Source organism: Rhinatrema bivittatum, chromosome 3 (genome assembly GCF_901001135.1).
Source record: "Rhinatrema bivittatum chromosome 3, aRhiBiv1.1, whole genome shotgun sequence".
In the NCBI taxonomy this organism is placed as follows: domain Eukaryota; kingdom Metazoa; phylum Chordata; class Amphibia; order Gymnophiona; family Rhinatrematidae; genus Rhinatrema; species Rhinatrema bivittatum.
Genome location: NC_042617.1, coordinates 111,240,771 through 111,384,949, shown reverse-complemented (window position 1 = coordinate 111,384,949; position 144,179 = coordinate 111,240,771). Strand labels below are relative to the sequence as shown.

General features: G+C 42.8%; 2 protein-coding genes across 4 annotated transcripts in view; one reads left to right on the top strand and one right to left on the bottom strand.

Moving 5' to 3' along the window:
• The first annotated feature begins 24,278 nt into the window (after positions 1-24,278).
• Positions 24,279-102,631, top strand: PLEK (pleckstrin). The gene is made up of 9 exons (XM_029593587.1): positions 24,279-24,478; positions 67,065-67,220; positions 70,173-70,354; positions 80,858-80,949; positions 84,926-85,110; positions 87,198-87,302; positions 93,468-93,551; positions 95,130-95,199; positions 100,865-102,631. The coding sequence occupies exons 1-9, from the start codon at positions 24,431-24,433 to the stop codon at positions 101,002-101,004; spliced, it is 1,062 nt and encodes a 353-aa protein (XP_029449447.1). The 5' UTR covers positions 24,279-24,430; the 3' UTR covers positions 101,005-102,631.
• A 25,366-nt stretch (positions 102,632-127,997) lies between these two features.
• The window catches only part of FBXO48 (F-box protein 48), a 19,917-nt gene continuing 3,735 nt past the window's right edge, over positions 127,998-144,179 (bottom strand). For all 3 annotated transcript variants that reach the window (XM_029593582.1, XM_029593584.1, XM_029593583.1), the window contains exons 2-3: positions 135,644-135,985; positions 127,998-129,393 (exon numbers count right to left, since the gene is read on the bottom strand). In XM_029593582.1, coding sequence (XP_029449442.1) covers positions 129,232-129,393; positions 135,644-135,946 — 465 coding nt within the window. In that variant the 5' untranslated portion in view covers positions 135,947-135,985 and the 3' untranslated portion in view covers positions 127,998-129,231. The remainder of the gene's footprint in view (positions 129,394-135,643; positions 135,986-144,179) is intronic.

Genomic DNA, 144,179 nt, shown 5'->3' with positions numbered 1-144,179 from the left:
ATAAACTATTATTAACCGGATAGATATAGGGAAAACCATTGCTTGTCCTTAGATTTCATGCTGTTTACATCCATCTACTATTCGGGATCCTGCCAGGAACTTGTGACCTGGATTGGTCACTTTTGGAAACAGGATACTGAACTTGATGAACACTTGGTCTGCCCCAGTATGGGAATTCATATGTATGGCTGATATGAGGATGAGCTCTTCCTTTAAGGAGAATACAAGGGAATGCAAATGCCGGTGGGGCGAGATGGCAGGTGAGGTGCCATTGATGAAAGTGTTTGGTTTTGGGAAAAGGGAAGGGGGTGAAGGGGGAAGAGGATATCTGAGACTGGTGGAGAGTGATAAGCAAAGAACAAAAAGAGGATAACTAAAGACAAGGTAATGAAGTCATATTAATCTGTTTAAAAATACTGGCAGCAAGTTTGCTATTAAGCTTGTAAATCTGGTGTGTATATGAACTCAGAGTGAGGTTTGAGGGGGTGGGGTAGGTTTTAAGGGGCAGTTTTACATGCACAGTCATAGATACGAACAGCACAGTTACCATCAGTGAAGATTTACTGTCATTTGGAGTGATGACAGGTAAAAGAAGAGTAGATTTGTACACTGTTCTCTCTACCTAGCTTGATGCACTCTACCTAGCTGCAATCAAGCTAGGTAGAGAGCACATTGTACAAAATTATTCTTCTTTTACCTTTCATCACTCCAAATCACATAAAATCTTCACTGATGGCAACTGTGCTGTTCGTACCTATGACTGTGCATGTAAAACTGCACCCCAAAACCTAGCACACCATCCAAACCTCACTCCAAGTTACTCCCTCTTACAGTGATATAAAAATTTAACTTATATGTGAGCCTCTGCAGTGCAAAGGTGTTTTTTTCTCTCTCCTTCTCTCTCTCTCCCTCTACCTCCGGCAGCTGGTTTTTATCAGCCCTTCCAGTCATTTTAAAATCCTTTTCATTCTGTAACGTGCCTGTGGTGGATTACTCAACCTGTGATGTGAAAATAACATGGGAGCGATAAATGTATCCCGTGTTGCGGAAAATACCTTTTGCGGTAGCAGGAAAATTATCCTAACCATGCCCCCCCCCTTTTTTTTTATCATGGGCGCTATTTCCATGATATTTACAACAATTGATAAATCTAGTTCTTAGACTGTGAGCCCTCTGAGGACAGGGTAATACCTGCAGTACCTAAATGTAATCTGTATTGATGTATCTCTCTGCTGATTGGTCCCTCTGCTATCACATGTCAGTGAAAAGACCATTCTCCTTTCAGAGGCTGTCCTTTGAGAATTCTTGAAAGGGAATTGGTCCTTTCACTATCAGGCCTATCCTGTAAAGTGCGGCTGCGTTTACCCTGCTCCTAAGCCGCTTTTAACTCACGTTCCGGCCGCGTTAGCCCTTCCTGCGATCCCGAATCCCCTTTAACCTACTCCTACCGCGTCCTAAATTCCCCGGGCAACCCCTTCCGCCCGTGGCATGTATATTACATGCAAACGAGCGAATTAGCTATTCCCTAGCATCCCGTAACCCCGTGCCCCGACTATCGCTATCTTTCCCTGCCGTTTTGTTGCGCGTTTAACCTGCAAACTTACCGCCTACCCTGACCCAGGCGGTAGAGGCATGGGTAAGGGTAGGTGGAAAGCTTTCCCCCAGCCCCCGCTCACCTGCCCCGGCCGCGATCATGGGTGCCGGTCTCCGTGGCAGCCCCAGTCCTCTCCCCTGCTCCCGAAGCCAAAAAAAAAAAAAAAAAAGCGAAAAAAACGTTGCAGCCCCCCTCCGTTGTCCGGACTGGGGCTGCCATGGAGACTGCAACGGCAAAGCGACTTTTCGTTTTTTTTTTGCTTCGCCGCTGTCAGTGTCCCCCCTCCTCTCGGAGCAGGGCGCGAAAAGCAGCCTTGCTCCAGGAGGAGGGGGAGACACTGACAGCGGCGAAGCAACGGCGAAGACAGCGGCGAAGCAAAAAAAAAAACCAAAAGCAATTTTGGGTTTTTTTTTTTCAAAATCGACAATTTTGTTTTTTTTCCAAAAGCGACTTACTTTTGGGATCTGTCAAGATCCCAAAAGTAAGTCGCTTTTGGACGCCTGCCAACTTACTTTTCTGAAGCCATCATCAGGAACACATTGCGATCGTAGCTCCTCCCGACGAAGATGGCCGCCTGCACGGGGAAAGCGTGCAATTGGCCGCTGAAGACGTGATGTCACGACGTCACGTCTTGAGCGGCCAATTGTACGCTTCCCCCGTGCAGGCGGCCATCTTTGTCTTCGTCGGGAGGAGCTACGATAGCATGTGTTCCTGATGATGGCTTCAGAAAAGTAAGTTGCTTCGCCGTTGTCAGTGTCCCCCCTCCTCTCGGAGCAGGGCGCGAAAAGCAGCCTTGCTCCGAGAGGAGGGGGGACACTGACAGCGGCGAAGCAAAAAAAAAAAAACGAAAAGTCGCTTCGCCGTTGCTTCGCCGCTGTCAGTGTCTCCCCCTCCTCCCGGAGCAAGGCTGCCTTTCGCGCCCTGCTCCGAGAGGAGGGGGGACACTGACAGCGGCGAAGCAAAAAAAAAAAAAACGAAAAAGTCGCTTCGCCGTTGCTTCGCCGCTGTCAGTGTCTCCCCCTCCTCCCGGAGCAAGGCTGCTTTTTGCGCCCTGCTCCGAGAGGAGGGGGGACACTGACAGCGGGGAAGCAAAAAAACCAAAAGCAAGAAGTAAGTCGCTTCGCCGCTTCCCTCCTCCCGGAGCAAGGCTGCTTTTCGCGCCCTGCTCTGGGAGGAGGGCAGAGTGAAGCGGTGAAGCGACTTACTTTTTGCTTTTGGTTTTTTCACTTCCTGGTATCTGTCATTTCAAATGACATTTGAAATGACAGATGCCAGCGTGGCGTGAAGCCTTAGGCCCGCGCACCCAGGATACTGTATAGGCGCTCTATCCAGTAAAATGGGTTGCGCGGGCCTAACGCTTCACGGGCACTTATTAGCCGCGGCATGCATTTGCATGCAATTAGAGTTCAGGATCGAGCGGTAGGTGAGCTGCACTGTGCGGGCGGTAACCGCGGATGCCGCAGGCACTAACGCAGCTCTTCCTACCGCTCGGTACTGGATAGGCCTGTATGTCAGTAAAAGGACCAGTCGGAGATAAGTGAGGGAGCAGCCCTCCTAGGAAGGGTCTTTTCTGTCGGGAGCTGCCAGGAGAGGAAAGGAGATGTGACTGACTTGGCATTTTTTTTTTTTTTATTTCTGGAGGAGCATAATGGTGTTGGAGAACAACTGGACCAGACTGCTGAACTAAGGTGAGAGGGACAGTCGGGACCGGGACTGGAGTACCGGGCCACAGCTGAATGCAGTTTTATGTGTTGGGGAGGGAAGAAGGACTTGCTGGGCCAGACCACATCAGGAAACTTTGGGATTTTGTTTATTAGCATGAGTTGGCTGGCAAATAGACCAAGGGTAAAAAAAAAAAAAAAAAAGCACTTTTTTCAGTTTAGCATGCTTTTTTTATACACAGTCTATTTGCATATCATTACCTTGCTGCATCCTATGGTGACCACCAATTTTAGCACACACGTAAAATAAAACTCACGCTAAAATCTAACTCCAATTTTTGCATGGGTTTTATTGCATCTGCCCCATTATGAAGGGTAATTTAATAGCTTTAGCTTCTAGGAGGACAAAAATGGTACACGAAGCTAATAGCTTAGCTCAGCAACTGAAATGTCTAGAATCTGAACATAAAGAATTGTAACAAACACATTTCTAAAGAAGTAGCAGCTATTTGAGGAAAATTTAATAATATAAAAATGGAATGAATACACTATGACTTGCTGACAATTAAACAGCTTTATTACAAAAAGGGATAAGACAGACAGATTATTAGCTAATAAATTGAAAAGAACATTAGAATGCGTAAATGATGAAACGGGCATGCCCCATCCTCTTGGTGATGTCATTCACATCAGCTGCCTAAACCCTGCTGCAACACTGGAGGCATGTGATGTTACTGCTGCTGTACCTGCTCTGACTGCATCATTTGCTTCTTCAAGTCGCTGGATTGCTCTGTTGTCTTTTCTCCAGGTTAGTATTGGATCCCTGAACTGCTCATTTTCCCCTTCCAATGCTAGCCCCACCCACTTGGTGATGTCACTCATATCAGCTGACTAAAACCCTGTGGCAATGCTGGAGGCACCTTTCCAGTCCAGGTATTCCAGTATCCATTGCCTATACTTTTCCCCATTCCTTCCAGGGTATCACAGCTATGGGTTCAAATACTCTCATCCCAGTTGTTGAGCTTGGTTTAAACACACATAGTCCCAGGTTATCCCAGTAGTTTAAAGTCTCTATGGGGGTCATTCTCTAACACTATCGCATGCAAAAAGGGATAGCTGGCTCGGGGCGGAGTCAGGGTGGAGATGGGGCGGAGTTTGGCCCAGGAAGAGGAGGAGTCGGGGCGGCACCGGGGCCAACGCTGTGGACACATCGCTGGAGGCGAAAGGTAAGATTCCTTATCACCACCAGTTTCACGCCGAATAACTACACCTTTTATGGAGTAGTTATTTGACGCGAAAGCCAGCAGCGATCGCACCGCAGAGGTGCGATCCCTGCCGGCTATCGCAGGACCACCCCCCGCTTCGCCCCCTGCCCCCCCTTTACCGCCGGATTCTCTAAGGTCTGCAACCTTAGAGAATCCAGGTCTATATCTTTAGTTTATCAAATCATATCAGTCTCAAACTCATATGTGTTATGGTTTGTAGGTATGGGCCACGGTGAGCGATGGAACCACCCACAGGGAGGAGCCCTGCGAGTCTCACCGTTGGGAGGCGAGGTCTCGGCAGATGTCGGACACAGCTGTGGAATAGAGTCTTTTTTTTTTTTAATTCTTTATTTATAACATTTTAACTATTATTTATTTAACAGTTTTATATACCGAAGTTCTGGTAACAAAGTTACTAATCACTTCGGTTTACATTACAATTAAATTGACAGTATATAGAATAATGTCTTACAATGAACAAGGAAAATTGAACTTGGAAAATAAATAATAATAATAACTTACAAAGAGCAAGGAGAGTATAATAAATACAAAATATTTTGAGGAAAAGTGAATATAATTGCTGGATATACATTTTGCTTACAGAGAGAAAAAAAATACGTGGGTTTTCACAATCTTTAGTTTCCGAAAGGAAAATATGATTTATATAAACTTTATATATATAAATTTTACTTCAAAAATTCATTTCTCTAGCTTTATTTACCCCCATTACCAAGCAGAAAAAAAAAATAGGGAAGGTGTATGAAATTATAGAGAGTATCCACTATAGAATTAAATAAACCAGGAAAAAAAAAAAAAGCAATACACAGTATCCCGTACATTTATATCTCTTTCTATGGGACCAAGCTTATAGGCTTTCTGGCATCAACAAATTCTTTTAATTGTTCAGGGGTAAAAAAGATGAAGCACTCTACACCTTTCTTAATTAAACATTCACAAGGAAAATGTAATTTAAAGGAAAAACCCAACCGCACTACATCTTGTCGGTACATTAAAACCCCCCGACGTCGAATCTGTGTGGTTGAGGCCAAATCTGGAAGAATTTTTATAATACCACCAAAGAAGTTTACAGGATAATTTCGAAAATGCTTTTTCATTACCAAGTTCAGGTCATTTACTGAAATGAAGGATACTAATAATGTACCCCTATCTATCACCTCCATAGTTGAATCTTCTAGGAATTCTGATAAATTACCCTGAAAGGAGACATTTGTAGGATTTCTCGATGTTCTGGGTTTTGGCAGGAAAAAGCAAGTGTTTATTGAGGGAACATTTTCATCACTAAAACCCAGTTTTTCAAGCATAAACTTTTTTTAAGGATTGGTAAGGGATTTCTCCTACAACCCTTAGGAAGTTGAGCAGACGAAGATTTAAATGTCTTAACTTATTCTCCAGATGTTCCATTCTCCTAGTGAGTATATCCCGATCCTTAATAGTTGCTGCTTTAAAATCCTGAGTAATCTTTTCTTTCTCCTCCAGCCCAGATATTTTAAGCTCTAAAGAGTTAACCTGAGCTTGAATTTCTTGAGACTTCTGTAAACATTCAAGATTTGAGTGGTCCATCTTTATATTCAAAGAATTTAAAGTTGTACCCAGACCTAACACCAAATCCCATATGGCATCTAACATTACCACTTCTGGGCGTGCTGGAATTTTGAAAAGAGCACTGCAAGGAACGGTCTCTACGTTGGAGACTGTTGTCTCTCTGTCGCTGTTTTTAGGTAACCTCTCCCCTCCCTCAGCGGTATCTGTTATTCCTGTAGGCGTCTGTCTGTCCACCAGACACAACTTTGTTGGTCTCTGTTCCAAAACTGCAGTGCTCGATAGCGTTCCGTCTGCTCCAATCCCGGCTACAAAATCCGCTGAGACTGTGCCTGGATTCGCCGAATCAGCCCTTTGTGATGGTGGATGCCTGAGTTCTGGGCTCAGGGACGCCTCCTCTGCAGGCGGAGTTGACTCTCCCACGCCGACCCACACACCAGGCTCATCAGCTCCCTGGTGGAATAGAGTCTTTATTAGAGAGAGAGAGGCACTACCCGAGGAGAAGGTAGTGCAGGAGAAAACACAGAGTCTGTACAATGGGTTATACCTAGTGGGAATAACTCAGTAATAGCAATCCAGTAATGATCCGCAGAGTGGGGTACACTGATGAGGTCTCCTTGTACAGATGGCTTGGGGGTGACCTGCAACGCAGGGTACACCGACAGAGTTCCTCACTTAGAGAAGGTCTGGTAGTGGCCCACAGAGCAGGGTACGCCGATGAGGATTCCCACTGATGATGGTATGGTAGAAATCCATAGAATAAGGTGCACATAGGAGGACTCCTATGGAGCATAACACGGTAGTGGCCCGCAGCACGGGGTACGCTGGAGAGTAGCAGTAGTCTGAAGAGTCAAGGTACTCACAGCAAGGTGTGTTCCAGAAGTAGCCCCAGGATACAAGGGTAGAATGTAGTCCAAGGCAGTAGGCCCTTTGAGGAGCAGATAGCCAGAGACAAGGAAGGGCCCCCGAGGAGCGGGTACCCAGAGAGTCTCACGCCTAGGTAGGAGATGGAGCGGAAGTCCGTGAAGAGCAATGCAGAATCAGCAATGAAGGAACTCGTTGCCAAGTCGTCAGTGGTCAGGATCAGTTGGCTTAAGTACCCAGGAGTGGAGACATCATCAGGAAGGGACACCCCCGAGGTTCTTACCAAGATGTGCTTAAGACTGACCTGTGCTTGTGCGCCTATGTGATCCTGAAGCAAGATGGTGGTCGGCAGCGTCCACGCCGTCCCGGGAACACCAGGCAAGGAGGCTGCCACATTCCCCAATGGAGTCAACGTAGCAAAGAAAGAGGTATTAGTGGTCACAGGGGTCTTAGGGACCCTCTGTTATGGTTAAGTGTGTTTTGGTGGATCCTTGGGTGCTGTGGGAGATAACCAAGCCCACAGGGAGGAGTCCCATGAGGAGCCACAGCACTGGGCTAGACCCGTAATGCACAAAACACAGTTAGTTTTTTTATTAAACAGCTTGAAGAAAGCCACCAGAGGTGGTAGTAGTGAGGCAGTCTGGTCGTTCAGTCTTAGGGACCTCGGCAGAGGGAGCCCTTCTCTCCTTGATGACAATAGGAGGTTCCGCAGAAGGTTTCCCAGTAAGGAGATACTGTGGATGAGATAGACTGAGAGTTAGAGTACTCACTAGGTGTCTGCTGTTGGTATGCGATTCCACCAGGTATGTTGAATAAGGTACAGGCACCGAGGCAGGGAGGGCAGGCCCTCGAGGAGTGAGTACCTGTTTCCTGTAAGGCACCTGAAATAAAGCAGAGGGCCCCCGAGGAGTGGGTACCCAGGTTAGCAGTTACCCCAAAGGGCAGAGAGAGAGCTTCCAGCGGCAGCACGGAAGCGGCAGAGTAGCGTAGACAAGAACGAATTTGAGTCCTTGCTAACTCAATGAACTAGTAAACTAGTGAAGGTAATATACCCAGATGGCGCATCAGCATGAGGAACGCCCTCGATGTTCGCGCCAAGGGTGGTATAAAGACGTGGGTTGCGCGTGCGTGTGCACCCTAGTAGGTACCTGGGAGGAGCAATGGCGGGAAGCTGCACCATAGCTGTTCTGTGGACGCCGGAGAGGTCGGCTTGTAGACGCTGAGGTAGCCATCTTTCCTAGATAAGTGGGAGGAGTTGTGAATAAGGTGAGGCAAATGGGGTGAAGCCATCTAGCACCGACGGACGCAACACCCTCCAGGGGGTTTTGGTTTCCTAGGGTGAGAGATATGGAACTGTTTGATCAATTCCTTGTCGAGAATGTTGGTTGCAGGTTCCCAACTATTTTCTTCGGGACCGAAACCTTCCCATGAAATGAGATATTCCCAACGTCTTCCACGCTTTCTGACGTCTAAGATGTCCTCAACCTGATATATGGCATCCTCTTCGGCAGTTAGAGGTTGGGGTTCAGGTGTTTTCTTAGAAAATTCAGATAGAATGAGTGGCTTTAAAAGCGAAATGTGGAAGGCATTGTGGATCTTCAAAGAAGTGGGTAATCGCAGACTGTAGGTAACTGGACTTAGGTGATGAAGTATTGAAAAAGGCCGATGTATCTGGGAGCGAAGCGAGCTGAGGGCAATTTCAAGCGGATGAATCAGGTGCTGAGCCATATCTTGTCCCCAGGGTTCAACTGAGGAGCCACATGACCATCGTAGAATTTCTTTGCCTTTTGACTAGCTTGCTGCAGCAGTTGCTTTGTGTGTTCCCGGAGTTGGTGCAACTCTTGTGCACAGGGCTGTGCTGCTGGAGACGACATGGACAGCGGTATTGGTAGAGGAGGCAGAGGTTGGCATCCGTAGACAATTTGAAAGGGCGATGATCCAGTAGAGGCGGACTGGTGGGAGTTTAAGGCAAACTCGGCCCATGGAAGTAGATCAGACCAGTCATTCTGTCTAGTGTTCACATATTCCTGAAGAAACTGTTTTAAGGTACGATTCGACCTCTCTGTCTGACCATTAGCCTGTGGATGGTAGGCAGATGTGAGGTCCAGGGCTATGTCAAATTTCTTGCATAAAGACCTCCATAATTTCGCAGTAAATTGTACCCCTCGATCCAAGAGTATGTGTCTTGGGAGTCCGTGAAGGCGAAAAACATGCCGGATGAATAACTTTCCTAATTCAGGAGCAGAGGTTAGACCAGGTAGTGCCACGAAGTGAGCCATCTTCAAAAAGTGGTCCACGGTAACCCAGATATAGTGTTGTTGCCACTGGATAGGAGTAAATCCACTATGAAATCTGTGGCTATATGTGTCCATGGTTCACTAGGAGCAGGAAGCAATTGGTTCAGGAACCGAGAGAGGGAGCAATTTTAGATCTAATTCTCAGTGGAGCACAGGACTTGGTGAGAGCGGTTGTTAAGGTCCGGAAGTGGATCCTTAGGCCGACCGGCGAAGAGAGACGGTCAGGAGGCAGACACGCACAGCCGAAGATGAATCTTCACCTGGAAACCCGTGACCCCTCCAGAGGAGCTGTTGAGGCCCGGGTCGCTAGGGCTTAGGTGGCTTCGCCCTGGAAGTCCGAGGTCCCCCCAGGAGGAGCCCGTAGGGACCCGGACCGCTGGGACTTAGGAGAGACGCTGGCGTGGAAAGAAGACCTGAAGCGGACCTGGAACTGGACTGGCCAGAAGACGGACCGAGGTCAAGGCAGGCAGCAGAAGTCAGAAGCGTGGAGACGAACCGAGGTCAAGGCAGGCAGCAGAAGTCAGAAGCGTGGAGACAAACCGAGGTCAAGGCAGGCAATCAAGCAAGGAAGACGGGAACAGGAACGCTGGAATTGGCAGGCAGGATCAGGAACACAGGAACAGCAACTAACACTCCAGGAGCGACCGCGTTGCAAGGCAAAGCAGGAGGGAGTGCTGCAGGTTTAAATCCCCCGCCGGCGCTGACGTCAGGGAGAGGGCGGTTCAGCACTTCCGGGTGCTGGACCTCTAAAAAGCCGGCCCTTGCGCACGCGCGTTCCCCTGCAGGGGGAGGAGTCATCGTCGGGCCTTGGCGGCGTCTCCCTCGTGGAGACGCCGCTGCCATGCGGCCAGGCCGGCCCCGGATCCTGCGGCTCGCGGCACGGCAATGGGAACTGCGGAGGAGGTAAGGACCCGGTCGCTACGCTAGCAACCAGGGCTGCAACAGCGGTAACGGTGGTGGGGCCGCTTGGCAATAGTGATCATAATATGATCAAATTTGATTTAATGACTGGAAGAGGAACAGTGTGCAAATCCAAGGCTCTAGTGCTAAACTTTCAAAAGGGAAACTTTGATAAAATGAGAAAAATTGTTAGAAAAATACTGCAAGGAGCAGCTACAAACGTAAAAAATGTCCAAGAGGCGTGGTCATTGTTAAAAAATACCATTCTAGAAGCACAGTCCAGATGTATTCCACACATTAAGAAAGGTGGAAAGAAGGCAAAACGATTACTGGCATGGTTAAAAGGGGAGGTGAAAGAAGCTATTTTAGCCAAAAGATCTTCATTCAAAAATTGGATGAAGGATCCAACAGAAGAAAATAGGATAAAGCATAAATGTTGGCAAGTTATATGTAAGACATTGATAAGACAGGCTAAGAGAGAATTTGATTGAAGTTGGCTGTAGAGGCAAAAACTCACAGTAAAAACTTTTTAAAATATATCCGAAGCAGAAAGCCTGTGAGGGAGTCAGTTGGACCGTTAGATGATCGAGGGGTTAAAGGGGCACTTAGAGAAGATAAGGCCATCGCAGAAAGATTAAAATATTTCTTTGCTTCGGTGTTTACTGAAGAGGATGTTGGGGAGGTACCCGTACAGGAGGTTTTCATGGGTAATGATTCAGATGGACTGAATCAAATCACGGTGAACCTAGAAGATGTGGTAGGCCTGATTGAGAAACTGAAGAGTAGTAAATCACCTGGACCGGATGGTATACACCCCAGAGTTCTGAAGGAACTAAAAAATGAAATTTCAGACCTATTAGTAAAAATGTGTAACCTATCATTAAATACATCCATTGTACCTGAAGACTGGATAGCAAATGTAACCCCAATATTTAAAAAGGGCTCCAGGGGCGATCCGGGAAACTACAGACCGGTTAGCCTGACTTCAGTGCCAGGAAAAATAGTGGAAAGTGTTCTAAACATCAAAATCACAGAACATATAGAAAGACATGGTTTAATGGAACAAAGTCAGCATGGCTTTACCCAGGGCAAGTCTTGCCTCACAAATCTGCTTCACTTTTTTGAAGGAGTTAATAAACATGTGGATAAAGGTGAACCAGTAGATGTAGTATACTTGGATTTTCAGAAGGCGTTTGACAAAGTTCCTCATGAGAGGCTTCTAGGAAAAGTAAAAAGTCATGGGATAGGTGGTGATGTCCTTTTGTGGATTGCAGACTGGCTAGAAGACAGGAAACAGAGAGTAGGATTAAATGGACAATTTTCTCAGTGGAAGGGAGTGGACAGCGGAGTGCCTCAGGGATCTGTATTGGGACCCTTACTTTTCAATATATTTATAAATGATCTGGAAAGAAATACGATGCGTGAGATAATCAAATTTGCAGATGACACAAGGTTGTTCAGAGTAGTTGAATCACAGGCGGATTGTGATGAATTGCAGGGGGACCTTATGAGACTGGAGGATTGGGCATCCAAATGGCAGATGAAATTTGATGTGGATAAGTGCAGGGTGATGCATATAGGGAAAAATAACCCATGCTGTAGTTGCACAATGTTGGGTTCCATATTAGGTGCTACAACCCAAGAAAGAGATCTAGGCGTCATAGTGGATAACACATTGAAATCGTCGGTTCAGTGTGCTGCGGCAATCAAAAAAGCAGACGGAATGTTGGGAATTATTAGAAAGGGAATGGTGAATAAAACGGAAAATGTCATAATGCCTCTGTATCGCTCCAGGGTAGGTGAGACCGCACCTTGAATACTGTGTACAATTCTGGTCGCCACATCTCAAAAAAGATATAATTGCGATGGAGAAGGTACAGAGAAGGGCTACCAAAATGATAATGGGAATGGAACAGCTCCCCTATAAGGAAAGACTAAAAAGGTTAGGACTTTTCAGCTTAGAGAAGAGACGGCTGAGGGGAGATATAATAGAGATGATTAAAATCATGAGAGGTCTAGAATGGGTAGATGTGAATCGGTTATTTACTCTTTTGGATAATAGAAAGACTAGGGGGCACTCCATGAAGTTAGCATGTGGCACATTTAAAACTAATCGGAGAAAGTTATTTTTTACTCAACGCACAATTAAACTCTGGAATTTGTTGCCAGAGGATGTGGTTAGTGCAGTTAGTATAACTGTGTTTAAAAAAGGATTGGATAACTTCTTGGAGGAGAAGTCCATTACCTGCTATTAATTAAGTTGACTTAGAAAATAGCCACTGCTATTACTAGTAACAGTAACATGGAATAGACTTAGTTTTTGGGTACTTGCCAGGTTCTTATGGCCTGGATTGGCCACTGTTGGAAACAGGATGCTGGGCTTGATGGACCCTTGATCTGACCCAGTATGGCATTTTCTTATGTTCTTATGAAGGAGCCCCCAGGGGCGGCCTGTCGGGGGCTTTTGACGGGCACAAGTAGGACATGACTCTACATAGGCTTGAGCGTTTTTTATCATAGTTGGCCACCAGTAAAATCTTTGTAGAGTGGAGAGCGTCCTAGCCTGTCCAGGGTGGCCTGCGAGTAGAAAGTCATGTGCCCATCTATGGATCTTCCTTCTGAGTGGTTGGGGGACCACCGTCTTCCCGGCTGGCACTGTGTGTGTGGCAGAGAGGAGCACCCTCGTTGGGTCGATGATGTGACGTGGCGAATCTGGAACATCTTCCATGGTGAATGAATGGGAGAGTGTATCAGCTCTGATGTTTTTATCCGCTGGCCGGTACCGCAAGAGGAAGTTGAATCGGGTAAAAAAATAAGGACCAGCGGGCTTGTCTGTGATTAAGGCATTGAGCATGGTGTAGGTACTCGAGGTTCTTGTTTTCGGTATAAACCGTGATTTGGTGTTGTGCTCCCTCAAGCCAGGGGCACCACTCCTCGAAAGTCAAGTTAATCGCCAGTAGTTCCTTGTCCCTGATCCTGTAATTGTGCTCCACTGGAGAGAACCGACGGGAAAAGGAGCATGGGTGCAAAGTGTGATTGGCGGAGTGTTGGCTGAGGACTGCGCCAACCCCAACGTCTGATGCGTCTACTTAGATAATGAAAGGTCATAGGGGGTCTGGGTGGTGTAGGCACAGTTCTTGCAAAAACACCTCCTTGAGTTCTTGGAAGGCGGTCATGGCTTCAGATGACCACTGAGAAGGGTTGGTTCCCTTTCAGGTCATAGCTGTGAGTGGGGCAGTCAGAGTAGAGTAGTGCTTAATGAACGACTTGAAGTAATTGGTGAAACCCAGGAATCTTTGGAGTGCCTTGAAGCCTGTGGGTTGGGGCCAATCTCAGATGCTGCTAGTCTTTTTGGATCCATCTGGAACCCTTGGCTTGAGACCACGTAGCCCAAGGGAACTGACTCCTGGTGAAAGGAGCACTTCTCCAGTTTAGCATATAACTGGGCTGCCATGGGAGTTCATCCCCATGGTGGCAAAAAAGCCTGATCCCGATGAAGCAAGGCCACCACGGGAACTCATCCCCATGGCGGCAAAAACGAAACCCAACCCCACCAAGTAACGCCACCACGGGAGCCCATCCTCATGGTGGTGAAAAAGAAGGCCCACCAGAGTAAAGCCATGGCGGAACTGGAGCCCATCCCTGCAGCGAAGGAAGAAGAGGTTTGGCGGTGAGACCTGGTGCATGCATGTGAAAATGGGAGCCTGGGTGTGAGTGTTTGCGTGTGGGTGTGAATGGGAACCTGGGTGTGGGTGTGAATGGGTGCTTGGGTGTGGATGTTTGTGTGTTTGGGTGTGGGTGTGGGTGTGAATGGATGCCTGGGTGAGAGCTTGTGTGTGTGTGTGTGTGTGTGTGTGTGTGTGAATGGGTACGAGAGCATTTGTGTGTGATTGAGAGAGAGACTGGTCAGGAAGGTGATGTGTTTCTGTGCGAGACTGATCAGGGAAGTGACTGGTGTGTGTGAGAGACTGGTCAGGAAGATGACTAGTGTGTGAGAGAGACAGACACTGCAGACAAAAAGGAAATTTGTTTTAATTTCTGTGACTTGATTAGCAAGTGTAAAAGCATGCACAAATACCTGATGACATATAAGCGTACTCCACTTATAAAAAATGTGAGTTGACTGTACGTGCACTTTCTGATTCTGCCCCAGAATATCCTCACAGCACACTTGAAATATCCTCTTTTTCCACGCATACTTTTTTGTGCAGCAGCGGAAGTATGCACATACTTGCGGCCTTCTGAAAATTCACTTGGCCTGCACACAGGCTACACATATTTGCCAATTTTACATGCATAAATCCCACATAGGTCTTTGAAAATTCAACCAAGCATTTCAGACATCTGCCATCTGAATCTGGACAATCAGACATCCCACATTCCTTCCAAACTATAATTATTTTTTTAAAAGCTGTTTTCAGCTATTCTCCATCTTTTTTAAAAAAATAGGTTTTCAGAAACTGCCTAAAAATCATAGCATATGGCCTGGGTTAGTTTGTTCCACACAGCGGCCACTGAACATGAAAAGGATTTGTATTGAATATTTGACAAATTTACAGATGGCACAGCTAACACTCTCTCTCCTTGTGACCGGAGTGACAAGCCTGGTATATATAATGCTGGGGTATTTCTCAGCTATTCTGGACTAATCAGGGAGGAGGAATAGCCTGGTGATTAGAGCAGTGGACTATGAACCAGGAGACCAAGGTTTGAGTCCTGCTGTTGCTCCTTGTAACCTTGGGTAAGTCACTTTACCCTCCATTGCCTCAGGTACAAAAACTTAGATTGTAAGCCCTCTGGGGATAGTACCTGAATGTAAACTGGTGTGATATCTCAATTGAGGTCAAATGTTGGTATATAAATAAATAATCCCTTTCAGCAATTCAAAGGCCAAGATCAAGGTTTTAAACCTAATAAAAGATTCCACAGGCAATCAATATAAGCTTTTAATATGAACAAAATGTGCTTCCTAGATTTAAAGCACATAAAAGCTGGACTGCAATATTTTAAGCCAGTTTTAGCCTTTGTATACTTTTTAGAGGTAGAAAAAGATACAATTTGGTACAATAACCTAACTTCAATATTATAGTCACAGGGATTAACTTAGCAAAATCTGCTTGATCAAATACTGGGTGGATTGCTCATAGCTGATGAAAGTGGAAAAAGCAGTTTCTAAGCCCAGCAGGAATTTGGGGTTCTAATGAGGATTCAAAATCTATTTCGGTCTTGATCGGTGGCCACGATACTCTTTCCACCCATCAACACAGAAGGATGCGAATAGGAACTGTTTGCTTTTCAAACTTGTAGCATCTCTGTTTATGGAGAATTTAATTTCAACCTCTTGGCTTGCAGTCATTCTGTAATTTCTGCTAAACATGGGTTTCATTACTCTAGCATAACATCATGATCTGTACCAAGAGAGGTATACAACAGTAAAAATACAGAAAGAGATTCCAAATTTAGCAATGACTTTTGTTGGGGGTTCCAATCATATGCTGAATAAAGTAGGAGACAACAATGACCCCTGTGGGACAGCAGACGCCAGTGAATAAAGGTAGGAAGATTGGTTTCCCATCTCAACATTTTGACTGCTCCCTGATGGAAAGGGGCTGTGCCAATTTAAAGCCAGACCAGAGAACCCTCTTGCCAGTAGCTGAGCTAACAAAAGCTCAGAATCTATGGTGCTGAAATCTAAAAGAATTAGGACTGAGTCTAAACCCCAACATAAGGAGAAACATAGGGGTCATTCACTAAAGCTTTATTGCGTGCGTTAGGAGTGGGGGGAGGGAGGAGTTGAGGCGGGGGGAGGGAGGAGTCGGCAGTAGCGTGCCAAATAGCGCCACCTTTCATGGTGGCGCTATTCGGTGCAAAAGCCGTCAGCGAAGACATCGTGATGGTGCGAAGGCTGCGAGCTTTTGCAGGCCCCCCCCCCCCCCCCCCCGTTTTCACTGGATTTATCATTCTGTGATGAATGATGAATCCAGACCATCGATAGTCCAGAATAACTGTTTTTTTTTTTACATCCCTAGTCATGAAGTCGTTAGACTTTTCAAAATGCGTGAGAGGATTTTTTCACTCGCAGGTCCACTTTTATAGAATCAGTTACCAATTGCATTAAGAAGGTAACCTTGCAACTCTAAGGCTCATTTATTTAGGAAAGCTTTTTACCGTGTATTAGAGCAGTGAATATTTTGGATAAGCAGATGAACTAATTATAAAGGCTTGAATGGTGAAATGTAATCACAGGTTGGTGTTAAGTGAATAATTTCATTGACATCCGTTATGTGAATTATTTTTGTCTTGCTTTGTTAGTTAATTTTTATTGCCTTGCTTTTATAATTGTTTATTTTTTGTGAGCTGCTTAGTTGGAACTAGGGATACAGCGGCCCTATACATTTTTAAAAATAAAAATAAAATAGCTGCCAAAACTGATTCTGTGTTGTGGTGGCATCTAAAACCTGACTGATGTAAATCTGTATGATTGTCCAGAAATTCTGATATTTGGATTAAAACTGGGTTTTTTTGGCTAGTTTGGATGGAAATGTAATGTTTGAAGCAGAATGGTAATTCTCCAGTTTACTAGAATCTAGTTTGATTTCTTTGAAAAGTGGCACAATAACTGCTACTTCTATTGCTAAAGGAACCACTTTGTTTCTTAATGAAGTATTAACAATTTCACAAATAGCCCCCCCCCCCCCACCCCACCCCATAGCCTCTCTACTAACTTTATACAAACAGGATGGATAAGGGTCCTCCAAGCTGGCGGTTGGATAAGCCATTTATAGAATTTTTCTCGCCTCTTCTAAGCTAATTTCTCTAAAGAGGTAAATTTTGAATTCCCTGAGAAGACAGGTTTTGAATTTAGCAAAATCCAACTCCTGAGGTGGTTTAAATCCCCTCCTTATTAAATTTTTTGCTAATAGCCAGGATTTTCTGCAAGAAATAAGCTGCCTCGACATCACAATCAATGTCTAGGCTATCAGGCTTTGCAATATCTGTAAAAGGGTGAAGCAAACCCCTCACAACCCTAAACCTTTCTTTAGAATGGTTTATTGAGATGAATAATAACATTTTTTTAACAGCCAGAATAGCTGATTTATACAATCTGGCTTGGATCCTACATTTTTGTTTATCTTGGTCGCTCCTGGATTTATGTCAGATATGATCTAAACATGTGACTCCTGTATGAGGAAACTGCCAGAAGAATTCAAGGTCTTAAGTATAGTTTGCCAAATAAACAGCTTTTTTAGTATATTGCAGACATCAATATCCCTGTGTACTGTAAGCCATATGTGTGCAGCACATCTTAACAGAAAGTTCAAATCAACTACAGCATATCATACAACAGTTAGCGATAAGTGTATTATTCTTTAAGTAGAGGTCAAATATACAATAATATTTGGCTATGAAACAATATAAGGTAAGATAATAGGAGCACACCATTGCAAACCTGTCAACATTCATTTACAAAAACAGAGCATACTAGCTGACAGATTCATCCCACAATTCTTTTTTTTTTTTTTTGAACTGGCAGTTTCCTCCTGCTCCTTTTAGCTCAATTAGAAACAGGGCTGGGATCTGGTAACAGAAGCCTTTGATCTCAACTACCTCTCAACTTGCTTTTAGTTCAGTCACTGCAGTAACAGTCCTCAGCTGAGGGTCATGCACCAGGGCTCCTGCAAACATGAGGCTTAAATCTGGCCACTAGGTGTTGCCATTGCCCAATGACTGTGACTCTTCCCCCTGTAGCATCTCCAGCCCTAGCTGACCCAAAGAGATTCCCTTCACTTGGTAGTGTATATCACTGACCTTAATCTATTGGGCTAGCCCTTCATCCAGCCATTTAGGTCGTATTCAGATCTATGACTTGGAACACTGACTTTTCTATCCTCTTTGGGTATACTTTTCTGATAGTCATTACAGTTGTAGAGCATTATTGGGTCTCTACTGAAAGGAAATACACCTTTTGATTTACAGCTCCCCCATATGGGCTGTTGTATTTGGTAGCTTCCTGCAGCTATAAAAAGCAGAACTCTCCTATTAGGGTAGATTTTTAGTTAAGCTTTTGAGAAGGCTGGAGTATTTGCTTCAGTTCTTATTTTCTTTTTCCTCCTTTTAATTTGGGAAAGAGGAACCCTAAGACCTTTGTTCTCAGAGTCTGGGTTTAGAAGAGAGTGGAGAAGATGTTCCTCTTTTCTTTTGGTGAAGGAAATTAGTTCCTATTTTTGAAGTTTCTATGAAGGAAGTTTTCTTCTCACTTCCTTCTACTGTTGGATTTCTTGAGACCTGGTCCTATTTGGTTGCAATGTATTTATTTACAACATTTATATGCCACACCATCCCATGTTCTGGGAGGCTATAACATTCCTCATGCCAGAGAAATTCATCTCTCACTATTTGCAGAAGTTTTAAGGAGACTGGGATATCCAACAACATCCCTGAAGAGGAAAGGAGAAGTAAAGGAGAACAATGCCACACATTTGGTGTACATCCACATGAAATATCACAGATATTCTAGAGAGGAGGTGGGGGATTCCATGCAGGTACCAAGAGGAAATGAAAGAAGTTGAAGAAGATGTAATAAGTCTATCCAAAGCATCTTGACTAAGGTATGACAAATTGGGAATTGAAGTATATCATCTAGCCCACCCCAGTATCACATCCCAGTTTTGGGAAGAAGCTTCAAAACTGCCCTTAAATTTGAAAGCGATCTGGATTGGATATTCAAATATTTGAAATACTAACAGAGCCACAGATTTACGAAGATAAAGTAATTTTGTGTAATAAACGTGTGAAGATTCAACTTTTACAGTAGCATCAATTTATAAGTGATTTTTATGGAACTGTAGTTGCGAGCATGGGCCTTTGGATCCTGTTGCAAGTCGTGGAGGCGCAGTTGCTTCTCAAGCAGGATTGTGAGCCCTTGGACCATGGGACGGCTCAGGGAGGAGCCCCAAGACGCAAACCGTGGGAGGTGAGAGTACCAGCACAGACAGAACAGGAACAAGGCTGGACTGAAGACAAGGCAAGAAATAACTGTAACAGGAATAAGGCAGGCTCAGTCCTCCACTGGACCTACACGCACCAATGAGACCCAGTAACGCAATGCTGGTCTCGAGAGTAGCCCTCTGGCCACTCGATAGCCCTTCCTGACCTGCTGCTTGGGAACGATGAGTGAATGAGGCCAGATGGAGGCTGAGGGTAGGAACAAGAAGACTCAGATGAAGACTCAGGATACTCGGAAGACTCAGACGTAGACTTGGATACTCAGAGGACTCAGACAATGGTTCAGGTTATTCAGAAGACTCAGACTAGGATTCAGGTTGCTCAGAAGACTCAGACAAGGATTCAGGTCACTAGGAGGTCTCAGGCGAGGATTCAAGAGAAAGTACTCGTTGAGTGCTGCATCGCAGCACACCCTATACAACTATCCATGGCTGGTCGCGGACCACGCTGAAGGCGAAGCAGACTCCGGATGAGGAAGTGGAAGTTGAAGCCAGGACATGACGAAGATTCAGGAAAGGCCTGCACTGGGGGGCACCCTACACAGCCGCCTGTGGCTGGTCACGGACTACGCTGAAGCAGAGCAGGTTCTGGCAAAGTCTTAGGCATGGACGGAAGCAGGCACAAGGAACTCCGAATACCGGGACGGGAACATCTGGACATCAGGAGAACTGGACATCTGGAGCATAAGGACCACAAAACAAGTGATGAGGGATCTCCAACGAGGGATGAGACCAGGAACATCAAGGTGAAGAAGATCAGGAACACTAAGAACATGGAACGAAGATCCATCAAGGCACAGGAAGACCACGGAGGACCTGGATCAGGAAGAAGACCACAGACGCTGTGAAGACCAGATCCGAAGGCCCTGAGAGACTGAGCAGGGCCCTTTTATAGGGCTGGTCCAGGCGAAGGCTGATGACATCACTGGAGAGAACCATGGGGCTTTTCCCGCCGCTGGCCCTTTAAGAGGAGTGAAGAGGCACACGCTGTGCCTAAGAGGAAGCTGGAAGGCAGGAGCCTGCGGTGGCGTCCTGCTGCGTGGGAGGCCAGGTGAACAGCAGCTTCCTGCCGCTCAGGAGAAGAAGTCAGCGCAGGCAGTGGCAGCAGCAACTTCCTGCCGCTCACACAGAGGACCCCGGCAGGAGCGGCAGCAGTCCGAGCAGCAGCGCTAGGCCGCAGAAGACGGAGGGATGCGTTGGCGGCGGCAGCCTGCTGCGAAAGGTAGGGGACTGCCTGTGGCTCCAGCCGCGGGCAGGATTCCAACAACTATCAGTAAAGTTGTGTTGGAACCTTAGTATGGCCTCCAGCATGATATTTACTAAAGAGTGTTAATGAACATAACAACACTCAGGGCCTTGGAGAGAAATCTCCACTCACCTATAGGGAATTCTGGAAGGAGTTGTAAGAATATAAGACTTGCCATACTGGGTCAGACCATCAAGCCCAGTATCCTATTTCCAACAGTGGACAATCCAGTTTACAAGTACCTGGCAGGATCCCAAGGTGTAGACAGATTCCAAGCTGCTTATCCCAGGGACATTCACCTAAGTCCTGCTGGCCCCTGGAACCCAAGAGCTCAACCTGCAGGGAAGGGGGCTGGTATAGGTCAAATTACAGCTGCAGTCCCAGTAAGGGCGTGTCCACTAAGCTGTCGGTTTGGGGTTAGTAGGTTCGCTTACTAAGCAGCATCAACTATGCTACATTCCAAAGGCTCACATTTATGACATATAGGGTCAATGCAGTAAAACTTGCAGTAAAAAGGTTTAAATGTGTGACTCAGTAAAATTTTAATGTGTACATTAAAATGGGACTTCACATGCTATGCTATTAATTTTACTGAGGGCATGCTACAAGTTTCCCTTAATAGTATGGCCTTGGTACTAATGTGGACGTTAACACAAAACAAGTGTAGCAATCAGGTTAGCTGCTGTGAAATTCCCCTTCTAATAGCACAAGGTGAAAGGGTTGGTTAGCAGAGGGGAATTTCCTCCCTCACAATCCCTGTCCCGAAACAGCAATCACTCAACCCCTGCGCCCCCGGCCACATCAGTCATTTTCTCTCCCCCCACCCACCATGACATTCTCAATGACTTCCTTACAGGATCAGTAATTGTTCCTCTTCCCCATGATATCACCAAGCAACTGGACCCCCACCCAAATCAGAGCACATTTTCCCAGGGGCCAAAGCTCTGACACCCTCCCACTCCTCTAGAATAAAGATAAAAAGTGCACATGTTAGAAATACATGCACATTTCTTAAACTTTATTTACATGCATAGTTTTCAACAATGTCCCCAAACCCTTGACCACAGAATGTCTATTTTTAATGTGGTGAAAAGTATATTAATTGTGAAATTATGTGCTCACATTTAGGCAGCTGAAAATTTACTTATGCAGGTTCAGTTAATCTATCTGCTCTTCGCTTGCCTCCTATTTTTAGCCGCATAGATCCAGACCAAGGCTTTGAAAATTTCCCTGCACACGTGCAACTAAAATTGTGAGACCCACAGCTTCAGCAGGGCTTCAAGGGACCCTTTTGTTGAAAAGGGTAAATAACTTCTCTCAAGTAAAACAAAGTAGATATTTCAAAATAGTTGTATGATGTTCGAATCCAGAAGAGGGCACTACTTCAGTAACCTGCTGGGATATTTACTGTCCTCAAGTCAGCACAAAACCTGAGCAAGTCACAGCAGAAAACTAAATCCAATAGATGAAAGGTCAGGAAAAGGTGAGCAAAGTTTTAATTGTGTAGAGACCCTCCAGGTCTCTGCTAGATGGCCCTAGCCCAAGCCCTGGGGTTAGAGATTCAGGAGAAGGGGTGTGCCATTCATAACAGCACCTCCTCTGAGTCCTGCTGGAATGGTGAGCTCCTGTTTGGATAAGGCTGGGAGAGAAGGGTGAACCGTGTGGCATTTTGGTTAGCGTTTGAGGAGTAAGGCGCTGATTTGTTGCAGTCTTTTGTTTTGTTTTGGGCCTTATAGCCTAAGACCCATAAAAGGAGTGAGGTTCTCCCTGCCCAGGGCACTCTCTGCCTCAGTGAACAGTTTTGGAAGTCAATTTTGGGAAGTTTTATTTTTATCCCTTATTTGTGAATCCCTTGGTCCTGATGGGAGGTAGAAAAGGGCCATGTATCAGAAGGGTAGGGTAAAACTGAGCTCCTTGAGGAGTGGGGGGGGGGGGGGGGGGGGGGGGGAGGGGGTAGTAGTAGTGACTCACCACAAGAAAAACTGAGAAAGTGTTTGTCCCTGGAGTTGGAAATTTGGGGTTTTGCATTTTTCCTGAGTTGAGAAAGGAAATTAGAAGATCCCCTTCCTTGTCCAAAAGTTGGGGGAAGTTGTTTTTTCTTCCATAAGAACATAAGAAATTGCCATGCTGGGTCAGACCAAGGGTCCATCAAGCCCAGCCTCCTGTTTCCAACAGAGGCCAAACCAGGCCACAAGAACCTGGCAATTACCCAAACACTAAGATGATCCCATGCTACTGATGCAATTAATAGCAGTGGCCATTCCCTAAGTAAACCTGATTACTAGCAGTTAATGGACTTCTCCTCCAAGAACCTATCCAAACCTTTTTTGAACCCAGCTACACTAACTGTACTAACCACATCCTCTGGCAACAAATTCCAGAGCTTTATTGTGCGTTGAGTGAAAAAGAATGTTCTCCGATAAGTCTTAAATGTACTACTTGCTAACTTCATGGAATGCCCCCTAGTCCTTCTATTATTCGAAAGTGTAAATAACCGAGTCACATCTACTCATTCAAGACCTCTCAGGATCTTAAAGACCTCTATCATATCCCCCCTCAGCCGTCTCTTCTCCAAGCTGAACAGCCCTAACCTCTTCAGCCTTTCCTCATAGGGGAGCCATTCCATCCCCTTTATCATTTTGGTTGCCCTTCTCTGTACCTTCTCCATCGCAACTATATCTTTTTTGAGATGTGGCGACTAGAATTGTACACAGTATTCAAGGTGTGGTCTCACCATGGAGCGATATAGAGGCATTATGACATTTTCCGTTTTATTAGCCATTCCCTTCCTAATAATTCCTAACATTTTGTTTGCTTTTTTGACTGCTGCAGCACACTGAGCCAACGATTTTAAAGTATTATCCACTATAATGCCTAGATCTTTTTCCTGGGTGGTGGCTCCTAATATGGAACCTATCATCGTGCAACTACACAAGGGTTATTTTTCCCTATATGCAAAACCTTGCACTTGTCCACATTAAATTTCATCTGCCATTTGGATCACCAATCTTCTAGCCAAGGATCTTTCACCCCAAGAGCTCTAGATAAGAGTTGGAGAGGAGAACAGGAGTAGGAAGAAACGTGACATCTGGAGACCATGATTGGAGTCTTCAACCCGGGACACAGGGAATGGAATGGTTGTTGAAGATTGGGAGTTCATAGTGGACCTCAGCTACTGTTGGGGAAGGGATCCCTCCACACATAGGATACCCCACCCCTCTGGGATGGTTATCTTTCCAGTCCCTGAAGGGTAGCCAAATCTTGGGACCCAGTGCAGAGGGACACTTACATAGAGAAAAGGGAAGTTCTAGAAGCAGATCAGTCGGGACACAGATGTACCTGGGAACAGCTTTGTAAATGCCACTTGATCTTTTTGAGCAAATCATGGTAAACTATTATTTTGGAACACCCAGCCAGAGAGTCCTGCCTGTTCTATTCAGGGTACCTACCTCCAAGAATCATCAGTAACACACAGGGAAGGGATTCCACATAAACGCCTTGGACATTGAAGGATAGGCTTCCTCCCATTAGAAAAGAATGCACACCCAGGGGCAAAAGAACTGGTGACTGTACAACTGGGGCTTAGCTCTGGGACTGAGTGTGGCCCCTGCAAAGTTCAGACAACACTTTGGAATGGGGCTGCAATTGTAAACACTGTTAAACTCTGAAGAGAGAAAGCTGCACATTTATTTGCAAATCTTTTCAGGATTAATGCTTTCCCCAATTGAAAAAAAAAAAAAAGAATGAGCATTTTGGGTACAGCTGATTCCACCAGGGTGCACCTGGCAGGCATGTCGTCAGAATGTACTTTTTGATCTCTTTGTTGCACAAACTGCCAGGAAGACAACGTTTAACTCTGGGTTTCCCTATTTTCGTCTTCCGCCCCAAATAGAGGAAATGGGTTTTGGCTGCACCACGTGATTGACAGATCAGAGGAGCTCATGAAGTAAAAAAAAAAAAAGCTGCAGAAAAATAACCCCATTTGCTGATGCTCTGGTTGTCAGGTCATTGAGAGCTGCCTAACAGAAAAGGATCAGCATGGAACGAGAGCCAAAGAAAATAAGAGAGGGTTATCTGGTTAAAAAGGTGAGTGAGTCAATGTCAGCACTGCAGGTCTCAGAGTTTACAATTAATGCGCTGTACTACAATGCTAAAACTTTTATTTAACTTAAATTAAGTTCTTTATGTACTTCAGAGAGAAGTTTGATGCCACATTACACTAGAGGAGCGCTTGAAGGGCATATATCACATAAATAGATAAAAGTCCATTTCTAGTTTAAAGCAGTTAATATTGTGCGTGCTAAGCTTAGAGATATGATTCATTTCTGTGGTTTGTAGCGAGCAAAATATATATTGAACTATATTTGACAGGTGTTGATAGAGCACAGGGACTTAACGATGTCCACAGGCTTACCAAGCAGATAGATTACCTAATCAGTAACATTCCTGCTCATTACAAAGTGGGTAATTTTCAAAAGGATTTCTGCATATAAACCATGCATGCAAATCGACTTCTGAAACCTTTCCTGGGGACTAGTGCGGAGACAAATACCCATGTGTTGGATTACATGCACGCATTTCCTTACACTCATGAAAGGTGTTCTGGGGGCAGAGTTGAGCTGGGGAAAGCATTTCCAAGTATGCTTTTGATTTTCGAAAGCATGCATGTAAATATGCATACAGAAAAGTACACCTCCGCCCTAGCAAGTTTAATTTTCAGCTGGGGGCACCCATGAATTTTCAAAGTGGACTTATGCACATAAGTTTGGTAAATTCAGGCTAAAGTCTGAGAGTACTGCGCAGCTGCAGACTTTAGCTGTATTTGGGTCACTAAAAATGATTCTCCCCCAAGTCTTACTTGTGTTGTTTCTTTTCATGAAATGTATTAAACTGGTAAAAATGGAAGTTAAAATGCTCTTAAAAACTTAGATTCAAAAGATGAAGCCTGTAGCAAACAGCATGATAAAATAGCAAAAGTGAAGGAGGCAAAATCCTTTGCAAACAAATGTAAAGGATTAACTTTATTTCCATACATTTTTTCTTGCCACAGAATTTAATGGAAATGTGAAAAATGGTGAAAATCTACAGATTTTAGAATCCTTTGTAGATTTTGCTGGTTTTTTCACCTTCCATTTTGAATAGCTGCCAAATGTGTTGCAAAATGGAAAAATGTAATTTTCACACACCTTCATTTGTCACACCTCTTTGGTTGTGAACTCACAGGTTGGAAACTGCTTCACACACTGAATGCTCATGTAAACCAGAATTCTGCTCAAATAAGCACATTAAGTAGGCTCTGTTCTTATCAACAAAACTGAAAGGTCACTCATGGGTGTGGGATCAGATTTCATAAAAAAACAAAATGATCACTACAAGCAACTTTAGAGCATTAGTAATAATCTTTAAATAAAACTTTAGTGTGCAATTTGCTTTTCACTTTGGGGGGATCCTCCTCCTGAGTAGACTGGGGATGCCTTCACGGTACATTTGCTGAGATAACAATAGGAATATTCATTCAACTACTGTTCCCTGATCTGGGGTGAATGCATCAAACCAAAAAATTGAGACCAGAGCTAATTTGAAGAGTCTGGTCTGTCTTTACAAACCAGGAACATGCGTTAAGTCCCTGAGACCCTGGGGTGAAAGTCCAGACTTCCCTCTTAGGGGTACTCGGAATTTGCCAGCTGTTTGTTGGGAGCTGAGAAGTGCAGAAGGGGAGGTGTTGGCGTCAAAAACAAACTCTGGTGAACAGTGATAGAGGTTTATTTTAGAATCCTGGTGACTGATGGGCTATGGGCTGAGCTGTGCATAAGTGTGTGGCTTTATCTTGGACCAGATGTTGCTGTGGCTTTTTTAAAAAAAATTTCTTCTTGGATATTATTCAAGCCAGATGCAAGCATTTTGCTTTAACTTCCAGTTACTTCTCTCTCACTTAAAGCCTGCCCGAGATTCAAAAGTTAATAAGAGCTATTATAATGTGCCAAACATATTTCTAATATTAGGCAAGACAGACATGCTAAGTTTTTCTCATCTAACTAATTCAGATCATGCTCCCAATAATTTGGGAATCCTCCTCTGTGCACAACTCAGGTGTCTGAAGTCTGTAACCATGCCTCGCCTTCTGCCTCACAGATTATGAGATCATCTGGGATAAAAATCAAGAATGAAAAGAGGTTTACAGATAACTGCCAATGGAGAAAGAAACAAGGCAGCTTTAGATTGGTCAGGAAAAGGAAAAATCCTTTTATGATAGCATAAAATAACCTCTGACCTCTCTTCTCTGCTCATTCACACCGACTGCTCAGCTCTACAGGCTCTATCATGCCCTCAGAGATCCCTGTGTTTATCCCATGCTTTCTTGAATTCAGATATTGTCCTTGTCTCTACCACCTCCACTGAAGGCTGTTCCATGCATCCAGCACCCTTTTTATAAGAAATATTTCTTTAGATTACTCCTGAATCTACCCACTTTCACCTTCATCACAAGATCTCTTATTCTAGAATCTCCTTTCAATTGAAAGAGGCCTGCCTCCATGCATTGATCCGTGGAGGTATATAATAAATGTCTCTCTCTATCATATTTCACCTGTCCCATTAAATCTTCCCCATATGCTTTATAATGAAAACCACTGACTGTTTTAGTAGCCACCTTCTGGACCAACTCCATCTGATTCATATCCTTTTGAAGGTTCGGTCTCTAGAATTGTATATACTTTCAAACTGAGGTCTCACCAGGGACTTAAAGAGACAGGGCCAATGGAAGCACTGGGTATACGAGGTGGCTCCTTAGAGCACCAAAGTTCTAGGGATGATTCTGTAGTGGCATCTCCTTCTTTCCCCCAGCACAGGCCTGGAACAGAAGTGGTGTTGTGTGGGCCTATGCAGGCAAGAAGAAGAAGATGCCGAAAGGAGCAGGCTGCAGTATTGGCCTGCATGACGAGAAGGAGGAGGGGGGGTGGCCAGGAGGCAGAGTAACGTTGTCAGGAGAAGGAGCAGTATTGGCTAGGGATGTGAATCGTTTTTCTGACGGATGAAAATATCATACGATATTTTCTCATCTGTCAGGTATCGGGGGTGGGGGGATAGGGTGTCCCCGAAAGCAATAGAAAACCCCATGAAATTTTCGTGTGGTTTTCTTATCATTTGGGGGGGCGGGAAGAAAGGGCACACAGAAAAACAACCCCCAAGCCCACTCTGACCCTTTAAATCGAATTATTTAGAATCCTCCACCCTCCCGACCCCCCCCTGCAAAACTTTTCTAAAGTACCTGGTGGTCCAGTGGAGGGTCCTGGGAGCGATCTCCCATTCTTGGGCCATCGGCTGCCACTAATCAAAATAGTGCCGATGGCTCTTTCCCCTTACCATGTGACAGGAGCTGGCCAATGGCACCGATAGCCCCTATCACATGGTAACAGCAAAGGGCCATCAGCGCCATTTTGTTTACTGGCAGCCGACGGCCCGAGAGCGGGAGATCGCTCCCGGGACCCGCACTGGACCATCAGGTACTTTAGAAAAGTTGGGAGGAGGGTGGGGATTCTAAATAATTTGATTTAAAGGGTCAGGGTGGGTTGTTTGTTTTTTTTCCGGCTCGGGACAGCCGAAAAAAAAGCGTTCCGAACCGCGGGAAATGAAGATTTCCTGCAGTTCTACAAACCCAATACCAGAAACGAGCTCGGTACTGATTCACATCTCTAGTATCGGCCCCCATGGTCCAAAGAACTTAAGAAATGCCATACTGGGTCAGACCAAAAGTCAATGAAACCCAGAATTCTGTCTCTGACAGTGGCCAATCCAGGTTACAAGTATCCAGTAGGATGCCAAAGAATAGGTCTAATTCGTCTTGCTCATAACCAGGATGAACAGTAATTTTCCCAAGTCTTCATGGCTAATAGTGGTTTATAGACTTTTCTTCCAGGAACTTGTCCAAACCGTTTTTAAACCCAGCCACACTAACTATTTTCATCACATCCTCTCGTAAAAAATTCCACAGTTTAATTGCATGCTGATTGAAAAAATACTTTTTCCGATTTATTTTAAAAGTGATACTCATTAGCTTCATGGAATGTCCTCTAATCCTAGTACTATTGAAAAGGGTAAATACCATTCCTATTTACCCATTCCACACTGCTCATGATTTTATAGTCCTTTATCATATCTCTTCTCAGCTACCTCTTCTCCAAGCTAAACAGCCCTAACTTGTTTAGTTTGTAAATCAAAGGATGTGCTGCGGGGTGGGCAGGAGGAAAAAAAGGACACTAAAATTAACCTAGCTTTCTTTTAAATCAGGCACACATGCTAAAAATGAATTAACCCCACAATCTCTTTTCTTCTCTAAGCTTTAAGTGACAACATTTTCAAGCAAAGCAATACTTATTGATCCTCTTCAATTACCAGCAAAATCACCTTCGGCTCTCAGTATTCCCCCAGGATTCAAAGAAGGAGATATCAGCCGCAGGGGCTAAGGAAAGTGGCTTCTGCGACTTGTGCTTCTAGAGGGGCTGGAGAGAAAAGTGAGTGAGAGAAGGAGTGTGGGAGAGGGAGTGTGTGAGTGAGCATGTGAGGGAATATGAGAGTGAGCGAGTGTGTATGTGTGTATATGAGAGAGAATGGAGAAATCTTTGTGCACCCCCTCTCCTTCTCCTGTAAATATACAACAATTTCAGGGCATCTGGAAATAAAATGTTCCTAGGTATGGAAAGCAGAGGATTTTTTAAAATCCATTTTGGATTTAATTATTGGACATTATTTGATATCTGCTGTTTTGAAAAGTGTTTGGGAAAAAATTAAAAAGTGTGTATTAAAAAATTAAAAAGTGTGTATGAGTTTTTAATTATTGGATGTTATTCTGTTCATCAGCTGTTCTGAAATATTTATTTTTTTATTAGTATTGTTTTACCATTATTGATTTATATTTCTTGATTTTACTACTTGATATTTTATGAGGAATGGTAATGTTTCGGTTGCTTTTTGTTGAATTGCATACAGAGTTTGGCTTGCTGCAGTTTCCAGTTCCATGTTTATCCTCATTTTTCTTTTATACATTATGGCCTCTTTCTTCTGTATTTGGTGAGGGTCTGTCGGTGCTCTGCAGGTGTGACAGATGAGGTATTTTGCTAACATGTGTAAGGATCTATAGAGCCTGGCCTGTTCTGTTTTGCTAATAGGAACTATATTGGTGTTTTTGGACCTGGTGTAATAGCTACAGTGTTTTCTTTTCTTGGATAGGATTCCTGTAGCTTGAGAGCTGGCAGTTAGTGATGTTTTAGTATGGAAGATTTATTATATTGTAATTGTAATACAGTTTAATAATGGTTTTCTGAGGGTCAAACCCATAACCATCATGTGTTACAATAGGCCTAATGCCATATGGGTTCCAAGTGTCATTTACTTGTTTGCAGCGTTTTCTGGTAGGCACCACAGGAGCGCATTTAATTATAATATACAATGATATTTTATCACAGAAGGCTGCACTCTGAATATCCTTTTTCATGTAAAATCTGTTGTTATACATGCAGAATTTTTAATTGTGTGTGGGGAGGGAAGGGCCAGGGAGGAGGGGAGGGAGCAAAGGCTATAAGGTTTGCCTAGGTTGCTTAATAACGCACTGGCCCTGCGGATACAGGGGCAATGTCATCTCTTTTTTTTCTGCTGACCATGCCTCTCCCTATGTTCCAAGCACCTTTCTGGCTTTAGCCACTGCCTTATTCACCTCTTTGATCACTTTAGGATCATCATCAGCTAGGACCATTCCCAGATCCCATCTTGTTTCGTATACAGAAGAATTTCACCCACTCTCCTTGGAGTTTTGTATCCCGAATGCATGATTCTGCATATTTAGCATTAAATCTCAGCTGCCAGGCTCAGTCTAGGCCATTCCTCCAGCTTCGCTGGATCCCTTCTCATACTTACCACACCTTTCTGGGTGTCCACCCTGTTGCAGATTTTGGTATCATCGGCAAAGAGACAATCCTTGTACAATGTGTCTCACAAAATTGTTAAAAAGAACCAGTCCAAGGACTGATCCCTGCAGCACAGCACTGGTAATGTCTCTCTCATTGGCGTGAGCTCCATTTATCATTACCTTACCTTTCCTCACCTCCCACTCAGGCAGTTTCTAAACCAGTCAGTCGCTTATTTATAAATCAGCGATGCGGAACTGTGTCATAAGCCTTACTGAAACCCAAGTACACCACATCTAACACTCTCAAGTTGAAGCATGGGAAAAAAAATATTCAGATGAAAGAAAAAGAAATACAGAAACTTCTTCTGGGGCTTCAGGAAATTACTTGGAAATTAGATTAGTGAGTTATTGTAGATTATTATTATTATTATTATTATTTTTTGTGAACAAAGAACAAAAGTTATAAATTGTATCGTTTTATACCCCCTGTTTTAGAAAGACATGAAAACTAGAACAAAATCCGCTATGATGTTTGTGGTGTTCGCATCCGAAACTACAGAAAGCCCCCAATGAGATTTTTTTTTAATGTTTATGCCATTTTGTTTCAGAGCTGCCATTTAGCAGGCAGGATTCCTTCCCTTCCTCCCGCAGCCCAGATGAGTCCCATGTGGGGGTAATCCCGCTTCCTTTTACAGTTCTAATTTAATTTTTATTTCCTCAATTTAAGGTTTTGTGCCAGGCTGAAAAGACTAGAGCTATTGGTGCCAAAACCAGTCCTGGACCCCCATCATTAGATTGCAGTCTTTTCATCAACTCATTTCTCTTATATCCTAAAGATTTTCTGGACAGGACCTGAAAATACTCATGTGGTTCAAAGTATTTAAATGAGGTACACATTCTGCTTCTGGGAGCAAATTTACATAAAACCTTTTTAACCCTAAAATGGCCTCAATTCACCACTCCCCCCCCCCCCCCCTATTGGATTTGTCCTCCACTAGATAAATAGCAGCCAAATATCTATTGTTACAAAGGGGATGTGTGGCTGATGTTCATTGTGTTTCAGAAGAGGCAAAAAAGTTATTTGGGTGGACCGGAGAGAAGATATTTGAAGTGCGCAGGAGACAGATCCAGTGTATACCGCTGTTATTGGGCTGAGGTCTGTCTCTGGCCATGCCTCGGCACAGTTACTCATCCGTGTTTTCACACAGGCTTTATTTGCTTCCCCAAACCCTCTACTTCAGAGCAGGAGTAAGCCAGGATGGCCTCCAGGAGGGGGGGCCACATAGCTCCCATTCCTTCCTATCGGGACGATACAGTAAAAAATGCGGGAGAGCGGGCGAGTGCCCGCTCTCCCGGGGCGCGCAGTTTTTACTGCTTTTCTGTGCACTTTCCCGGTGCCCGGAGAAATTAGCGCCTACCTTTGGGTAGGCGCTAATTTCTGAAAGTAAAATTTATTTATTTATTTATTTATTTTTGGTTTTTTTTATATACCGATCTTCTTACATTGTATGCAAATCAAATCGGTTTACAGAAAACAAATTAAACTTGCAAGGTAGCATTACATATAACAAGAAACTTTTAAATAACAGGTTAAACTTACATGGTGGCATTACATAAAGCGAAGAAACTTTTAAATAACAAATAAATATAAGAAAACATGTAAGAACTATGAATTACATGATATTAGAAGATATTCCTAATTATACAGAAGCCTTGCGAGAGGCTGAAGAAGAGACTTTAAATAATAACCTTACATGTGGATGAGTCGAACCATAATTAACTTACACGTGGATGAATCGAACGCATTTGAGCTTGGGAGCAAGGAAGATAAGCAAAGGGCGGACATGAGGAGGAGAGGGATAGACAGGGGGTCTTATATTATAATGTGCCAAACAGCTGAGATTTAATGCTAAATATGCAGAATCATGCATTCGGGATACAAAACTCCAAGGAGAGTGGGTGAAATTCTTCTGTATACGAAACAAGATGGGATCTGGGAATGGTCCTAGCTGATGATGATCCTAAAGTGATCAAAGAGGTGAATAAGGCAGTGGCTAAAGCCAGAAAGGTGCTTGGAACATAGGGAGAGGCATGGTCAGCAGAAAAAAAAGAGATGACATTGCCCCTGTATCCGCAGGGCCAGTGCAAGTTATTAAGCAACCTAGGCAAACCTTACAGCCTTTGCTCCCTCCCCTCCTCCCTGGCCCTTCCCTCCCCACACACAATGGAAAAAAGGTGGGTTGAAAAAGTGTAAAATGTGCGGCTTGGCTGCACATTTTACTTACTGAATCGCGCGGGAATACCTAATAGGGCCATCAATATGCATTTGCATGTTGCGGGCGCTATTAGGTTCGGGGGGGTTAGACGCGTGTTTTGGACGCGCTATTACCCCTTACTAAATAAGGGGTAAAGCTAGCGCGTTGAAAACGTGCGTCCAAATGCAGGTTAACAGTGCGCTCTGTTGGAGCGCACTGTACTGTATCGGCCTGTATGGAAGGAAAAATATCATGCAAGTGATTTTCCCTCCAAGGGAAATCACCAGATTCACTCTGTAACACACTGTATGTCAGATCCTGTTGGAATGGAACAGGAAAAAATATCAGCAAAGAGGTTTGTTGTTTTTATTTTTTTAAATAGGTTTTGTTTCACAGCTGTTTTTCTCCCACTTTTAGAGAGGCAGCACTGCAGTTGCTGCAGCACTTGACTTTTGAAAAGCAACTTTGCCAAACCCTCTGTATTGCACAAATATTTCATCACACTGCCCACACATCTTCCCTTCCTCTCACCCTCCTCATTCATACTTCCTCCTCACAATCACTCTCTCCAGGATGCACTCTCTGAACTTACCCAGCACTCGCACAGCATTCACACCCACACACCAGTAAGTTTAGGAAAAGTCACAAAGGACACCAAGGGCGAGATTTACTAAAGCCCCCCCCCCACCATGCTATGTTTATGGGGAAAAAGCTTAGTGAATCAAATCCTAAATGTAACCAAAAATAAAGAATATTTATTGCTTTAAACCAAAATAAAATGCATTTTTAAACCTTTTCCTCTTTCCTGGAGGATAGGAGTTGGGACGGATTGTGTCAAATTTGACCTTGTGGGGGGAGGAAAGAGGACAAGCGAGAGGTTGCTCCTTCTCTCTTCCCCGTCACCTTCATCTCCACCTCCACTAATGCTAATCTCTCTTCCTCCCTCCCTACCTTTCTGCCGGGCCTGCCATTCCTGGCCTGTAGCTCTTCAGCCACTGGTACTCCCAGCACCACTGTGCAGTGGTGTGCCCTGTCCACCCTCTTAAAGGTGCAGGGTTAATTCCATGGCTGCCGGCCCATGAACCCCCATGTTTTTAAGGGGATGGATTCAGACAGGATACAACACTATCTACGTTACCTTGCCTCGCACAATGGGCATCCCCCAGTGGGCCAGTTGGCAGCAATCTCTTGATTGATCAATCCATCCCTGGATACGAGGGAGGGTGGCAGAGTTCTAATGCTTTTTTTTTTGGGGGGGGGGAGGGGCAGGAGAGGGACTGACGGTTCTGCATTTGCCTCTAAGGGGGCCTCTGCTTGCTGCTTCCAGAAGCAGAGCAGCAGCATGTCGGTGTGAGTCTGAAAGAGAGAACAAGAGACTCACGATGCTTCACAACCAATGCAGGAAAAAAAAGGCAAAGCACACAACTACAGATTCAATAAGCAGGCATCTCTTTCCCTCCAGGCCAAATCTATGTATCCATCCACTAGTGACATGCCTGGTCTGAAGGATAGCAGTTTTTTTGGAGAGGCTTCTGCATTCTCTGCATAGTCAGAAGAAAAGAGAAGATGTGTGAAGAAAATTGGATACAAAGGTATAACAGTTACATTTTTGAGCATGTGCAAAAATGGAAATGAATACATAGAAGAAAGAGAAAATATATAATGTAACTAAAAAAAGACAAAGGCAAACAGCATAGCAAGTACCACTCGGAGAACAGAAAAATGCATGCCTTTCCCATGCACAGCAAGGATGCTAATCTGATGGGCATTAATACAACACACATACCCACCCACACACTCAGGCACTACAGAGAGGGACAGAAGGAAAAAGCATGCACTGTGGAAATGTTGGACCAAATGACACAAAGAAACAAGAAAGAAGAGCACATCAGGTGCCATACCAGCGAGAGACAGACACCATTGGAAAGGATACACACAAGCACACAGGCAGGGACATACAGGATGGGTCTCTTCAACCAGCCAAAGCTGGTCCTCTGGGCTCTTATACCATTGAGGGTCCTCCATTAATCTACTGACACATCCTTGGCTATTCACTCTTGTCTCCTAGAACCAAGGAGACAGGGTGCTCTGCTCTGACCCCTGGACCAGGAGCAGAAATCTGATGATGTCTAGGTAGGTCTGAAAATAATTTTCTTAAAAACATTTATTAATTGTATTTCCTTTAGCAATTTGTTTCCTTTTTGATTCAATTTGTTGCATATTTCTATCCTCTTCCCTTTTCTTAATCAAGTTTATTCTTGTAATATAACTTTAAATCCTACAAATAAAATAAAAAAAACCATTTCATTTTGTTTAATGTACTGTATCTCTTAGACCACTTTTCAGCAATCAATCAAATCAGTTTCCCATAAAAACGCATACAAAATTAATTAATCTTGTCATACACTTACTAACATACAATACTTAAACACAGCTCAGCCAAAGCAAAAATAAATACAAGTAAAAAATGAACAATATTAATGTGTGACAGAAGTCATAGTCTTAGGGATTTAGCAAGTGTATAGGAAAGTATTCATTGAGTGATAAATTCCCTCTTAGTTCAGCGGCACACTTTGGACACATCGACAATGTGTGCAGACCCAGACTTATCCAGAGTTGGCAAGATGATCCACTAGGATAAGTCCTCCTCCTCTTCCCAGCTTGTGGAGGATCAGCTGGAGGAAGGATTGCAGATGGCCTCTGGGGGTAATGGCAGTGCTGGTTGCCATTCTGTCTCCATCTGGTGAAGATGAAGGTAAACATAACACAGAAGTTAAAAATTCATTCTCTCAAACACTTAAGTTACTATGGCTAAGTTACTCCAAACAGAAACCTCAGATCAGCAAATAAAGGACTTCTAAAGACACCTCCCACTCGCTCCAAACAACTCACCTCAACCCAAAAGAGAGCAATCTCTCTAGGAAGCCCAAATCTCTGGAACTCCCTCCCAACCGAACTCAGAACTCAAGAAAACCAAAACATTTTCAAAAAAGATCTAAAAACCTGGATGTTCACCAAAGCATACCAACTCACCCAATGAACATAACGCCAACCCCCTCCGGCCTAACCTGAAGAAAAATGAAACTCAACACAAGTATATTTTACAACAAAGAATTGAAACGTAAAAAACTGAACAGCAACTAACTTGTATATGCTGTCCCTATGTTAACAACCTTTTGAACATTTTGAAAACCTTGTTATCCTCCTTAACCTTGTAAACCTTCATATTTTTTGTAAACCATTATGATGGCGAAACCAAAGGATGGTATATAAAAAACTCGATAAATAAATAAATAAAAATAAACATATACAACACCAATATCTAATGAGAGAAAGTGCAATCAAGTAATGTTGCTATTTTAAATATATTTTATGCAGTAATTACGCAATCCAAATATACCACGTACTGTACTCATAATTACAATAATCAATGAACATCGATTTATTCACTCAAATTACCCTCAAAAACATCTTGGAAAATGCAAACATAGAATTTCATGTATTAAGAACATCCTACACACAGAAACACATAATATGTGATGAACATGGTCACATCTATAGAATCCCGTACCACTGCTGGGACAGTGTCTTGGAGCCTTTTAATGGAAATGTGTCTGTGCTGCTGTGGAACAGCTGACACACTTCTTCAGTGTTTTTTGTAACAAGGAACTGCAGCCGTTCATGAAGGGGCAGAAGGAGTGAGTCACAATACTCCATGTGTCCACAGATGTGTCCATTCGTTTGGTATACGGCACGGTGATTGACACGACTGACCTGTATACAGTACAGGGAAAGCCATGGATGAGCAGCATTTCCTCTCATATAGATCACTTTCTTATTGGGAATGATGGATATGGTGCCCCCCACATCCTGGGGTCCTGTCAGGGGTGATACCTGTGAGAGCAGTGCCTTATGTATTATTTCATCTCTGCTAGTGATACTGTGTGTGTGGTGTTCAGAGGGGTAGGAGATGCAGTGATGAAGTCCTTGGTGTGTGACAGATGAGGCTCTAGTGTTCAGTTCCTCTAGCCTTGCTTCCTTGTGTTGTTGCATGGAAGGTGTGGCTGTGAGCTGCAGATTGAATGTTGTGTGTGGTGAAAAGGTTAAGGTCCTTTTGAATACTGTCCCCTCATGGTCAGAACAACTTCCAGTCCAGTTTAGAGACTGAAGAATGGCCTAGATAGCAAAAGATGCTTTGTAACCTTTTGGTGCATGCTAGCCTCACATGCTAGCACTTCCTTCTATGCTGCAGCTTGCTAAGCCATGTTGCTTTATTTTTTTTCCCTCACTGAAAAAAGTGGCTTGCTCTGTGGCTGTGCATGAGATTGCTGAAGTTGGGTGGGGCTAAAGTGTTGGCAAAAATATGATGTTAAGACACTACAAGAAAAAACTCTAAATGCTGTTTTGTGCAATAAAGAGAACCCCGACTAATTTCAACTCCCAGGAAAACTAGTATTACAATTATTCGCTAGCATCATTCAACCACTTCTCCTATATGGGAGTGGTTTGGTGTGGGGGGGGGGGGGGAGTCCGTTAAAAGTTTCTGAACTATAGAGAATGAGACAGTTTCCCAATAGAAACTCGGCACTTCCAGTTCTGTAATGAAACACTTCACATCCATAGAATGGGAATGTGCAGAGCAGAACTAAAGCAACCAAATGTCCGATCTTCTGAAAATTGTTTATTAAGTGGAATCAAATATATGCAAATAAGCCCGACTCCAGCCGAGTTTCGCCCTCTTTCAATAGGGCTGCATCAGGGGTCCTTGCATGTATGATTGCTATATCTTCGTCACAAAGTTGTATCTATGGGCTATGAGCGATGCGAAGTTTCGCCAGTCTGTGCAATACAAGCCACAAGAGATAAATTATATCAAAAGTGAGCCTCCCAAACTTAGCAAATCGAAAATGTTTTCGATTTGCTAAGAAAGTGATCGCAGTGAATATGCACTCCTGAGTTTGGGAGGCTCACTTTTGATATAATTTATCTCTTGTGGCTTGTATTGCACAGACTGGCGAAACTTCGCATCGCTCATAGCCCATAGATACAACTTTGTGACGAAGATATAGCAATCATACATGCAAGGACCCCTGATGCAGCCCTATTGAAAGAGGGCGAAACTTGGCTGGAGTCGGGCTTATTTGCATATATTTGATTCCACTTAATAAACAATTTTCAGAAGATCGGACATTTGGTTGCTTATTTCGTACTGTTGCTCTCACGGCTTTATTAAGCAACCTTCCTTGCTGCGTTTTTAGTCCTCCAGAGCAGAACTAAGACTGTCCCCTTTCTATTCACCAATCAAAAAACAATATTTAAATTCTGGTGGGTCCTCTCAGTTAATAGTGACACAAGCTCCCCTAGGGCTGCCATGCGCATGTTATAAAATCCAGGGTCGGCGCGTGCAAGGGGGTGCACACTTGTGCACCTTGCGCGCGCCGAGCCCTAGGGGAGCCTGGATGGCTTTCCCCGTTCCCTCCAAGGCCGCTCCGAAATTGGAGCAGCCTCGGAGGGAACTTTTCTTCTGCTCCCTCGCACCTTCCCCCCCCCCCACCTTGTGGCAGGCGTATCTTGTGCTCGCCGGCCGGCTGCCGGCGCACCATCCCCCAGCACAGCCGCTGTGCCAGAGGCCTCGGTACCGCCCCCTTCCCGCCCATGGACCGGGACCATGCCCACGCTCCCGCCGACTTCCCATCCCTTTTTCAAACCCTGGGGATATGTGCGTCCTAGGGCTTGCGCGCGCCGCCGAGCCTATGCAAAATAGGCTTGGTGCACGCAGGAGCAGGTTTTCGGGGTTACGCGCGTAACCCTTTGAAATCTACCCCTAAGTAAACTTGATTAATAGCAGTTAATGGACTTCTCCTCCAAGAACTTATCCAAACCTTTTTTGAACCCAGCTACACTAACTGTACTAACCATATCCTAAGAACATAAGAAAATGCCATACTGGGTCAGACCAAGGGTCCATCAAGCCCAGCATCCTGTTTCCAACAGTGGCCAATCCAGGCCATAAGAACCTGGCAAGTACCCAAAAACTAAGTCTAGTCCATGTTACCATTGCTAATGGCAGTGGCTATTCTCTAAGTGAACTTAATAGCAGGTAATGGATTTCTCCTCCAAGAACTTATCCAATCCTTTTTTAAACACAGCTATACTAACTTCACTAACCACATCCACTGGCAACAAATTCCAGAGTTTAATTGTGCATTGAGTAAAAAAGAACTTTCTCCGATTAGTTTTAAATGTGCCCCATGCTAACTTCATGGAGTGCCCCCTAGTCTTTCTACTATCCGAAAGAGTAAATAACCGATTCACATCTACCCATTCTAGACCTCTCATGATTTTAAACACCTCTATCATATCCCCCCTCAGTCGTCTCTTCTCCAAGCTGAACAGCCCTAACCTCTTTAGTCTTTCCTCATAGGGGAGCTGTTCCATTCCCTTTATCATTTTGGTAGCCCTTCTCTGTACCTTCTCCATTGCAATTATATCTTTTTTGAGATGCAGCGACCAGAATTGTACACGGTATTCAAGGTGCGGTCTCAACATGGAGCGATACAGAGGCATTATGACATTTTCCGTTTTATTCACCATTCCCTTTCTAATAATTCCCAACTTTCTGTTTGCTTTTTTGACTGCCGCAGCACACTGAACCGACGATTTCAATGTGTTATCCACTATGATGCCTAGATCTCTTTCTTGGGTTGTAGCACCTAATATGGAACCCAACATTGTGTAATTATAGCATGGGTTATTTTTCCCTATATGCATCACCTTGCACTTATCCACATTAAATTTCATCTGCCATTTGGATGCCCAATTTTCCAGTCTCACAAGGTCTTCCTGCAATTTATCACAATCTACTTGTGATTTAACTACTCTGAACAATTTTGTGTCATCTGCAAATTTGATTATCTCACTCGTTGTATTTCTTTCCAGATCATTTATAAATATATTGAAAAGTAAGGGTCCCAATACAGATCCCTGAGGCACTCCACTGTCCACTCCCTTCCACTGAGAAAATTGTCCATTTAATCCTACTCTGTTTCCTGTCTTTTAGCCAGTTTGCAATCCATGAATCCTACAACCTTTCAAACGAAGAACTCTGGCACTCACCGATTAAAGCATCTTTTTGCTCTATTCCAAATTCCTTTGGATAATGCTTCTTCAATTATTTTTGACCTTTAACTTCCTTCCAGCTCTTAAGCTTCCCAAGTTTTTACTCCTTGTTAAATGTAACTTTTATCTTATTCTCTTCTCTTGTTAATTACTTTTATTTATTGCTTCTGTTATACCCTTGTTTTATGTAAACCGATCCGATATGGTTTAATTTACTATGAAGGTCGGTATAAAAAACTGTTAAATAAAATTAAATAAATAAATGAAAGGATTCGCCACCTATCCCATGACTTTTTACTTTTCCTAGAAGCCTCTCATGAGGAACTTTGTCAAACGCCTTCTGAAAATCCAAGTATACTGCATCTACCGGTTCACCTTTATCCACATGTTTATTAACTCTTTCAAAAAAGTGAAGCAGATTTGTGAGGCAAGACTTGCCCTGGGTAAAGCCATGCTGACAACAAATTCCAGAGCTTTATTGTGCATTGAGTGAAAAAGAATTTTCTCCGATTAGTCTTAAATGTGCTACTTGCTAACTTCAAGGAATGCCCCCTAGTCCTTCTATTATCCGAAAGTGTAAATAACTGATTCACATCTACTCATTCAAGACCTCTCATGATCTTAAAGTCCTCTATCATATCCCCCCTCAGTCCTCTCTTCTCCAAGCTGAACAGCCCTAACCTCTGCCCTTGCTGCTGGGATGGTACAGCTCCCCTATGAGGAAAGGCTTTTCCTCATAGGGGAGCTGTACCATCCCAGCAGCAACCCTATTTATGATAAGGCAATACTGAAAATATTACAAGAAATGCTAGAATACAAATATACTTCCTGTTAGGAGGTGGAAAACACCACAAGCTCGACTTTTATAGCATTTCTTACTTTAGACAAAACAGACTCTCATCAATTAGAGAGAGTGACCATGCATTAGAAATAGAAACATACAGAAAAAACTGAAATAGAAACCCTGAGAAGCTTGATTCTACATGCAGTGTAACACAGGAGGAGGAGAATCAGAAATACTGTACTGTGCAAAATATAAAAATATATGAGATACATGTTCCCCAAACCTGACAGAGAAAACAGAGGACTTTCTATGGAAGAATGAACAGGAAATCCCGGTACAGTTCTCAAGGAAACTGGTGAATTTACAGCTATAGAAGCAAAATATATTGTATCCTGCCACCAGGACAGAAATATAACATGACCAGAGACAATACTGAACTTAACCAGCACCCAAAATTTGTCTCTATTATTTCTTTTCTGTACTTTGTAACTCTTTCCTTTTATTGCATTCCATATTACTTTGACAATGTGTACAATTTTGTCAGGCTAATAAAGTTTCTTGAATCTTGCATGCATATGAGGATGGTTTGTGATAAAAATATGGGTAGTTTATTTATTTATTTATACATTTTTTATATCGTCGTTCCATGTAAAGATCACAACGGTTTACAAAAGTAACATTCATAGCTATAAATCAATGAATAATGATGGGTTTACATAGGTAGTATTCATAAACAGGCATTAACCTCTATCTAATGACATGTTCCAGTACATTTTAGCTAATTAGCTCACATTTAAATCTTTCTATCTGGTATCAAACGTAGCATCTCAGGAAGAGAATTCCAAAGCTTTGGACCCACTATGGAAAATACACAATCTCTTACTTGTGTCAGATTTGTGCTCCGTAATGTCGGAACAGCCAGTAGTCCTTTATTTTGAGATCTTAGTGTTCACTGAGGTGCATATGATTGTAATGTTATGCCTATCATACCTGTGTTACTAGAATGAATGATTTTGAATATTAATCTTAATACTTTATAGTAGATTCAGGATTGTACTGGCAGCCAGTACAGTGAAATCAGCAAGGGTATAATGTTATAAAATGTCCTTGCTCCTAACAAAAGTATTGCTGAGGTTTTGTAATACTTGTAATGGTTTTAAGATACATGCTGGAAGACGAAGTAATAAGGAGTTACAATAGTCTAGGTTTGAGAAAATTAAAGTTTGCAATACACTTCGGAAGTCCTCAAAGGTTAATAAAGGTTTCAACCTTTGAACCTAGAAGATGTGGTAGGCCTGATTGACAAACTGAAAAGTAGTAAATCACCCGGACCGGATGGTATACACCCCAGGGTTCTGAAGGAACTAAAAAATGAAATTTCAGACCTATTAGTAAAAATTTGTAACTTATCATTAAAATCATCCATTGTACCTGAAGACTGGAGGATAGCAAATGTAACCCCAATATTTAAAAAGGGCTCCAGGGGTGATCCTGGAAACTACAGACCGGTTAGCCTGACTTCAGTGTCAGGACAAATAGTGGAAAGTGTTCTGAATATCAAAATCACAGAACATATAGAAAGACATGGTTTAATGGAACAAAGTCAGCATGGCTTTACCCAGGGCAAGTCTTGCCTCACAAATCTGCTTCACTTTTTTGAAGGAGTTAATAAACATGTGGATAAAGGTGAACCGGTAGATATAGTATACTTGGATTTTCAGAAGGCGTTTGACAAAGTTCCTCATGAGAGGCTTCTAGGAAAAGTAAAAAGTCATGGGATAGGTGGCGATGTCCTTTCATGGATTGCAAACTGGGTAAAAGACAGGAAACAGAGAGTAGGATTAAATGGACAATTTCCTCAGTGGAAGGGAGTGGACAGTGGAGTGCCTCAGGGATCTGTATTGGGACCCTTACTTTTCAATATATTTATAAATGATCTGGAAAGAAATACGACGAGTGAGATAATCAAATTTGCAGATGACACAAAATTGTTCAGAGTAGTTAAATCACAGGCAGATTGTGATAAATTGCAGGAAGACCTTGTGAGACTGGAAAATTGGGCATCCAAATGGCAGATGAAATTTAATGTGGATAAGTGCAAGGTGATGCATATAGGGAAAAATAACCCATGCTATAATTACACAATGTTGGGTTCCATATTAGGTGCTACAGCCCAAGAAAGAGATCTAGGTGTCATAGTGGATAACACATTGAAATCTTTGATTCAGTGTGCTGAAGCAGTCAAAAAAGCAAACAGAATGTTGGGAATTATTAGAAAGGGAATGGTGAATAAAACGGAAAATGTCATAATGCCTCTGTATCGCTCCATGGTGAGACCGCACCTTGAATACTGTGTACAATTTTGGTCGCCGCATCTCAAAAAAGATATAATTGCAATGGAGAAGGTACAAAGAAGGGCTACCAAAATGATAAAGGGAATGGAACAGCTCCCCTATGAGGAAAGACTAAAGAGGTTAGGACTTTTCAGCTTGGAGAAGAGACGACTGAGGGGGGATATGATAGAGGTGTTTAAAATCATGAGAGGTCTAGAACGGGTAGATGTGAATCGGTTATTTACTCTTTCGGATAGTAGAAAGACTAGGGGGCACTCCATGAAGTTAGCATGGGGCACATTTAAAACTAATCGGAGAAAGTTCTTTTTTAGTCAACGCACAATTAAACTCTGGAATTTGTTACCAGAGGATGTGGTCAGTGCAGTTAGTATAGCTGTGTTTAAAAAAGGATTGGATAAGTTCTTGGAGGAGAAGTCCATTACCTGCTATTAAGTTCACTTAGAGAATAGCCACTGACATTAGCAATGGTAACATGGAATAGACTTAGTTTTTGGATACTTGCCAGGTTCTTATGGCCTGGATTGGCCACTGTTGGAAACAGGATGCTGGGCTTGATGGACCCTTGGTCTAACCCAGTATGGCATTTTCTTATGTTCTTATGTTCTTAACTGATGTTGTATAATCAACTTGGAGTAACCTGTGTTAATTAATATATTGATGTGCTTTTTCATAGCAAGGTTCTCATCCAGCTGGATTCCTAATTCTCGTACTTGACTTGAAGGAGTAATTTGAAAGTTACCCAGGTGTAATACCGGTGTTTTAACTATTGAAGAGTTTCTACTTAACCAGATGATTTCAGTCTTTAGAGGGTTTAATGGTATTCTAAGTTGCGATAGAACTGTATTGCTTTCATATAGGTTGACAGTATCAATACTGTATTTTCAAATGATTTGGAGAATGGAATGTAAAACTGTATGTCATCAGCATACAAGAAGAAAGTGATTCTTAGATCTGCCAGTAATTTACACAGTGGGAGCATATAAATATTGAATAGTGTTGCTGAGAGGCTGAGCCTTGAGGTACCCCTGTATCAATATGGAAAGTATCTGATCTGTGATTGCCCAGTTTGACTTGGAATGTTCTATTACATAGATAGGAAGAGAACCTTCTGAGAACACTACCATCAATCCCAATGTTTCTCAACTGATGGCACAACAGGGTACGGTCCACAGTGTCAAAGGCAGCTGTTAAGTTGATTAGCACAAGAAAATATGTTTCATCAGCCTCAATCCCTCGTAGAATAGAGTCCATTAAAGAAAGGAGTAATGTCTCAGTTGAGCGATGTATCCTAAATCCAAATTGATTTGGGAAGAGAATGTCTTGTTCTTCCACCTGATTTACAAGTTGGGCTAACACTGCTTTTTCCAAGTACTTTTGAGAGAAAAGAAGATTGGATATTGGATGATAGTTATCCCATTTCATCTATTCTTCCATTTGTTTTGGCTTCTTCACCATAATTTAAACTAAGGTCCAGGGCTTAATTTGTGGGTAATGGCCAGGAATGCAGTTCCACCACTTCTTTTCATACTTACGGTAAGAGGAAAAGCAGCAGGAGCGTTTGGCTCCAGCCCCTCCCTTGTAGGTGGCATGCAGGGAAGAAGGGAATAACCCTGAAGCAGACAGAGCAGAGAGTTGCCCCCTCCCCTCCTGTTCTTCAGAAACAGGAGGAAAGAGTTTGATCCTGAAGCAGGTCACTGCAGTCCATAAAACAGACACTGAAAGAGCTGAAATTAACACAAGTTTGAAAGTTGAGAGCAGTAATGCCAATCATCCGTGCTTCAAACCTGGCTATTATGCTACTGCTCACAAGTTTCAAACTTGGGCTAATTCAGCTCCATTTTGTGACGGTTATCTGGGGCTTCATTTATGGTGGAACAACCTAGAACAATGTTCTGTCTCACTTTTTTTTCTGGAATCTGAGGAAATGGAGCAGAGCCAGTGTAAATCAGTTCTGGTGGGCGAAGATGAACAATATTGGGGGCTGAGGATAGAGAATGACGGGTTTACGCGGGTAGGCTTTTAAAATGTGCCCCTTGATGTCTTCTAATTCCTCAATATGCATATGCTAAATCTCCCTCCTGATATCCTGCTTGGAGCAGTGACTGCTTGCCTACTCTAATGTGCCTTTTAAGCTTTTCTGGAAGCTAGAAGTTCAAAGAAAAGCTGCAACAATATTGGACACTATCAAAATTTTATCCAAAAAGCAGGCTTTATTTAATGTGTGCATTTTCCTCAGTGTCAAGTGATTCACAGCGCATTTGATATTGGGCACTGTGCAGTTCCCATCTTCCAGAATCTTTTCTAACAAGGCCATTCTTTAGTTGTTTGTACAGTAGTTATACTTCAGCTACAGGCAGCATGGAAAAGAAGTGTTCCAACACCGCATGACTCCTTCAAAAGGGAACAATGAACAATGTCTCACTACATATCAGGAGGGCTGTGAATGAACTTTTTGTACTTCTCCATTTTCATAACAAGAAATAAAAAGGCACATCAGAGGTGAGGCAGCAGTGCGGGGGGAACAGGTGTTGACCTAGAGTGAAGGGGACACAGAAGCATGGAAGAGTGAAGGCTTGCGAGCATCCCTGTGTCTGGTCAGGATGTGCTATCATTTGAAAGAACATAGGAAATGTCAATGACATTTCGTATTTTACTTCATTTTGTTTTCAAACTAAAATAAACTAAAACAAACAATTTCATTCATTTTTCTTTTGCTTCGATCTGAGGAAGCAGCTGCTGCCATTATTAAAAAACAAACAAAACAAACAAACCCCCCCCCCCCCCAAAAGCCTCCAGGAACCTCCTCCTGCCCACCAAACTTAGCATTTATTAATATTTATTATCCAATTCATCACTTCTAGAAAAGTTTGAAACGAATTACAAGATAAAAGCATACATAATCTAAAAATATGACAGTGACGATAATGAAATAAAATCAAACAGCAGGGAAAAATAGTGTCAACAAAAATTATGCTCTTAGACATACTGTCAGACCATGAAATGAGGTAACATAGGCAATAATAAATCAATTTTGTCAAGATGTGAACAGGCTGTTGAGCTAGATAACAAAAAACCTAACAGATCGGAGGAATCTAGGTTGTTATGGCCTTTAATTCCCTGTTGTAGGCAAGTTTAAACAGAAATGTTTTCAGAGCTTGCTTAAAAGTGTTGTGATTCTCAGCCTTCTGGATCTGAACAGGTAATGAGCTCCACAGTGTTGGGCCAACATCCGAAAAGCAAACTTGCTCCTTCTGGCCCCCAGAGCCCCACTGGCCTCCCCTCAGCCTTCTAACCCAGTTCTTACTCCATCGGCAGCTCTGCAGATTTTCTATGGACAGCAGCGATCCCCAGTCTCTCCTGCCCAGCACTCTGGATTTTCAAAATGGCTACCAGTCAACTTGAGGCCATCAGATTCAAAATGGCTACCAGTCAACTTGTACATCAGATTCTGCTATACAACAGAATGGTGCTGGTCTCGAGTTGACTGGTGGCCATTTTGAAAATCCAGAGCCATAGAGCAGGAGCAACTGAGGATCATGCCTTCCCTGGAAGACCCATTGATTTGGATAAGTGGTCCTGGGAGCCAGAGTGAGCCTTTCATTTAAGCACAAAGAGGGTACAGTTCACTTTCATTTTGTTTTTCTGGTTTTTGTTTTGTATTGTTTTTTCATTTCATGTTGGATAAACAAATCAAAATTAAATAATCACACACACACACAAAAATAAAAATCAAATTAAATTAAAATTTCCCAAATGCACATATCTGATGTCTGAGTTGTCTGACAGGCTGCAATGGTAGAATCAACTAGCATCCTGATCTGTCTGGCAGTTTGCAAGTTCTGTAATAATTATATCTGGGTCCAGACTGGGACAGATAGCAGGCAGGCAGACATGTCGAGGTACAAGCTGGGGTCAGGGCAGGTGGCAAACAACCAGTAAGCGAGTCTAGGCCAAGGTCAGTGTAGGCAGCAGGCAAGCAGGTTGAGGACCAAGCTGGGATCAGGGCAGATGGCAGTCCAGAAGATTAGTCAATGTCCGTAGCAAGGGTCAGAATTAGGAGTCAGGCAGAGATGGGCAGAGGAACAAGACACAAGCAGAGCAAGGCAAGGTAATAACAAGGCAAGACAATGTAAGGTAAAACACAGAGATGGGCAGGAGGACCTGTTGCTGAGAACATCATCAGTGAGCGCCAGTTGATGGGTTTCCCACTACTGGGCCTTTATGAGGTGCTATGCTATGCGAGCACCTAAGGAGGCCCCAGGGACATGGCAGGATGGCATTTCGGCCATGTCAGCAGCATGAGGAGCTGGGAATGAATGCAGTTGGTTGTGGGCTGTTCTGCGGTTGGTCAAAACGTTACACCCAAGATGGTGGAGTACAAAGGATAAAGAAAATGATGCTACTGGATAAGAAGAAATCTTGCAGGTGATTACACTCTGTGGCTGTCAGATGGGATATATCCTTAGTAGTATGGACAGAATAACTGAGTAGATTGGATAGACCTGATGGTCTTTTCCTGACATTATTTATTATGATATTAGGTGGCTGATACTGAAAAAACGATGAGCCCCTATGTTAGGCACCTATTTTCAGCAAACTTAGTGTTGTGTCTTTGGACTCTTGGACCATGGCGGGATTGACTCTATTTGCAGGTAGAAGCCCTGCAGGATCCGGCCATCAGCAGGTAGACCTGGGCGAGGCAGAGACAGGTCAGGACCTTCACTTAAACCAGCCCTCGTTCCCCTCGCATTGAGTCTTTGGGTTCTGGGGCCGGCAGGACTTAGGTGGGGTTTCTGCTGGTGACAGAAGAGAAGGTGAATGGTTAGCTAGGGTAGCAGACAGCAGTCAGGCATGTCCAAGGTCCAGGTGATGGTCAGAGGCAGGCAGCGGCTAAGCGATTCCATGGTCCAAGCTGAGGGCAAATCAGGTTTCCATCCGAGGGAAGAGAAGGGGGACAGAAAGGCAGGGTAAGCAGGCAAGGACAGGAGCAAGTGGACAACAAAGGTGACGACAAGCTGGACAAGAACTGAAGACAAGCTGAACAAGAATGTACCAAAGGCAAGACGCTGGGAAGCAGCAGGCACTACGATGCATTGCTGGACCTGTTACTGAGGCAAGTTCTGTTTAGAGTGCTGCCCTTTTATAGGGCCTGGGTGCTGATGTCATCAACAGGGGCCGTGGGGGATTTTCTGCCGCTGTCCCTTTAAGTACTGGCAAGAGGCGCAGTGCTCAGAGGCTGGTGATATCAGGCTGAGTGTTGGTGGCGTCTAAGGGGAGGCACGGCTGGTCAGGCTGGCGGTGTCCCACTGCATAGTGTGCCGACAGCATCTTGCCGAGTTGGAGAATGGTGTCTTGCCACATGGAGGGCTGCCAGTGTCAGGCCATGTCTGAGGCCGGCAGGAACCTGGCTGGGAAGGTAAATGTGGCAGTTCATGGGGGGCAGCCCACGGACCGCCAAACACAACAGTTAGGTGCCTCATTTCACTGAAAATAGGCACGTAACTTTAGAAACCTAAATGTAGGACGGCTATTCATAATAGAAGCCTAGAGGCACCAGGCACTTAAAATCAGTCTGAGTGCCTGACTTTATTCTCCCTGCCCACTTTTTAGATCCCTAAATTTAGGTGCTCAAAAAAACTTTTCAATTTATCGGATATAATATCCTACAGGTCAATTTTCAAAAGGTTTAGGAGCGTAACTTTGGGAGTTAAGCTCCTAAATTGGCCCTTTTGAAAATTTGCTATGGCTGAGTGTCTAGATTTAGGTCCTAAAACGTGGGTGGCTATAGGGATACAGTTAGAGTGAGATATAAATGTAAGTTGCTTAGCACTAGTTTTCTGCACTAGGTACCTAAGGAGCCTAAATCTATATAATGAATAGCAGTCCTAAATATAGGAGGCCAATATTAAAAAATAGCTGAGCTTCTAAATTTAAGAACCTAAGTTAGGTACCTATTTTCAGGAAAACTTAGAATCCTAAGTTTTTAGCTGAAAATTCACCTAAATTTAGAAGCCTTTTTTAAAACTATCCCATCTCTAGCCTTATAGCCACCCTCTTTTTAGTTAAATGTCAAAAGGACCAATTTGGGAACCTAACTCCCAAAATTAGGCATCAAAATAACTAGCTTCCTAGGTTTTAGAATACTAAATTTAGGTGAACTTTCCCCGTCCAACATGCAGGACCCCAGAGGCAGGCAGAGCTCCAGAATCTCAATGCATGGATGAGCAATGGTGCAAGGAAAAAGGTTTGTTAGGAACTGAGCTTTGATTTGGGAAGGGGGGGGGGGTTCTGAAAGGATGAACTCCACCTTAACCAGAGTGGAACCAGGCTGCTGGCACTAACCTTTAAAAAGGTGATTGCACAGCTTGTAAACTAGATGATGGGGGAAAGCCAATAGGCGCTCAGAAGCGTATGGTTTGAAATGATGTATCTTTGAAGGATACTAAGAGAACAGGGAAAATATGGCATCCTAGTAGAGAGGTTGCAATAAATGTCAAAGTAGACCAGGTGTCTTTAAGTAAAGTTCAGAAAGATTCCAAATTATACTGTCAACTGATGAGCAGGTTGTTAATACAAACAAAAAACATACTTAAAAATGTCTGTATGCAAATGCTATAAGTCTAAATAGCTAAGATGAAAAAGCTAGAGTGTATAGCATTGGATGACAAGGTAGATATAATTGGCATCTCAGAGACCTGGTGGAAGGAAGATAACCAATGGGGCACCGTGATACTAGGGAAGAAATTTATATTGAAATGATAGGATGGATCAAATTGATGGAGGGGTGGCAATATATGTTAAAGTGAGCATTGAGTCAACCAGGATAAAAGTTCTGCAGAAACAAAATGCAATGTTGAATCTTTATGGATAGAAATTTTAGGTGAAAAGGGGAATCAAATAATAGTGGGGGTGTATTACCATCCACCTGGCCAGAATGAACTAGCAGACATTGAAATGCTAAAAGAAATTAGGGAAGTTAACAAAAACAGCAGCACAGTAATAATGGGTGATTTCAATTACCCCAGTAATGACTGGGTGAATGTTACATCAGGACATTCTAGAGAGGTAAAATTCCTAGCTTCATGTAGCAGCTAGTACAAGAACCAACAAGAGAGGAAATTATTTTAGACCTAGTGATAAAGGGAATGGAACAGCTCCCCTATGAGGAAAGGCTGAAGAGGTTAGGGCTGTTCAGCTTGGAGAAGATACGGCTGAAGGGGGATATGATAGAGGTCTTTAAGATCATGAGAGGTCTTGAGCGAGTAGATGTGAATCCGTTATTTATACTTTCGAATAATAGAAGGACTAGGGGGTATTCTATGAAGTTAGCAAGTAGCACATTTAATACTAATCGTAGAAAATTCTTTTTCACTCAACGCACAATAAAGCCTGGAATTTGTTGCCAGAGGATGTGGTTAGTGCAGTTAGTATAGCTGGGTTCAAAAAAGGTTTGGATAAGTTCTTGGAGGAGACGTCCATTAATGGCTATTAATCAAATTTACTTAGGGAATAGCCACTGCTATTAATTGCATCAGTAGCATGGGATCTTCTTAGTGTTTGGGTAATTGCCAGGTTCTTGTGGCCTGGTTTGGCCTCTGTTGGAAACAGGATGCTGGACTTGATGGACCCTTGGTCTGACCCAGCATGGCAATTTCTTATGTTCTTAGTCCTTAGTGGAACACAGGATTTGGTGAGAGAGATAACAGTGTTGGAGCCACTTGGCAATAGTGATTACAACATTATCAAGTTTGACTTAATTACTGGAGGGAGTACACTAAAGAAATCTACTACTACAGCATTTAACCTTCAAAAAGGTGATTATGATAAAATGAGTAAATTGGTTAGGAAAAAACATCTTTGAAGCCCAGACTAGATGTATTCCATTCATTAGAAAAGGTGGAAGGAAGGCAAAACAACTACCAGCATAGCTAAAAGGTGAGGTGAAAAATGCTATAATACCTAAAGATTCATCTTTCAACAAACAGAAAAGGGATCTGAATGAGGAAAACAGGAAATAGCATAACCACTAGCAAGTTAGATGCAAAGCATTGATAAGGAAGGCAAAGAGAGAATTTGAAAAGAAGCTTGCAATGGAAACAAAGACTCATAATAAAAACTTTTTCAGGTACATTCGAGGTAAAAAGCCTGCAAGGGAGTCATTTGGACCATTAGATGATCAAATTGTAAATGGGCACTTAAGGATGACAAAGCCACAACATACAGTCTAAGGGGTCGATTTTAAAAGGAGTGCATGCACACGTCCATGTGCGCGTGGTTCCCTGTGTGCGCACATGGATGTGCTGATTTTATAACATGCATGCACCGGTGCACAATTGTATAAAATCTGATGGCCACGCACACATGCATGCCAAATTTTAAAATCTGCATGCGCATGTGAGGGCAGCACGTGCAGGGAGGACAAATATTTGCTAAATACGCACAGCGGCACAATCGGGCTTCCCTGAGTTTCCTCCCGGTCCACTCCAATTAAGGAGTGGACAGGAGGGAACTTCCCTACTCTCCCACCTAACCTTCCTTCCCTTTCTCCTCTCCTCCCACCCCCTAAACCTAACGTAACTTTCTCCAAGTGCCAGCGCATGCTTCCCTGGAACAACGACCAATTGCCTCTGTCCTGGCCTACCTTCATCCTGCCCCAGCCAGCCCCTTTGGAGAGGCCCAGCACTTATGCACATACTGGGGTTTACACATTTGGCCGGGCCTGTTATAAAATGCGTGCTGTGCACACAAGGCCCGGCCACGTGCGTAAACCCCAGTTTTTATGTGCGTAGGCCTTTGAAAATTTAGCTATAAATGAATTCTTTGCTTCAGTATTTACTGAGGTAGATGTAAGAGATATACCTATGCTAGAAATGATATTTCAAAGGTGTTGATTCAGAAGAACTGAATCAATTCTCAGTCAACCTGGAAGATGTACTAGGGCAAATTGACAAACTAAAGAGTAGCAAATCACCTGGACTAGATGGTATACATCCCAGAGTGCTGAAAGAACTGAGAAATAAAACTGTGGACCTGCTATTGGAAATTTGTAAACTATCAGGAACATCGTCTATGGTACCTGAAGACTTGGAGGGTTGCCAATGTAATGCCAATTTTCAGAAAGGGATCAAGGGGTGATCCAGGAAAGTACAGACCAGAGAGTCTAATGTCTGTGCCAGGCAGAATGGTAGAAACTATCATAAATAAAAAAAAATTGGTGAACATATAGATAGGAATAGTTTAATGGGACAAAGCCAACATGGATTTTGCCAAGGGAAGTCTTGCCTCACAAATTTGCCACATTTTTTGGAGGACGTAAATAAACATGTGAATAAAGGTGAGCCAGTTGATATAGTATATCTGGATTTCCAAAACGCATTTGACAAAGTCCCTCATGAGAGACTCCTTAAGAAACAAAAAAGTCATGGGATAGGGGGCAGTATCCTATCGGGGATTGCCAACTGGTTAAAAGATAGAAAACAGAGAATAGGGCTAAATGGTAAATTTTCCCATTGGAGGAAGGTAAATAGTGGAGTGCCCCAGGGATCTGTTCTGGGACCACTGCCTTTTAATATATTTATAAATGACTTGGAAATAGGAACAACAAGTGAGGTGATGAAATTTGGTGATGACACAAAATTATTCAAAGTTGTTAAATCGCAAGAGGATTGTGAGAAATTGCAAGAGGAGACTGGACATGTAAATGACAAATGAAATTTAATGCGGACAAGTGCAAAATGATGCCGTTAGGGAAGAATAACCCAAATTATAGCTAGATAAAGCAAGGTGACACATTAGGAGTCACCAGTCAGAAACAGGATCTAGGTGTCATCGTTGAAAAGACACTGAAATCTCCTGCTCGGTATGCTGCAGCAGCCAAGAAAGCAAATGGAATGCTAGGAATCATTAGGAAAGGAAGGGAGAACGAAACACAGCATATCATAACGCATTTATATCGCTCCATGGTGCAACCTCATTTTGAGTATTGTGTACAATTCTGTTCACCACATTTCAAAAAAGATATAGCGGAATTAGTAAAGGTACAGAGAAGGGAGACTAAAATGGTAAAGCGAATGGAACAATTCACCTATGAAGAAAGGCTAAAGAGGTTGGGACTCTTCAGCTTGAAGAAACATTAATCAGGGTTTACTCTTTTGAAAAGTACAAAGACCAGGGGACACACAATGAAGTTACTAGATAATACTTTTAAAACTAATAAGAGAAAACACTTTTTTTTTACTCCACACATAATTAAGCTCTGGAATTCGTTACCAGAGGATGTGGTGAAAGCTATTAGTGTAGCTGCATTTAAAGAAGGTTTGGACAAGTTTCTGAGGAAAAGTCCATAAATGATAATTAAGGTGACATTGCAGAAATCTACTGCTTATTCCTGGAATAAGCAGCATGGACTCTATCTACCTTTTGGGATCCTGCCAGGTACTTGTGAGCTGGATTGGCCACTGTTAAAAAACAGGATACTGGGCTTGATGGACTTTGGTCTGACCCAGTATGGCAAGTCTTATGTTCTCATTCAAAGAAAGCTGAGCTCCTAAATTTGGGTATCAATCAAATTTAGAAGCCTATATTTTTGCATGAAAATTCACCTAAATTTATGTTCCAAAAATGTAGGTCCCTAAATTTAGGACTGTATTTCATTTTCCTAGATTTAGGTTCTTATTTCAGGTGTTTAGTCTTGAAAATTAGTACCATGTACCTAACTTTTTTTCCTTTTTGTAACTCCACCCTTTAGTCATCCATTTTTGAGAGGTGATTAAAGGAGAAACCTCTCAATTATACAAAAGAATCAGGCAAGTTCGCAAAAGAAAACCCGAATATATATAAACTATTAATCCTTATAACAAAAAAAGGAAAACCAGGTTTACAAAGAGGGAGAAAGAATACGAGATGGAGTTCTGACTAACGGAGCAGAAGAAGTACTAAATCAAAATAACAAAAGGAGTACTGGATTGAAAAACAACAAAACTATTCTCTATGAATTCAGCCATGGAATTCAGAGTTTATTTGTATTGTTTCCTACTGAAGTCTTAAAAACCTTTTGCACTTAGCTGGAGATGGAACAAGAAGTATTAGGGGAAACATGATTTATTTGACCCATAAATGAGTCCCTTTTACAAATAAATAATCTTAAAACCCAATTTCTGTCTGGTTCAAAAGGGAAAGAAACCTGTAAGATGGATCTTTCAGGAATAGATTCTTCTTACTTCAGTTCTTCAAATCCATAATCTCCAATAGTGTGGCATTCAGTGCTATGAGATTGTTTGGAGGTCGTAAATAATGCGTTTTAGATGTATGGAGCATTGTTTCTTGGGAATATGGAAAATCTTCAATAGACAATGCTTGAAAAGATCTACAGCTGAGATATTAGGTACTTTAGGAAAATTAATAAACTGCAAAGTCTTCACTTTAATGGAGGCCTCCATGTTCAGTTTTCTACTGGCAAATAAGATCAACCTCAATGATTACAGCTTTCACCTTATGTAGGGCCAAGATCTCTGTCTCAGAAATAATAATTCTCTTAGCATAGTCCCCCCCAGAGTTAAAGCCTGCACAGACAATTTGGTTTTAATGCTTTTAGCAGACATCCTGGACTCAATTAAAAACAGCCAGTTCCAAATTACCCTTAGCCTTTCATATGTCTTCCAAAGTAATGGCTGACTGGGTCTCCAAAACTCATTCCCCTTATTCTGCAAGATTCCTTCTCTTGCAGTCTCACAGCTGCTGCATTGGCTTTGGTCTGAGGGAATCCCAGGGCCAGTCACAAGCTCAATCAAAATGCCCCTGTGATCAAAGAAGCTTCAGAAATACTGGAGATCGGCACCAGGCCTGGCCTCTGACTGCCTCCTCACTCTCTGGGAGTTGCGTTGGGGTTAGGGAGTGGGGTGCGCAAAACCAACGGCGCTCATGTAGTGGTTAAATCCCTGCCACTAATCAGGTGGATTGCCTTGTGGGGGGAAAGCTAATTTGCTGGAAGAATAAAAGGAAGGGAAGCACATTTTCCCCCTCTCTTTGCTGCCCCCTCGAGCACCCCACCCCTTATTATTATTATGTTATATAGTTAAAATTTATGCATGGTTTTGTATTGCGGCTTGGAAAGGGGCCAGGCTGGATACCCAAGTCAGTGCAATGTGGATCCAGCTTGCCCATCTGGCAACAGTGGGAGACCCCGGTGAGCTGTAGGTATGACTGTGGGCAGGTGGTTTGTCGCATCCTATGATGGTGGACTGGGTGTGAATGGGTTAATAGCATCTGATGGGGCTCCAACTGGGACATGGCTTGGAATATGGCAACACCATGCCTGATAATACTTGAAGGCCTGGCTGGGCTGAAGGTGGCCCGCCTTTGCTGAGACATGGCAGATGGATTGCCCTGGTGTCAGAAGGAGGATTGTCTTTCACACAGTTTTACTGGCTCAGGTATTGTCTCATGTTTGCACATGCTAATAAAGCTGTGGCACTTCATATCTAAGTACATGCCAAGGGCCAGATATTTGTACCTACGCACGGGCGTAGATTTGTGTGCGCAACCCGGCGCGCACAAATCTATGCCTGATTTTATAACATCTGTGCACAACCGCACGCATGTTATAAAATCCGAGGTCGGCGTGCGCAAGGGGGTGCACAGTTGTGCACCTTGCGCGCACCGAGCCCTAGGGGAGCCCCAATGGCTTTCCCCATTCCCTCTGCCCCCCCCCCCCACCTTCCCCTCCCTTCCCCTATCTAACCCGCCCCCCAGCCCTATCTAAATCCCCCACCTTTATTTTTTTATTTACGTGTGCCTGATCCCTGGGCCCAGCGGCAGTGGAGAGGCCCCTGGCCACGCCCCGGGACTTACACGCATCCTGGGGGCTTGCGCGCGTCGCCGGGCCTATGCACGCAGAAGCGTGTTTTCGGGGTTACGCGCGTAATATACGAGCGTAACCTTTTTAAAATCCGCCCCCAAATGATTATTTTAGTGTATGCTGTTGTGCAGGAGAATGAGTGTGAGAGAAGGATGAACAGCCCCGGCTGCCCATATTATCACGGAGCCTCTTCACTCTGCTGCATTCGTCGATTCTGCTGCCTCCTCTGTCTCAGTGGCTGCCTTCACCCTCACTGCCACCGCTCCTACCATACACTCAGGAACGGGCTGAGGCCCATATAAACATACTGTTATTGGAGGAAACGTATCCAGATCTAAAAAAAAAAAAGTGCGCACTGGTACACAGGCAAATGCAAACCCCTTTGGCTGACTGAGATATCACCTGCCACCGGAAAAATTCTGCAGCTCTCAATGCCAGGCCCACTTCTGCAGTGTGACTTGGTAGCATGCTGAGACAAGAAATCATAAGCTGAAGCCCAGACAAAGATTTGGATTTCTACAACATAATTCCGTTTATCTTTTACAAACAGTGCACATTATAATGTCATCTGGGATTTTATTGAAGCTATTAGACTATCGCTGTGTCCTTTTTCCTACCATAATTACCTCGCCTGCTATTGTGCTAAAAACAAATTACTGCCAATTCAACATTTAAATCCTGAATGAGTCTTCGAGTATTTTAGTGTCTTTTGGTAACATCATAGTATTTTCAATAGACTCTGATATAAAAACAGGATTGTGCCATTTTGTATCACTTCCCTGTTCTCAACATTCAGCTGCATTCTGCTGAAACTCCCTTCCCTTCAGCCACCTTAAAGCAACATCAGCACAGCTTTTCATAAAATGAATTCTAGTTTTGGTTTCTGTTGGAAAATTGATTTGGTGGTTTAATATTTTTGACATTCATAATTCTGTTCACTATTAACAGAAAACAAATGCAAGGCCTCCAAAATTTCCTGAACATTTTTGTCCTGCAAAGTAGTGTGGCTGCCTTGTTAGTTCACTTGCATGTGTATATTTTTCTTATTAGACTAATGCATTTCTTCAGTAGCTTTCAGGAGTTAACACCCTTCTTTCTCACTTCAGAGTAAAAGATGAGTTGGTGTGAATATATTAATGAGTCACAGATTACATGACAAGGATGGTGTGAGTGGAAAGGGCTGATGAGTTAGAGTTATAGGAAAATGACAGAGACAAAATTATGCCTGATACTAAATTAAAATCCCGAAGTTTGTTAAATTCTTTTATGCTAGTATTGATCATTTTACTTCAACTGTCTTACGTTCCTGAATAGTTTTGAATTGCCTTTTTAGCATCTTGATCATAAGGTTATATTGATACAGTGATCTAGCACAGAAAAATGTTCCTCCATGGAGATGTTGCCTTGCTCTTCTTTGTGATGTTTAATTTGTGTCTGAGAAAGTTTATTTTTTTCTTTAACTTCTGGCCTCTTTCACCAATGCAGTATCCCTCTTCACATTTCCTGTATCAAATAATCTATGCTACTTTAGAGGAGAAACTCCTTATTTGGAATGTTCTTCCATGTGAATAACTACTTGCTTCAAATTTCTAAAAACTTCTAATCCGGACCACCAATGCATACTGGAAATTAATACAAAAGCAATTAAATCTCCCCTGTCCTCCAATGACTTTGAGCTTCAGTAATAATATCATCCAACCATGGGCACGTTCATGAGCACCAGGATGGCACAACAGAGTATGCCAACCTTTCATTTGGGTCAATATGGAAACTAGAGTCAAGCCCAGTTTGGCTCAGAAATGTAGAAGTAGCATCAGAAGAGCTCATATTTAAACCAGAATACAATACACCAGGGTTTGATGAGAGGTTTTATTTTTTCAAGGTAATATGGTACTATATGGCCTTGTAAGAATTCCATATGCCATCTTATAATTTAGTGCTGTGTCTCCTACTGAGTAAGCATTGCTCAAGAAACAGATTCCTCGCTGTCATAATGAATAATAGATATCAGCAAGAAAGTTTTATGTCATTTTGAGTATTCTGACAAAAATGTAATGTAATGGCACAGGAAACCAAGAGAACGTGGTTCGGGGGAGATATGCAGAATACCAAGAATAGAACCGACAGAACTGGGGAGGGCAAAACTGCTGTCTCCACTGTAAAACACAACCTGTGCAAAAATATCCCCACAATGTCAATCATTTTTATAAAGGTAGAGGAAAAGTAGAACACTGTAGTACAATGTTTAGCATCTATTTTTTTTTTAATAATATTCTTTTAATAATTATTTGGTGCATATTATAACAACACCCGTGTTAAACAGAAACCATGCAGTATATTTTCGTATCTTTTGTCATACAGGGACAGTAGCCCAGTCAAAAGCCTTGAGCAAGTCACTTTACCCTCCCTTGTCTCAGGTACAAAATTAGATTGTAGGCCCTGTGGGGAGAGAGAAATTCCTATTGTACCTGAATGTTAACCATTTTGAAGTGCCAAAAAGTGGAATATAAAAATCCTAATAAATAAATCTAAATTGTATTCCACAGAATATAAGCAATCTAAATAAATAAATCCTGAGTGGGGAGGAATGGGTAATACTAAGCTCCATGTTTCTAACTAGCAGATTTAAAACATCATAGAAAGTACTTTTTCACTCAGCACACTATTAAGTTGTAGAATCTGTTGCCACAGGACTTGGTCAAGGCAACTAGCATAGCAATGTTTAAAAAAGGTTTGGACAAGTTCCTGGTGGAAAAGTCCATAACACATTAGCTATTGCTATCCCTGGAAGTGAGTAACAGGAATTAGATCTACTTTATGGGATCTGTCAGGTACTTTGAACCTGGAATAGCCACTGTCAGAGACAAGATGCTAGGCTCCATGGACCTAGTCTGACCTAGCATGGCAAGTCTTATGTTCTTAAGATGAAGCTGAGATCCTTCAATGACTCCAGCAAGTACTAGTTAACCTGGCCTTCCATTTAGTAGATCAGGTACGTCTATGCAGATATTCGTAGCAATAGAGTATCACTAGGAAGATCTAGCATGCAGTTGTTCTTACTCATATATTATTGCCATGGAGGCTGATATGAATCCTAAATAAAACTAAATAAATATTATTGCTATGCATATTAATATCTAGGAAAACATATCACCATAAATAGTCATACAGTAGGTGTCAGATCTGTGAGGGTATTCACAGTCAATGAGGAGAGACCTCAGTGCACATATTTATATAGGGTTGGTGTGAAAACACATAGTAACATAGAAATGATGGCAGAAAAAGACCAAATGGTCCATCCAGTTTGCCCAGCAAGTTTCTTATGGTACTAACTGCTGCTCCTTGCAGATTACCTCCATGCCTTATGCTAAGGATAGTAAAAGCCACTCCATGCAGGTTATCCCCAAGCCTTATGTTAAGGGTAGTAATATTTGCAATCAAAACCAAACAACTATCAAACCCATGACAAGGTGAGCAGTCTTCTTGATAATTCAGACAATGCTGCTTGAACATGCTTTGCTTTTGGACTTGGGCATAGAATCAGTCCTGCACTTTTTTTAAATGTCTGTCTATTAATATCCTGAACTGTAAAAGTCGGGGTCCAGCATTAAAATCATCTGAATTCAATTCCCACTTTTCCCTCCCTCCCTGCTGTCAAAGCAGAGAGCCATGTTATAGTTGCATCAAAAGAATCAAGGCAAATTGGTTAAGGATGGTAATCCGCATTAGAGATGTGAATCGGAACCGGAATCGGTTCCGATTCTGGGTTTGGGAACTATAGTGAAATCTTTTTCGTGCAGTCTGATCGGGGTTTTTTTTATCGGCTGCGCCTGAGCTGATAAACAAAAAACCCACCCCGGCCCTTTAAAACACATCCTTTAGCTTCTCCCACCCTCCTGCCCCCCCCCCCAAACTTTTAAAAGTACCTGGTGGTCCATTGGGGGTCCCAGGAGTGATCTCCCGCTCTCGGGCCGTCGGCTGCCACTAATCAAAATGGCGCCGATGGCCCTTTGCCCTTACCATGTGACAGGGTATCCGTGCCATTGGCCAGCCCCTGTCACATGGTAGGAGCACTGGATGGCCCGCACCATTTTTAAAGATGGCACCGGCCGTCCATTACTCCTACCATGTGACAGGGGCCAGCCAATGGCACGGATACCCTGTCACATGGTAAGGGCAAAGAGGAGGGGGGTCGGGAGGGTGGGGGAAGCTAAAGGATGTGTTTTAATGGGTCGGGGTGGGTTTAGGGATTGTTTTTGTGTGCCACTTTTCCCACCCTCCCCCAAAATGATAAGAGAACCCCACGAACAATTTTGTGGGGTTTTCCTATCGGTTTCGGGGAGCCCCCGATTTCTGACGAGTTTGAAAATATCGGGCAGGCATAACTTTTGGATTAAAGGTGGGGGGGGGGGGTTTAGATAGGGCCGGGGGGGAGGGTTAGGTAGGGGAAGGGAGGGGAAGATGCGGAGGGTGGAAGGAAAGTTCCCTCTGAGGCCGCTCCGATTTCAGAGCGGCCTCGGAGGGAATGGAGGCAGGCTGCGCGGCTCGGCGCACGCAGGCTGCCAATTTTGGGCAGCCTTGCATGCGTCGACCCCGGATTTTAACAGATACATGCGGCTACGCGCATATCTATTGAAATCCAGTGTACCTTTGTTTGCGCCTGGTGCGTGAACAAAAGTACACGCGCGTGTAGTTTTATAAAATCTGCCCCTAAGTTTGTACCATTTATACATATAAAACTGAACTGCAGGATCCAAAGCGTGCTCTTTCTGTATTTTTACCAAGATATTCAGTGCTTTACATTTTCCTGAAAAGAAACCATTTATCCTAAAAAAGAAAAAGGCCAAAAAATGAAAGCAATTTAAAAAAAGGAAGTTCCATTTTCAGGAAATAGCTTTCTTTAGTGTATCATTTTCATTATCTTTTAAGTTACATTATATTGTAGAGTTTAATAAGAGTATTTGTTTTTTTATCTCCTCAACCCAATCTTTTCTGCAGTATGTTAACCCTGGGTACCCACAGAACAAACAAGACAAAATGTTGCTATCCCAAATTAAATCTATTTTTAGAATTTGTTTCCCACAATACAAAGTATTTGGGCAAATCAAAGAAAAAAGACTGGATTATTACAGTATGTGGTAGATTTTAAAACATGTACGCGCATCTCTATATGCGCGTGCTGATTTTATAACATGCGTGTGCCGGTGCACACATGTTATAAAATCCTTGGGTCGCGCGCATGCATGCCAGATTTTATAATCCGCACGCAAGGGGGGAGAATTTTTATGCAAATTCCACGTGGCAATGCATTCGGACCTTCCTTCGTCCCCTCCCAGTCTGCTCCAATTAAGGAGCGGATTGGGAGGGAACTTCCCTACCCCCCTACCTACACTTCTTCCCTCTTCCCCTCTCCTCCCCACCCATTAAGCCCTTCCTTTTTTTTTGTTTGTTTGCTTTAGGACTTACTTCAGCCTGGGGACCTGAAGTAAGTTGCACATGCCAGCCAGCTGCCGGTATATGAGTCTTTGGGACAGTGATCAATGGCGCTGTCCTGGCCTGACACCGCCCCACCCCGCCCTGCCCAGACACCGCCCCAGCCCACCCCTTTGAAGAGGCCTGGTAGTTATGCACGTATTGGGGTTTATGCGTGTGGCCGAGCCTCTTTAAAAATTCTCCTGGCTCGTGCAAGGCCCGGCCACGCGTATAAACCCCGGCATTTACATGCATAGGCCTTTGAAAATCTACCCATATGGTTTTTAAAGACATTTTATTTCAGTAAGATGATGGAACTCCCTAGCTAAGGGGTTATCTTCAGACATAAAAGGGAACTAGAAAAGAACTTTGCCAAGAATTGGAAACCCAACATGTCTGTGCTAAGAGAACGTCATGAAAATCATAGTCTCCTGATCTCTTCTGAGTTTTACTAAAGATTTTTCCACCATTGGTACTGGAAGACATATATAGAGAAATCTGGCTCTCCAGTGAAAGGAGAAGGCATCCAGTGTCACTCTGCTTTCTGATCTATTTCTGGGGCAAATGCTGGCACCTTCTTGTTCTGAGATGTTGTAACCGGAGTGTTATGCATTTCAACCAAGGTGCAATATGGTTTGTGATTTATATTAGTTTAGAAATATACATGCAGCCATTTCTGAACTAAATGATCTGGCAGTGCTTTTCTGATGCCTGGATTACATATTAGCTGTCAAATGGGAGAGAGAAGAAGGAACACTTATTATTACTATGATCCAACTACATTTTGATAAACTGAGTTGCAAAGAGATGGACCTCGGTCTGACCCAGCTTTACATTTCTTATGTTCTTATGTTATGTTACATAAGAACATAAGATATGCCATACTGGGTTAGACCAAGAGTCCATCAAGCCCAGTATCTTGTGGCCAACAGTAACCAAGCAAGTCACAAGTACCTGGGAAGTACCCAAACATTAAGGGCCAGATTTTAAAAACTACGCCCGATTTTATAATATGTGTGTGCAGCTACGCGCATGTTATAAAATTCAGGGTCGGCGTGCGCAAGGGGGGTGCACAATTGTGCAACTTGTGTGCACCAAGCCGCGCAGCCTTCCTCTGTTCCCTCTGCCCCCCACCTTCCCCTCTCTTCCCCCACCTAACCCACCCCCCAGCCCTACCTAAAACCCACCCCTTACCTTTGTCCTATAAGTTGCGCCTGCCTCCTGGCAGACGTAGATTGTGCATGCCGGCCGACGGCCAGCCCACGATCCCGGGCACAGCGGCAAATGGCTGCTGTGCCTGGAGGCTCCGGCCCCGCCCCTTTTTCAAAGCCCCAGGACATACGCACGTCCTGGGGCTTGCGCATGTCGCCGAGCCTATGCAAAATAGGCTTGGCACACGCAGGAGCGGGTTTTCGGGGTTACATGCATAATATATGTGCGTAACCCTTTGAAAATCCGCCCCTAAGTGAATAGATCCCAAGCTACTAATCCTTATTAATTAATAGCAGTTTATGGACTTATGCTCTAGGAAATTATCCAAACCTTTTTTAAACCCAGTTATACTAATTGCTATAAACACATCCTCTGGCAATGAATTCCAGAGTTTAATTATACTTTGAGTGAAAAAGGATTTTCTCCGATTTGTTTTAAATGAGCTACTTGCTAACTTCATGGAGTGCCCCCTAGTCCTTGTATTATTTGAAAGAGTAAATAACTGATTCACATTTACCCATTCAAGCCCTTTCATGATTTTGTAGACCTCTGTCATATCCCCCCTCACCTGTCTCGTCTCCGAGCTGAACGACCCTAACTTCTTTAGTCTTTCCTCATTGGGAAGCTGTTCCATCCCGTTTATCATTTTGGTTGCCCTTCTCTGTATTTTCTCCAGTGCAACTATATCTTTTTTGAGATGCGGTGACCAGAACTGCACACAGTATTCACAGAATGGTCTCACCATAGAGCGATACAGAGGCATTATGACATCAACCATTTTATTCGCTATTCCCTTCCTAATAATTCCTATCATTCTGTTTGCTTTTTTGACCACCTCAGCACACTGAGTTGACAATGTCAATGTATTATCCATTATGATGCCTAGATGACTTTCCTGGGTAGTAACTCCTAATGTGGAACCAAACATCATGTAACTCAGCAAGGGTTATTGTTCCTTATATGCATCACCTTGCACTTGTCCACATTAAATTTCATTTGCCATTTGGACGCCCAATCTTCCAGTCTCACAAGATCCTCCTGCAATTTATCACAATCTGCTTGAGATTTAATTACTCTGCATAATTTTGTGTCATCCGCAAATTTAAGCACCTCGCTCATCGTACCTCTTTCCAGATCATTTATAAATATTTTAAAAAGCACCAGTCTTATCACAAATTCCTGAGGCACTCAACTGTTTACCTTTTTCCGCTGTGAAAACAGACCATTTCATCCAGCTCTCTGTTTCCTGTCTTTTAACCAATTTGCAATTCAAAAGGATATTGCCTCCTATCCCTTGACTTTTAGTTTTCTTAGAAGTCTCTCATGAGTACTTGGTTGAACACCTTCTGAAAATCCAAACACACCACATCTACAGGTTCACTTTTGTCCACATGTTTTTTCACCCCTTCATAAAAATGTAGGAGATTTGTGAGGCAAGGCTTCCCTTGGGTAAATCCATGCTGGCTGTGTCGCATTAAATCATGTCTTACTAAATGTTCTGTGATTTTATTTTTTATAACAGTTTCCACGATTTTTCCTGGCACTGAAGTCAGGCTCACTGTCTATAGATTCCAGGATCTCCTGTGGAGCCCCTTTTAAATATCTGGGTTACATTGGCCATCCTCCAGTCTTCAGGCACAATGAATGATTTTAATGATAGGTAACACATTTTTACAAATAAGTCTGAAATTTAATTTTTGAGTTCTTTCAGAACCTTGGGGTGTATACCATCTGATCCAGGTGATTTATTGCTCTTCAGTTTGTCAATCTGGCCTACTGCAGCTCCCAAGTTCACCATAATTTGGTTCATTTCATCTGATTCATCACTCTTGAAAACCATCTCTGGAACAGGTATTTCCCCAACATCCTCTTCAGTAAACATTGAAGCAAGGAATTTATTTAGTCTTTCTGCAATGGCCTTATCTTCTCTAAGTGCCCCTTTAACCTCTCAGTCATCTAACGGTCCAACGACTTCTTCGCAGGCTTTCTGCTTTGGATATATTTTAAAACGTTTTTATTATGAGTTTTTGCCTCTATGGCCAACTTCTTTTCAAATTCTGTCTTAGCCTGTCTTATCAATATCTTACATTTAATTTGCCAATGCTTATGCTCTATCCTATTTTCCTCTGATGTATCCTTCTTCCAATTTTTGAAGATCTTTTGGCTAAAATAACCTCTTTCTCTTAATTTTTTAAGCCAGCAGTCATTTGGCCTTCCTTCCACCTTTCTTAATGCCTGGAATATATCTAGACTGCGCTTCTAAGATGCTGTTTTTAAACACTGTCCATGCCTGTTGTACACTCTTTACTTTTGTAGCTGCACCTTTCAGGTTTTTTTTTTTAACTATTTTCCTCATTTTGTCAAAGTTTCCCTTTTGAACGTTTAGTGCTAGAGCCATGGATTTACTTACTGACCCCCATCTAAGTAATTTTCAAAACTAAATTAGCATTTTACTTGTGGAAATGGAGGCTTTGAAAACTGCCGATCCTTTACGTGGACAAAATCACCCACAACATTCCATAATGTGGGAAACTTTGCCTGCATTGTTGAGAAGCTATCCTGGGGGTGAACAGAGAGCGAGCTATAAAACATCATGCATTGTTTTTTTGTAATCAAAACTACGAGCATGCAGCCATTTGCTTGTATTATATGGGTGCATACAAAGTTGTTACTGTATTTTATAACCTGTGCAGTCAGGATATGCACAAATTATAAAATATGAGTACATATGTGTACACATGCTTGCATATGTAAAACCACGAGCCATGCAAGTATGGACTTATCCAGATAAATGCCGATTTATATGGCTAAGTAGCAGCATGGAGCCGGATAAGTTCGAAAAGCGCTATTTAGATGGACAAGTAGCGCATTTCAGACTAATCCGGCTATGTAGACCTGCTGCTTTTTTGCCAGATAAATCAAAATATAGCAGATAAGTGCTGCTACTTACCCCAATAAGTTCAAATTTGTCCATCTAAGTAGTGGGATAGGCGCAACTTCGTCAAATAAGTTGTAAAATAGCCAGATAAGTGTGCGCAAATCATATACCTGTGTATTTGTACTTCCAATTTTAAAAGGATATGCATGCAGATTTTAATTGTATTAATTTGATTCTTAAGTCCCATTAAGTTGGCTTTTACATGCATAAGTCAGGTATCTTATAGCAATCGTGCAGCTTTACCAGTTAGTCTACCATTTTGCCCAGTCCATCTGAGCTCATGAAGACCCTCCTGGCTCTTCAGCCTAAGTCCCCCCATTGTACCCAGACCCTCGACCCAGTCATTTTTTCACTTTAACGATGTTTATGATCATTTACACCAGATATTGAGCTGAAGTAAATATACACAAGTAAAAAAAAGTACATGTGTCACTTTAACAAGTTTTTAAAATAACAACTTATTTACATAACTGTTGGCCCTGCCCCAGAAAGCTCCTTTCTTACATGTGCAAAGTTACTTGCGGACCCCAATTTATGGGTGTATATCCACATATGTGCTATTTTATGCGCCCAAGTGCTAATTTTTATGTGCTCATTGTTTGAAAATTCACCTGATAGGATGTAATTTTCAAAAGGATTTATATTTAAAACTGGGTTTTCATGCGTAAATGCACTATAAGAGCATAAGTGAGATTTAAAAAATTGTTACGATATATGCTATTGAATTGTCAATAAGTTTTATGTGCGTAAGTGAACTTTAAGAGCGTAAATGAGCTTTTGGAAATTACTTCAATAGTATGTTATATCTATGCACGTTACTCCTTTGAAAATTACTTCCACTATAACCAATGGAAAAATTAACCAGAAGGAAAACAGATGCAAATTTTCCAGAGCAGTAATCAAAGCAAAACTACCTGTGCAGTTTTGTTTTGATTGTTGGTGCAAAGCCCACAGGCAAAAAGTATCCACAGGGTTTGTATCAATGCAGGAAGTTGAATTATTGCTCCCGAAATGCCTTGCATGAACTTACACATTCAGAGGGCAAGTTTCAGTTTCCCCACACAGCTTGCTGGCCTGATATGCTAGCTCATATTCAGTGGGATATTCTCCACTGAGTTTACCTTTGAAAATCCAACCTGCAAAGTCCACGGATATAAAAGTACCCATGGACCGCATCTACTATTCATGTGTACTGGGTCCATGAGAATAAGTATGAGTGGAGATTTTAAAATCAAATCTCCCTGTGTACATTCACTCTCCTGATCTCCTCCATACCTGGAAATACAATAAAAGACAATAAGGTCAATAGAGCTTACAATCTAATCAAGACAAACATAGACGGCAAAAGAGACTTTGAGAAGTTCATGTATTAAAATTAAATGTATTTATTTAAAAATAAAATTTGCCTGGCTAGTGAAAACATCATGGGTTTGATTCATTTGTTCTAGCAATAGAGCATTCCTTATATGTTTGAAAAAGTAAAGATTGCAATTCTCTCCCAGGTCACTAATATGTTGATGGTGAAAAATAAATAGTGTTATCCAACCTCCTACAATTCTCCTGGATATTGTGCTGCAGTAATACTAATGCTAAATTTCTAGAAGCATCAAGTTGAGGAAAGTTCAAAGGTGAATTAAAGTATATATTTTGAATACAACCATTTGTATTGAATTAAATAATTTTTTGTTCTGACTGGATTCTCTGTCTTGACTGCTACTTATTGGGAAAAATAGAATCAGCAAATCCCCCGATTAAAAACTTCTACAATTGTTTTGTTGCAGGGTAGCATGTTCAATACATGGAAGCCAATGTGGGTAGTCCTACTGGAAGATGGGATTGAGTTCTACAAGAAGAAAAGTGACAACAGTCCAAAAGGAATGATCCCGTTGAAAGGAAGCACTCTTAGTAGTCCCTGTCAAGATTTTGCTAAAAGAATGGTAAATACTTTCTATTTTGTACTGTCATTAAAAACTTGCAAGCAGTAAGTTAAAAATGAAGATTCAAGTAATATCACATATTGATAATTTGAATTTATAGTAAAGGAACTCTCCACTTTTCTATTAAGTTACTTTTCTACCAAGGCAGATTTTGTATCAAAGCATTCCTTTAAAATACAATTGGAAAAAACTGCTTTATATTCTAAACTGTTTGGTATATTAATTATAAGTTTCATAAAGCACTATGCTGCTGGCTGTAAGTTAGATGAGACAGATTTGCTTGGCACTTCATCTCAGTATTAAATTAACTGGCCTGGCCTGATGGCACACTGATGTTACTAGAGAAAGCTTTGGTTCAATACCCAAGTCAGGTCTTCTGCTCCCTAGTTTAATTTCAGTAGCATACTATTATAGCTGCTTTGAGCTGACATGGAAAAGCTGACTATAAATAAAGTTGGATTGAATTGAATTCTTAGTATGGCGCAAGCTGAGATCTGCTAACTCTGAATTATCTTCCTTGTGGAGTTCATGATGTCCTGGATTCCATCTTCAGAGAGAGAGACCTGGTCTAAGTTATGTCTAGCAGAGCCCTTATAAACTCCAATTTAGATGATAAGCTTAGATGGATTTGGGAGATGCTGATGATAAACCTTAATGACTGTAGAACCTGAATGGTGATCTGCACTAGACTTTCTGTCCATGCTTGAGATGTGCCCTTGATCAAGCAGTCATCCATGCAGGGATAATAGATGTGCAAATATAGGGGTAGATTTACACATGTACGCGCAGGCATGCATATGCACGTGCTACCCGCCGTGCACACATGTATGCATGATTTTATAACATGGGCACACATGTTATAAAATCAGGAGTCGGCGCACGCAAGGGAGTGCACAATTGTGCACCTTGCGCGTGCTGAGTCCGTACCGAGGCACGCTGCCTTCCCCGGTTCCCTCCCAGGCTGCTCCAAAAATCGGAGCGGCCTCGAAGGGAACTTCCCTACCCCCACCCCACCTGCCCTTTTCCCCTACCTTTTTCTTTTTTCTTTTATTGTAAAACTTACTTCAGCCCTGGGGCACGATCCTTGGCACAGCGGCAAATGGTCGCTGTGCCGGGAGCCTCTGACCCTGCCCACGCCATGCCCCACGGACCGCCCCTTTAGTAAAGCCCCGGGACTTAGACATGTCCCGGGGTTTTACACGCGTTGCCGGGCCTTTTGAAAATAGGCCCGGCACACGTAGAGCTTTGAAAATCCAGCCCATTCGTTGATAGCAGCAAGACCATTGGTGAATATCTGTGGAACTCATGGCAGACCAAATGGCAGAACATAATACTGGCAGAGCTTTGTTCCTACCACAAATCTAAGAAACCCTCAGACAGAAATATGTATCATCATGAGTCCAAAGAAGATAACCAATCTGCCTTATTTGGAAGAGTCAGCATAGTGTAAGTCACCTTCTTCAAATCCCTAAGGTCAAAGAAAGATTTGATTCCCTGGTTTTCTCAGGAGCCAGGAAGTACCTGGAACAAAATAATCTGCCCTCTCTTCTGTGCTGTGAAATATAATTGATGCAAAATCAAAAGATGAAGACAATTTCTAAGTTAAAGATGTGCCAATAGAAAAAAAATGGAGTGAGCTGCCAAAACCAAACACAAGTCAGTGGAGTTGAAGCTATGACTCACATCTCAAGCTGCACGCAGTGCTAATAAAGCAAAAACAACTTGAAAAAATGTTATAAAGGCCTACCTATGGAGACATATTTTTTAAAACAATTCTGAGAAATCTGGAAATGAAAAAAAGGACTAGCTTACTTAGCTAAAGGGGTAATTATGTCTTATTTAAAAGTGTCTGTACAGAAAAATTGCCATGAACTCCGACTTATAATCATCAGTGTTGTAAAGGACAATAGCAGTATCACTATACAAAAAGAGAGACCTGCTTGGTAAGACAGAGACTAAAGGCTTTTCTTTTAGTTGAATTCAGAGAATTTGAATTGCATTCTGAGTATGGAAGAGAAGCTGAAAGGAGAAAGTGTTGTTACATTTTGTGTGTCTAAGAAAGGTTGGGATGACTCACAAAAGGTGAAAAAGCTGTAGAAAAGGGTTAAAACAAAGCGTAAAGGTAGAATCACTAATTGCCATGGATTCTGTCACAATCTCTTTATATAAAGTGATACAATTTGGCTAACTCTGTTTACACTGTTTGGTAATTAAAAAATACATTTAAATAGACTCACTCAGTAATGCAGTGGCAGATTAAGAAGACATTGCACTTACTCCGCCACCACCATTCTTTGAAAAGAAAGGGTTTTTTTTGTTTTTTTTAATATAATTTAATTTGGAAAGTATTTTTCTTATCCTTGTCAGTCTTGGTAGGGTCGAAGGCTACCATATTTTATTTTTTGTGTCCATTCAGTATATCTTTATCCTTCTTAGAACATTTTCTACCATAAGGATAGGCAAGCTGATTAGATTTTCGGGATCTCTGCACTGAATATTCATGAGCTATATTTGCATGCAGCACCTCCATACATCTCATGCATGTTCACTGTGGATAGCCTGAAGACCCAGTCAGCTTACTATATTTAAGGACTGGAGTTGCCACAACTCCAGCCACAACTAAACACCCAGTCCATGATCCAAAAGGAGAGTGACAATTGCTGACTACAAACTTCAGAAAAATGCCGAACTCAAAATGGAAAATCTGAAAAGAATTTTTGAAAATATTTGGGAATGAATGTTAAAAAGCCATACAAGTGGAAGAATGAGTGAGATATCTTGACCACAAGGGTAATGGATTACAGCTAGAGTCTTTCAGTTTTAGCTAGATTCAAGCAGTTAAGTGGCCTTCACACTATGAACTAAAGGTTATACGGAAATACCATTCCTTCGGGTAAGTACTATGTGGCTTGTGGTTGTCTATGGTGTCACGGTGTCTCCGCTCTGTTTTAGTTTGTCTTCAAACTCAGCACATCAAAACAGCAGGATCATTATTTCCAAGCTTCCTACCTGGAGGAGAGGGATACCTGGGTGCGAGATGTCAAAAGGGCAATTAAGTGCATCGAAGGAGGTCAAAGATTTGCTCGGAAATCTACGAGGAGATCCATTAGGCTACCTGAAACAATCAACTTGGGGTCTGTATGTTTGTCTTCCTTTCATATTTTTGGTAGAAAAAACAAAATGTAGTTTGGCAGCCATTTGGAAAGTTCAGCCTTTGGGACTTATGCAAATTGCTTCACAAATGGCTTCGCAAATGGTGATAAAACAGCAAAAAGCATAATTGTGTTTGTGAATTTTAACACCTGCTAGATGCTGTATTTGCATGCATAATTTTGTGTTTATGAAGGTATTTGCAACAATCATGCAAATGCTGAAAAATCATGCAAATCGGCACATTAGCAATTTGTGCATAGGACATTTATATATGGAACGTTGCACGGCCATTTTCTGCTAACCTTAACTACTTCATAGAGGTGTACTTATGATTTTTTTGTGATAACAACTGTTCTTTACCAGAACAAAATCATCACAAAACTAGTTTATATATTATATAAGTGGCTCGGTATTGCTAGAAAAACGTCTCACTGTACTAGGCCATTGCAGTGGACTTTGCCACAGCTTAGAACATAGGCCCCTTTATTTTGACCTTTGAAAATAAGCTCTCATTATAACAAACTCAATTATAGTAATCCTATGGTGAGGACAAACTTAAATTTATCTTTCAAAGTCCTTATTGCATAGTACTTGTTTCTGCTATGACAAATCTTTATAATATGATTCATAGGGGTAGGTTTACTAAGCTGTGGTATTTTCCCTGGCTGGGCAATACCATGGAATTTATTAACTTGCAGTACTGAGTATTACAAGTGTGTGAGACCCATTGGTACACCATCTTTTAAAGAGCCTGAGTGGCCTTACAGGCCCATCTATTGAGACCCCCAATCAGCCGCTCATCCCAAAGCACCTTGAAGTGGCTGGCCCCAACATTTGCCCCATCACGTGCTAGGGCCAAATGTCTGTCTAAGGCCAACCAGTGACATTTTGAAAATAGCATGACCAGACCTACAATCCTAGTGGACTCCAGGACTTGCTGGACAGCCAGGAACTTCATATAAGTGCTGGGGGGGGAGGGGATTGGGGGGAAAGGGGAAGGGAAGGAAGTACTAAGGGTGGGGAAGTGACCTTTTGCATACAAAGGGGAGAGGTTTGTCACTGGAGGTGGGGCCAGGAACAACATGTCTATATTTTTTATTTCTTTTCTAACGTTTCAGCCACTTCAGGGTGCAGTGGAGGGAGGTGGCACGGGGTACTCAACAACAGGGTGAGAGTCTGTTGGCCACTTGGGCTCTTTAAGAAAATATTTCAAGCGCATTGAGGAAAGTTTTCTGTTTATAAACCACTTCTATTATTGTTACTAGTAAGCAGCATATAACGAGGTTAATATTCAAACCTAAATTCTATGTAAGTTAGCTGGATAAGTTATATCCAGCTAAGTTAGAGCTGATGTATGGCAGGCCTATCTTATTTAGTTAACGTAATCAAATAAGTATGAATATTGCTACTTATCTGGTTAAGTTCACCTGGCAAGCAGCGCCGCCCTGATCTGCCTACTGAGCAGCCACTTATCCGGCTATCTACTTACCTGGATAAGTGACTTATCTGGTTAAGTGGTGGCTGCTGAATGTAGCCAGATATTCAGCAGCTGCCATTTAGTCAGATAGGTTCTACTTATCCAACTAAGGACTGTTTGAATATTGGCCTTAAATTTGTTAAATAAATAAATACCTCTTGAGGTGTAGCTAACTTTCCATTAAATAATGCAGCTTGTGGGCTTCATTGTGCCTGTTTTTTCAGGGGGGGGGGGGATAACATGTAGAATTTCAAATTCTGTATGTTATCACTGCTGTAAGTCATTTTTCACAGTTTAATAAATCACCTCCAGTTTGGCTTCCCAGTCTATTTGTTAGATAGAGCTTCTATTGCATATCATTTTTCATTTTTACGGAGGCTGAGGAGGTCAAAAGAAAATAGGAGAAATGTTACATGTAGGCAACAGGTTCTCACCATAAGACATGCCATTTTAATTTAGTGGTAATACTCAGAAAAGAAGAGACGTTCAATATTATCACTTCATGATGTTTTTATTTAAATGTGTAAAATTCATCTTAGTTTATTGTATTCAATTAACTGAACTTGAGCTGCTATTTTCAATAAGGATCAGTTCATAGGGTAAGTCTTTAAATACCCAAATTAAATGTCCAGGATCTTAGTTTATAGACTGGAAAAGCTATCAAAATTTAAGAGCTTTCTTGTAGGCATTTTCTTTCAGCTTCTCTCTCAATCGTTCTCTCTGTCTCTCTCTGATAGTTCTCAAAAGTCCATGTAGATAAAACATAGTCCCTTGATTAGCCTAAATATTAAAATCACAGAGAGCCCTAAAAGCCTACCATAATGCTGTATGATTTGCAATAAACAATTGTGCTCATTCCATACTGTCAGTTAAGTTAAGCAAAGTATCCCATCTGTTTGGCAAGAAAACATTTCAAGAGTTATCATGAACCTCAGCTTTGAAATACATCAAAGTCAATCGATTTTTGCACTTGCTAAGGAAAATGTTTATATACATATCACAATGTTATACTCCTGTACAACTTGCATGAAAATTATACTGCTGAATTAAATGTGCTTGTTTGCTAGGGAATATAGGGTTGGTCCAGTAAAATTTGAGGAGAGGGGCATGAACAATGGAAAGGAAATGTGACGGAAGAAAAGGGGATGGAGAGTTATGGATAAAACAATTACAATTCATCAATATTAAAATATCAATAAGTGTTTATGTTTGTAGCCCATAGCAAATTGTAACTGCTTTGTACCATATTGTGATGTTCCATTGAAGTTAATGAGCCCTTGCAAAAGGATATTCTTAGGGAGCCCAGCTTGCAAACCATGCTGTAGTACAGCATTTGCGCACATAATTGGATACATGGAGAGTGATGCTAGTATTTTATAAACTGTGCGGTAAGAGCTGCACAGTTGCTAAAATACCGTGCATTTATGTGTTTCAGTATAAGTGAATATTTCCAAGGCAAGAAAGCACATACTTTCTCTACCCATTTTAAAAACATTTGTATGCATATTTTAGGCATGTAAAAAAAAAATAAAAAAATAACATGTACATGTAAACGTGATTTACACATGGAGGCAGGTATTTTATAAAGTTTGTGTATACTATTTTGAAAATACTTACTTGTGCACGTAGTTGGAATTACCAATCCACTGATTCCTCCATCAGTTCACCAAGCCCTTCTCCTGTACAACTAAACTCTCTAGCGCTTCACTCTGAGCCCCCACTTGTTCATCCAGGCAACCTACCCAAATACTGCACACAATAGAGAAGTTCAATTTCACTTGTGCAAATTAATTAGGAGGTGTAAAAGTGCATGAATATGTTTGGTAATATATACACGTATATCTCTTACAACTACAGTCAGGACAATATTCAGATATAACCGGCTAAGTAAATTAACCAGATAAGACTTATATGGCTAACTTACATGGGATATTCAGCAGTATGGCTATGCTGCTGAATATCCCTGTATTCGGCATTGCTTAACAGGTCTATGGAGAAGGTTTAATTTTTTCAATTAGCTTAATCAGATAAGTCTGAATATTGTTACTTATCCAGCTAAGAGGGTTATTCATCAAATTGCATCAGGGCATTATCGTGCGGGTTAGGGCCCTAACCCACGCAATAAATACCGCATCGTGAAATGCATATGCAAATTTAAAATTAATATTCAAGAGGGAGGAGTTTATGGAAATGAGGACCAGTTAATGTTGCGTGCGATAAAGTAATGCTCAGTAACACAGGTTTTAACGCCATACATAACTACACCATTTTTCTGTGCATTAGGGCCAAAACATTATTTATCGCCAATTCCTGTATGGGGGGGGGGGGGGGGGGAGGGAGAGAGAGAAGGAAGGAGAGAAAGTGAGAGCCTCTTTGGAGGGTCACTTATAATTGAACTGTTTGTACCACTGTAAGAAAGGGCATTATGAATTCGGGGTGGGTTTGGGGGTAGTTTTTTATGCAGTCATACGTACAAACAGCATAAATACCATAAGTGAAGATTTAATATAATTTGGAGGGGTGAAAGGTAAAAGAAAAGTAGATTTGTACCATGTTCTCTCTACCTAGCTTGATGCTCACTGCAATCAAGGTAGGTAGAGAGTAAAGTGTAAAACTCTGCTCTTCTTTTACCTTTCATCCCTCCAAATGACATTAAATCTTCACTTATCGTAACTGTGCTTTTTGTACGTATGACTGTGCATGTAAAACTGCCCCCCAAAACCCACCTTACCCCACAAACCTCACCCTGAGTTACTAGTGCCCCCCTCTTACAGTGGCATAAATAGTTAACTATTTTGTGAGCCTCTACAGATTCTGACTCTCTCTCTCTCTCTCTCTCCAGAAGCCCAGACCACCATTTGTGATAAATCCTTTGCTACTGTGATAAAAGTTGCAGTAAATAGCTATAAATGCAGTATCAAGAAAATTACCTTATCTATGTCTCCTTTTTTTTTATTGTGGGTGCTATTTTTGCTATATTTATAGCTAAGTTGTGAATTTAGGTCTAAGTTAGCCGTATAAGTAACACCACCCAGTTATGCCCACTGCCTGCCCACTGACTATTTGGTTAATTACTTACCTGGATAAGTGACTTATCCGGCTAAATAGTGGCTGCTAAATGTAGCCAGATATTCAGCGGCTGCCACTTAGCTGAATATATCCTACTTATCTGGCTAAATAGTATTAAGCATGTTTTGAATATTGGGGGCCTGTGTGTATTTCTGAATCCCAACTCTGGTTGTATATAAAATAGCATGTACATGCTACTTATGTACATATGTTATTTTTATGTGTGGAACTCTTTGAAAATTCACCTTATAATGTTCATGTTATTGGCAAAAGTCTTAATTCACAGTACATAAGTTGAAATTATTGATTTGAGTATCCAAGCTTCAGAAGTTATATGGAGTCTTCATAACATGAAGATACTGCTTTAGACTCCTCCTCCTTTAATTATTTTTTATCAGTTTTATGTTTACCTGATCTGAGAAAGAGTAGAGTTCAAAATCAAAATAATGATAAAATTAAAACAAGAATATTTGAAAACTGAGAAGACTTTCATATTAAGATAACGAATGGAGTTTCCAGAAGCAGTGTTGTGAGATGTAGTATAAAATAATTGGGCTAACTGAAATATGAATATAATCAGTTTCTCAGAATTATTAATCCTGCATGGGGAGGATGGTCAGGTTTTTCTAAAAATATGAATTGGAGCCTTTTGTGTAAACTGTGAAAATCCCTGTGATTATACAAATTTATAAGGTAATTTCCAAAGGAAAATTTAAATGTAAATCTAACATATAATTGTAGCAATTTTCAGAAGCCCATTTACCCGCATTTAGGGCCTGATTTTAAAAAGCATTTATATGCATAAAACTGGGTTTTACTTGAGTAAATGCACTTTAGTTGTGTAAGTGGTCTTTTGAAAATTGCTACAGTAGTATGTTATATTTATGCACCTAACTCCTTTGAGAATTACCTCCTAAATGCACTGCAATATCATATATTCTAGCTACTTTTAAAAGGCTTTAAAAATTAAGTGCACTTAGGCCTAGATTTTCTAAGCTACCGCAGCTTCCTGAATCACGTAGTACAGGGAGACGGGCCTGCGAAAGCCGGCAGCGATCGCACCTCTGCGGTGCGATTGCTGCCAGCTTTCGCACCTAATAGCACCATCATAAAAGGTGGTGCTATTGGGCGCGAAATTGGCAGCGAAAAGGGTTCTTACCTCTTTGCTGTCCGCGATGTCTTTGCTGTCCGCGATGTCTTCGCGGTGTCCGCCCTGGTGCCACCCCGACTCCTCCTGTTCCGGTCTTGACACCGCCCCCATTTAGTGATCGCATGCGAAAAGTCCCTTTGTGCTAGGGCCTGGCTCTCTCTTCTGTTGCTGGAGAGGCCTGTTAATATTGTGCAGCCAAACAATGCACTTGCCATAAAATTTTGTGTTTAACCAGCCACAACACACTTTCAACGGGTTCACTTTAAACATTTGCTTTTTCCAGTCCTCTACCTAGGTGCTATTAAGCTAGGGCGAGATTACATTATAGGAATCTCATCTTTGTGTACCTTTCCTCATTCCAAATCACATCAAATGTTCACTGATGTGTACTGTGCTGTTTGTAACTCTGACTGTGCATGTAAAACTGGCCCCCAAACCCTAGACCACCATCAAAACCTCACCTTGATTTACTAGTTGACCCTCCTACAGTGGTATAAATAGATGGACTAATATGGGTGCCACTCTAGAGGCTCTCTCTCTCTCTTTACCTCTACCTCTCTACTGACCTCTGCTCCACTCTACTCTCCCCTTTCCTGCCCGAAACGGGATTTGCGATAAATATTGCAAATCCCATGTCAGGCATATTGCACCACTTAACACCAGAAAAAAAGGTGAAAAAGGTGTAGTTAGTTCCGGCATGATAACGTGCATTACGCTATCGCATGCAATGTTGAACACCCCTCATTTTCATAAACCCCACCCAAACTCCTCACCTTTGACTAAACTTTCAAAATTTGCATACCCACTCACGATGCAAAAAATAATGCGTACGTTATGGCATTATCGCAGGCATTAGGGCCCTAACACCCATGATAACGCCCTAATGAGATTTGAAAAATGACCCTGTTAGAGACCTAAATTTAGGAGCTCAACTTTTTTTAAATATCTGCCCCTAGATGTCCAAGAAATTGTTATCTACATAGAAGCATACCTTTGCTTTCTTTCTTTCCTCTAACCTCCTTAGTGGTAGAAAGAGGGCAGGCCCCCTACCTTCGCGGCCAGTCGGGCCCCTGACTCCGTTCCCCTCAGCTGCTCTCTGCATGGCGGTCCACCGCCGTCCTTCGCGGCACGGAAGCCGCATTCTTCTCCTGCCCTGCACGGCAGGGCTGTGCCCCGCCGGGAGCCTTCCCTCGTGGCTGGGTTCACCGCTCCTGCTCTGCCCGGCTGATCTTCGCGGCAGGAGCCGCTGCTGCTGCCGCTGCCGGGGTCCTCGAGCGGCAGAGATGCCGTCTCTGCCGCTGCCTGCGCTCCTTCTTCTTTCTTCACGGCTGTAGCCGCTTCTGCAGCCTGCCCTGCTCCTCTTCGGGCCTTCCACATGGCAGGGACGCCACCAACAACCCTGCTCTCTCCTGGATTCCCCTAGGCGCGGGCATGCGCCTCTCCTCGAGGTCCAGTGGCGGGAAAAGTCCCATGGCCCCGAAGTTGATGTCATCAACTAATCCAGCTTCAGCCCTATATAAGGGGCCCTGTGTCAGTCCAGCTTTGCCTTTGCAAGGAGTTAGTTGCTCCTGGGTGTTCCTGTCCTTCGCTCCAGGAGTTTTCGCTGATCCATTGCTTCTTTAAGGTCCTGTGTTCTTCTTTGGAGCTCCATGTCTTGTCCTGATGTCCATGATCCAGTCCAGATGTCCGTCTTCCGTTCCTGATGTCCATGGTCAGTCTTGATGTCTGTCTTCCAGTTCCTGTTGTTCTCTGATCCAGTCCTGATGTCCGTAATCCAGTCCTGTTATTCCGTGATCCAGTCCTGATGTTCCATGATCCAGTCCTGATGTTCCGTAATCCAGTCCTGATGTTCTGTGATCCAGTCTTGATGTTCCTGATGTCCGAGATCCAGTCTTGATGTTCCTGATGTCCGTAATCCAGTCCTGATGTCCCATGATCCAGCCTTGATGTTTTGAACCCTTGGTTCCTCGTATCCACCCTTCCTGGCGTGCCATGTCGTGGTCCGTGACCAGCCCCACGGGCGGGCTGAGTAGGGCGCCTCGTGGCACAAGGCCTTCCTCACAGCTGCAACACAAGCCTCTGGAGGGTCATCATTGCTTGAAGGCTAGTCTCATCTAGGTCCAGTCTCCTGAATCTTGTCCCGATCCTCGGACCTCCATGTGCCTGCTCCGTCCATGTTTTAGACCCTGCATGAACCTGTGCCGCTCCAGCATGGTCCGCGACCAGCCACAGGTCTCTACAGTTCCTGGGACATGTTCCTCTCATTCACTCCACTATCTCGTCTGGAGTCTGCCCCGCATCCAGCGTAGTCCGCGACTAGTCCCGCGGGTGGGCTGTGTAGGATGCGCTGCTTCGCAGCCTCAACCTAGTACTTGACTTTGATCTTGAACCTTGTTCCTGAATCCTTCGTTTTCAGTACCTTGTTCCTGAGTCTTCGTCCAAGTGTCTTCGCCTGAGTCTTCATCTTAGCCTTCCATGTTCTAAGTCCTTTGATTGCACCTGGCCTCTGTCCGGCCTGTTGCTTCTTGCCGTTACCCAGCGGCAGGTCCGAAAGGGCTTGGAATGGTCAGAGGACCGTTCAAAGACCACCATTGCGTTGTTAGTCTTCCCAAAATGTGCAGGTCCGGTGGAGGGTCAGTGCCTTCAGTCCAGCCTTGCTCCTGCTCTAGATTCCGTCGCCTGTCTTCAGTCCAGCCTTGCTCCTGTCCAGCCCATGCTCGGACATGCCTCGCCTGCATCGGCACCTCTTCTGAGTCCCTCTGGGGTTGAGCCATGGTCCAAGAACACACTATCCCCTGGAAAGTGGAACCGCTCTCCTAGCACTTCCTAACAGAAAGGAGCTACTTTCTATGATTTCTTTCTTACTTCTTAAATTTACATTCTATTTTGCCTGACATCCCCTTTACTTCTGTAGACAAGTTTTCCAATGGCTAACTGCCAATGCTTAATTAGAATTCAGTGAGGAGTGATCTATAAATAGGAAGTTAATCAAATGTGGTTATCTTCTTGAAAACTAAAACATCCCAAATTTAAGGCTGTGCACTGTTGATTGAGAGTCTGAGATTTTTAAGAGATCTTTAACTAACAGACTGGTGAGAGGGAAAGTTACCCAGGTAATCTTACCTGGCTATTCAGCAGCACTCAGCTGTATAAGGCTGGCACTGAATGTGTCCAGGTAAAGTTATCCGAAGAGCTTTAAGATAGCGTTTTCCCCAATCAGATTTACCAGGCAATGAGGTAGATTTTAAAAACATACGTGTGCGCGTACTTTTGTTCGCGCACCAGGCGCGAACAAAAGTACGCTGGATTTTATAAGATACGCGCGTATCTTATAAAATCTGGGTTTGGCACGCGCAAAGGGGTGCACATTTGTGCAACTTGCGTGCGCCGAGCCCTGCGCGTGCTGCCCGTTCCCACCGAAGCTGCTCCGAAATCGGAGCGGCCTCGGAGGGAACTTTTTTTCTACCTCCCCCCCCCCCCCGCACCTTCCCTTCCCTTCCCCTACCTAACCCACCCCCCGGCCCTATCTAGACCCTCCCCCTACCTTTATCGGAGAAGTTACTACTGCCTCCGGGCAGTAGTAACTTACGCACGCCGATGCGGCAGGCCCCGACACAGGCCGCTGTGTCAGAGCACTCAGCCACGCCCCCGGACCGCCCACACGCCCCGGGACTTACGCGCATCCTGGGGCTTGCTCGCGCCGCCGAGCCTATGCAAAATAGGCTCGGTGTGCGCAGGGGGGGTTTGGGGTAGGTTTTCGGGGGGTACGCGCGTATCTTATGCGCATACCTCTTTGAAAATCTACCCCTATGTGTCTCTGAATAGTGGTGAATCTGGTGCTAGCCAGATAATATTTAGCCACATCCTCTGCCTCTTTTTACCCAGGTACATTTTATCTGTGTAACGACTTGGCAGGGCAGGAAATTGAAAGCTCAGAGTTTTTTGTGGGAAACTCGAAAAATTATCTGGGCAAACGTTTTTGAATATCAACCTTCTAAATGTCCAAAAACGTGATAAAGTTTGATATTGGTTTGGCTGGCATTATTTCTCTGGATAGCAGCTGAATAAATGGAAACACTTCTAATTCCTCAAACTCCTTCATCCTGCCAGATGTAATCTTATCTTGAAGCAAACAGCATACATAGGAGAGCTGAGAAACTGCAGTAACTCACCACATTTTGGGATAATTGGGTTTACATTATTACTATAATAGCTTGTGAAAGATTGCATTATAAAAAAGTGCAAGCTTGCATGATCTTATTTACAAGCTGCTAATTTATAATGCATTGGAATTATGATATGTTTCAGTTAGTCAGGCACTGTCAGAGAGTCTTTTCATTGCTGTCAAAATCAGCCCACACATGGTGGGTGCAGCACTCCAAGAAAGGAAAGAAGAGCTGTCAGTGAGGATGAGGACAATAGATGTGGAGGACAATTTTCAAAGGGACCTAGCTCCCAAGATCCTCCGAGTGAATACTGCTGAACGCAAAGTAGCTAAACGTAAGCATTCCCAGGGTCGTAAGTTGGTTAGGGAAGAAAACCACACATATACAGTATGTTGAATATTCCAGTATACACATGCAGTATCCTCTACCTTATCCCAGTTGCAAACTACATGGATTATTTTCTATTCACAATCAAAGAGAAACCACCAGGGGAAAATTTGCTAAAGTGAAATGGGTACAAAAGCATCTGCATACTTTGCTACTAGGCTCCGTAGTGACATTTGCTCCCTAAATGGTTAAGAAATCCATGCTTCATAATTGTCATGATTCTTTTTGTGTGCAGTGCTTTATACATTTCAATGAAGGATCCTGACAAAGGAATAAAAGAACTGAGGTTGGAAAAAGACAGGAGAGTGTTTAATCACTGCTTTACAGGTAAAGTTGACTCCTTGTCATTTGTCTTCTCAACTGTCCTAACCAATGAAATTTAAGTTCCAGGTTGTAACTGTGCAGCTCTATAGTAGTTCTTAATTTCTGCAATGTAACATGGGCACATGCAGTTGGGTTGACTACTCCATGCCCTACCTCTCCTTTCCTATCTTGATCTCCATCCCTAGTCATCTTCCCAGACAAACTTGAAGGTATAGGTATGGAGCAAAAAGGCCATAACTTTAGTCAGACAACTGACAATTTTTCAGAGATTAAAATGCAAGATTAACAACATTAAGAAGCATGAATGGACCCCTAGATTGGGCTTTATTGAAAAGGTCCAATGGCATTGCACTGTAGAATTCATACTAATCATAACCATAGATCATGGTATTACATTGTAGACTCAATGCCCTTGCAATCCACTGGTCCCCAAATCAACAGCTTGATTTATCAAAGCCAATAGCACTTGCTGGCCCCTAACTGATGGGAGTCGGCTGGATACATTGAGCTTTGTGCCTGCCTGGTTCCACTCCAGGAGGCAAAGGCTTTTATGACTGATTCAGTTTGGATAGAGAAAAGCTCCTTATTAGGCTGTCCTCAAGAGCCATAGACTCCTTTTCTAGCTGCGTATACTCCACCTTCTCTCTTCCACCACTCCAGAGTCCTTGACCCCTGGAGAGTGAGCCCAAATGTCTAAACAGGCAAGTAATTTTTGAGGCCTAGCTTCTAAGCCCTGAAGTCAGCTTAGCTGGCCCCATCCCCACGGAGATGGACAGGGGCATCCCTTGCATGCCCTGTTATAACCAGCTCCACCTCTATACCCAGTTTGCACAGCGAGGAATTGTGTGCCTATGCCTGCAGAGGGAGGGGATGCAAAACTGGCCCATCGCAGCTGTGTTATGCCATCTTCCCTTACGAACTCGGGGGCACTCCTTAACCAAGTTAAAGGAAAGAGAAGAGTGCATCAGTAACAAAAGATGAAAAAAGAAAGCTCTTACTTATAAAAAAAGGTATTATAAGCTTTCAAACATTTCCACTGAAGAATAGACAGCAAACTGGTTGGAAGAGAAGACAACACCTTTCTTAAAAGAAATATATGAGAAAGGAACAGTAGAATGAAGGTCAATGTTGGACCTTCACTATCTATAATATTTTTCATTAAAGTCTTTATCAATTACAGATATTACTGGTTGAAGGTTTGATTTTTTTCATTTAACAATATTCTGTGTATATTTATATGAGGCAAATTAGCTGAACTGAAGAAATGGATCCATAGTTTTACTTCTTAAGGAACGTGTTCACAAGTACCTTTCTTCTAGTTTATAGAAATATTTACTCTTGTGTCTTAATAGTTCAATTCTCCAAGGCTACTGATAAAATATCCCAAGGGGTGTGTATGTGGAAAGGAGCAGTTAACGAAGTTTGAACTCACAAATGTCAGTTCTTAGACCTATAAATATATTTTGTACTGTGTATTTTTTTCAAATGACAATACATGATACATGCTTGATATATTTGAGATGATGTATTTGGCACAGTCTTTCTCCTGAAACCACTTTATGATACTGGAGACTAAACTACCATCTCTCCCAACAACAGGCTTACTGCACATCAAGGAGGCAAGCACTAAGGGGGGGCCACTTACAAACTGTGCGCAGAATTGTAAAGTCTGTAGTACTTTTCACCCATACGCTTTATTCCAATTTTTAAAGGGAACTACCGTAAGTTCCCTTTGAATATTGACTCAAGATAAAGAACATGCACAGACTTGCACCTGCTACTTGTGCAGGTGTTTTGTCCAGGAAAGTGTGGGTGTGTACTTTTGAAATTTGAAAAGCATGCATGTAAGAGCTAACTCCTCCCCCAGGAACTTCAGTTTCAGAACAAGCTAGCTTTGGGTGGATATGGGCTTCACACGAGGGACTGTTTTGATAACTCATGCAACTTGAAGAAGAATATGGCTTAGTTTAAAAAAAAACTCTTGAAAGATTTTTGTGTTTTTCGGTCTTGCAATCATGCACTTTTAAAGCTGGCATTTGTAAGGTCCCTACATTCTAAAAGATTCTAAAGAACAATTATATTGCTGTGTTTTATTTTAATTGCTTTGTATTACCGTTATGTTACAGATGCTTTTATGTGTGTGAATTTTGCAAGCTGCCCAGAACATGGGATGGCGCAGCATAGAAGTATTTTTTAAATAAAATAAATAAATTATAACAGGGCCTAGATTCACAGATATTAAGTGACTTTCCCATCTGTGTATGAAGCTCTCACTGATATATTTATATAGTTCATGATATTTATTGTCTATCATCTGAATTAAGTTACAGAATGGTCTTTATTTCATTATCTACCCATCTTCTACATGAACTTTGCCTCTGATTAAGTTTTATTTGATTGTGTTATTTTACGTATTTATCTGTGAAATTTGTATGAATGTCTGATTGGAATCTGCAATGAACTGTGCTTACTGGAATCTGAGGAACAAAAGATAAATGAATGCATGGCCTTCACTGGCTTTCCATCCATTTTATCATTGTATATAAGCTTTTTGGGGCAGCTTATTCCAAATTACATGCCTGCTTATTCCAGTTGGGGGCGGCTTATTCCAATAACATGGGCAAAGCACAGAAATAGTTGTTGTCTGGTATAGTGTAGGACAGACTGTATGTAAGCCTTTACTATATCAAAGCTTTTCTTCTACTATTAGTACTGTTGCTGTTTAGCATTTCTACAGTGCTACATGAAAACATGTAATAAAACTGCAGTGTTTTTAACTTTCAAAATGCATCTCCTGATCATTTTGTATATCTTGTCTATAGTGGGGACAAGGGGTTACCCAATGAGGGAAGATTTGTAAGGGATGGGAGCTGGGGACCGACAGCTGCTATTTTTTAAAACATTGCAATACATTTAGTACAGATACCCAAACGAGTGAGTCCCCGCCCCAACAAGCTTACAATCTAATCAAGACACACATACAGAGAAATAAGCTTCAGGAACTGTATTTATTACAATAAACATGGTTAAAATCTACAAGGCTATGATCAGACGGAACTAGATTTTAAGATTTATATTTCTGATTCTGTCTCTTCGTGTCACTCCTTGTGCCATTCTTAAAAACATCTCATTTCTGTTGTTGTTAGGGTCCGTTCATGGATTGATGTTAGAGTTCACGTTTGACACCAAAAACATAATGCTGAATAAAAATGGCCTTGAAAGATTGCCTTTGGTACTTCCAGGCAGGCATATGTTTGTGTTAGAGCAAGGAGGATACCATTTGTCCTAATACTTGATTTGCTTTAAGGCATCTTTGATTAATTTCTCTAACTTTCCATCTTCTTGTATGGTCATGCCAAGGTAGTTGAATGTATTAAGTTTATTGGAGTTGTTTCCTGTGTGTATCATTACATTCAAGTCTACCTTTTGCTTTCGTAATTACATAACTTCCATCCTACCTGCACCGATTCTTCTGCTCCTTACATCGATGAGTAAGAACACCTACACACAGCTGAAAGTCACCTAAAAGCGTAATTGCTTTCTTTATTATTTTTTATCATAATTAAGTATTAATTTAAGAGAAAGACCGTATAAAACGTATATGATTATCCTATGAATCATATAAATGGAAATTCCAATCCACTTTCCATATAGAATATATTATTGAAACATGTAACCGAAAAATTGATTGGCACCCTCTAGATAAATTTATAAACCAAACTTATGTACGTGCCTAATTGTAAACCGTTGTGATGGTGTATTACTGAACGACGGTATAGAAAAGTTTTTAAATAAATAAATAAATAAATAAATAAATAAAATTTCAACTTGTTCAGCTGGATCTGAAGTTCATTTTCCACTATCAAAGCTCTCTGATCAACACTGAAAATATTTTAGCGAATGCCCAATGAGTTGTCAATATTGCTTTTCTGTTTCCTTTCCCATCATGCTAATGCATCAGTTATGTTGTTGTAACCAGGTACCTCTGTGCTGGATTGGCTAGTGTCAAACAACTCCCTTAGAAATCGTCAGGAAGCTCTTCTGCTAGCATCCGCTTTACTAAATGAGGGTTACCTCCAGCCTGCTGATGATATATCTAAGAACGCTGCTGAAGGACTGGCAGAAACCACATTCCTTGACCTTCCGGATTCATATTATTACTTTGTGAGTGCTCATTTCTGTTGCCGGTAATGGTGACGATACAACCAAGTCAAGCCAAGAAAGGAAGCAGCCCTTTCAATTTTAAGTGGCAGTACTAGCAGTATTCTCTTGCTACCTCTTTTGGTAGTATTCTTAGGTCTCCCTCACTGTTTTTTTAAATTAATATATTTCTTTTACTTCTACACGTTCTGCGTGTCCTCACCCTGCTACCCTTATGTTCATTTGTTTAGCTGTTTGTGCTGTGTTCTACCTCATCTGCATTGTTGGGATGCTTGAATGGGGGTCTACAGAGAGTTAGCACAGCAGAACTCTCCTAATAGTTGAAAAGCCTAAGTAGGATGAAGTTTTACAATAATTTTAAAGCCACATCTCCTCAAGAATAAAATAAATATCAAGAGAAAAAGAGGGAACTTAATGATTTTGTGTTGTGACTACTGTCTAAAATTGCATAGAATGCCACTGTTTTATTCAAAGTTGACCGATAACCTTCTACCATAAAATTCTAATTTGGGGAACTGGCTTTTATTCAGTTTTATAATTTGTTTACACTTGTTGAAGTTAATTAAAAAAAATTAGTCTGAAATGTCAAGCCTGGTTTATTTAGTAATTGACAAAAACAAAAAGCTCTCCGACTGTTTTTCACAATATCAAATCCACAACCAAATCTAGAAGAGTATCGAGATTATATTTAGTAATTCAACAATAAGCAAGGAACAAGACCCTTTTTCTAAATACCAGTAAAGTGATGGCTTGGTTTCCTTTTCACACATGAATTACTGAGCTAGTATCCCCATTTTATCCCAAATTTACAACATTAAAATTAAGATGGCCAGCAAAATATTGGAGAAACATAACATAAAGAGGGTCATTTTCATACTCCCCATGGAACATGAAGGCTTAGGAGTAGTTTGTACCTGTGGGTCTGCAAGCTCATTTTGCTTACAAGAAAACATAGCACAATAAGATACAAACAACAGTTGGTGGTAAAAGGCCACTACTGTATTCGAGAAAGTACCCGAGGCACACCTAAAGCTTTCCCCCTTCCACTCAGTCTGGTTTATCCACCATGCCTCAGCAAGATACCACTCGACCTATAGGCAATAATAAAGATCAGGCGCCCACCACAGCCACTGAGGCATAACCCACACCCCATAGTGCAATTCAGCTTCCATCAGTCTGAACACCGAAGATCCAATACAATTGAAATACCAGCTCGGGTGACCCGAGCTGCAACATAAAAAACAACCAATCTTTAAACAAAGAACACAGCACATGCATTGGACAGGAGGGAAAAATACCCAGGAGGAAAAAGCAGGGCTGTAGGGATGGCATCAATCCGACTTATATGCACTCTCCTGCAGCAGCCCACCTATCCCTTGGCTCAGGTCACCTCCAGGTCCTGCAGGGCTTAAAAGTGCAGAAGGTCCAAAAGAACTCCACTCCCACCACCCTTCCCCGACCCACCTCCTTCCCCTCTACCCTATCAACTGACAGCATGAGGCTTTGACTCTTTTTAAAATTAGAACTAGGCGGGGGTGAAAACAAAGGTCCGGTCGCAGAGTAGTCCCAGCCAGGGCCCACAATATCTCAGGCCACCCTGAGACAATCTGAGACAACTTTGTACCCATGGACTTTGTATTTGCTTTGAAACATGTGCAAAGAATCCCCGTTAAATTACTCGAAGGAATTTCAAAATGAAATCCGTACATATGCTTGCTTAGCCTGCCCCTTTTACCCACTTTGAGTGGGGGCAATATTCAAATGGGCTTTCTATTCAGGTAAACATAGATTTATCTGCATACAACGTTTTGAGAATCATCCTCAAGGTAATGCATTTCTTTAAAAAAAAAATGTAAACGTGTACATTGGGGTGGCCAACTCTGATCCTCAAGAGCCACAAACAGGCCTGGTTTTCAGAATATCCACAACAAATATGTATGAAGTATATTTGCAAACACTGCCTCCATTGTAAATACGTCTGCATATTCATTATCCTGAAAACCAGACCTGTTTGTAACTCTTGAGGATTGGAATTGGCTACCCTTGTTCTTCATGATTTCTGAACTGTGATCACCTGCTTGTTTAAACAGCCGGACAGTGGGTTCTTCTGTGATGGAAATTCCAGTGATGAGGATGTAATCCAGAAGGAAGAATTCCGGGGGACAATAGTCAAGCAGGGATGCTTGTTAAAACAGGTTAGTATATGTGTTTTGTGTGTGTGTGTGTGTGTTTATAATGAAACATTATAAGGCCAATTTACAAAGGGTTCAGGAGCCTAATATTGTGCGTTAGGCTCCTAAATTGGTCCTTTCGAACTTTTACTAGCATTGAGTTCCTAAATTTAGGCTCCTAGTTTTGCTAGGAGCCTAATTTAGGATCCTAAAAAGTGGGTGACTACAGAGGTGGAGTTAGGGTAGGGAAAAATATTAGGAGCCTAGTACAGATTTTAAGGACTAGGTACGTAATTTAAAGTCCTAAATCTAGGCAAATGAATAGCTGAAAATAGAAGACTGAACAGAGAAAGAGGAGCATGATTGGAAGAACTGTCAGAGACCATGAAAGTAGGCATGTCCACAGGACAGTGAAAAAAATAGGAAACACCAAATATCTTAAGTAGAAGATAAGGAGGAAAGAGATAAACACTAACCTGAAAACTGGAAGAGAAAATAGTTCTAGAGAATTAAATGCAGCGAAAATGTTGCTACTGAATGAGAATAACACGACCAATGCTCATTGCAGAAAATAATGAACTGACACATGCTGTATAGCTGTAGGAGTACAGGAACTGCCATGTGTACTCACATCTATAGGAAATTCCTGAAGAGCTCTGGAAACTCTGTCAAAACTGACACATAACAATGACATCACTCATTGTGTGACTACAATGAACTGCTTGTCTTCAGAGAATGGGAATTAAATGTAGCAGAAGGGATGACAGAATGGTTGCCGGGCCAGGCAATGAAAGCAGAGTGCAAGGTCAGGAAGGTTGGGGGTCTCCAACTAGGGGATATAAGGGCACGAAAGGCAGGGGAAACAGGGATGGGTGATGAAAGCAGAGGATATCAGAAGAGGAAAGGAAGGTGTAGTATGATACCGGGATGAGTAAGGAAGTTACTAGGCCAACAAGAGAAGAAGACGGCTGCAGGATCTTGGAGGAGAGGAGAAGACTGGGGATATCAGAGGAAGAGGGAAAAACCAGATACATTGTAGGAAGAGAAGGAAAACCAGGGATAGAGGGAGGGGAAAATAAGATCAGAGGGATGAGAGAGGGCATGAAACTAATATCTGTGAAAGGACAGCAAGGCTTACAATGGACCCAAGAAATAAAGGGAGTAGAAGGGAGGAGGAAGAAGAGGTGCTTGGTTTTCAGTCAATCATTTATTACTGAATGCAAATAAATCTGAGTTCTTATGAATAAAGGGGAGCATAGATTTACTGTCAGTGTCTTCTTTGTCAGTGAAAGTCAGTAAAAGGGACATTAGAGCAGTTGAGAAGGTAATGGACTTGGGAGTATTTGACCTTAATTTTTATTTAGGTTCACAAATTGCAGGGGTGTCACAGAGAGCTTGTTAGAAATTTCATCAGATGTACAAACTATGTCCCCTATTGAGTATGTCCTCGTTTCAGACTGCTGTTCAAGCATACGTCACTCCCTTGATTGATTACTACAATGCCTTGTTTTTGGGTTTGCTCAATTACAAATAGTTCAGGATATGGCGGCAAGAATTGTTTATGGTTGCCCTAGAAAAACTATTGTGTCTCCATTGTTGTGCCAGTATTTAAAAAGGGCTCCAGAGGTGATCCAGGAAACTAAAGACAAGTGAGTCTGACTTCAGTGCTGGGAAAAATCGTGGAAACTATTATAAAGAATAAAATCACAGAACATACAGATAGACATGGATAATGGGTCACAGCCAGACTGGATTTACCTAAGGGAAGTCTTGGCTCACAAATTTGCTAAATTTCTTTGAAGGGGTGAATAAGTATGTGGTTAAAGGTGAACTGGTAAATGTGGTATATTAGGATTTTCAGAAGGTGTTTGATAAGGTCCCTCATGAGAGGCTTCAAGAAAACTAAAAAGTCATGGGGTAGGAGAAGATGTCCTTTTGTGGATTGCAAGCTTGTTAAAAGACTAGAAACAGAGAGTAGGATTAAATGATCAGTTTTCACAGTGGAAAAAGGTAAAGAGTGGAGTGCCTCAGGGATCTGTACTTGGACCGGTGCTTTTCAATATATATATAAATGATCTCGAAAGAGGTACAATGAGTGAGGTGATCAGATTTGCAGATGACACAAAATTATTTAGAGAAGTTAAATCGCAAGTGGATTGTGATAAATTTCAGGAGAGCATTACGAGACTGGAAGATTGGGCATCCATATGGCAGATAAAATATAATGTGGACAAGTGCAAAGTGATGCATATAGGGAAAAATAACCCATGCTGTAGCTATACGATGTTAGGTTTCATTTTCGGAGTTACCACCCAGGAAAAAGAACTGGGTGTCATAGTTGATATTACATTGAAATCATTGGCTCTTTATGATGTGGCGGTCAAAAAAGCAAACACAACGTTAAGAATTATTAGGAAGGGAATGGCTAATAAAATGGAGGATGTCATAATGCTTCTGTATTAATTAGTGGTTAGACCACACCTTGAATACTGTGAACAATTTTGGTCATTGCATCTCAAAAAAGATATAGTTGCACTGGAGTAGGTGCAGAGAAGGGCAATCAAAATGATGAAGGGCATGGAACGGTTCCCCTATGAAGACAGGGTAAAAAGGTTTGGGCTGTTCAGCTTGGAGAAGAGGATATTATAGGGAGGATATTATAGAGATCTACATAATCATGAAAGGACTTGAATGGGTAAATGTGAAATGGTTATTTATTCTTTCAGATAATACAAGGATCGGGGGCACTCCATGAAGTTAGCAAGTAGCACATTTAAAACAAATTGTAGAAAATTCTTTTTCACTCAATGCACATTTAAGCTCTGGAATTCCTTGCCAGAGAATGTGGCTAAGGCAACTAGTGTAGCTGGGTTTAAAAAAGGTTTGTATAAGTTCTTGGAGGAGAAGTCCATAAACTGCTATTAATCAAAAGGGAATAGCTGCTGCTTGTTGATGGCATTAGTAGCTTGGGATCTTTTTGTTTGGGTACTTACCAGGTACTTGTGACTTGGATTGGCCATTGTTGGAGAAGGGATACTGGGCTTGATGGACCCTTGGTCTGACCCAGTGATGGCATATCTTCTGTTCTTATGATCTTATATTCAATTACATTGGCTTCCAGTGAAATGACAAATTCAGTTTAAAGTTCGGACATTGATTTTTAAGGCATTGAGAAGTAAAGGAGTGGGATATTTACAGCGAATGTTGAGACATTATTTCCCAAAAAGGAACTTGACATCGACAAAAGGTGTTCTCTTTAAGATTCCTTCAAGGAAGAAATTAGGTAAAGGAATTATTCTTAAGAGAATGTTTGCAGTTGGTGGTGCAGAGTTTTGGAATCTACTGCTTGGGAAAATTAATTTGGAAACAAACTATTTGCAGTTTAGAAAAAAAAGTAAAAACTTGCCTTTTTCCAAATGATGAAATTTGTCTAGTGAGTAAAACAGTAATGTGGAAGAAGTGAGAGGTGGAAATGTCATTTCTCCTTTATTTTATTTTATTTTGTTTAATTTTATGTTTAAAATGGTTTTAAATATGTTCTAAAATGTTTTAATTTAATTCTTAAATTTGTTGTAAACTGCCTTGAGCAGCTATATTGGTCATATTGGTGTGCTGTATATGAGTAATATATGAAATGAAATCACTTTTGCAACAATGATTACTCTAAAATAGACAAAAGTAGAACACTGGGCATCTAGGCTCAACTAGGCCCCCTGAAGTTCTATTTTGGATGTTGTGGGAGCACATTTCTGATATATAACTAGAAAAGGGAAGGGTAATGAATCACAATGATATACAATTAATTGCAAGTAGACTAGTGGAGGAGTGGCCTAGAGGTTAGAGAAGGGGGATAACCAAGGTTTCAAATCCTGCTGATGCTCCTTGTGACCTTGGACACGTCTACACTACATAGGGCCTTATTTACTAAGCTTTCTCCCCATAGATAAATAATAGGAGAAAAGCCTTAATTCATCAGGGCCTTAGACTGTGAGCCCTCTGGGGACAGGGAAGTATCTACTATACCTGAACATAATTCACCTTGAGCTGCCAATGAAAAGGTGTGAGCTAAATATAAATAAATGTGTTAAGAAACTTTTTTAAAAGTAATTTTTCAAAGACATATGTATGGATGCCATAATTGCACTTCAGTACTGAGAAACAAAACAGAACAACATATATAAAACTTCAGATCGTGAGTGAAGGGAGCAAATGTTACCATTTAAGATGGTGTCCGTCATGCCTATATTTTAGTTTAAAACAGACAGAAGTCTGTCAAATTCAATTCTATAAAAAATCACACATTTATCCCTCCTCATTTCACATCAATAAAAGTTCATAACACTCATTTCTTTGATGATCCATTCTGCCACTGTTTCACTGTAGTCTGAATCCTATTATTCATCTTCTTGTATCTTTCGCAGTAAAAATAGAAGCAGTTACTTCTTCTCTTTTTAACCTCAAGTAGAGGGTTGAAGCAGCATTGCTCTCAACTATTTTTAGATAATTCAGTTAATAATTAGAATAATAAAAATTCACATTCTTCAATAGGATTTTCCTATTTAGTCATACCATCGTGAATCTAACTAAATTGTGGGGCACTTCTGTGCAGAATCTCATGAGAAATGTATACATATGTCACATGGGTATATGCAAAATGTTAAGAGCCTAAAGGATATAAAAACTAAGATATTTGTATCAATGGCTTCTTTTTTTTTTTTTTTCAAATTATTTGCAAAGATGCTTTGAATGTAAATGCTCAAAATTAAAATAGTGTTAGCATCACCAATATTTTCCATAGCAATTTACAACCCCAGTCAATGTGGACATTTGAATTACAAGTTCAGCAATTTGTTGCTCCTCATAGTTCTGTTTGACTTTTTCTCTAGTTTACTTAGGGGCGGATTTTCAGAGCCCTGCTCGCCGGTGAGCCTATTTTACATAGGCCTACCGGCGCGCGCAGAGCCCCGGGACTCGCGTAAGTCCCGGGGTTCTCCGAGGGGGGCGTGTCGGGGGGCGGGCCCGGTCGTCGTGGCGTTTAGGGGGCGTGTCGGCAGTGTTTTGGGGGCGGGTATGGGGGCGTGGCTACGGCCCGGGGCTGTCCGGGGGCGTGGCCGCGCCCTCTGTACCCGCCCCCAGGTCGCGTCCCAGCGCGCAAGAGGCCCACTGGCGCGCGGGGATTTACGCCTCCCTCTGGGAGGCGTAAATCCCCCGACAAAGGTAAGGGGGGGGCATAGACAGGGCCGGGTGGGTGGGTTAGGTAGGGGAAGGGAGGGGAAGGTAAGGGGAGGGCAAAAGGAAGTTCCCTCCGAGGCCGCTCCGATTTCGGAGTGGCCTCGGAGGGAACGGGGGTAGGCTGCGCGGCTCGGCGCGCACCGGCTATACAAAATCAATAGCCTTGCGCGCGCCGATCCAGGTTTTTAGCAGATACGTGCGGCTCCGCGCATATCTACTAAAATCCAGCTTACTTTTGCTTGCGCCTGATGCGCCAGCAAAAGTAGGCCAATTCGCGCTATTTGAAAATCTACCCCACAGGGAATAGCCACTGCTATTAATTGCATTAGTAGCATGGGATCTTTTTAGTATTTGGGTGGTTGCCAGGTTCTTGTGGCCTGGTTTTGGCCTCTGTTGGAGAAACAGGATGCTTGGCTTGATGGACCCTTGGTCTGACCCAGCATGGCAATTTCTTATGTTCTTATGTTCTTATGATCTTAGATACATAAACAAGGCAAACTTGCTGTAGGATTTATCTTTCTGCTATAAATATAGCGGAATGATGAGCCGTGGCCAGAAAAGGGGCGGGGGGGGGGGGGGCGATAGAGTGCAGCCGGCAGCATCATGGCGGTGCATTTTTGCCCACTGCAGTTGCAGCTGTGCCACACACTATCGCCCCCATAGCCCCACTGCAAAAGGTGTTGTTATTTCTGGAGCTACTGCCGGCGAGAATATGTAAAACATCGCCCACATTGGTACCGGCATAAACATTTTTTTTACCCCACCCAAACCCCACTGTAACCCTGCCCCTTTCCCTCATTTAAATGTTAAAGTCGCGATGCAGTCATTATCGCATGCATTAGGGCGTTATCAAGTGCGACAATGTGCCCCAATGCACATGATAACGGCCCATCACTCTTTGAAAAATGACTCCCTTCCTTGGTTAGGCTCATGTTCCTGTTTAATTTCTTTTCATAGGGGCATCGGAGGAAAAATTGGAAAGTCCGAAAGTTCGTTTTAAGAGATGACCCTGCATACATGCACTACTATGATCCTGCTGGGGTGAGACTCATTTGCATCTAAAAACTTCCAAACAAGAACAAAAATCAAGCAGAGATTGATTGCCTAGATGCGCACTGTTAGCAAAGGCACAGTATTTCAGTTTTTAAGGATATTCTCTCTCTTAGCCACAATATAGAAGAACATAACTATGTGAGGACAATTTTCAAAGCCATGTGGGAAAAACACAATACACCCTCGATACAGCTAAAAGTAAGCACGTTGTTCCATAATGAACTATTTTTAGCCACATTGAGAAGAGGAATCTCTGGAAATGTGAGGAAACGTGCATGTGTAGACTGCATTTTCACATCTAGGTATGTACGTTTCCAATCTATGTGCACACTTTTCCAGCAAAATTCTGCTCATGCAGAAAGCAGGTGCAAGTGAGCGTGCATGCTTTGTACCCACGGCAAGTTTCAAAATAAAAGTCCAGGGGTACTTTCCCTTCAAAAATGAGTGCAAAGGCAGCGGGTAAAAAGTACCTATGGACTTTGCATCAATGTGGGCAGTTAGAAAATTTGCCCCTGCATGGATAATTTGGTTAAAGGAGACTTTAACCCTTCTGATTGCTTGCTCTAGGTCTAGTGCAGTCCTCATCTCCTTAACTCACGTCTATTTCAGTTTGAAACTTCTTTAGTACAGTTCTTATTTACTTCTCTCAGTAATGAGTTTGAAACCCATAGTTAAATAAATGTATCTGAAGTTCAAATGGAAGAGGTTTCAAACTCTTTTGTAGGCAAGTTACATGAGAACTGTACACGATTTTATTTCTTACAAGAGGGAAAGTCAGAATGCAATATAGAATGAGGTTTTGGAACCCCAGAATAGGCTTATTCTAGATCTAAAAGGTTTTTAAATGATCCAAAGGATGGAAAATATAGCTTTATTTTCCTATCTCCTCATACTGTATATGTTTTAATTTTGAAAACCGTGTAGGATTCAATAATGAAACAAATCCACTAGATCCTAGTTCTTCCAGGAGGAAAGAACTTTGCATAATGGTGGCATTATTGTTCAGCGCACAAAAGTACATTTCGTACTCCCCCCACCCTAAACTATGAAGTCATTTATCATGCAACAGTTTGTTCCATTATAGAAATGTGGAAGTTTCATTTTAACCGGACAATTGGCCCAGCTCCAGGAAATTCTAAGGTGCAGGCGAGGGCTGTAGAATAGAAGTTGGATCCAAAAAACCTATGCTTTAAAAATTGAGTAAAATGGAATACTTTATTCAAGTGTTTCAGGGGGCTAGAGCATGCTTTTGATCTCACCAGGCATTGTTAACGTTTTCTTGTCGTCTTGTTGAACTGTGCAGCAAAGGATTTTGCCACAGAGCCATGGCATATAAACAAATCATAGTACTTGTGGGGTTTTTTTTTTATCAGCCATTTAAAAATAAGCAAATATACAATAGTGGTAGTGCCCAAACTATGAAAGCATAAGGATGTCAACTAAGACTGTAACATTTGCCAGCAGTGATGTTTAGGTCTGTAAATAGAACTGGAAAAGTGATGCCATTGAAGTCGAAGTGCTGGACTTTTGGACCAATGAAAATTGTCTTGTTTGGGCTTTCTACAGGGAGAGGATCCACTTGGTGCCATTCATTTGCGAGGTTGTGTAGTAACTGCAGTGGAGGACATATCTGATGGTAAGGGCAATCTTTGCAAACATGATCACAGTATTTGCTGTTTTCTGTACAAAAATAGCATTAGTCTGTTAATGTTATCAATTGGTAATGCATGGTGCCAAAAAAAGAAGAGGGCATCGGTAAACCAGATTATGGCATTTGCCCTTGAAATCTAGGTGCCTGCATAACCATGTAATGAAGCCAAAGCAAGTGCAGCGTTCCTTCACATGAACCAGCAGGCCTTTCTGGAGGCTTCAGGCTACGGGGGAAATTATCAAAATCCAACTACCCGGGCAGATTGGCTTTCTAAAAATTGCCCAGCCTTCATTGGGTAAACATGGGCATAGGAATCAACAACACGCATAGCTGTGACTTTATTTTTGGTCTTTAGTAAATTTGCCTCAGTTGTACAATTTAGCTTCTCGCTCCATTAAAAATGTTATCACCAGCTCATAAATGGCATGGTTCCAAGGAGCCCGCTGAAACCTAAGGAACTGCTCCTAAGGCTCCATTGCATACTATGAAAATTCTTAATGGAGCTGTGCTTCTGAATTGTTAGGCTTACATTTTCCTAAGGCAGGGAGAAGCATTACAGCCAGATCCACATTTCTGGTGTATTTTTTCACTTTCTTTCCAAATAGTTCTTTACTTTTACTAGTGCATTTCTCCCAGGCGTGAGGATTAAAAATAATTGATTGGATATTGAAAACCAAAGCAATGAGAAATTGGAGTAATCTTTAATGACATGAAAACAAGACATCTTAAAGTAGAGGACATGTTTCATACCATCCTCCCTGGTACCTTAGGGTTCCCAATTTTGACAGTAAAGTTTAAAAGGTTTGTGTCCAGAAGCCAGAAGGAGGGCAAAAGGTCTGGATTTAGCCCTGTAGCTGATGGTGTAAACACTCTCCTTCTCAACTCAGGTCCCGTTTCTCTTCTGAATCATTTGGCCATTATCTCGTTTTTCCTTCCCCCTCTGATCAACCCATTCTGTCTTGGGTCTTTGTTCCTCCCTCCTTCCCTGACCAATAGATGGAGTGTAGTACTGCTTGTAGCCTCCTCTGTCGGCTAGCCAAATGATTCTAGTTTAGACCACATGGGACTCCTTATCTCATTAACACAAAATCTAAAGAGCCCTGTGTGGTTTAAACCATGAGGCTGCCAGAGGAGGGCTACAAGTGGTAGAGTACCTTACTCCTCTTGTTGGCCAGGGAGGATTTGGTATCAGAGGGAGCAAGGAATCCTGAGAACCTGAAGTAGGATGGGATGAGGAGATAGGAGGACCCAAGGTGTGGGGAGTGAAAATGACTATGGATGAAATGGAGTAGGGAGAGAGCAGTGAGAATAACCTTGGATGGGGTGGGGAAAGAGGAGAGAGAAAGAAACATGGTAGAGAGAGCAAAAATAACCTGGGATGCAGGAGGGATAGAGAAGAGAGAAAGTGAGGACCCAGGATTGAGCTGGGAAAAGGGAAGGAGAGGGGCACCCAGTATCAAATGAGGGATCAAGCTTATGGATAGGAGAGTAGGGATCAAACTGGGTGAAGGAGAGAGAAATGAAGGAGGTGGGAAGGATGGGAGAAATGGAGATGGAGGGATGGGACAGAAGCAGAGAAATGGACATAGAGAAGGAAAGCTAGCAGTTGAAAAGAAGGGAGATGGATGGATCTGAATGAGGGAGAAAATGAGATGAGGAAATCAGAAAAGGGATGGAAGAGATATGGAAAGGAGATAGGAAGAGGTAAAGATGTGAGGAATAAGGAGAGGAAGGAGACAGATGGAGAAATAGAGATGGAGAGAGGAAAGAGGGAAGAAAGCTTGGATTGGCATAGAGAAAAAAAGCTGTAATACATGGACAAAAGAGGACAAGAAAGGAAGCATCAAGAAGTGAGGAGTGGGACAGAAACAGTAAGAGAAAACAGGCTGGAATGAAGAAAAACTGGGCTGAATAAGGGAGAAGAGGTATAAGAGTGAGAAAGGAAACTATCACAGTTCCTGGAGTCTGGGTAATCCACCATAGGAGCAATGCAGGACTGCAAGGCAAGACTCTGAGCTAAACAGCCTAGCCAGCCACCTCCCCTACAGGTTGAGCCCTAGGGTTCTAGGTCTTTGCAGCAGCAGTACATCATGGTGAGTCCGAACAGTCTAGAACAAGGCTGGAGAGGCTGCAGCAAGGCTGAACAAGCAAAGCTGGAGGTGGGAATCTAGAACGCTGGCAAAGTTGGATGAGGCAAGGTTGGAAGGCTGGACTGGTACTGTGGACAGAGACAGGCTGGAGTAGGGTTAGACTGGATACTGGAGCTGGAGACTGGACAAGGGCTGGAGGCAGTATACAGACACAGACAGGGCAAGGATCCTGGGCATGAATTGGGGCAGGGGCAAGGCAAAGAAGAACAAGGCAGGGATAGGATACTAGGCAGGGCAGGTCAAGACCAACCAAATACAGGATTGGACATAGCAGACAGGACAGGACTAGATAAGGAGTAGGCAAGACAACACAGAACAAGAAACATAAAAGCCCGAAGGCAGCAAGGCTGGAGGCTAAAAGGCTACTAGGCTATAGGCCTGAAGGCCCCTAGGTATAGAGAGACCTGGATAGGCCACAAGACAAGATACAAGAAAACAGAGTAGTCCTGAAGGCCAGAAGGCAAAGCAAGGCAATGCAAAGCCTAAAGTAGGCCACAAGGCACAGAGTAGAATACAAGAAGGCCTGGATGCCATAAGGCAAGGTACAAGACAAGAGTGGCCAAGTCAAAGAGCCATGGGTGATTCTATGAAGAGGCAAAGGTGTACTGACAAGACTCGGTTACATAGGGCTGGAGCTTGGGTGGGGCGAGAACAGCGAGAAGGAGCTTAGCAAGGTTGGTGGTAAAGCTCGCTGAAGGCCTGTGCAGGTGAGGAGGAGTAATAGCAGGCAAGACAAGATTATGGAGAGGCTGCATGGCAGGCAAATATGTGACAAAAAAGTGATGACTGGGAGAGACAGAGAGACAGATGGAGGAGTGAAAAATGAAGAGTGATGGACATAGCTGGGAGAGGCAGAAAGAGGGAGATGAAGGCTTGGAGGGGGGAGGGAAAGTGGATGGCTGAGACTGTAGATGAAAGTCAGTTGGAGAAAGGGAAGTGGAGAAATGAAGTAGGGGAAATATGGAGATGTGAAAAGGCAGTAATGTAGGGGAACGAAATGGAAAATGTGACATAAAAGAGATATTTCAAAGAGACAGAGAAAGGGAAAGATGGAGAAGGGAAAACAGATACAAAGAACGACTCCTCTATGAGAAAAGGCTAAAGAGGATAGGGCTGTTCAGTTTGGAGAAGAGACGACTGAGGTGGGATATGATAGAGGTCTACAAAATCATGAAAGGACTTGAACAGGTTAATATAAATCGAATATTTGCTCTCTCAGATAATAGAAGGACTAAAGGGCACTCCATGAAGTTAGTAAGTAGCTCATTTAAAACAAATTAAAGAAAATTCTTTTTCACTCAACACATAGTTAAGCTCTGGAAGTCATTGCCAGAGGATGTGGTTACAGCAGTTAGTGTAACTGGGTTTTAAAAAGGTTTGGATAAGTTCCTAGAGGAAAAATCCATAAACTGCTATTAATCAGTAAGGCATAATAGCTTGAGATTTAATTAATGTTTGGGTACATGCCAGGTACTTGTGTCTTGGATTGGCCACTGTTTGAAACAAGATGCTGAGCTTGATGGACCCTTGGTCTGACCCAGTATGGCATATCTTATGTTCTTATAAGCCAGCAAAGAAAGAAGGAGACAGACAAGATCACAGCAGAGACTGAAAGCCTATGCACTCCTATTCACGAAGGTGCATACTTACAACAGGTCCCTTAGGAAATAATGGGACCTGCGGTAAATCATGCATGTTTTGGCATGCTAATGCTTAATGCACTATTGTGAGTAAGGCTGATGCTGAGGAAAAGCATAACTAAGATGAAGAGAAATTTTATTTTCGGGTCAGATATTAGATTTTATTTTAGATTTTAAGGTAGTATGGGTTACATTTTCAATATGGTGCTTCACTACATAATTACAGACCTGTAGAAAGCAGTTTTCAAACATAAGGTGCCCATCTAATTTGAATATGAAAATCATGGTGTTATGCAGCTAACTAAATGAACATCCATGTAGGAGATGCAAAACGTGGGGTTTTCAGGGTTTAGCACCTTCTGTCTATGCATGCACCTTTTCAAAATATATGGCATGTGCATACACCTAATATATATTTCCATAACGCCTCTGAATGCCTCTTTTTTAGGCAACCAAGTTTGTGAGCATATGAATGTACACATGTAGTATTAGGTGATTAAATATCCACTTAAGTGCATTCAGCCATTCTACACATGTAACTCCTTATTTTCATACACAGATACAGGCTAAGCTTTTGGAAATGTACCCCTATGTCTATGTCCTTTTTTCATGTTGTCTCTTTTGTCCTCCTCCCCACCACCACACAGCATTTATCCTCTTAGGCCCATCACTGGACCAACTGCTACCCTGGGTAATCCAGGGGTTGCGATAGCCGTAGGCTAGCAGCCATGTAAAAACTTAGGGGAGCTGCTGTTGTTACAATAGCGGCAGAAAACGCTGGTACCCTCATACCCTGCTGAGATGCATTGATGTTCCCTGGGTCTGACACTCCAGCTGGCCTATTGTCTTTTCCACTCCTTCTGATGGCCCAGCACTGCTCAGCTGGCACAATTAACCTTTATCAGACCAAGTACTAGAAGTATACCCTGAATCCTGCTGATTTGCTGGCAGTGGCAGCCATCTTTCCTTCCTCCCTGGGCATGTGCATGCTACTTCCATAGCATGCCCAGGCCCCCTCAGCTTTGAATCCACATCCCCTGCATGATACCAGAGAGCACCGTCTATGACTGACACTGTAGGAACTTTTCTAAGCATGGTTTGGAGTCATGTAGCTTGTATTTCATGTTGGATAGTACAGTTTATTTTAAGAGTGGAAGTGACAGCAATAAAAGTTGTAGGAAGACGCTGTTGAAGATATTACACAGTATCTCCAAGTAGTCAGAATTTTCATGGTTGAAAGTTGGCAAACCTAGGTGGATTTTGTAAAGTGGAAGACATGGTTCAGTAGAATCTAGATAATGCAATGGAGCACTAAACATATGAAACTAAAAATTATAATTACTTTTTCCACTTTTATGTGCACCTGGATATTGTTCTTCTAGAGAGCAAAACTACTATTCTCTTAAGTTTGATCATTTTGTTTTTCCCCAACTCCAATCAGTGCCTGCCAGAGCAGCAGTCTCCAATAACGGGCCAGACATTGCTCGCTAACTTGAAGGATGGATGTAAGGCCTACTTTTAGACCAAAGCCATCAGCCATTTTTCAACAGTGCTGTTCCATTACTAACTTTATAATCTGGAAAAGATATGCTTGTGTAATATGAAGATATTGCACTCCTTTCTCAGTGTCCAGACACATTAACTCTGTATTGCTCAAGGAATTCATAGTCTGGGGAACCAGAAAACCAAATACAGATATTCTGTCAAACATAGGTATTCTAAACCACAATGCACTGCACTTTTGCTGGGAAACTTGCCAAATCAGCCGACCCTTAGTAGACTTTGGGGGAAATACAAATTATAGACAGCAGACAGACAAAAACAAGCTCTAAATCATTGCTTGTTTCCTTTTTTTTCTAGCCAAGAAATCTGAAGTTGAAGGCAACCTGTTTGAAATTATTACAGCCAATGAAATTCATTATTACCTCCAGGCTGGTACACCAACTGAGCGTACAGAGTGGATCAAAGCAGTGCAAGTTGTTTCTAAGACTGGTAAATAGAGACTGAACAACAGAAGCATAACACTGCTCCCTCCAAACTCAACACACTGTTTCATCTACAAAGTATTTCTGTTTCCACACTGGAGAGAGCTCATGAATAAAAAATGATGTTGTTGATTTCACTCTTAAGCTATGGCCTGTCCATGTTATTCTAGCAGAAGCAATGAGGTGTTTCATGCTACCCTTCCTGCACTTCAGTAAGGCAACAGACATAGGAATCTTATAATTAGGGCTTCTGGTTTTAGGTGATCATAAATTGTAAATTTAGGTGTTTATTTTCCAGCGAATTAGGAATTATTTTATGGTACTAAAACCCAGTGTTTGTTGTGTTTTCACAGTCCGAGATCCTTTTCTGGTTAATTCAAACACTCAGCATGTAGAGTTAATATGCCAAAAATAATGATCCCACTCTTTTATATTGCTGAAATAATGTTTCAGTGTGACAGAATGAACTGCATATTTCTGAGGATGCCAAACTTCACACATCAAAGTGTGACTAATGTTTATCTTCAGCAATATAAAAGAGTGGGATCATTGTTTTTGGCAATTTAAATTTTTTTCACACTCAAGGTTATTTTTTTTAAATGTTGTAATGTGCAACATTTTCTATAATTTCCTTTGCTCTAAAATAAAACATTTATTCATTATTCTGTCCAAAAAAAAAAAAAGGAAAAAAATATGCACGCAATAACTTTGATTTCTACAATTCCGCTCAGCCCTCAGTTCCCTAACCATAGCCCAGCACTCCCGCCATTAAAGAATAATGAGAGACTTAATATTGTCTGCCCCTAGATCCCCCTCAGCACACCCCCTTGCCTACAGCCACAGTAATCACAATTGCTATAGATTGCCCCCCTCCCCCCAGCAACAGCCCAGCACTCACATCCCTTCCAGCACAGCCCCAGCAGTCAAGCCCCCACAGCATGACCTCTTCACATTGGGAGGTGGGGGTGGTTGCACTCTTTGGCTGCCTTGGGCCACTTCAGGTAGCCACTTCAGGTGGCTGCCAGAAGTCAAGATACAGTGGTTTTTTTGGTATAAACTGATAGAGCCAACTTTACGTAGTTTTATTTTTAATCATAGTTTAGCAATTTAAATCGAAAACCAGAAGCTCTATTTATAATTAACTGTTCATTTGTTGTGTTTGAATACTGAATACACTTATAAATGAATAAATATACTGCCTTGGAAACTGATGTTTGCAGAAGGCAGGAGTGGGTGACAATGCATTTGTGAACGAGAATAAAAAATAGTGTTTTTCTTAGCTGTGCATTATGGGGGCAATTTTCAAAGAGCTTTTACCCACAAAGAAAGTCCCTTACAACATTGTATTGAAAGCAGTTTATGATCATGTGGGGTATAAATGGTTTTGAATAAATTGTCGCCTCCCTGCCCTAGCAGACAGATACGCCTGTGATACTTCTAAAGTAATGGTTAAGCAGTAATTAGCAGTCAGATATGCTTGTGATACTTTAATACAATGGTTTTAGCAGTAAATAATGGTCAGAAGTGTCTTTTTATGACAAACTTTTTTAGATATTTTATTTTATTTTTAGATATTTTATTTTAGATAATTTTTATTTTCGGCTCATGTATTTACTATTTTAAATGAATTTTTTAAACTTTGTGTTTACTTATTTTAATTTTTATTGTTTTTCCTTTACCAAGTCTAGATTGTCTACAGATTGACGGTACATAAAATAAATAAATAAAATAAATAAATGAAGAAGCGAAAAGATTTGGCAACGGGGCCATCCCAGCAAAGTCCACTCGAGGAGTTTAGCTTAACTTTCCGCTCATTCATCCCAGTGGGGAGTTTGCAGTGGAAAGCTCTGTGGGAACTCATGTACCCCTAGCCCCCCTCCACCAGGCTTTTGGCTGAAACTGAGACTTGTACAGCCCAAATTTATTGGGTAAATGATTACATTAGGATCTGTAAAAGTTATGATAATATTGAGTAGGGATGTGCAGAGGGACGCCATACGTTGCATTCGGGATTCGCATTCGTCGGGGGGCAGATACGTTGCATTTGGTAAGGGGGGGCCCCCAATACATACATGCGTTAATTCTTATTCATTTCCCGGCTAAAACTGAATTAAGTACAACCCCCCACCCTCCTGACCCCCCCCCCAAGACTTACCAAAACTTCCTGGTGGTCCAGCGGGGGGTCCGGGAGCCATCTCCTGCACTCACACCGTCGGCTGCCGGTATTTAAAATGGCGCCAATAGCCTTTGACCTTCTATGTAACAGGGGCTACCGGTGCCATTGGTCAGCCCCTGTCACATGGTAGGAGCAATGGATGGCCGGTGCCATCTTGTGTTCCTACCATGTGACAGGGGCTGACCAATGGCACCAGTAGCCCCTGTGACATAGTGAGGACAAAGGCTATCGGCGCCATTTTGATCACTGGCAGCCAACGGCCCGAGTGCAGGAGATCGCTCCCGGACCCCTGAGTGGACCACCAGGGACTTTTGGCAAGTCTTGGGGGACCCTCCTGGTGCCGGCCATCTATTGCTCCTACCATGTGACAGGGCACCAGTAACCCCTGTGACATAGTAGGTCAAAGGCTATTGGCGCCATTTTGAATACCGGCAGCAGAAGGTGTGAGTGCAGGAGATGGCTCCCGGACCCCCCACTGGACCACCAGGGAGTTTTGGTAAGTCTTGGGGGGGTCAGGAGGGTGGGGGGGGGGTTTGTTTAAATTGGCTCTTTTAGACGGCCGAATAATTCGGCGAAGATTCGTTGAATTCGTGGGGAATACAATGAATATGGCCCTTTACATTGCGGATTACAAATACATAGGAAACGAATGCACACCCCTAATACTGAGTATTATTTACCAAAAGCTGTTTTGATATCTGCTTAGAAAATATTGGTCTGGTGAATTTCATCCTTAAAAACTCACTTGCAAAGTTTTCATCTACAGGAAATAAAACTATTCATGAAACCTGCTCTAACAAGTCGCTTTTATCTTATCTCATATTATGGGTTACCCATTTATTCTACAATCTGTATTCAGATATTCTAACTGATGAGATCTAATCTAATCTAATCTTGCATTTATATGCCACCTTTTCAAAGCTTTCAGGCGGCCCAATGCGGCTTACAGCATATATAAAAATACATTTCAGAACTGCAGACTCAAACAGTGAGAGAGCTTTTATTTAGCCAGCATGGGCATTTTGGTGCTCTAGCCTTTCAAACCTCTCATGCTTTTCTTCCTCAGAATTTGTTATTCTTTGTTCAATAACATTCTTAAATATTCAATAAGTAGTGTCTATTCAAAAATGTCTTGATAAATAATGCTTCCACAGTTTTTTTTATTAGAAAGTCACCTTGTCAGATGCAACCTCTGAAGGCTAAAATAAGCACATGGGGCTATTTCTATTATCTGCAGATGTATAATATGATATATGTCAGCACAACGCCCATTTGACTTATTGATATTTCTGTTACAAACTAAGTGTTCACAATCTCTGTGTTGCACTGCCAAAGGGAATCTCTAAAGCAGGCCATGCTCTGCTTTTCAGAAAGCAGCACAATCCGGGGATTGATTCAGCTCAAATATTTTGACCTCTGGAAAGGTGAGTGTCAGGATTTAGACACATTTTGACTGTCAGAAAAGAGGATATTCACCAGATATTTGCTCAGGGGGTGGGAGGAAGAGGAAGGGTGGGTGAATTGGTCACAGTCTAAAAAAAGTAATTTAGGTTGCACAAGAGATGGGGGTCACTCTAGCTGCTTCATGAATTCCCTTTTTGCTGCCCATGGACTTGCATCCTGACTCTGATTCACCCAAAATACATATGCAATATTCATTCACTTCTGGGAGATGAGTGTCCCAAATATATTTAGACCAGTCTCAGGCAGAGTAAATCTGTCTTGGAGGGTTTCCAGTGCCATGCAGCTCCCATTCATTTCGATGCGTTGCAGTTTTTCCACACTGGTCAAGACAAACTTTCTCCTTACACCTCTATGCTGTTGCTGCTGTAGTCTTTGTGTAACCATTCACTGGTTCTTCTTAAACACCCTGACGAGGGACTGAGGTGAGAAAAAAGCTGTGCACGAGGCAGAGGGCCGGATTTTAAAAAGGTTACGCACACCGGGCCTATTTTAAAAAGGCCCGGCGACACGTATAAAGCCCCAGGACGCATGTAAGTTCCGGGGCTTGCAAAAAGTGGTGGGGAGAGTCCGGGGTGGTCTAGGGGCAGGGCAGGGGTGGGGCCAGAGTCTCCAGGCACAGCGGCCATTTGCTGCTGTGCTTGGGATCGCGCGCCGGCAGTCGGCCGGTGCGTGCAACTTACTTCAGCCCCAGGGCTGAAGTAAGTTTGGAAACAAGGACGAAAAAAAGTAAAAGGTAGGGGGGAAAAGGCCTTCTATCATCTGATATTTAGGCCTGTTCTGGTGCAAGCACTCAGGAGCCCCTGCAGTTGCAGAGCCCAGTGGAGTTGCACTGTTCGCACAGGTTGAAAGACAAGCCCGACCAGCTTAGTATCTTATAGGGATGTGAATCGTTTTTTGACGATTTAAAATATCGTCCGATATATTTTAAATCGTCAAAAATCGTTAGGGCCACGATACAATACCAATTCCCCCGATTTATCGTTAAAAAATCGTAAATCGGGGGAAGGGGGAGGGCAGGAAAACCGGCACACTAAAACCCCCTAAAACCCACCCCCGACCCTTTAAATTAAATCCCCCACCCTCCCGAACCCCCCCCAAATGCTTTAAATTACCTGGGGATCCAGCGGTGGTCCGGAACGGCCCCCTCAATTGAATCCTTTTGTCTTCAGCCGGCGCCATTTTGCAAAATGGCTGCCGCAAAATGGCGGCGGCCATAGACAAAAACGATTCGACGCAGGAGGTCGTTCCGGACCCCCGCTGGACTTTTGGCAAGTCTTGTGGGGGTCAGGAGGCCCCCCCAAGCTGGCCAAAAGTTTCTGGGAGTCCAGCGGGGTTCAGGAAGCGATTTTTTGCAGCGAATCGTTTTCCGTACGGAAAATGGCACCGGCAGGAGATCGACTGCAGGAGGTCGTTCAGCGGGGGTTCCGGACCGCGGCTGAACGACCTCCTGCAGTCGATCTCCTGCCGGTGCCATTTTCCGTACGGAAAACGATTCGCGGCAAGAAATCGCTTCCTGAACCCCGCTGGACTCCCAGAAACTTTTGGCCAGCTTGGGGGGACCTCCTGACCCCCACAAGACTTGCCAAAAGTCCAGCGGGGGTCCGGAACGACCTCCTGCGTCGAATCGTTTTTGTCTATGGCCGCCGCCATTTTGCGGCGGCCATTTTGCAAAATGGCGCCGGCTGAAGACAAAAGGATTCAATTGAGGGGGCCATTCCGGACCGCCGCCGTTCTGGACCACCAGGTAATTTAAAGCATTTGGGGGGGGGTTCGGGAGGGTGGGGGATTTAATTTAAAGGGTCAGGGGTGGGTTTTAGAGGGTTGGCTCACGATTTTAACGATTTTTCACGATATTTTTAAAACCCAAACGGCAACAATACGATTCCCTCCCCCTCCCAGCCGAAATCGATCGTTAAGACGATCGAGGACACGATTCACATCTCTAGTATCTTACTGTCCCTGGTTATTTCTGATGCTCAGAATGTACGGTTGTGCTCATAAGTTTCCATACCCTTGGCAGAATTTGTAAGATGTGTAGCATTTTAAGAAAACATGAGTGATCAGACAGAACAAGCCTGTTATTTTTAATGTGTTTCAAGTTAAACTATTTTATGCATCACAGAATAGCACAAATATTAAACAAACATGGCAATAAAGGAAATAATAAAATGGTCCTGATCAAAAGTTTACATACCCTTAGTTCTTAATATTGCTCTATTTTCATCAGGGATAACTTACAATCTTTTGTGATAGTTATGAATGAGGCCCTTTATTTTCTCATGGTAAAACTGCCCATTCCTCTTGGCTAAAAGCCTCCAGATTCTGTAAATTCTTTGGTTGTCTGGCATGAACTGCATTTTTTTAGTTCTCCCCAAAGTGGCTTAATGATGTTGAGGTCAGGAGATTGTGATGGCCACTCCAGAACCTTCACTTTCTTCTGCTGTAGCCACTGAAGGATTGACTTGGCCTTAAGTTTCAGATCATTGTCATGTTGGAAAGTTCAAGTGCACCCCATGCACAGCTTCCTGGCTGATGAATGCAAATTCTCCTCCAATATTTTCTGATAAGATGCTGCATTCATCCTGCCATCAATTTTGACTAAATTTCCTGTGTCACTGTAGCTCATAGACCCCAAATCAGCAGAGATTCTCCTCCATACTTCACATAGGGATGATGTTGACTCCTCTCCAAACATAACATTAATGGTTGTGATCATAATGTTCAATTTTGGTCTCATCACTACAAATTATTTTGCTCCAGACGTTTTGAGGCTTCTCTAGGTGCTGTTTGGTATATTGTAAGTGCGCTGTTTTATGGCGTTGGTGCAGCAATGGCTATTTCTGGCAACCCTACCATGCAGCCCATTTTTGTTCAAGTATCTCCTTATTGTGCATGGTAAAACACCCGCACTACTTTGTTTCAGAGAAGCCTGTATTTCAGTTGAAATTACTTGTGGGTTTTTCTTTGCATCCCAACAAATTTTTCTGACAGTTGTGTCTGAAATCTTTCTTGGTCTGGCCCATAAATTTCCACTTCTTGATCAGAGTTTGAACAGTACTGATTGGCAATTTCAAATCTTTAGGTATCTTTTTATACCCTTTTCCTGATTTATAAAGTTGAACTACTTTTGCTCGCAGATCCTTTAGCAGTTCTTTTGCTTTCCCCATACTTCAGTAATCACTAAAGTCAGTGCAGCCCTGGATGAAATGCACAAGGGTTTCTCAAGAGCTAAGAAACTGATTGACTATTTATACAGAGGCATAAATTACATTCAAAGAAGGCACAGATGTGGATACTTACCCTTCATTGCCATCTCAACCTGTGTGTGTCAACTTGAGTGTATATTATCAGTCCAAACATTCAAGGATATGTAAACTTTTGAACAGGACCATTTTATTATTTCCTTTATTGCTATAGTTTGTTTAATGATTGTGCTATTCTGTGATGCATAAAATAGTTAATTTAAAATACATTAAAAATATCAGACATGTTTTGTCTGATCACTCATGTTTTTGTACAAATTCTGCCAGGGGTATGTAAACTTATGAATACAACTGTATATTAACTTGATATTTTGACTATTTTCTTTTCCATTGTTTCATGTTCCTAGATGTACACAATCTTCACTCCCTACCTTTTTTGGTTTTGTGTCTTATTTTGCACTTGCATGATGATTTGAGTATATTTCTCGATAGTCACAAATGTATTAATTAGTTCAATAAAACTTACTTATTTGTTGACATGTTTTAGTCCAATAAGATAATTTGCTTGTTGACCTTTATTTCTATATTGGCCCAAAAGAAAAGACAGCATTCAGTAGCTATCCACCGGCCTTGCCTTCCTGGCAAATTATATTTACAGTGTTTATTTGCCAAAGCATACAACTGAGACACACTAACTCTGTCGTCAAGTTACCAATATCAAAACTGGGACAAAGACCACATGTACTTTTGACCAGCAGGCTTTGCACCAATTTTCAAAACAAAAGAATGAGTATAATTTTGCTTTGAAATTTTCACTTGCACCTGCTTTTTCTGCATGTAGAATTTTGCTGGAAAATTATGTGTGAAGATTTGAAAATGCCATCTTTGACTGTACTTTTCCTCTGTTAACCTAATTACGCCCATGGGAATGCCAGTTCTAAATGAGGTCCATATTCAAGAGGGTCTGCCTGGATAATTTTTTAGTTAATCAGCCACACCTCAAAGTTTAAATATCAGGTTCCTGGAACCGGATAAATTTTATCTGGCTAAGTCATTAATTGGATAAAATTTATCCAGATAAATTAAAGACATTCTGGGGTCATTCCAGGGTGGCGTTAACTTAACTAAATAACTTACCTAGCTAACTCTAATATTCTGAATTAGGAAAAAATAAGTTATTTGACTAAATCTAGATATACCTCAGAGTAGGTTTAAGTTTATCCAGGAACATTTATCTGAATAACTTTAATCTTAACCAGAAATATTGAAAAATAATCAATTTAGTGTCTGAAAATAGGAACAAAAAACCCTTGTGGGCCTTCAGGTCCATTCACCCATCCTCATCCCTGCTGAAAAAGTAAAACTAATATGGGCCATAGTGCCTGAACCCCCTCTCATACCCCAAGCCCACTCCGAAGGTTTAACGTTTTGTGGGCCTATCAGCTCAAGGAGCCTCCCCACCCTCTGACCTAGATTTCTGAAGTTAACTCTGACCTCTGGATCCTCTTCTAAACCATACTCTCCCCAACTACAACCTGAACCAGAACCGTCATGCCCCACCCAGAACCACCAAAACCTGCAGACCTCTGGGAGCATAGTACAATTGTAGCACTCCAGAGTGCTATCTGACAACAAAGCTGGATGCTGCTGGGAGTGCATTCATACTGCACTTTTGGCGGCCTGCCAAGGAGTGCCTGATGAGGCAGAACATTTCTGGTCAGTTTGCAGGTGTGAGGGTGGGCTTTAGGAGGGGGCCCAGAGGCCATAGCTAAATTCAGAATTCAGGGGTGGGAAGGGGTGAGGAAGTTCCTGAGCTGATAAATCCACAACAATTTACCTCTTTTGCAGGACTTGGTGGGAGATTGCTCAGCACTATGGACTATATAAGTTTTTTTCTCTTTTAGTGGGGTTGGGGGAGTCTGACCTAAAGGCTTGCAAATTTCTTTTTTCTATTTTCAACTACTATCTCGTCAAGATTAAAGTTACTCGGGAACATGCACCCAGATAACTTTCATCCTAATTGAGTATATTCAAACATAGCTGGTTAGGTTAGAAAATTATCTGGATAAATTATACCAGGATAACATTAAGAGGCAGATTTTATAAATCTGTGCACAAGCGTACTTTTGTTCGCGCACCAGGCGCGAACAAGAGTACACGGGATTTCAATAAATATGCGCGTAGCCGCGCGTGTCCATTAAAATCCGGGGTCGGCGCGCGCAAGGCTGCCCAAAATCGGCAGCCTGCACGCGCCGAGCCGCACAGCCTGCCTCCGTACCCTCCGAGGCCGCTCCAAAATCGGAGCGGCCTCGGAGGGAACTTTCCTTCGCCCTCCCCCCACCTTCCCCTCCCTTCCCCTACTTAACCCCCCCCCCCCGGCCCTATCTAAACCTCCCCCTACCTCTATCCTGAAAGTTATGCCTGCGTCACTCCGGACATGCCCCCGAAACGCCGCGACACTCCCGGTACACCCCCCGACACGCCCCTCCATGCAAGCCCCGGGACGTACGCGCATCCCGGGGCTCGTGTGCACCGACGAGCCTATGCAAAATAGGCTCAGCGGGCACAGGGGGGTTTGGGGTAGGTTTTCGGGGGGTACGCGCGTAATTTTTGCGCATACCCCTTTGAAAATCTACCCCTTAGTGAGAACATTCAGGGGGGCGCTTATCTCACTGAATATGCCTGACAATTTATCCAGCTAACTTTAGCCAGATAAGTTGTCCGTTCGCCACGTTTTTTAATATTGCCCTTAATGTGCGTATTCTACAATGCATGGGCTTTACTTTTAGCAGCACTGAGGGAGGGTAATTTTCAAACAACCAATTAACATGGGTACAAGGCTTTTTACCTGCAGAAATCGCTTTGAAATTGGTCCTCTTAATATCTGAGACTAATACATGTTCACATTATTAGTTTCAGATATTCTCTTCTTACTGGTTTTGTTTATGATCTTAAATTATTTTTGCATTCTGATTGCATTTTTTTTTTTAATGGTTCAGTATCTCCCAGAACTGTTGTTTTAGGCATGACAGCTGATGCTGCATTAACATTTTCAGTTATTTTGGAAGTATGATCAGAAAACCACAACTTGTGTTATAGGTCTTCAAGGATGTGCTTATTCATCTCAACTTTTCTGTTTAGTACTTTCTATGGAAATCTGCTTGCAGCAAGCACTTCCTGTTCTTCACCATGGCTGCGTTGCTCAGCTGTCTGACTATAGAAGGGAAAGCATGAAACTTCAGATATGGCCCGTGTTTTCATTGCATGTTCTCCATTGATAATTCTGAGGTTACTGGTTCATTTTATCTTTAGACTTCACTTGTCCGCAAAATAAATAAATAAATAAATAAAACCAAAGCATTCAGTCATTCAACTTGAAGCCAGAACATTTAAAAAGGTCAGACAAATGTAGGGGGGATTTCTGTTTTCCCCTTATTTTTCCATAATCTGGAAAAGTATTACAAACACGGAAACACCAGGCTGATGTCTACCACCAGTGGAAAGGCGCAAGAGGGCTCTGGTGACTTTGGAGGGATATTGCTGGAGGTGGGTGAGAGAAAGACATCTATAAGATAATGAGAAGTAGCCTAGAGATTAGACAAGTGGTCTGAGAACCAGCGAAGCCAGAGTTTAAATCCTGCTTATCTCACTGACACTCCATGGTCAAGTCACTTCACTCTCCATTGGCTCAGGTACAAACATAGGGCCTCATTAACTAATCATTTTTCCCATGGGCACAGAATGGGAGAAAAGTTTTAGTAAATCTCTTGGGAAGGGGCATAACAACTGTACCTGAATTTGTAACTCACCATGAGATTGGATTTGGAAAGGCGAATAATTAAATATACAATCCAAATATGAAGACTTGCTTACCTCCTGTGCTTTATCTCTATTCGGGTATGCAATAAAATCAGACATGTCCATAACCATGGACACATGAGGGCACTCTCTCTTTGTGGCCCTTTCCGACAGGCCATTATTACAAAGAGGCAGAGAAAGTGTTGCAAACGGACCGCAAACATCAGTGATTCCATTAAAAGTTATAATATGCTTCCCTGGCTATGCTGCTAGAAAAATGCAATCAAATAATATACTCTCTGGGAAAGCAACAGTTCTCTTCCCCAACCAATCCTTCCCAGTATTCAACTCAAATACTATATTCTATCTACTATACTATCTACTATACACAACCTACTGTACAATAATAACTCCATCTGGCTATGTTCCTTACTACGAATCTACAGACCCTCCAGACAGCTCCGTTCTATTGATAAATGTATTCTTGAAGTACCAACAGTAAAATCTGTAAGTTTAGCACTGACCCGCAAACGAGCTTTTTCTGTTGCCGGTCCACTATTGTGGAACGCTTTGCCCGAACATATCCGCCTGACAGCTAGCCGCATAGAATTTAAAAAACTGTTAAAAACTCATCTCTTCACTCAAGCATACAATATATACTAGGTTTATTACACTACATGATCCTGAAAAAGTTATCTGATTATTTTATGAATTTTAATATGTTTTGTATATGATTTTATGAACTGTCTTTGTAACTGTACAATATTGTTTGTGTATGTACTAACATGTAAACCGCCTAGACGGATAGTCCCCTACCCTTTGTGCGGTATATAAGAACTGTAAATAAATAAATAAATAAATAAAATAAGTACTTGAATTTTTATTTGTGCAGACCTCATGTATGAAGGGAAAAATAGAAAATGTACGCATTCACTCAAATATAATCATAGATTCAGTCCAATGTTTTAGTTTTTCTACGTTTATATTGAATAAATAAATGTAAATATTAATGTGGTGCCACTAAATGGCCCTAGTTCCCCTGAGATAATAGCTAGGTAGGCTAAATTATCCTTTACAGTATCTCCCTTTGAGGATTGGTTGTGATGGTTTAATCCTTGCCCTCAAGAGTGGGCTGGGTGAGAAGTCAAGGTGTTATTAGAGTTTAGATTTTTAGCAAGAGGAGCTATCTTGGCATTTTCTTTAAAATGAGGCCTACTTCCTCAGTGAGTCAATTTTTGAAGGCTAGTTCTTTCCTGTACACTCTCTGCCAGGTTGGATCTGCCTTTAGTTTTGGGAAAATACTTTGTTAAGAATTGTTACTACTTCTGAGAGTTGCTTTTTACTGGAGTGCAGCCTGGGTCCCTCCAGAAGATGGCCATCCCCTGGATTAAGAGGCCAGGGATCTGAAGACCTGCCAGCACCCTTCTAGTTCAGAGGTAATGCAGTGACAGTACCACCCAGAAGATTTAGACAGTTTAGTGAAGATTTCTCTTTGTTTTGAGAGAAGATTTTTGTCACCCCTCTTCTCCATTGGAAACTGGGCAGGACAGTCTGATCTCTGGCATCTGTAGACCTTTCCTTCTGGAAGGTCATCAGAATGGAGTTTGGAGAAAGGAGAAAGAACAGCAGGTTTTGAAACCCACCACTGGATCTCCCCGCTGTACAAAGGCACAGGCTTGGTAGAAGAAAACAACTTGGAACTCAGGTAGGACTGTTTCATGCTTAAGGAGATCCCACACATAATAGGATTACCCCAGAGACTGGGACTCACACATATTCAGTGCAGGAGTGTTAGGAATGACCTAGGAACCTGAGCCATCACCATGTACACAGAAAGAGAAACATCCAACTGTAATTTCAATGTATTTATGAATTAGACATTGATTCCATTTTGAGAAAATCAGTAAACGATTATTTAAATATCCACTTATATGTCCTGCTCAACTGTTACAGTCAGCGTCACTACAACCACATCAGCAGATACAGAGCCACACACTGTGACTGATTTACATCACTGAGTGGGCCATAATCAACAGTTCCCCCCATAGAAAGGACCCCCACTTGGGGGATAAAGGAGGGGACAAGCGGTAACAGTGTAGACAGCCCCGTATCTATAAATTACTATTTTGTGCCTTTGAAGAAGATGCCACTTCAAAGAAAAGAGTTATAATAATTTTCAAAAGATTTTAAAAAATGAAATACTTCCTGTGCTGTGCAACTTTATATAAATGCCAATCAATGGTTCAGTCGCTGAATGAAAACATTGCCTGATGAAGACTTGGTTTTGAAAAACTTTTTTCATGGACAGAGAATTTAAAACTCCACATACCAATTGCAGCTCTTATCCCTGCTGTGGATTGCTGTCTTCTCAAGGACTGGTTTGTGGCTATAAAAAGGCAGTCACCATGTGCTCATGCTCATTACCTGACCAATCATGACCACAGCCCAACCAGTATCACTGCTGTCAATACCACCACTACAACGCCAGCTTTCTTCCATCAGCTAATTCCTCAGATGAGTACTGGGACTCCAGTGACCCCTGGTAGGTCCCCACTCAGCTTCTATAAGTGTCCATTACTCTCCAACCCACTGTGTGGCTCAGTTTTGAGTTCCCATATATTGATGATGGGTTGAATGGGTGCTTCAAGGATGAGAGTGTCATGACTGTCGCTGCCCGGTCTCCACTCCGTCCTCCTTACCTCTTTGGCGACTCCTCCCGTGGTTGACGGACATCTGGCTGCCGCGGCGTCTGCCTGCCGTCCTCTCCAGCTTCCCCGGTCCTGCTTGGGCGCTGCCTCCCTCCATGCTGTCCAGCTGCCTTAGGGTGTGCGCGCTGCGCGGCCCTGCTTCAAATACTTTCTTTGGCGTGAAATTGAGGGGCGTCCCCCTGTGATGACGTCACGCATCCTGGATACAAATAGCCTACTCTACTGCTAGCTAATTGAGTTAGCAAGGTCAATAGTGAAAGGAACTCCATACGGATGGGATTCGCTCTCCGTACCTAGCTACTCTGCCTTTCCTTAATTGGACTTACACTATCGGGGTACTTGCTCCTCGGGGGCCTCTCTCTCTTCTCTTTCAGGTCGCTGTCTGGAACCGGTATTCACTCCTCGAGGGCCCATGTTCCTGGACTCGCTGCCGAACTCCACTTCTGCCTGGAAGATACCACTGCCTACACCATCAGTGAGTTACCATCTACCTCTCTCAGAACTGTTCCCTGGAACCAGGTACTCGCTCCTTGAGGGCCTACCTCTATTCCAGCTCCTGTGTTTCCTATCGAGAGAAACCGCTGTGTGAGTACTCAACCAACGAGGCTCTATTCCAGAACCCTGCATATACTTCATTGTACTCACTATCCCAGTTTCTCTTCACTACAGCACAGCCATTGAGGAATCACTGTTCCAGTGCCCTGAGCGACTACAAGCCCAGCCAGGCTTCATCACTGCTCACTACTGCCACCTCTGGTGGCTCCTCAATACTGTTAATAAAAGATCTATGTGTGTTGTGTGTCCTAAGCTGAGCCTGACCTGTGGCCCCTCACGGGACTTCCCCCATGGGCGTGGTCAGCAGCCACAGTGTCCAAGGGTCCACCCAAAACCTTACAAACAATAACAGAGAGAGACCAGTATTAGATGATTTGTGGTTTGTGTAGGAAGATCTGGTGTGGATTATCAGATTTAACCAATAAACTTATGATACGAGTTCATTAGTTTTAGGGAGCAGGTACAGACACTTTTTGTGAGGTAGTCAATTAATTTATTAGTAGCATACATGAAAACAAGAGTAATATGATACAATTATTTCTTTTCTTATTTTGGTCTTGGTTTTTTACAGTTTTAGTTTTACAGTGCAAGAACTGTCATGTAAGATAAGCAGAAAATAAATGTTATCTTTAAGCTCAACTTTTCACTTAACAATTATGTAATTGCCAAACTAAATTACTTCAACTGAAAGGTAATTAAGCCAATATTCTCACCCTCTATAGTACTGTACAAGTCCAGGGGTCTGCCTCCACACCAAGGGTTAATCCAGTGAAGTCTCATGTGGTGCATGACAGATAAAACCCAAAAAACCTCAGATCTCTCCATGAGGTATGATGGCAGAAAAAGGATAAGGTATACTAATTGGCCAAAAGTCTTTCGAAGTGTGTTGGCAAGAACAGCTGCCTCTCATTATGGAGCAAACGGTACTGAGTACCTGATACTCAGTTTAGCTAGCAAGTTTACTGGAGCAGTTCTGTCAACACAGCTCTCTTGGCAGAGCTTGGGGAATCCATGGAAAAGCCACAGAGAAAGCCCTTAGTAAGCCTTTTTCAGATAATATCCCCAGGATAATGTCTGTTCAGTTAATATCAGACATCTAAGTCCATCTGGGTAACTCGAGTCTCTCTTGAATATTCAGTTCCATAAGAGTCCAACCTGAATCCGGATTGGATATTGCCACCTCCTATAGACACAGGATTGGTGGGATGCAAATGATGTCATCTAGATCCCGATGCATAGGATTTATTCTCATACTCTCATTAGAGTCCATTAGCAAAATAGGTGTTAGAACAATAGCCAATTCATAGCTAGTATCAGGCTGGATACAAAGTTTTGCCAAGGACATGTTCTCAGTTCTGGTCCAAGGTTCTCCTCTCATATGGGAGGATATGAAGAAACAACATAAGAACATAAGAACATAAGAAATTGCCATGCTGGGTCAGACCAAGGGTCCATCAAGCCCAGCATCCTGTTTCCAACAGAGGCCAAACCAGGCCACAAGAACCTGGCAATTACCCAAACACCTAGAAGTTCCCAAGCTACTGATGCAATTAATAGCAGTGACTATTCCCTAAGTAAACTTGATTAATAGCAGTTAATGGACTTCTCTTCCAAGAACTTATCCAAACCTTTTTTGAACCCAGCTACACTAACTGCACTAACCACATCCTCTGGCAACAAATTCCAGAGATTTATTGTGCGTTGAGTGAAAAAGAATTTTCTCCGATTAGTCTTAAATGTGCTACTTGCTAACTTCATGGAATGCCCCCTAGTCCTTCTATTATTCGAAAGTGTAAATAACCGAGTCACATCTACTCGTTCAAGACCTCTCATGATCTTAAAGACCTCTATGATATCCCCCCTCAGCCGTCTCTTCTCCAAGCTGAACAGCCCTAACCTCTTCAGCCTTTCCTCATAGGGGAGCTGTTCCATCCCCTTTATCATTTTGGTTGCCCTTCTCTGTACCTTCTCCATTGCAACTATATATTTTTTGAGATACGGCGACCAGAATTGTACACAGTATTCAAGGTGTGGTCTCACCATGGAGCGATATAGAGGCATTATGACATTTTCCGTTTTATTCACCATTCCCTTCCTAATAATTCCTAACATTTTATTTGCTTTTTTGACTGCTGCAGCACACTGAGCTGACGATTTCAATGTATTATCTACTATGACGCCTAGATCTCTTTCTTGGGTGGTAGCTCCTAATATGGAACCTAACATCGTGTAACTACAGCTAGGGTTATTTTTCCCTATATGCAACACCTTGCACTTGTCCACATTAAATTTCATCTGCCATTTGGATGCCCAATCTTCCAGTCTTGCAAGGTCCTCCTGTAATGTATCACAGTCTGCTTGTGATTTAACTACTCTGAATAATTTTGTATCATCCGCATCATCATCTGTGTGAAAAACAATCTCATACAAAGTTCTAAAACAATACATGGCTGCAAACTCCATGTCTGCATTGCTTTAGGCCTGCACTTTTTATTCAGTCAGTGCATAGCAGTAAGAACATAAGAAAATGCCATACTGGGTCAGACCAAGGGTCCATCAAGCCCAGCATCCTGTTTCCAACAGTGGCCAATCCAGGCCATAAGAACCTGACAAGTACCCAAAAACTAAGTCTATTCCATGTTACCATTGCTAATGGCAGTGGCTATTCTCTAAGTGAACTTAATAGCAAGTAATGGACTTCTCCTTCAAGAACTTATCCAATCCTTTTTTAAACACAGCTATACTAACTGCACTAACCACATCCTCTGGCAACAAATTCCAGAGTTTAATTGTGCGTTGAGTAAAAAAGAACTTTCTCCAATTAGTTTTAAATGTGCCCCATGCTAACTTAATGGAGTGCCCCCTAGTCTTTCTACTATCTGAATAAATAAATAACCGATTCACATCTACCCGTTCTAGACCGCTCATGATTTTAAACACCTCTATCATATACCCCCTCATTCGTCTCTTCTCCAAGCTGAAAAGTCCTAACCTCTTTAGTCTTTCCTCATAGGCGAGTTGTTCCATTCCCCTTATCATTTTGGTAGCCCTTCTCTGTACCTTCTCCATCGCAATTATATCTTTTTTGAGATGCGGCGACCAGAATTGTACACAGTATTCAAGGTGTGGTCTCACCATGGAGCGATACAGAGGCATTATGACATTTTCCGTTTTATTCACCATTCCCTTTCTAATAATTCCCAACATTCTGTTTGCTTTTTTGACTGCCGCAGTACACTGAACCGACGATTTCAATGTGTTATCCACTATGACACCTAGATCTCTTTCTTGGGTTGTAGCACCTAATATGGAACCCAACATTGTGTAATTATAGCATGGGTTATTTTTCCCTATATGCATCACCTTGCACTTATCCACATTAAATTTCATCTGCCATTTGGATGCCCAATTTTCCAGTCTCACAAGTTCTTCCTGCAATTTATCACAATCTGGTTGTGATTTAACTACTCTGAACAATTTTGGGTCATCTGCAAATTTGATTATCTCACTCGTCGTATTTCTTTCCAGATCATTTATAAATATATTGAAAAGTAAGGGTCCCAATACAGATCCCTGAGGCACTCCACTGTCCACTCCCTTCCACTGAGAAAATTGTCCATTTAATCCTACTCTCTGTTTCCTGTCTTTTAGCCAGTTTGCAATCCATGAAAGGACATCGCCACCTATCCCATGACTTTTACTTTTCCTAGAAGCCTCTCATGAGGAACTTTGTCAAACGCCTTCTGAAAATCCAAGTATACTATATCTACCGGTTCACCTTTATCCACATGTTTATTAACTCCTTCAAAAAAGTGAAGCAGATTTGTGAGGCAAGACTTGCCCTGGGTAAAGCCATGCTGATTTTGTTCCATTAAACCATGTCTTTCTATATGTTCTGTGATTTTGATGTTTAGAACACTTTCCACTATTTTTCCTGGCACCGAAGTCAGGCTAACCGGTCTGTAGTTTTCCGGATCGCCCCTGGAGCCCTTTTTAAATATTGGGGTTACATTTGCTATCCTCCAGTCTTCAGGTACAATGGATGATTTTAATGATAAGTTACAAATTTTTACTAATAGGTCTGAATTTTCATTTTTTAGTTCCTTCAGAACCCTGGGGTGTATACCATCCAGTCCGGGTGATTTACTACTCTTCAGTTTGTCAATCAGGCCTACCACATCTTCTAGGTTCACCGTGATTTGATTCAGTCCATCTGAATCATTACCCATGAAAACTCTCTCCATTATGGGTACCTCCCCAACATCCTCTTCAGTAAACACTGAAGCAAAGAAATCATTTAATCTTTCCGTGATGGCCTTATCTTCTCTAAGTGCCCCTTTAAACCCCTTGATTAAGGGGTTAAACTCTCGGCGGCCCAAAACCTTCCTAGGTGCATGCCTCTGCTTGTAATTTAAAGGGATCATGGTGGGAAAATCCCCATGACCTTCCCTGATGACATCTTTGCCTCGTTGCCTAGCCAGCCCTATAAAAGTGCTTCTCTACAAGTCCCTCATTGCCTTTGTTATGGATTGCTAGCACCATGAAGGTCTTCTGTTCTTTGTTCCATGTTCCTGATCTTTCGTTGGTTCCTGGTTCCTCAAAAAACATTTTCTCAAAAAACATTTCCTCAAAAAACAGTTAAATAGTAAGGTCATTACTATTTAACTGTCAATTGGTGTGAAATGAGTTGATTGCTGATCTTAGTTTATATTTAATAGACTAATATGCAGAGGTGCTCTTTGGGAGGGATAGTGCCAAGACATATTGTCTTCAGTTTATGCTCATTCTCTTGGATAATAGAGTTCTGCCTCTCCCCTGAAGTCCAGTGTTTATATATTTATTCATTATGTCTATGGAAAGAAAAACTATAGTAAAGATAAACATAAGAAATGCCAGACAGGGTCAGACCAGGCTCTATTGGGCTCAGCATCCTGTTTCAGACAATGGCCATTGCAGGTCACAAGTACCCAACATGTTCAATTTGTATTTCTACTGTAAATTACAACAGGAATGTTGTGGAACATCTGGCTTTAGTGTTGCATCCTGGAGCACACTAAAAATTAGGATGGCCATATTGCTCCATGTCAAGAGGAACAATCTATTGCTTGCAAGGTGATGTAGTTCAGATTTCCCAAAGGAAAAAAGAATGCTCTCTCCATGATGCAGTTGGGTAAGACCAGGACTCACTTAACCTGCCCATTTGAAGTGTTGGGCATAGGGTGACTGCTGAAATTGGTGGTGCACCAGAAAATGTGCTTCTGCCATTTGCCATAGAATAGGGGTGGGCAAACCTTTTTGTGCTGGGGCTACATTACAAGTTATTGACCACAACGAAAGCGGGGAGGGGGGTCCCATTGGAGTTTCTTGACATGACAATCAAACCCCAAACACTTGCAGGCATTTCAGCTTCCAGCAGGCTTAAGTGCCACCATTTTTAGCACCCGAGGAGCCCCTTTAATCATGGATCACAGCCTTTAGCAAAAATCAGCAAAACCTTCAACTCAAGAAGTATAAAGAAGGTATTTTTCTGACTAGCAGTGTGACCGTGTGTCGGTCCATGCTTAGGGACGTGTGCACGTTATAAAATAGCCTGGACATGTGCACGTGTGCCAAATTTTAAAGGGCACACAAACACGTCAACACTTCTTCCGCATAAATCGGGGGGATTTTAAAGGGCCGCGCACCCACACCATTCCTAGTTTACCAGTTTGTCTACTGGTTCGCCCAGTTAACCGATAGGTCCTCCAACCTCACTCCCCGGTGTGAGGGCCTACACTCCCCCCAGATATTCCAGACCCTTTAAACCTCCCAAAAATGGTTTGATCCTTTTATTTTTTAACTTGCACGTCATCCATAACACAAGTAAAGTTACATAGCAGGGAACCTTGGTGTGCACCAGGGCATGTAAATATTAATGTGCACATCTCTTGGCCAGGCCCTGAATCGCTCATGCCCCGCCCCTTTTTGTAAACTTTGGAGATGTACATGCTACAGCATTTATGTGCATATATGAGAGCTTTTTAAAATACTGTTGGCGTACATAAGCCCTACTTCTTCAGGCATTCCCTAACTGATGCATGTGCCGGGCTTTTAAAATGTACCTTTACGTGGGAAAAAGTATGTACTGTACATTGTGGAACACCACATACAAGGTGGAATACCACATACAAGGTGGACAATTTTCAAAATGCCCATTTCTATAGGGAAAACATGTTTTACTAGCGGAAATGACTTTATATATTGCTCTCATTATTAGCAGGCAAGAGGGTGGAACCAAAGAGTAAAGTATTAATCTGTCAGGATACACGGCGCCATAAAATAAATAAACTGTACAGTAGAACACTAAATAAATCCCAAAATTCTATACATTACAAAAATATAAATTATAATAATTTAACATTTTCAAGGCACATACTTCCAGTATATAAAGTGAAAATAACATTTTTTACCTGTATTACTTTTTCCTTCTCTCTGATCTTGTCTATCTTGACTCCTTTTTCATTCTCCATCACTTTTCCCTTTTCGTTCTCTTCACTTCCATCTGGCGGACGTCTCTTTCATCTCACTTCTTTCCATCTCCCTTTTCTCTGTGTCCCTGTTTGCTTCAGCATCACCTCTGTACTTCATCCTTCTGCATATTTTTTCCTTCAACTCCGACCCCTGACTCCCTTCCCCATCTCTCCATCTCCTCCTCAAAATCCACAACCTCCCCCTCCACATTCTCTTTTTGTCAGTGTATCACACTTCCTCCTATCAGATTGTCTCCTCTGTCCCTTCCTTATAATATTTCCTTCCTCTCCCCTTCCTTTTCTATCTTGTCTCTTCTGTCTTTCCCCTCACCCCTGCAGATAAACCAGGACCCAGCACAGGCTGTGAGCTGGAGAGGAGCAGAAACCTTTGGGCCGAAAGCAAAGTACACCTCTGGATGGTGGTAATGTGATTGCTTGCAGGCAGCATAATCAGGTTTTCAAGGCAGGGGTACGTGAGGGAAGAAAAGAAGTCAGCGTGTGCTCCTTTTTCAGTCCTTGAATCCCATCAGGGCCTATGAAAGGAGCACACACTGGGGCCAATGCAAACAGTGCATTCAGCCAAATGCACTGTTTAACCCATGGTTGGACACACAATTTGGATGTGCATCCACAGCCCCTTTGCTATAAGGGGATTAGTGCGTCCAAAACGCGCGTCCAACCCCTGCAAAACTAATAGTGCTCATCACATGCAAATACATGTTGATGAGGCTATTAGTTATTCTCCCCAGATCTAAAAAAAAAAAAAGTGTGCCCGACCCTCACAATTTCTGAGCAGCCCCAAAAAAGTACAGAAAATACTGCTTTTCTGTACATCCTCCGACTTAATATCATAGTGTTAGTAAGGCATAAGAACCAAAAGGTTTAAAAAAAAATAAATTAAAAAAAAAAAGTGCAGGCGGTCAGGTTAGGGAAACAGACGATCAATTAACGAGTGTTCAATTTCCTAACCCATGGCTGTGCACTGGTTTGGAAAACGGGCGCTCGTCAAATTGAGCTTCCGCTTTCCTAACCCATGGACAGCCAACCTCTCCTGGGTGCCCGCTGCCAAGGAGGCGCTAGAGGAGCACATTTGTCCCTCGCGCCTCCTTGGCAGCGTGACCCCTCATTTAAATATTGAATCGCGCACCCAGGAGAGGTGCCTGGGCGCGCGTTGGGAAAGCGGACGCTCAACACCGAGTGCCCATTTTCCATGCTCATTTATTGTATTGGCCCCACGGTTCTCCCATGTTCCTGCGCACCCCCGCTGCCCTGAGAAGCTGATTCGGCTGCAGCAGCTACTAATGCACTTGCCCTCGGAAGGGGTCCCTGAACTCTAATTTAAGAAAAGGTATGCTGCTGGGTGCCCACACTTTTCCTCCTTGCAGCTGCGCGGCTCAAGGGATATCTTCCTGCTTTTTTCCGGAGCACGGGTCCCACACTCCTCCTTCTGGCTGCGCAGGCCTGACAGCTCTTCTCTGTGCCACGGCCAGGCTATTTTTTTCTTCCAGGGCCAGCTTCTGCGACAGGAGTCAGAGATTTCCAATGTTGGACTGGAGACCCTTTAGAATTCTGGAGCCTCCGGGCCAAATCCAGTACACTCCTCCCAAGTCTGCCCATCCGTTACCTTCTCCTAAGTACAGCACTGGAAAAGGTTAAATTTTACAGAACCAGGGAATAGCATACAAAACGGCTAACTGGAGAAAACTCTTATTTTCCAGAATAACCGCTGTGTATGAATCTTCTTGATAAGTACAGAGCTCAGAAGCTGTACTCTGTAATATGTGTACTCTCTATTTACTAGCACTGCAGGAGCGCTGCTGGTAGAAATGTTGTCTGAGGGGTCCCTCTGCTGGTTCACTGTTTTCTTTCAGTGGATAATAGTCCTCTCTTGTTGCCTGTACAGCATTGCTGGTAAACATGATAGAAAAGAAAAGGACTGTATTCACATACAATGCCTTCGAGTTACATTTTAAGTCAGTTAGGATAGCAAAATGTAACTTTTTCCTTTTAAACTGTCCAGCGGGGATGCAGCACCAGTCCTGCATCAATGTTTTCACTTGGTCCTAAAGGATCAGAGAAAACAGCTCATACATCTCCCTCATTTTGAAGATGATCATTGATCGACATATCCATTATTCATTCCTACCTCCAAGAATAAAGGAGGAGGCAGTAGTGTACTGAGGGTCTCCGTGGCCCAGGGGCCAAAACATTTGTGTGCCTCTTCAGCGCCTCCCCCCATCCTTCTTGTACTAATGCTTAAGGTCACAGAAAATCAGTGGCGTCTCTACACAGAAGAATTGGGGGGGGGGGGGGTGGAAATGAAATTTCCTCATCACACCCACCTCCATAGCATGGCCCCCTGCTTTAAAAATGGCTATTAAAAAAGTCTTAATAAGAAAGTCCAAAGGGCCTTCTGTATAATTTTAAAAAGCTGGCTAATTTCACGCTTCTAGTAAAACTGCTACTATAATTATTTGATCGCCTCATTCAACTAATTCTATAAGGCTATGAGAGTGAAGTCTGGAATGTATATAGGAAGAGAAGGAATGTCAATATAAATCCTGCACCTCCAGTTCTGTGCATCCACAGAAATTCCCCCAACAATGGAGCTTGGATGTTTCCCTTACAGCTCATCATACTAAAAGATATTTTCAAATTCTGGGGTCACCTCACAGTCAGGTCGATACAGTAAAGTGTGCTCCGTCGGAGCGCACTGTCAGCCTGCTCTGGACGTGTGTTTTCCCTTACCCCTTATTCAGTAAGGGGAGGAAAACACGCGGCCCACCCGCGGCACCTAATAACGCCCTCAACATGCAAATGCATGTTGATGGCCCTATTAGGTATGCGCGCGGGATCCAGTAAGTAAAATGTGCAGCCAAGCCGCACATTTTACTCTAAGAAATTAGCGCCGACCCAAAGGTCGGCGCTAATTTCTTCCAGTGCCAGGAAAGTGCACAGAAAAGCAGTAAAAACTGCTTTTCTGTGCACCCTCCGACTTAATATCATAGCGATATTAAGTCGGAGGTCCCCAAAAGTAAAAAAAAGTAAAAAAAAAAAAAAAAATTTGAATTCGGCCCGCGGCTGTCGGGCCGAAAACTGGATGCTCAATTTTGCCGGCGTCCGGTTTCTGAGCCCGTGGCTGTCAGCGGGCTCAAGAACCGACGCCGGCAAAATTGAGCGTCGGCTGTCAAACCCGCTGACAGCCGCCGCTCCAGGCCAAAAGGAGGCGCTAGGGACGCGCTAGTGTCCCTAGCGCCTCCTTTCCCTCGTTTGCACCGCGTCGCCTAATTTGCATGCTGGAGCATACTGGATAGCTCGCACCGGCGAAGGGCCGGTGCGTGCGCCAGGAGAGCAGGCATTTGTCCGCTCTCCCGCGGTTTTACAGTATCGGGCTGAGTAATAGCAGCACAAACACCTTCCACTGCCAGACATGTTGTAAACTTACACAACCCCCCCTCCCTCCACAGATACTCAAAATCTGTACAACAAATCTCTCATAACAGTAGTAACACCAAGGACTCAAACAACAAGAACCCTACATGTGAAAAAGCACAGCTAAATATTACACTGGGTCCCAGAATACCAATACACCACCTACTGGGGAAACAAAACAAACGTAAGTGCTATAGATCCCAACACAGACTCTACATGCTAGCAGAATTCTCTCATCTTGGTCACATGCACAGAGCAGAGACAGACCCTCACCAAATACAGAATAAAGGATCACAAATTAGAACCAGCAATATGCAGACAAAAACTGAAATGAAAACTCCATGGAAGCCAAACTCTGTGTGTAACAATGGAAAAACAGATCCACCATTCCTCATAAAACAAATAAAATCAAGAAACAGAAAGCATCAATTATAATAGTAAAACCATACTAATGAAAGAATATTTTAAAACTGATAAATAGAATAATGTCTATTAATTAAAATCATATACATATTTAAACAATTTCCCAAGCACCAATTAAATATTTCAAAACAGTACATATATCAAATAACACCCAATAATTAAAACTAATAAGGATAAAATAAAGCCTCTGCTGTCCATACATGGGAACTTTTGATTTCCAGTCACCCTGATATTGTCGAGAATTAGGGGGTTAGGGGGGGCACACACTTTATTCTCTCTCACACATGCTTGCATATCCATTCTCTCACACATACACTGTCACATACACACACAAACATGCTCTTATACTCACCCACAACTTCTCTCTCTCACAAACACAGACACACTCTCAGGCTCTAAGACCCTCTCTTCTCCCCACACAAGCTCGTACTCCCCTCATACACACACACACACACACACACACACACACTCTCACTGGCTCCCTCACATACACACACCCAGGCAAGCACCCAGTCATTCTCACATACAGACACAGACTCCCAGGCAGACACACAACTGACCCCCAGACAGGCATTCATTCTCACACCGTCCCCCCCCCCAGGCATGCACATTCATTCTCTCACACACACAGACCCCCAGGCAGGCACCAATTCATTCTCATACACATACACACACACACACACACAGGCAGGCACCTATTCTCAAACAGGCAGACCCCAGGAAGACACCCATTAATTTTTATACACAGAAACACCCTCAGGCAGGCACCCATGCATTCATACACATACACCCCCAGGCAGACTCCCATTCATACACATGCACACACTGAAGGTAGACTCTCTCTCTTTTTTTTCCAAGCAACCTCAGAACCTTTCTCGTTCCTCTACCACTGTCACTGCTGCCGCGTGGCTAACTATTGGGGAGGCGTTGATTGCTGCCTCTGGCACTGAAGCCCATTCTGCTGCCTCCTCTTTGCAGACCCCGCAGTATTAAAAATTTGCGGGCTTCCAGTTCCTCCATGCTGATCTCGTACATTGCGAGATCGGCATAGAGAAAGTGCTACTCTTGCACATTCCCAAAGATTACATATGCCAGTCATTAAAAATAAACTTTTTTTTTTTTTTTTTACCTTTGCTGTCTGATCTTAATTTTCTAATCAATTGGTCACAGGCTTTTTTTTTCTACTTTCCCTTTCTTGTTTTTTTGCCAATTCCTTTTACAGGATCTTTTTTTTCCTATTTCTTCTGTCTCCATCTGTCTTCTTTCCTCAAACACACACTCAGGTTCTCATTCTCACATGCTGTCTCTCTCACTGATACACACAAGCATAGGCTCTCACACTACATGCTGTCTCTCACACACACACAGCACTCACTCTCACATGCTCTCCTTCATACATTCATATACACTGTTTCTTTCTTTCACATGCTGTCTCATTCTCTCACATACACACAGGCTCCCTCACTCTCACATGCTGTCTCACTCAAACACACAGGCTCTCACTGTCACAAGCTGTCTCTCACACAAACACAGAGGATCTCACATGCTATCTCTCCAAACATTCAGACTCACAGTCTCTCAACTCTCTCACACATACACACAACCACTCTACAGGCCCTCAGCCTCTCTCTCGCTTCTAGGCCTCCTCTTCGTGGGTCACCGCGGGATGGGCTCTGTGGTGTCCCTGATATTCTCGGACCACTGTGAAGTGGGATCTGCAGTGGCCCTGCTACCTGGTCTTCTCTTCTCGTGCCGCCGCGAGCTGGGATCTGCAGTGGCCCTGCCACAAACGATGCTCTTCTTCTGCACGCGGCTGATGCTCCTCCTCCTTCCTGCCCACATGGCTCCAGCAACGTTTTTCTTCCGGGGCTGCGCAGGCAGGAAGGAGGAGGAGCATCTGGAGGTTTGGATGTGACCTTTTTCTTCAGGCTGTGGTGGGATGAGCTCCACCATGGCCCCGCCAATCTTCCTGCTGTGTGTGGCCTGCACACAGCATCAGCCATCAGCACCCCCCTATGGCTTTGTGCTGGGGGCATTGGCCCTCCCTGCCCTCCTCCAGTAAGCCACTGGGAGGAGAGATGAGCATAGCAGCACTGCTACAATGTCTCTGATCCTTGCAGTGTATGTAGAGCACTAATGGGAATCAGGAGGAACTGAGAATGGAAATAGAGAAACAGATACTTTAGGATGCCCTGCTCAAGCCTTTTCTATTCACGTCACTTCTCTATCCATCAGACTGAATGAGCTGCCCCAGCACCACATGAGGATGTTAAATAACAGTCAGACTAACAGCATAAGTTACAGGGAAATATGTCTGCTCAGAAATGCATATACCAGAATGACTGAAGCACTGAATGCAACCCAGAAGAGAAAGGAGCCCAGAGAATCACTGAAGAACATGGCCTTCTGCAGCTGAACGCTGAAGCAGAAAGAACTGAACAGAATGGAGGAGGAATGGAAGCAGAAGCCAGCCTAGAAGCTTCAAACTAAGTTGTAGTTAGCCAATTTTTTCAGTCCACCTATGCAGAGGACCCAACCTAGACCATGCAGGATGATTGTAGACCAGCTCATAGTAGATATGCAGGCAATTTCCATGTTGTCAGTCCTAATGAAGGTCTGTTTTTACTGGATCATTCACTAGATGACAAAAAAAAATGGTTTCACAGAAAAGATTTTATATAAAATGAGATCCACGAGTAAGTTTGACAGCAATTTTGAATGCCCATATCCCTAAACAATACATTTTCTTGACAGCATGTGGTCATTCTTGCAAAGATGAGGCAACAGGTCCAGAACTACAGTAGTGCAGTTTCTTGAAAATAAAGTTTGTTTAATTTTTGAGCACATCAATGTGGAACAGTAAATCAATGACAATACTCTTTAAATGGTTCACCCTTCAGGTACCAAAAGAGGGCAGCAGAGGAGGCAGTTTATACCAAAGAAGAAATATGGAGAATTAATCATTTTGGCTCTACAGCTGTAGCAATTTTTCATGTGAAACTACTGGGATATTTTCATTAATCAGCCTTAAGTAATCTGCTCCTTTATTTGCAAGCTGACATGTAAAGCTGTTCTTTGTGGTCAACAGAAGTCTGAATTCAAAATTGCAAACTGCCGATTTTACAATTTGGTCATGATTTTTAAATTAAGTTTGAAACATTCAACAACATAGGAGAGGTCAATTTTATAAGAGTTTCTAAAAATAAGTGCCTTCCCAAAAGTCTTATGTGCATACTTTTAAGTTTTTACAATAAAGTGCAAATAAAACATGTAAACATTAACATTTAAAAAACCCATATTCAGAAATAAAAAACTGTTAAATATATTTACAACAGCCATTCAAACTAAAAAAATATAGGGCAAGATTTAAGTTTGGGAAGAAAAAAGCACAATAAGATCATAAGTCAGTTTTCTTGTACAATTATGAAAACAGATCTTTCATTTAAGAATCGAATTTACTGCAACTTTGGGCAGGGGAAAAACTCCTTAGAACAAAGCAAGCAAGTCTAGAACTGTTTAAAAAGCACTGCTGAATGTTTTTCCCGATTCTTAAATTTAGCTCTTCTCTCCAACATTCCCACAATGCGTTCTGCAGAAGTTTTTCCTTGCACTGTGTTTTCTGCAGCTTTTTTAATCTTACACAGGATGCTGTGCAGAGTTCAACAAGCCACATCGATCCTGGAGAAAACGGGAATCTTGGTGGGCAGCGATACCTCTAACAAGACCAACCAATCAGATGCTGCTGCACACGAACCTTCAAAACCGCACAAGTTCTTTCTTCAAAGGTCAGAAGATGGAAGAAATTAAATCCTTAGACAAAAGATGTGCTATTATAAAACTGCGCGCTGACAGGCAGGCCTTTTGTACTTTTTCTTGCCTTACTATTGTCCGAAACTTAAATCTTGCCAATAATATTTACAGTTTTGTCCATTTTACTTATTCTATTATTGTTAGATTTCATAGTTTTTCTTTTATTATCTTTCCAATTCTGCTTCTAGTATTTCTCCCCAAGTGGCAACATCCATGGGATACATGCTTTTCTCTGGCAGGCCGGTGGAAGAATGAATATTACTGTATTTCCCACTCAGCCATGCACACTTGATTTTGCTCTTCCAGTAGTTCCTAAACAGAGTAACCTAAAAGAATAAAACAGAAATAAACATATGGTGTAACAGAAGGAAGTAGGTTATAATGTTAACAGAAATGAAACAAAGCGAGCGACAACTTTAGGGAAGATGGCAAGCAACGCTCCCCCTAAGCTACACAGGCACCTCCGATCGATCGCCACTTTGGCCATCATGCAGTTTGAATCATGCACAGCTGTATAGTCTCACAGGATATGCAAGATTCAAACCATGAGATAGCTGCAGCAACACCAGGCAATTAGAAGATGGTCAGAGGCACAAGTTAGGGAGAGTGTTGGTGGCAAGACAGTAACAGATCCTGACAGTCACAAAAACTCAAATAACCATCAGCTCTTTAAATCAACTTGCATTCACATTTATTATATGTACAAATAAATAGCCTCACCAAATACTGCTTTTCACCATGGATTTGTTTATTTTTGTGTTTTAGACATGTTGAGGTCCATATTCAGACACTGTCTGGATAGCAAAGTTAGCCGGATAAACTTATCCAGCTAATTTGGAGGTATATTCAATAGTGCAGCCACACTATTAAATATAGCCAGCTATCATAAAGTTAGCTGGCTAACTTCAGGGCATCTCTTTAGCCGACCAGACTTCGCTGGCTTTGCATATGGAGTTAACTGGATAACTTATTTGGCTAAGAACATAAGAAATTGCCATGCTGAGTCAGACCAAGGGTCCATCAAGCCCAGCATCCTGTTTCCAACAGAGGCCAAACCAGGCCACAGGAACCTGGCAAGTACCCAAACACTAAGAAGATTCCATGCTACTGAGGCCAGTAATAGCAGAGGCCATTTCCTAAGTCAACTTGATTAATAGCAGGTAATGGACTTCTCCTCCAAGAACTTATCCAGACCTTTTCTAAACCCAGCTACACTAACTGCACTAACCACATCCTCTGGCAACAAATTCCAGAGCTTTATTGTGTGTTGTGTGAAAAAGAATTTTCTCCAAATAGTCTTAAATGTGCTACCTGCTAACTTCATGGCATGCCCCCTAGTTCCTCTATTATCCGAAAGTGTAAATAACCGATTCACATCTACTTTTTCAAGACCCCTCAAGATTTTAAAGACCTCTAACATAACCCCCTCCAGCTAAATACTTTTGAATACGACCTCTTTGATTAGTTTTGCACTGTTCTTGGGGTTTAGAGAGCAAGGTTAAGTTTCCTCTGGATAAAGAGATCATAGAAATGCTGAGCTTTCAAGGACTGCTTTCCTTCTCTTCCCTCTGCCTCTCCTTCCTGATTAATTACCCCTGTAGCCTTATCTTTGCTTAGAATCCCTAATTGCAGAAACATTACAGGCTTCTCAGGAGAACTGGTGCAATAAAGAGTGACTGCTGTTTTGTAGTACAATAGTCTCCTGAAAGAACTATATTGCTTGTTTTCAGAGAAATTGGGCACGTTGCTGTTGGAAAAACCTGGCAACCCTGAAGGGAGGTGAAAGAAGCAGAGAGGACACAAAGGGAGGGAAGAAGGATGGGGAAGGAGAAAAATAGAGGGGGAAGAAAAGACAGGGAGGCACAAGGGAGGAGAGGACAAAGGGTTATGAGAGGGGGAGCGTACTTACAAGCAAAAAGATAATGGAGAGAATCATTTAAGGAGCATGGGAGGGGAAACAGAATGACAAATAGGGTAGAAATGGGATTGGGACAGAGTGAGCATAAGGGAGACAAAGAGATGGAATGCGGGGATGGGTTACAGGAATGAGGGGAGATACCTGGCTTGGGATGGTAAGAGAAAGATGTTTGGGTTGGAGTGAGAAACAAGAAAGGGAGAGCTGCAATGAGAGATGATAAAGGAATAAAATAAGGGTTAGAGGACAAAAGATAAAAAATATGTGAGATGCAAAAGAACGAGAGATGTGAAAGCAAGTTTGATTACTGTAAATGGTGTTTCCATAATAGCAGAATGAATTAGTTATTACATGTGGGTGATGTCATCTGGTGGCACTGGACTTGTCTCTCCAAGCAAATAGAGTTTTGAGCTCTGCTGAGTATGTGCAGGAGTTCCCACACAGGTGAAGAGATGAGTTTCGTTTTTCTGGCTTGGGTCAGGTTTCAGTTCGGGCGCTTCGTGGGAAAACTCGTTTTCCCTCGGATCGTTTTTTGGCAAAAACGAAGCTGGAACCCGAATCCGAAACATGAATTAAAAAAAAAATCTGAATCAGAAAAAAACCCACCCCAACCCTTCACATTTACTGTATTACAACCCCCCCACTCCACCATCCCGATCTCTCCCCAAGACTTATTAAAAGCCCTGGTGGTCCAGCGGGGTCCCGCGAGCGATCTCTCCCTCCGGGTCGTCGGGCCTGCTACGAATCAAAATGGTGCCGATGGCCCTTTGCCCTTACAATGTCACAGGGGCTACTGGTGCCATTGGTCGGTTCCTGTTACATGGTAGGAGCAATGGACGGCCGGCACCATCTTGTGCTCCTACCATGTGACAGGGGCCGACCAATGGCACCGGTAGCCCCTGTGACATAGTAAGGGCAAAGGCTATCAGCACCATTTTGAATACTGGCAGCCGAAGGCCCGAGTGCAGGAGATCACTCCAGGACCCCCGCTGGACCACTAGGGACTTTTGGCATGTCTTGAAATTGCCTAATTCATGATAAACGAATGCACATCTCTACACAGATGTTGCCTCATGAGTTTCCTCAGACTATACCATAGCTAATATAGCTATGTAGTTGACTCTCCATGGAGGTGAGCAGGAATTCCATGGCTAATTCATCCTGCTACCTATGGAAGACACCATTTACAGTAAGCAAACTTGCTATTAACCGTCAATAAGCAGGCTGAATTAGCTATTACATGTGGGGAGTGCCAAATTGAGGGTTGCAGTGGAGCCTTTACTTTCAGGCTGAAACAGTAAAACGCGGCAGCAGTTACCCTGCTTCTAACCCGCTTCTAACTCACAATTTGGCCGCGTAAGTCCAACCTGCGATTCACTATCCCTTTTAACTCATCCTTACCCCTTCTTTAAATCAACCGGTAATCCTTTCCGCCCGCAGCATGTATATGAGATGTAAACGCTCCGATTAGCTATTCCTTCCCATACAGTAATGTGCGCCCCGACTATCGCCTTTTTAACCTGCAGTTTTGCCGCGTGTTTAACCTGCTAACTTACCGCCTACCCTTACCCCTGTGTTAGTGTGGAGCGTCAGGTCAGAGAGACGAAATTTCATGGGCAAACGACCCCCTCACCCCCCGGGACCCTTACCCTGGCGTTAGTGTGGTGTGACAGCAATAGGCAGGGTCCGGTCAAAATCCCCCCTCCCGAAGCAAGGCGCAGGGCGAAAATTGGCTCGACATGTCATTAAAACAAAAGTAAATAAAGTGTAATAAAAGTTAACTTACTGCATGTGAATTTTCTTTGAACAGTCCTCTCTCCCCTCCTCCCGAGGCGCGCACTGCGGCTCCCCTGCCTCCTGGGGGCAGCCGGCGGCAAAAGCGGCTTCCAGCAGCCCCCGCTGGCGAAGGTGGATGAATGGATGCCCGTACGCCTGGATGAATGCACGCCCGCCGGCGAAGGTGAGTGAATGAATGCACGCCTGTACGCGCCGGCGAGCGTGCATTCATCCAGGCGGGAGCCGGTGGGCGTGCATTCATTCACTCACCTTCGCCGGCGGGCGTGCATTCATCCAGGCGGAGGGAGCCGGCGGGCGTGCATTCATCTAGGCAGAGGGAGCCGGCAGCGAAAGCGGCTTCCAGCAGCCCCCGCCAGCGGTGAATGAATGCACGCCTGTGTACGCCTGTGCGTACAATTTGGGCGCTCAAGGCGTGACGTCGGCGTTCGCTAATGCACTGCCTTGAGCGCCCAAATTGCACGCACAGGCGTACACAGGCGTGCATTCATTCACCTTCACCGGCGGGGGCAGGGGAGCCAAAGCGGCTTCCAGCAGCCCCCGCTGGCGAAGGTGAATGAATGCAATTTGGGCGCTCAAGCCCCCAGTATCCCATATCTCCCATCCCCCACCACGCTGGCAAAGGCCGGCTGAAATAGAAAGGATAACCTTCCTCTACATGAAGATCTAGGGGCAACGTGTTCCAAAGTAAAGGAGTAATTTGTAGAGTCCATTAACCGCACTTCTTTAGCTGAAAATGTAGGAGCTCAGATTCCTATGAACAGTTGTGTTCGTGTTGAATGAGAAACTGAAAATCTTCAATTAACGACGCCAGCATTGAAACGCATTGAAACGCACAGCCATCTTAAAAGTACTAACATTTGATACGCAATGGCATGCACTACGCACTTACATACTGACATTCAGTGAAACGCACTACCATTTTGTAATAATATTTTGTATTGTATTAATACGATTGCTGCTATAAAATGTCGATCATATCATGTCTGTTAAATGACGTGTGTAGTGGTCTGATTGTAAGCTACACCTACTTGAAAGAATGTATAAAAATTCACTCTTCAAGGGGAGTGGCATGCAGTTGTTCTAAGCCTTTGTCTTAGCTGCATCTTGCTGGCAATAAAAGTCTATCTTTGCGGATCAGTTGTCTGGACTTCTTTCCTGACTAAAATCTGACGATTACATTGGCGAGCCAGCCAGGAGGTGCCAGGGACGCTATATTAGCCTATATTATGACAGCAAGCAATGCCTGAATGCCAAAGTGTTAAAGGCAACCAGCTGCATACTCCTAGTCATGCCCCTGAGCCAGTGCCCGTCGCCCCGGCACAGGTCCCCGGTCTGGCCGCCGGGTGGGGAGCCGTCCCCGCTCCTCCCTCGCGGTGTTCTGCAGGCTTTCCTCGGCGGAGGAAATCCAAGATGGCCGCCACCATCTTTAGGCGCGAGGCCGTGCCTCCTCCACAGATTTAAAGGGGCCAGGCCCCTTAACTACTCACAGCTGTCTCTAATGGGCCAGAGTAGAGAAAGTATAAAGGGAAGCTTCCTCTGCCCATTCTTCGACTTGGCAACGTCCCACGTAGTCAGGTCTGCTTGCCTTTGAGAGTTCGTGTACTTCAGATCCTTGTTCCTGTCTTGTCTTGGTGTTCCTGGTTCCTGACTTCGGATTAGCTAGTGGTGATTCCCGGTGTGTGACTTCGGATTGGCTAGCAGTGATTCCTGGTGTGTGACTTCGGACTGGCAAGCGGTGACTCCTAGTGTGTGACTTCGGACTGGCAAGTGGCGATCCCTCGGTGTAAGACCTCGGACTGGTAAGCGACGACCCTCTGGCACTTGACCTCGGACTTCTTCTGGACCATTGTCTCCAAGGGTCCACCTAAGTCCCAGCGGCCCGGGTCCCTACGGGCTCCTCCCGGGGGGACCGTGGGCTTCCAGGGTGAAGCTCCAGTTAGCCCTTGCACCAAACTCTCAAAGGTCCGTCTAAGTCCCAGCGGTTCGGGTCCCTACGGGCTCCTCCTGGGGGGACCGCAGACTTTCAGGGGTGAAGACACAGTTCCTTTCCTTGACGCCATGACTCTTCGTCTGCCTCCAAAGTCGCCTCAGTCTCCAGTGCCGAGGGTCAGCTGGTCGCATCTTCTGTCCTGCCTCGCCACCCGATGGGAGAACCTACGGATCTTCCTCTTAAGGTATACCATCCTCCCGTCGGCCCAAGGGTCCACAAGCCTGAGCATAACATAACGTCAATCTTTACAAAGGGCAGATCCAGAACAGTGAACCTGATGCCAGTGCTGGGAAAATTCATAGAAATTATTCTAAAGAACAAAATTACAGAACATATAGTAGACATGGTTTAACAGGATACAGTCCACATGGATTTACCCAAGGGATGTCTTGCCTCACCAATCTGTTAAATTTTGTTTGAAGGGGTTAATAAACATGTGGGTAAATGTGAGCTGATCGATATGGTGTATCTGGATTTTCAGAAGGCATTTGACAAAGTCCTTAATGAGAGACTCCTGAAAAAATGTAAAAGTAATGGGATAAGAGGCACTGTCCTATTGCAGACTGCGAATTGGTTAAATGACAGGAAATAGAGAGTAGGACTAAATGTTTAGTTTTTTTCAGTGGAGGAAAGTAAACAATGGAGTCCCTCTGGAATCTGTACTGGGAGTAGTGCTTTTTAATATATTTATAAATGATTTGAAAAAGGGACCAAGAAGTAAGGTTACCAAATTTGAATTGGCCATTACCAAAGATATGAATGAGCAGCCTTCTGGGTTGGGAGCAGCGACATTGCCACTGACCTCTAGGTGCAAACCATATCAACTGCACGGGGCAATCAAAATAAAAATTGTAAGAAGAAAGACTAACTTTACCTTCCAGGAATATCCATTGTCTCGATCATCATCAATCTCTTTCCGGCAGACCCCTCGTAAAGTTAGACAGTGGCTTTTCCACAAATGTTCGCCACTTTCAATTATTTGATTCCAGCTTTTGCAGGTCATAGCGGCACTGCACAAACTCTGCAGGTCAAGTTCATTAAAAATCTTGAAACTGACTTCTGGAGGTGTGAGATCGACAAAGTTCTTTGAATTTTCGTTTTTCTTCTTATCAGGGTAAAGTGTGGATGCTTCTTCACAGACTAAAGGTTGCTTATTCCTTTTGGCTGTTTTCTGCATAGTTTAAAAACGTTATAAATTGCATATAAAATCAGGAACCTGAAAGAAAGCATAAACAGCAATAAATCTGGTAGATATTCAGGATGCCTGGTACAACCATAGTTCATATACTTATAGGTAAACGTTACAGGACAAAATCATGTTGACTTAGAAAAATCTTTTAAGTTATCACATTATGTCAGCTATCAACATTTTAAGCACATGTTCTTGAAAAATTAAGAAAATAAGGGATTTAATTTCATTATCTGGAGCTAGTCAGTGATCTGTAGTCAGGTTCAATCAGGGTGTAATCCCCTGAGAGATGAATGCATCTACCAATATAATACAAGTCAAAGGTCAGTTCTCAGTTCAGCGAAAAAAATACAGATTCTGAATTTAGTTACCAAAGGAAGTGAGATGCCTTCGTGAAAGAAGATTCTTCATAAAAGTACTAAATCTTTTCAAAAAAGCATTTCTGAACCAAGCTAGCAACCTGTAGTCCATCTGGCTTCCTCACCTCCAGGCGAGGTACCTGTAGTCTACCCAGCTTCGTTACCTTCAGTGCCTTCTGGTGCCTAAATCCGTATTCAGTGTAGAAATTTGATTTCTTTTTTATTTTGTAATCTGATTTATAATGTATTTTATTTAATTTTAAAATTCTATTGTCATGTAATTTTTGTTACCTACTATGTGTGTTTTATTGTACCCCGCCCTGAATGTAGGAAAGGTGGGTAACACAAGTTTGAAAATAAATAAATAAATAAATAAAATTAGAGTTTTATGATTTTAAATGTATAGCACTACAGAATACGAGTACAGTATTTATCGAGTGCACACCCATCTAAAAAAAACCTGTCTCTTCTTATGCCATGCACTTCCTTCATTTTGTATTCATATTTTACTAAACATTGTTATGCAAACCAAATACAAACAAAAGCAGTGTACAACAAGCAACCATGATCTCAACAGGCATAGAGAAAGAAAAGTAAACATATTTCAATAAAAAAGCAAAAAAAAAAAAAAAAGACAAACAATAACTACTTAAATTAGAAAAAACACAAATAAGCCCCTTCCCCAAAAAAAGAATAACAAAGAACACCACCTTCCCCAAAACCAACCAACACAAAATCCAGTCCAAACACAACAAAAAAGGCAGATCATACAATATCAAAAAAGACATACAAAAAACAAGAAATACCAGGAAAACAAGCAATCTTAAAATGGATCCAGGCCCCCATACCAACAGAGTCTAGAAATGGCTTTCAAGTTTTTGAGACATGAGGATATGAATCTATAACCTGGTTCATCAACAGCTCCATAGCATAAATATGCCATAAATTTTGGAACCACATAGAGACCAAAGGTTTGGAAGGAGAATTTAAATGCAAAGCAATAAGGTGCCGTGCTGCCACTAACATATGCATAATTAACAGAGTCAGAGCACAATTTCAGGATCCAGGGAGTTTTACCTTGGTAATCTTATATAAATCCATGAAATAAACTTCTGACCAAAATACTGTAATAACCAGGCAGTCCTACCAGATATGAAAAAAGGAATCTCTACTCCCACCCCCACATCCTCTCTAACAAAACGGATCCCTGTTAAACCCCAGGTCATGCAGTTTCACAGGGGAATAATACCAATGAAAAAATATGTTATACCCAGACTCCTGGATAGAACCGCATTAGGAAGTTAACCTTAGAGAAATGAGAAGAGAAATCATGATTATTCCAGAGTAAAGAAAGCGGGGAGGGAAAGGATGAAAGCTTCCTTGTAACCAAAACAGAGTTCCAAACGTCCAAAATAAATGAAACAAAAGAGTGAGTTATATGAGAACGTTTTCTCAACTGATGTGAGATCCAAAGAGGAATAGAAAAAATGTTTCCAGGTGCTATTTCCTTTTCCATCAGGAACCAATGCTTATCAGGAAAGTCACTGATCCAGAATATATCACTCTTCAACAGCTTGGCCCAATAATAATCTCTGAAATCAGGAAGTGCAAGGCCACCTATAGCCTTCTGCCCCGACAAAACATGAAAACCAACTCTAGGTTTTTTTTTTTGCCTTGCCATATAAAATCTGAAATTAATTTTTTGAGTTAATTAAAAAAACATTCAGAACATGAATAGGCAAAATGTCAAACAAAAAGATAAACTTAGGGAGAATATTCATTTTGATAGTAGCTATTTTGCCAAACCAAGAGATTTGCAAAGGAGACCATAATTTAAGATCATTCCAAACTTTACTAAGCAAAGGTAAACAGTTCAAAGAGCTTCTCCAATTGATTCAGAATGATTAGCCCTAAACACTTCAGAGAGTTATTACTCCACCTAAAAGGGAAACATTCCTCGATTCTCCTATATGTAACTTGACATACAATAATTCACAAGATCTCAGTTTTACCCTCCTTAGACACTCTGCCAAACTGTTTAACAACATCACATAGAGGAGAACATCGTCATGGGCAAACAGAGCTATTCTATTGTGTCTGTCATCAGCCCCTTAACACCCAAATAAGCAGGATGCTGCCAGATCCAAATAGCCAGGGGCTCCATTGCCAGTGCAAATAATAGAATTAAAAGAGGACAGCCTTGTCTCATTCCCCTATGTATTGGGAAACTCTAGAATACCCTTTACGGCACGTGCTGCCGTCGGCATGTCGCCAAAGCTGCGCGCGGCTTAGTCCTGTTTTTGCCTCAGTATTGCCTTACGTGGTGGACTTTGGAAACAAGGTATTGTTCTTTAATTAGTTATATTTTAATCTCATTCCTCCAGCCTTCAAGCCTCCATATTTGTGCTGGGTTCAAGAGAGAGACTAACCTAGTGCATTTGCATTATTGAGTATATAATTAAGATGCCTCATTCGGCACGAAAGAGAAGAGCTAGGGAGCGCCAGACCTCGGACGCAACTGAGGCTACCTCTTTAGTGGAACCTATGGATGCACATGTACGTCGGGGGATGATAGTGGGGATTGAGTATTCATTGAATACCATGAGGGGGGAAGAAGAGCCCTCGGGGATTCCAGAACTTATGACATCACTCTCCCCAAGGGTAAGAACACCACCTGACAACCCAGCTGAGAGGTTCCTTCTGACGCCAGGGGATTTGAGTCCGACCGAAGGTAGGACCATACCGTCAGGTGTATGGTGTTCATCAACTGATGCACGTGAGACATCAATCTCTGAATCCGAACGTCTGGTAGGAAAACTCTGTCCTGTCCCATGTTGAACTGGACCCCCATGTACTCCAACGACTGGGATGGTTGAAGATTGTTCTTGGTCAGATTCATCACCCAACCAAGCTCCTGCAATAAGGAGATCACCTTGTGTGTCACCAGGTGGCTCTCTTCCTGAGACGGCTTGAATCAGCCAGTCGTCCAAATATGGGTGCACCAAGATTCTTTCTTTTCGCAAGGCCGCTGCTACCACCACATTCTTGGAAAATGTTCTAGAAGCGGTGGTGAGACCAAAAGGAAGCTTCTGAAACTGATAATGGCGACCCAACAATGCAAAGCATAGAAAGCATTGGTGTTTCAATCAGATGGGAATATGAAGGCATGCCTCTGACAGATCCAAGGAGGTCAGAAATTCCCCCAACTGCACCACCATTATTACAGAGTGTAAGGCTTCCATTCGAAAATGAGTCACCTTCAAGTGATGGTTGACCCTCTTGATATCTAAGATGGGACTAAAGGAGTCCTCCTTCTTGACACAATAAAATTAATGGAATATCATCCCATACTTTCTTGAGACGTGGGTACCGGAACCACAGCCCTCAGTCTGAGAAGCCTTTGAAGTATGATCTCAACTGCCGGCTTCTTCTGCAGGGAGTGGCAAGAGGACACCACGAACACGTCCTGAAGAATATTGTGAAATTCCAGTGCATACCCTTCGCATATCACCTCCAGGACCCACTGGTCCGATGTGATCTCGACCCATCTCTGATAAAAGAGAGAGAGACATCTCCTTATTTTCTGTTCCGGAAGGTGGGTCAGCAAACCTTCTTTAGGAAGCTCGGGAAGGTTCACCACCGAGCCCGCTCCTCTCTTGGGCTTCCGGGGATGAAAGGACTGAGATCTATCGAAAGGCTGAGTCTGCTGAAAGGTTGTCCCTCTTTAGGGACGGAAATGCCTGGAACCCCGGAAATTACTCCTCATACCAAAGGGGCGTTATAACTGTTTCTTATCCTCTGGCAACCAAGGCACTGGAGTCTTGCTCCACTTACTGGACAGTTTCTCCAGCTCGCTTCCAAACAAGAGTGAGCATTTAAAGAGCATCTTGGTAAGACTGGCTTTGGAAGCTGTGTCAGCTGACCAATTTTGCAACCAGCGTTGAAGACTGGCTGCTCTCACCGAAGAAACTCCTCTGGCCGAGGTCTGGACCAAATCACAGCCTGTGTCTGCTAAAAAGGCAGCAGCAGGCTCCATAACCGCTCAGGAATTCCCTCCAGACTCATCAACCTCCTGAGAGAGAAGCAGACAAGATCTCGCATGAGGTGCAACAAGAGGCAATCTGTAAATTCATCGCCACTGCCTCAAAGGCTTGCTTAAGAATAGCCTCAATCCTTCTATCATGTACATCCTTCAAGGCCGCTTCTCCCTCTATGGGGACAGTCGTCTGCTTAGACACGGCACATACCAGAGTATCCATTTTGGGAAAATGCAAACGCTCTCTCACAGCTGGGTCCAGGGCATACAGGCCTTCCAATGTCCAACCCCCTTTAAAATTTGCCTCTGGGGCATCCCATTCCAGATCAATCAATTTTTGGATGGCATCCATCACCGAAAAAACAAGAGGCTTTATGTAATGAAACCAAAATGGGATTCTTCCTCGGCTCTGACATAGCATCTGAACCAGGAACACCCAGCTGTTTCAAGGTCTGGGAAATCAGGGCCAACAGTTCATCTCTATGAAAGAACTGCAACACGGTTCGATATGATTCCATCCCTGGAGAAACTTCCCCATTTTCCAGGGAATCCAGATCAACCTCAACATCAGTGCCATCCGGATTCCTGTCGGGAACACCCCCAGAGAGCCGGGGCAACTCCCAGCGTTTAAGCATAGGACTGAAAGAGGGAGGAACCACCTGCTGAGGGTCCAACCAGACAGAAATGGGGGAAGTGGAGGACTATGCCTGAAGAAAGGCGTGTAAGCGTTAAAAAAATTCCATCCAAGAAAAAGCAGCCAAGTCCAGACCAAGCCCAGAAGGAACTGGAGCTGGTCCCGCAGAACTGCCCTCACCAGTGGAGGAGCCAGTCAAGGGAGAACCAAGATCTGGCATTCTCCCCCCCCCCCCCCAGTCAAGGCCATGACCAACCCATCATCAGAATGGGAAGAGCCAGGCTTAGCAAAATCTGAGGAAGACAACTCTCCCTGAGCGACTGAGCAGTGCTGACAAAGGTTAGAAGCCAGGTCAGGCTGAGAAGCTCTAATACGACCGGCAACACAAACAGAAAGATGCTTAGGGGTAGATCTTAAAAAAATATGCGATCGCGTACTTTTGTTCGCACAGCAGGCGCGAACAAACGTACGCTGGATTTTATAAGATATGCACGTAGCCGCGCGTATCTTATAAAATCCGGGGTTGGCGTGCGCAAGGGAGTGCACATTTGTGCAACCTGCGCACGCCGAGCCCAGCGGCGCTGCCTATTCCCTCCGAGGCCGCTCCGATTTCGGAGCGGCCTCGGAGGGAACTTTCCTTCACCCTTCTCCCACCTTCCCCTCCCTTCCCCTACCTAACCCACCCCCTGGCCTTTTCTAAACCCCCCCCTACCTTTGTCGGCAAAGTTACGCCTGCTGAAAGCAGGCGTAACTTTGCGCGAACCAGCCGGCAGCCCTGCTCGTGTTCCGGTCTCGGGGGCTGGTCCGGAGGCCTCGACCACACCCCTGGGCCGGCGCCATGCCCCCGAGCCCGCCCCCGAAATGCAGCGTCGTTTCGGGAACGCCCCCGGACGCGCCCCCTCCCGCCCCTTTTCGAAAGCCCCTGGACTTACACACGTCCCAGGGCTTTACGCGCACCAGCGGCCTATGCAAAATAGGCGCGCGAGGGCCCTGCACGTGTAAATCCGGAAGGATTTACGCGCGCAGGGCTTTTAAAATCCGCCCCTTAGTCTTCTTGCTTACTGGTGCCATCGCTGCGGTAAACGTGTGTCAGAACGGCTTGTGCTCAAAAATGAAATGCGCCCAAAATATAAGCACCTAAAAGAAAGTGCGGCAAGCTGTGCACCAAGGTATGCAAATAAAAAGTTTGTGTGTGTAAAAAGTGCGCCCAAAAACTGAGCGCACAACCGACGGCCTATAAAAGCCAGCAGAACATGCACAAGAGCGTGCAAAAATGGCCGCCACGTCCTACCACGCAGCATGCGAGAAAAAATCCTAAGTGCGAGGCCTAGCCTACTGGGGGCCACTTAACCCACCAGGCTGCCCAGTTCCCCAAACCCAACGGGAGCCGGAACGAATGTCGGCGTGGCACACCGAGTACAGAGACCGGAGGAAGTCCTGAAACCCCTCTGTCTCTGATTCAGGTAAAACTTTCTCCTTTTTTTCTTAAATCTTACCTGAGCTCAGCGCCACTTGGCCTAGTACAGAGACAGTCTCCGTCTGTGGGGGGAGAGGGCATCTGCCATCACCGCCGCACTTGGCCTCCTGTAATGCTGCCTTTCAGCTGAACTAGCAGCTAAGTCCACGCTGGGAAACCAAGCTACCAGACCAAGGCACATCTTGAGGGACCTCAGAAATCGCCTCAGCAATTCTCAACTGGGAGAGGGACCTTTAGATATCACCGCAGGAAAGGGGAGGGTTCTTTTCCTGAATTTAGAATTTCAAATTTGTCCTTTGAAAAAGTTCAAAGCAATCCCCATAGGGAGATGCACATCCACCATCTGCTGGAGATGGAGAATACTGGCAGGCTAGAGTCACTGCAGGGTTATGTATATTGTAATGTCATCTTGCTCTGTCTCCATCTGCTGGCAGGGGCGAATAAACCCACTGGTCCTGAGGCCATCTGTCTACATGCTAGGAAAATTTCTGTTTTTCCTCAGCCCAGTCAAAAGGGAATGTACCTGATTATAAATTGAGGGATAAAGCTTCAGAATTATTCAAATTTATTTTTAGACCTGCAAAGGTTTGGAAGTTTATAAACAAAACTTTTGGGAATCTCCATTGTGGCATCTCCAACAAATAACAAAATGTCATCAGCAAACACTGAGATTTTCAAAGACATTACTACTTGTATATCTTGTATATCTCCATCTCCTGTAACTGAATCCTAAAGGTTTCACTGCCAAAATAAACAGTGGAGATAATGGACAGCCCTGCAGTGTTGCCTTTTCATAGGTAGGGTTGTTGCTGTTTTAATGCTGGCAGTTAGTGCTGTTTTGGTTTGGGGGTATCAGAAAATGTGTTAGAAAAAGTGTTTCTTTGTCAGAAAATGTGTTTCTTTGTAGTCATGCATGAAAAGTGTAGCCAGTAAAATCAAGTTAGTATTGAAGCATAAGAAATGCTTTTTTACACTCCTTGTACTTTTCCACTGAGATAAGGGCTTAAACTGGGATGCCTTCCAACTTCAGTCACCTGTGTCCTTGGGGGGGGGGGGGGGGGGGGGGGGGGAAACAGTTAACTTTTCTTAATTAGAAGCACAGACTAGCCCTCACCTGGCTATTATAGTTTTTTTCTGCATAAGAGAACCCTAGCTAGTATAATTAACCTTAGCTAGTATTAGCAAGACATGTACTAGAAAGAATTTATTTTACAAGAAAAATGTCTTTAGTAGATATTTATGGACCCACAAAACAAGAAGGGGGGCGATCTATGAAAGCCGTAATGGTATCAACAAACAAGATAGATGCCGGGTGTCTTTTTTAAAACGTTTATTGTAGTGGAGACGTAAAAATGGGCATTTATCTTGTTTGTTGATACCTTTAGTACATATTTATCTGACTGGTATAATTTCCGCAACTATTGTTACCAAATTCTATTTATAGCTATGTACTGTTTGATTAAGATAAGGTTTGAAAAATGTAATGCTTCTCAAGCTAATCACATGCCTTAAAAGATTATTGTTACGATCCCCCCTGTTGCTGCGCTGCAGGAGGTATCTCACCTTTCCTCTGGAGGCCGCTCCGAAGCCAGGGCCTTGCCTGTGTACCATCCAGGATTTGCTCCAGGGCCTGGGAGGCCTAGCTGTTCTGAGGCCTGCCTGTGGCTTGCTTGGCTCCGCTTGGACTTCCTGGTTCAGCCATGCCCTTCTCCCTA

Bases quoted from the DNA above. Each gene is read 5' to 3' on its own strand.
- PLEK (XM_029593587.1), top strand. From the start codon at position 24,431: ATGGAACGAGAGCCAAAGAAAATAAGAGAGGGTTATCTGGTTAAAAAG. The intron at 93,552-95,129 runs GTGAGACTCATT...GGCTTTCTACAG, and splicing joins ACTACTATGATCCTGCTGGG to GGAGAGGATCCACTTGGTGC. The intron at 95,200-100,864 runs GTAAGGGCAATC...TTTTTTTTCTAG, and splicing joins AGTGGAGGACATATCTGATG to CCAAGAAATCTGAAGTTGAA.